Raw genomic sequence first — 121,896 nt, forward strand, 5'->3', positions numbered from 1 at the left:
AAGATGAGCGCCGCAACCCCAGAGTCGGTCATGACTGTACCTAATGGTCAGGCATCCCTTTACCTTTATCTTACTAGTGGGGAGTGCCCAGCAGTGCCTTGGAATTCTTAGAAACCAGAAATATATTGGATTTTTAAATGGAGAGTGTAATTTGTCAGTTTGGAGCCGTCACTCCAAAAATCGAATGAAATCGTGCCAATGCCAAGCTTTGATGTGCTCTCAGGATTCAAAATGGGGCTTGGCAGCTAATTGATGCCCTTGGAATCCTCCTGCTGAGTTTGGCAACAGTATCTCGAGAAGACGGGACGCGGGTGGCGCTGTGGGTAAAACCTCAGTGCCTAGGACTTGCCGATCGTATGGTTGGCGGTTCGAATCCCCGCGGCGGGGTGAGCTCCTGTCGTTCGGTCCCAGCTCCTGCCCACCTAGCAGTTCGAAAGCACTCTTAAATGCAAGTAGATAAATAGGTACCGCTTTATAGCGGGAAGGTAAACGGTGTTTCCGTGTGTTGCGCTGGTGCTGGCTCACCAGCTGCAGCTTCGTCACGCTGGCCACGTGACCCGGAAGTGTCTTCGGACGGTGCCGGCTCATGGCCTCTAGAGCGAGATGAGCACGCAACCCTAGAGTCGGACACGACTGGCCCGTATGGGCAGGGGTACCTTTACCTTTATCTCGAGAAGACACTGAACCTATGTCCCACTACCTTTCAGCCCACTAACTTGATTCAAAATGGCGCCCAGCACCCAACATGGACGTAGACCCTTTGGCCCCCACCTCGGGAACCTTCATGCGTAATTTGGTGGCAATATCTCAAGAGGCATCCAAACACATAGAGAAGAAACAAATAGACGGACAAACCATTTCCCAAAATATATTGTAGATCCGTTCATTTACAAACACTCAGATGGAAGCAGTTACTCTGGTGAAAACAGGCACCAGGAGGTTCAGCCTGTTAAGTCAGGAGCACCCAAATAAATGTTCTTTTACCTGGAGGCATTTGCGGGAGCTCCTTTGTTCTAATAAAGACGCTATGCGGATCTTGAATGATTGCAGGACATGGTTAGCATCATTAATTAAATCTGGCATTGACCGAAACTGTTTTCTCAGATGCAGGAATTCACGGTGGCTTCACTATGGCATGCCAGAGTGAAAGTTCCTACTGTAGCTTTTACAGTGATACCTCGGGCTAAGAACTTACCAGTAATTCGTTCCGGAGGTCTGTTCTTAACCTGAGGTACCACTTTAGCTAATGGGGCCTCCTGCTGCCGCCGCCGCATGATTTCTGTTCTCATCCTGAAGCAAAGTTCTTAACCCGAGGTACTATTTCTGGGTTAGCAGAGTCTGTAACCTGAAGCGTCTGTAACCCGCGGTACCACTGTATTCGATTAAAGAAAGTGGAGTTGAGATTACTGGTTTTTTTTCGGGGCAGTCCTCTGCATCTTTATTCAGAATCAAGTCCTTCTGTGTTCAGTGGCACTTACTTCCCTGTAAGTCTACAGATTGCAACCCCATGCATGCTTACCTGGGAGGAAGTCCTGACTACAGTGTGACTTACTTCACAGTGAACTGCCTAAGATTGCGCTAAGTTGGATAACTAAATTGCACACAGTTTCTTGTGAGAAGGCTGCTTTCCTCCTTTTCTAGATGGCAATGCAATGTAGGAGGCAATATCTTTGGGGTGAAATAAAAAATTTAAGGTTTTATATATATATATATATATATATATATATATTTGCTTTCGCTCTGTTCCAGTAACAAGAAGCCGAAAGCACCAGCCTGAAGATGACGAGTGAGACCTCGTCGAAACGTCGCCTAGACACCCCAACTTTTACACGGGAAGACACCCGAGGACACCAAAACCTGCATATATATATATATATATATATATGAGATAAATGTTCGTAACTGCATATATAAACCACATGTCTGAATCCCCACAGAAAAAGTCCTGAAACCATTTTGTCCCTCCCAAACTGACCTCAAATATTTCTCTGCAAGGTCAAAGGAAAATGGAAAAGCCTCCCCATTGTCTTCTCCTTCACAAATCCTGTTTTAAGGGTATGTCTGTGTATGAATAGGGTGAGCCTGTGACCTGGCTCAGGAACTAAGTATTTATCATTACAAAAGACTGGCCAGGCTCCCCAGGGTATCCAATCAAGTGACCATTAACAGGTAACCTGACCGACAAGAGATAAACGATGCACTCAGATTTCTGTTGTAGACCACGTTTTCTGTGATGTAGGTATGATGTTTGTGGGGTGGTGGTCTTGGGTTACACCCCTTCTGTGATGTATGTAGGGATGTATGGAGGGGTGGTCTTGAGCTCCAGGGAAGGCCATTTAAAATGTCTATATAAGGGCGGGAACACCTTTGTTCTGGGTCCTCCTCCTTTCCTGCATGTGAGGGAAGCACCCTGTTGCAACCGTTCAATAAAGATCAGGCTTACGAGCTGCTTTGCTTCTCAATATTCTCTGGTTGGCCTCTGTTATTTTCTCTGACCGATGGAGAACCTACAAAGGACTCTATAAGGGCTCTTGTGTTCCCCATAAGGGAATAAGGGCAGATTTTTGTTTATTACAGGGGCAAGACTCACTCGCCTCCTACTCAAAAGCAAGGCATATTGAGTGCAAATAATTCCATGGCAGAAGAGGAGACTGAGAGAGCACTGGAAACTAACAGCAGATAGATAACGGAGGCAGGGAGAAATGAGGAAAACACGGCGTGGGGAGGTGGAGAGCAGAAGCCGGGAAAATCCAGGACAAAGGCAAGAATTGTGATACAATGAACATATATTAATGGGGAACCGTCATGCTACGGTATTAAAAATCATTTCTGCACTACTCGCTGTTAAGAGAAAAGTGGTTTTTTTGTTCCAGGACATCTGAAATGTGAGCAGAACAGTGGGAATGACATGTGGTCCCTTGTCCTCCCCCAAAAAATCAGGCTAAAAACTGTTTTTTGAGGATGTGTGGCTGAGCCTTGAGTGGAAAATGTGGACCTTTGATACACCCAGAGATCAACCAGCTGTGCCGGCATTTGCTTGTGTGTCTGTCTAGTTGTGTATGACAATGGAACAAATCTCTTTCCTCTTTAATTTGGAGGCTGGCTACATGATGTTCAAAAATAGACACTGAAAGGCTTTTTTTTGGGTCCTTGCTCAAGGACCTTAGCATACACTGTGATCTACGCTTTCAAAAAGAGTCATGCCGTTTCCTAAACTCTGATGATGCTCTGTGAATAATCTATCAATAGGCACTACATGGAGAGGAACATATAGTTTATGCACAGCTTCTATTAACCACAGCGGCAAAAGTATTATGTGTTTTTGCTAAAGTATGCTAAGCCCTCCTTTGTTCCTTCCACTCGGGAGCCTTGCAGTACAATCCTGCGCATGTCTACTTAGAAGCGCACTTCATGGGAGTAAGTCTCACTGATATCAGCTGAGTTGCCATCTGAGTAAATCCCCCTGGCCCCGAGCTATTTAGCAAGCTTCTCCTCTGTGGCTTACGTTTACCGAAATCTCAAAATGAATGTTCCACAGTACAAAACAAACAGGAACTTCATCATGTCCCAATCATCTTTTCAAATGATGTTTCCTCTTTTGTGATGATAAGTAGAGTCGGTGTTTCTTAAACAGCGGGCCTTCGGACACTGTGTGCCTCCTTTTTGCTTGACTCACGAGTCATACCATAGGATTTGGGTGGTAAGTAAAGGGAAGTTTTAGGTAGGGAAGGTCTACTTACTCTCTGAGGGGAAAAGGCAGAGGAACTGTTGAAGGAAATTTGAAAATGAGATAAAATATTTATTTATTTGTTACTGAATTCATATACCACCCTATTGGGACACGGATGGCGCTGTGTGTTAAACCACAGAGCCTAGGACTTGCCGATCAGAAGGTCGGCAGTTCGAATCCCCGTGATGGGGTGAGCTCCCGTTGCTCGGTCCCTGCTCCTGCCAACCTAGTAGTTCGAAAGCACGTCAAAGTGCAAGTAGATAAATAGGTACCGCTCCGGTGGGAAGGTAAACTTAGTCATGCTGGCCACATGACCCGGAAGCTGTACGCCGGCTCCCTTGGCCAATAAAGCGAGATGAGCACCGCAACCCCAGAGTCGGCCACGACTGGACCTAATGGTCAGGGGTCCCTTTACCCCTTTTACCACCCTATACCCAGAGGTCTCAGGGCGGTTCACAGAACATAATCAAAATATAAAACCACAATATATATATAATCAAAATAAAAACAACAACTCAATAACAACACCCCCCAAAAAATAACATTTTAAAAGGGCATAGGATGTCATTCAAGTCAATCAAAGGCCTGGCTAAAAAGGAATGCTTTTGCCTGGCGCCTAAAGGTGTCTAATGAAGGCGCCAGGTGAACTTCCCTGGGGAGAGCGTTCCACAGATGGGGAGCCACTGCAGAGAAGTCCCTGTTCTTGTGTTGCCACCCTCCAGACCTTTCAAGGAGGAGGCACACGAAAGAGGGCCTCAGAAGATGGTATCAAATGATGATGATGATGATGATTAATTATTAAGTTCATAAAATAGGAATAGAGAGGAAGGTTGTTACAGGAGGCAGAAATGAATGTAAAGGGACCAGGAAGGAGGGATGGAAGAAACTGGTGCTGCAGAGTGATGGAAAGAAGATACAAATTGAGTGTTAAAGGAGAATGGGAGAAGAAATTACAGGGGACGGGTAAAAATACTTTGAGAAGCATGTGAGTGTTCTCCACTTAGAGCCTCTGGACCAGCAAATGCTGCCTAAATAGAGAAGCTAAATACATGGGTAGCGAACATAGTGCCCTCAACTCCAGATATTGTTGGACTACAAGTCCCATAATCTCTGAAAATTGGCCATACTGGCTCGGACTGATGGGAGTTGCAGAACCCCGTGTTGGCTACCCATGCTACCCCGTGTTGGCTACCCCAGAACCGATGTCTGTACTTGGCTTGAGGAAAAACTGAGCTTTGGAACTCCTTGCCACAAGGACAACACTATGGCAAAGAATTTTAGCCATTTCCGTAGATGTATTAGAACTGGATATGGAACAACTGATTGGTTCCAAATTGGGAAAGGAGTATGACAAGGCTGTATATTATCTCCCTGCTTATTTAACTTATATGCAGCATTCATCATGCGAAAGGCTGGGCGGGATGAATCCCTAGCCGGAATTAAGATTGCCGGAAGAAATATCAACAACCTCAAGATATGCAGATGACACAACCTTGATGGCAGAAAATGAGGAGGAATTAAAGAACCTTTTAATGAGGGTGAAAGAGGAGAGCGCAAAATATGGTTTGAAGCTCAACATCAAAAAAACGAAGATCATGGCCACTGGTCCCATCACCTCCTGGCAAATAGAAGGGGAAGAAATGGAGGCAGTGAGAGATTTTACTTTCTTGGGCTCCATGATCACTGCAGATGGTGACAGCAGCCATGAAATTAAAAAACGCCTGCTTCTTGGGAGAAAAGCAATGACAAACCTAGACAGCATCTTAAAAAGCAGAGATATCACCTTGCCAACAAAGGTCCGTATAGTTAAAGCTATGGTTTTCCCAGTAGTGATGTATGGAAGTGAGAGCTGGACCATAAAGAGGGCTGATCGCCGAAGAATTGATGCTTTTGAATTATGGTGCTGGAGGAGACTCTTGAGAGTCCCATGGACTGCAAGAAGATCAAACCGATCCATTCTGAAGGAAATCAGCCCTGAATGCTCACTGGAAGGACAGATCGTGAAGCTGAGGCTCCAATACTTTGGCCACCTCATGAGAAGAAAAGGCTCCCTGGAAAAGACCCTGATGTTGGGAAAGATGGAGGGCACAAGGAGAAGGGGACGACAGAGGACGAGATGGTTGGATAGTGTTCTCGAAGCTACCAGCATGAGTTTGACCAAACTGTGGGAGGCAGTGGAAGACAGGAGTGCCTGACGTGCTCTGGTCCATGGGGTCACGAAAAGTTGAACACGACTAAACGACAACAAATTAGATATCAAGAGAAAGTGGTGTCAGTAATTGCCCGCTGATAATGGCAGACTCTGCCTCCCTCTGCCACTATTTTGTGATGGGTTCTGCCCCTACGGCACCATTTTGTGGCTGGTGGGGCTCAGTACCGTATTTTTCGCTCTATAACACACACCCGACCATAACACGCACATACAGTGGTACCTCGCAAGACAAACGCCTCGCAAGACGGAAAACCCGCTAGACGAAAGGGTTTTCCGTTTTGGAGGCGCTTCGCAAGACGAATTTCCCTATGGGCTTGCTTCGCAAGACGACAGCCCATAGGGAAATATCCGGGACAGCGGGGAAGCGCAGCGCGTCTTCCCCACTGTCCTCGGACCTCCTCCGAAGCCTGGCGGCGGGGCAGGAACACCTCCTCCTGCCGCCGCTGGGCTTCGGAAGGCTCCTCCGAAGCCGGGTGGCGGGGCGGGAACACCTGCCCCCGCCGCCCGGCTTCGGAACGATGCTCCGAAGCCGGGCGGCGGGGAGGGAACACCTTCTGAAGGCGGGCGGGGGGCGAAAGTCTTTGTTCCCCCCTGCCTGCCTTCCCGGGAGAGCGGAGAAACACAGCGTGTTTCTCCGCTGTCCCGGACGGCTTTTGAAGGCAGGCAGGGGGGAGCATAGACTTTCGCTCCCCGCCCGCCTTCAGAAGAGGTCCTGGACCTCTTCTGAAGGCAGGCGGGGGGCGAAAGTCTTTGCTTCCCCCTGCCTGCCTTCCCGGGAGAGCGGAGAAACACAGCGTGTTTCTCCGCTGTCCCGGACGGCTTTTGAAGGCAGGTGGGGGGGGGAGCAAAGACTTTCGCCCCCCGCCCGCCTTCAGAAGAGGTCCAGGACCTCTTCTGAAGGCTGGTGGGGGGCAAAAGTCTTTGTCCCCCCTGCCTGCCTTCCCAGGGGCTTTTAAATCGGCCCGGACAGCGGAGAAGTCCTCCGCTGTCCCGGGGTTTTTTAAAATGCTGGGGGTGGGAAGAAAAGCCCTTGTGTCCCCCCCCCCCCAGCCTTCAGAAGAGGTCCGGGGACAGACTGTCCCCGGACCTGGTCTGAAGGCGGTTTCCCTAGGAACGCATTAATTGATTTTCAATGCATTCCTATGGGAAACAGTGCATCGCAAGACGAAAAACTCGCAAGACGAAGAGACTTGCGGAACGAATTAATTTCGTCTTGCGAGGCACCACTGTAGTTTTTAGAGGAGGAAAACAAGAAAAAAAATATTCTAAACGAAACAGTGGATGTATGATTTTTGTGGTTCATGCTGTGGCCACAGACATGTGATCTGACGGTGAGTATGGGGTAGCCCAATGCAAAAATCCTGAGGATCCATGTGGATCCATGCTTTGTAACCGCATTTTTGCACCACTGCGGCCCCAGGCAACAGTGGGTGCGTGATTTTTTTGGTGCAAGCTGTAGCCATGGACATGCTATGTGATCTGATGGTGAATTTGGGGTGACCCAGCGCAAAAATCCTGAGGATCCATGTGGATCCGTGCTTTGTAACCAGGCTCTCTGTCCCTCTCTTCTCTCCACTCAGCGGCTCTTCTCCCGCTTTGCTGTTTCAAAGCGAGCCAAGCGAGCCACGGAGGAGGGAAGGAAGAGGAACCATGGATCCTCTGCTAACGACTGCAGCAGATCCCCCCGCCATCCGCAGGCATTCGCTCCATAACACGCACAGACATTTCCCCTTACTTTCTAGGAGGAAAAAAGTGTTATGGAGCAAAAAATACGGTAATTTCCAGCCATTTGAAGTCAACCCTGGGGAGTAGAAGGTTTGAGAACCCATGAATTAGGCAACACTTGGGCTACTGTTGGGTTCACTACAATTAGGAATCAAAAAATTCCTGCGTTGCTGCTATATTGATCAATATTGATTTTGGAATACAGCAATTCCCTCCTCTCCTTTTCCTTTGTGTGTGTCCCTACATCTCGGTGCCCTTCAAATATTGTTGGAGTACAGCTCCCATAATCCCTGACCACCGGCCATGCCAACTGCAGCTATTAGGAGTCGTAGTACAATAAATATCTAAGGGTCACCACGTTGACTATCTGCACTATATAAAGCTCTCATAGTCAATTGGCAATAAGTCACGCTGTGGGTTTAACCACAGAGCCTAGGACTTGCTGATCAGAAGGTCGGCAATTCGAATCCCCGCGACTGGGTGAGCTCCCGTTGCTCGGTCCCTGCTCCTGCCAACCTAGCAGTTCGAAAGCACGTCAAAGTGCAAGTAGATAAATAGGTACCGCTCTGGCGGGAAGGTAAACGGCATTTCCGTGCACTGCTCTGGTTCACCAGAAGTGGCTTAGTCATGCTGGCCACATGACCCGGAAGCTGTACGCCGGCTCCCTCGGCCAATAAAGCGAGATGAGCGCCGCAACCCCAGAGTTGGTCATGACTGGACCCCCTTTACCTTTACACGACATCATGAAGCCAGTCAGATTTTGGCAGGAGTGATGGCACTGAAGGCAAACTCATTGCTTGTCTGCATTTGGACATTGTCTGCATGAGCTCAGTTTGTAAAGCATTGAGACTCTTAATCTTAGGGTTCTGGGTTCGAGTCCCACATGGGACAGGGGGTTGGACTAAATGACCCGGGTGGGTTCCTTCCAACTGTGATTCTGATTCAATCGTAGCAGTCCACACCCAAACGTATTCGGATTGGTAGTTGAGCAGCAGCTTCAGTCTCTCTTTCTTGTTCACGCCAGGAGGCGTTGCCTTTTTGTGTTTGCCATCTAATTTATTGATTCTTTTATGCCACTTAAGTACTGACAGGGCATGCGTACTTTTTCTGCTTTTTAACTGCCCTGCTCAAGAAGTGTGCAAAAAGCACAAAGTCATGCAATCGTGAGTGAGGAAAAAAGCACAAAAGTCATGCAATCGTGAGTGACGGCCAGTGTTAAAAGTTTCGTTGCATTACTGCAATGTTTTCTTTCCGGCCGCGCTTGTAAGACTAAAGCAGGAGCTCTCCATTCATACCAGAGCAAATTACGAGACCCCCTGAGCCGCTCCTTCCTCTGTGTTTACAAAGAAGCAGCCTCTGCAGCAACTCCCTCGCGCCAGAGCCAGAGCCCCACCTTTCTCGGTCCCAAAGTGCGGTGGGATAGAATCCCAGAACTGTCGAGTTGGAAGGGGGGTCCTCCCAGGGTCATCTAGTCCAACCGCCCGCCTGCAATGCAGGGAGGTGTCAAATGCGTTTTGGCGTGTTATAGGAATTCTTAGGTCTCAAATATAGAATAAATGTTGATCATTGCACAAGGTAAACACACATACACAAAAATTTAAATTACATGTCTAAAATAGTAGGGGAGAGCAATCCAAAGGCCATCTTGGCTCCCCTAAAGACTCTCAGTATTTCCTCTGCCTCCTTAATTCCCCTTGCCTGAGAACAAGTAGGCAGATCGCAATCGGGAAATTTCTGAATTGATTCCTCTTCTTAAGATCCTCCCTTGTATTAATTGTCATTGTTTGCCCAGATAATTATAATAATTTATTATTTATACCTCGCCCAATGCTCTGCATTGATGGGTGTCCGACGGGCATCCCGGTTGTCTTATCAAATGCCAATGTTTTGTGCAAACTGTGTCTGGAACTCTGTGAAGCTTGCTAAATCCTCAGGAACAATATCCCTTGGCTTTATGCCTGATGAAATTTCTATTTGTAAGAGGAGATGTCCTCCTCCTCCCATGCCAAAGTACAAACCCTTAAAAGAGAATGTTTCATTTTGGTTCTCGGTCTCTCTTGCCTCCTTTTGCCAGGAGGGGAAGGGAGCTCTGTTGCAACAGGAAAAAAAAATAAAGATCTGCCTTGCTTTCGCTGCATCCTGCCTCCATCCCTTCATCTCTGACCCATGGGGGACTCAGAGTCCCAATGGGCAGCAAAAGCCAACCTCCCCTACTTTTCTAGATCAGGCGCATAGGGTGAAACCAGGAAGAGAAACGCTCTCGCGCGCGCTCACGCCCACCCTGGGCGCAAAGCAAGGCGGATATCCCCACCCCACCCAAAGAGGGCGGGGTGGGGAGAAGGACCGGGGAAAGAAGGGTTAACTCGCTGACGTCACATGGTGCGTTCGCAACTCCTCCCCCACGCGCTTGAATTGGGGAGGTTTGAAAATCACCCCATCGGAAGCTCCTCCCCCGCGCCGCTTGAATGGGGGAGCCGCGCGGAGAGGATGCTACAAATCTGGTTCGGCAGGGCAAGTGCGCGCACGTGCGGAGAAGCGGCGCTTAGGGACCCATCGCCGGGCAGCCTCCCCGTTTGCGCGCCGCGGGTCTCCCTGCTTTACTCCCCCGGTGGGATCGAGGACAAGGGACGCGCAAATTAAGTAGCAGCAAGCAGCAGCCCGAGGGAGCCACGATGAGTCCCGGTGGATTGCAAACGCCTTTGCTAGCCTTGGCGGTCGTGCTCTGCGCCCAAGTTTCTGGAAACGGTAAGCGCCCTATCCCGATCTCAATATATGTATATATATATATATGGGACCTTCCCTTTGCAGAACGAGAGGGCTGGACGTTGCTCTTTAAAAGAAGATCAGGTAGCAAAAGGCTTCCTTTCCCAATTAAGGGTGGGTGGGTTGCCTGGCAGGGACGGGGACCAGGGAAATGTATACATGTATTTATCTACTTTATTGCATTCGCATCTCCCTTTTCCTCCCAAGAAGCTTACGGTGGCGCGCATCCTGCCGCTCCCCATTTTACCCTCGCAACAACCCAGCGAGGTAGGCCGGTCCTCCCGTGGCTCAGCCTGCTTCTTCCAAGGTCTGGGTGGGGTGGGTGTGTGCCTTTTTGTGACTCCGGTTCCCGCAGCCCTCCCTTGAGTCCGCTTCTTTGAAATGGGGGTGTTCTAAACAAGGGCTTCTCCAAGTAACAACCCTCCCCAGGTATCGGGCTCCTAAATAGTGTCGACCGGAAACTGAATTATTGGGCTACAAATAGTTTTCTTTGCCCCCCCCCTTGTTCTGCCCACCCCACAGCATCCTCTGCTTTTGATTCCTCAGGTCTGAACTTTGGTGAGCTTAGGAGGGGCTGCTGGTGCCTGACCCCTTCCCCCCCCCCCACCTGAGCGTGATATCTCTTCCATACCTGTTTCAGGGCTGGGCCCACTGGAAGGACTGGGTCTGCTGCTGTTTGCCCCGCCCTGAGCTTATAAGGGCGGCTCCTTCCCTGCCATCACACTGCCATCCATCCTTCAGGAGCAAGACCTCCCAAGCCAGAGCATCCCTTTAATGGCTTCAGGGTGGGGGCCTTAGCCTGGGATGTGGGTGTCACTATATTTTGTATTTTGCAGTTTGCTACTGTAAATTTAATAAATAACAATGATAGTATCAGGTGAAATAGATTCCCTCCCCAGGGATGATTTATTACCTGGCAGCCTTTACTGTTCTGTTAATGAGCAACCTTCCCTGGGGTAGGTTGAGGTTCTTAAATGATTTCTCGATAGGATCCCACAGGATTATTTTGCTCCTCCTTTCATTATTTCCTTTTCTTTTGCTCATTTAAAGACACAGATCTTCCCTGTGAGGAAGCACATTTTTTTTCTTGCCCCCCCCCCCCCCACAAAGGAGGGGTCAGGCATGCACATGGAAAGAAGTAGTTAAAACTAGATTTTGAGAAGAAGCGAAAGCACATGCATGGAACTCTTCATTAGGGTTGCTAGCCTAGGCTTTTACTAGGAGGGGATTGTGTGTAAAACAATATTGGGGGGGGGGTGGCGAGGCGGAGAAAGCAAGAATGTTTGGAAATGCTGCGGAGTGTCTTGTGTCTTTTTGAAAATGGGCAGGAGGTCTGGGAAAGCGATGGTGGTTTGATGGCAGAGAGGAATGGCACCTCCTGGCGTGTTTGCATCTTTTAATAAGACCTCGGGAAAGGAACGACCGCAGCCCTTTTGTTTTTAAAGGGGTATGGATCTCAGGACATGCAATGGTGTCATTTGCCTCTTTGGAAGTAGCAACTACTTGGGTGGAAGAAGGGATAGGCAGGCGAGCGGGTGTCAGTGTTGGGTGGGGTTTATCGGAAGGTGCATGTTAGAAAGGGAGGCACCTCTGCTCTTCAGCGGCACAAAGTCCAGCCAACCCGCTACCTGGCCCTCGCCCATTCTTCCCCTTCCCCACACGCTCTGCTTCCCCATTGGCTTGTGGGCGAAACGGGCCATTTGTCGGCTTCTTTGCAATCCGCCAATGGGTGTCGGAGAAAGAAACACCCTCTCGGCTCGGCTTGGGAAGGCACCTCTGGCAAACGTGGGCTAAACTTCTTTTAATGTGAAGGATTCTCTGACTGTTTTGTTTCTGTTTGGACCCTTCAGCCTATCTGCCTCTGCTAATTTCACCTCTGTCAGCCTGAACAAACCCTGTAAGCTGGTGTCTCGATGTGACAGTGAAGGAAATGTTTCTGTTTGTGTCAAAGGGAGTGCAAGATGTGTGGCGTCCTGGGCTCATATGGCGTGTTCACACATTACATTCAACAAGTGTACAATCCGTCTTCCTATGTACACAGTTAGCTGAGTGGTACGCTTGTAGCTGTACAAGCCAACAAATGCAGACATTTGCATATGTAGAGACAGCCTCTCCATCTGTTCGGTGTAAGAAGCCTATGATGTCTTGCCAGTTCTTGATTGCAACTTAAATTTAAGTTTAACTGGTTATACAAGACGCCGAACCGATGTAGAAATGAATGGCATCACTCCCATTAGGAGTGACCTAGATCCTTGCTGTTATTCCAAAAGCTTAACACCGTGCAAAGTTTTCATAGTTGCATGTCTGTCTTTTAATGTGAAAGGCAGCATATCTCCTGCCATGCAGCTGTTAATTATTGAGGGACGGCGTTTCTGCCCCCTTGGGAGCAAAGTTCTGAAGGACGGTAGCACCAGGTTTGGCTGCGTCCTGGGTATTTGCTTTAAAAACTTTTCTGTGAACTTCAGTCATGTTTACAAAAGGAGGTTGTTGGACATTGTAGTGAAGCTCCACTTTGAAACCCCTTTTCGCCATTCTGGTAATATTAAGGTGCGACTCCCAGAGCATGGCTTCCTCTTTACGAACAATAGGAGTTCTGACGAAATCGTTCTCTTTAAGTCCTCTCCAGTCTGGTGCCTCCCAGGTGTTTTTGCACTAACAGGTTCCCTTTTCCCACCTTCATCCTGAGCAGCAATCAATGTTTGCAAGTTGCTCCTGGTCAACCTTCTCTCAACCCTCCGAGGAATGTTGCTAGCCCTAGAATCAAAGGAGGAAATGGGTAATTGTGAAGAAGAAGCAGGAATGCCGAACCATCTGCCCTGCCCAAACCACGTTGTGATGCAGAGACCATCTTAAACGGTGTGGCCTTCCTGTTTGCAACATTCTGCCCCGCTGCTTGCATGTTATGTGTGCTAGGTAGAGAGGTTGGTTTGACCTCTTATGATGCATACTCCAGCCATTTGTTGTCAAGAGCGATACTTCGTAGTTAGCAGCTTGTACAGTCGCACCTTGGTTGTCGAACGCCTTGGTACTCATACGTTTTGGCTCCCGAACGCTGCAAACCCGGAAGTGAGTGTTCCGGTTTGCAAACGTTCTTTGGAACCCAAACGTCCGACGCTGCTTCTGCGACTTCCGATTGGGTGCAGGAAGCTCCTGCAGCCAATCGGAAGCCGCGCCTTGGTTTATGAACGTTTTTGGAAGTCAAGCGGACTTCTGGAACGGATTAAGTTTGATAACCAAGGTACCACTGTGTTGCTTTGGGTAGGGCAACTTTTTGGTGGTATTGCTACTTCTCGGAGGCTAGAATCCTAACTGTACTTCCCTGGATTCAAATCTCTTCCAATATCCATGGTTAAAATTGGAGGCCGTATGTGCTTATGCTGTATATTCTTGACTCATTCTTACAACAGCTTTGAGGCTAGATCAGGTGATATTTGAGCTCATCCATGCCCAGTACACCACTAACCACTGAAAACTTCCAGACTTGGATTGGGTGACTTTCTGTGGTCGGAAAACAGCCCGGGGTCACCTTCCAGCAAAAAGAAACCTCTTTTTGCTTTTCATTTACTGTCACCTTGTGATCAATGCAACTCGAAGCTCATGACTCTGGTACGCTTTTAAAAAAGAAAAGGGGGGAAATGAACATAAAAAGCTAACTATGTATGGGCCTCATGAATTTCCTGAGTTTTAGTCTGTGGGTTTTTAAGAGTAACCGAGGACCCTCGCATCCATTTGTGTAAGGAAAAGTTCCCGGTCTGTATGCAAGGAGAAGACTTTGAAAATGTAAGGGGACCAAGAAGTGTCAGAATTGGAAATACCGTAAATTTCAACCAAATAAAAACAGGGCCGGGTGGATTTGGGTTTTCCACAGTAATGTTTCAAGGGTAGGCCCAGATGTTTTATGTTTCATGTTAACAAGACTGTGCGTCCCCTGTTCATGAATATGTGCAAATTAAGTTGTTCCTACAACTCCCTCGAGTTTACCAATCCAGTTCCCTGATGGACCTGAGAGCCAAGCATAATCTAACAGGATTTCTCTCCTTCCCCTAAGATTAAGGATAAATGGCTGGATTTAGCAGTGCATTTTGGTACTACAACTGCCAACTCCGCTTCTTCAAAATTATTGAATAATTATCCTTGGTACTTCAGTCTTTGCTAGGGTTCAGGGGTCTCAAAACCCATTACCCTCAAGCCCCCACGTGAGAGGACAGAAAATTACTGAGGCCCACCAATCGCAAAATGGTGGCGCAGAGGCAGAGCCATTCATGAAATGGTGGCAAGTGGTGACTGGCACAAGCAGCTTGACGTTACTGATGTCATTCTTCTGTTCGTATCTAATCCCTCTTTAGAATTTGCTAAATTCTTTCCCACAACAATTTCCTCTTGGCGACGAACTCATCTTTCATATATGTGCACAGACCTTGGTTTTTGGGTGTATTTTGACTCTCCCTCTCCATTCTAGTTTTCCTTCACCCTTCCTCCCTGCTGCCTACACCATTTTTCTCTTAGAACAGCTTCCTTCTCCTGCACCCTCCATTTACTATTTCTAGTTGCATTGTTGTTTTTAAAATATGGGCCTTATTTTTTTTAAAAAAAACCAAAAAAACCTGGCCCTTTATCTTCTCTCTCGGATTCCCTCCAGCACCTTCTCTGTCGCAACTCCCCTCCCTCCATCTTTCTTGTCTCCTGCCATCTTTGCCCAACCTGTGAGGCAATGCTGGTGTTGACTGTGGTCCAGCCAAAAGGTTATAGAAAGGATGTGTTAATGGGGCAAGTGAGCAAGGAGGCTTTGCCACTGATGGTGCATGGCTCCCAAGTGGTATTTGCAGCATAGGTGAGGCATGTGATTTCAGTTTCTAGCTATTCTTGACACCTTTCCTTGGATGAGGCTGCGTGTTTTTATAGGAATTCAAAGGTCTCAAATATAGAATAAATATTGATAATTGCGCAAGGTAAACACAGATACAGTGTTTGTACCTTGGGTTACAAACACTTCGGGTTACAGACTCCGCTAACCTGGAAGTAGTACCTCGGGTTAAGAACTTTACCTCAGGATGAGAAGAGAAATTGTGCCGCAGCAGAAGGCCCCATTAGCTAAAGTGGTACCTCAGGTTAAGAACGGTTTCAGGTTAAGAACGGACCTCCGGAACGAATTAAGTTCGTAACCAGAGGTACCACTGTACATAAGTATATAAACCACATGTCTAAAATACTACAGGAGAGCGATCCAAAAGCCATCTTGGCTCTCCTAATGACTCAATATTTCCTCTCCCTTGCTTGAGAACACAGAGGCAGATAGCAGTCAGGCGAAGTTCCTGAAGGGATTCCTCTCCTATATCTATGAACCTCCTTTGTATTAATTGTCATTTTTTGCCCAGATGCTCTGCATTGAGGAATGCCCGACCTGGGCATCCCGATTGTCTTATCAAATGCTAATGTTTTGTGCAAACTGTCTGGAACTCTGTGAAACTTGCTAAACCGCCCCTTGGCCTGCGTGAGCCACAGTGACCTCACCTTAGGTGTGATGTAATTTCTGTTTGTAGGGGGGGTGTCCTTTTTCTCCCGGAAACCCTTAAAAGAGAAGTTTCTTCTTGGTTCTGGGTCTCTCTTGCCTCCTTGCCCGGAGGAGAGGGAACTATGTTGCAACAGAAAAATGAAGATCTGCCTTGCTTTCGTGGCCTCCTGCCTCCATCTATTCATCTCTGGCCCATCGTAGACTTATGGGACTCAGAGTCCCATGGGGAGTTGGGCAGCAAAAGCCTAAAAAATTTTCTAGATCAGTGTGGGTGTTTAACTACGCTTGCCCTGACCTATTTGCCTTATTAATGAAGTTTCTGACAAACAGTTGCAGCAAATTCCTTCAGGCTTTCTCTTGTTGACCTTTTCTCTTTTCCTATATCTCAATAAAGGACAAACATTTGCAGATAACGATTTAGATTTAGGTAACATTCAGCACATGCCGTTCAAATGTAAGGCAAGCCGGTTGTTGTTGTTTTTTATGTTGCGCAGAATTGGTCTGTATCTGAGCACCAGGGATAAGTAAGAACAGGAAGGATCAAGCATGCAGATGCTTTGAATAACCCACCCAAAAAACCCCCAAACCACTCTTGTATTTCAGCTGAGGCTTAAATGCAGATGTGTGAAATGGTTCTCTCTCTTTCAGAATCCTTTGTCTCCGGCAAAAGTGCAAAATGGGAGAGGCCCGATTAGTGATAAAACTGGGTGTGTCCCTATATGGTTGCGTATGCTGCTTGTAGAGAGGATATCCTTGTTTGTCCTTTTTAATTCTGCTGGTGGAGAGAGCTGTTTGCTGAGCAAGAGTCCTGTGCAAATATCCGTTGAAAGCTGTAAAAGTGCTGGGACCTCCCATCGGCCTGTCAATTCTGTCTTATGCTAATAGCGGAGGGTGGAGAGAGGAGGCGGGCCAATATTTCAACTGAATCTCCTCCTCTCCCCTACTTGCCTTGCTGACACTGGCAGAAAACCTTGTGCAAAGCGAATGGATTTAAATCGCCTAAAAAGAGAGCGACCAGTTTAATTAGTTTTCCTTGTTTTGAAATAAGCATGTTTCCTGAGCCGTGCATCCTGTTTTAAGGATTATAGCTTGCTGGTTTTCAACGAAACAGAGCTAAAGGCACAGTTCTGAACCTCTCGCCATGAAGCCCACCGAGAACTACATCTGCTCATAGGCAAAGTATACACACATGCAAGGATGTGCGAAGGAAGATCACTTATGCAACGGCTTCGGTTATGTGCATCTTCAGTTGGAAATATGCCCCAGTGGATGAGCGGAATTTATTTCTGAGTAAACATAGGAATTGCCTTGCCTTGAGTCAGATCATTGGTCCATCTAGCTGGCAATGGCTCTTCAGGGGTTCATAATTCCCATCCCCACCTTTAGTTAATATCTAAATACAAGGTCAGGACACAGGTGGCGCAGTGGTCTAAACCACTGAGCCTTGGGCTTGCCGCTCAAAAGGTCGGTGTTTCGAATCCCCGCGATGGGGTGAGCGCTCATTGCTCGGTCTCTGCTCCTACCAACCTAGCAGTTCGAAAGCATGCCAGTGCAAGTAGATAAATATGTACCGCTCCGGCGGGAACGTAAACGGCATTTCCGTGCACTGCTCTGGTTTCACCAGAAGCGGCTTAGTCATGCTGGCCACATGACCTGGAAAAACTGTGTGCGGACAAACGCCGGCTCCCTCGGCCAATAAAGTGAGATGAGCGCCGCAACCCCAGAGTCGTTCGCGACTGGACTTAACTGTCAGGGGTCCCATTACCTTTTACCTTAAATACAAGGTCATTTTTGTGGACTCTAGGGATGTCCATGGGTGAGATACAGCAATATCATCACTTTGATTCTAGCCCCTTTGATGATTCCCTGCAAAAACCCTATAAAATAGGATGATCAGAGGGGCCCAGGGCCAGGTTAATTTTTTATGATAATTGGGTCAGGATGGCCCCAAATTGGAGTGTCTGGTTAAATTTTACAATTTCCACACGAAAAAGCCTGCGGCTCCTGCTAGTTATGTTTGAAAGCTTTATACGTGGCAGGGCAAATGTACACAGCTTCTCCATGCCAGCTGTTTATTTTGCTGCCGTGTCTACCTGCAGCCGTAAGTAGGTATTTAAAAAACAGCCTCTGAAACACAGAAGCATGTTTTGCCGGACATGCTGCTCTGAAGCTCACATCACGATCAGCAAAATCTTCTTTAAGATGTTAGCTGCACAACAGAGCTTCTGTTCCCTGGTCCTTTCTGGAAACTGTCAAGTTTCTAAAGCGGCTCATCTTGCAGAATGAGTTTACATTCTTTATTTGAGTGTTTAAGGTATTTCCCCTTTATCTGAAGTGACTGGAGCTGGATTTTCTTTTCTTTAAACACTCATGTCTAAAGTTGGAAGTGGTGGTTGCTGTCTGTAGCTACATACTAGTAGTGTACTTCTTGTTGCCAAGAAGTCAGAGTCTGAGTTCTTGTAGTATAGAGTTGGGTTATCCCACAATACAATTAAGACATTGCTTGTTGTATTGTTATTATTTCTGCTGTTACTATTTATTAAATTTGTATACAGTTGTACCTTGGAAGTCAAACAGAATCTGTTCCGGAAGTCAGTTCGACTTCCAAAACGTATGGAAACCTAAGAGCGGCTTCTGATTGGCTGCAGGAAGTTCCTGTAGCCAATCGGAAGCCACGCTGGATGTTTGGCTTTGGAAAATCATTTGAAAACCAAAACACTCACTTCTGGTTTTTGAAACGTATGATTTCCAAGGCGTTCGGCAACCAAGGTGGAACTGTACTGCCCTTCAGCCAAAAATCACAAACACATTTAAAAGGGTAAAATATGTTAATCAGCCAAAAGCCTGGTTGAAGAGGAATGTTTTCACCTGGCACCTAAAGGTGTATGATGAAGGCTGCAGGTGAGCCTTCCTGGGGAAAGCATTCTACAAATGGGGAGCCACTATGCTCAAACCGTCTTGCCCCCCAGTGAGCAACGTGGCTCCTGAATTCTGCACCAGATGAAACTTCTGAACTGTCTCCAGAGGCAGCCCTACATATAATGTTTTGCAGGAATCTAACCTAGAGGTTACCAGAGCATAGATGGCAGAAGTTAGGCTGTCCAAATAGGGGTGTAGCTGGTGGAAGGCATTCTGCCCCACTGAGGCCACCTGACACTCAAGCAACACAAAAGGATCCAGAACTAGCCCCAAGCTACATACCTACTCCTTTAGACAGAGAGTAACTCCACCAGGAGAAGACAACCTCCTAACCATCTGGCAAAGGCAGATCTCAGGGAGCATGACCAGTTTGGTTGCACCAGGTGCCGAACCTCTGGGGCACCTCGACCGGCGCCGCTGTTGTGACGCACAACGGCAAGTGAGAGGCAGGGTGTGTGTCAGAGTTTGGCGTCGCAGAGGGCGCCACTGAAATGTGAGACGCTGCTGCGTCTGTTCCAGGGAGCCACCCATAAACTGTGCCTCAAGCTTATCAAGGGTTGTGCTTCAGTTCGTTGGCTCTTATCAAGCTATTATGTTGGTGCAATTCACACTCTGATTGTAGCAACGGGAGAGCCTATGAGATCATTGTTTCACTGGCCTTTCTGGCGGCTAACGATGTTGCTTGCTTCTCTCTTGCAGGTGTGGAGAAGTGTAGCAGGAAGGAGTTCCAGTGTGGGAATGGCGAATGCATCCCTTACAAATGGATATGTGATGGCAAGGCTGAATGCCAGGACGGTTCTGATGAATCCTTGGATGCCTGCAGTAAGTTGACTATTATTGACTCCCCGCCCCCTCTCCCAAATCATCCTGCATAGGAGGGAGCTGAGGGAAAACCTGTGTGCGTGTAAGAAAACACTCCGGGTTTTCCTTGACCCTGCCAGTACTGGAACACTTAAGGGCTTCTAGTCTTGTGCCCTGTTACCCCGAAAATAAGACAGTGTCTTATATTAATTTTTGCTCCCAAAGATGCGCTAGGTCTTATTTTCAGGGGGTGTATTATTTTTCCATGAAGAAGAATACGGTACACATTTATTGTTGAACAAAAAAAGAGAGGAAATTTATTACCTGTATACGGTACAACGCCTTCGGTAGCTTCGGGGGCCTTATATTCCGGGGTGGCCTTATTATTCAGGGGAGGCCTTATATTACAGCGAGAGGCAAAACTGGAAGTAGGTCTTATTTTCGGGGGATGTCTTACTTTTGGGGAAACAGGGTAGATCATGCTCCAACCTCCTTAAACCCTTTGAGCAGTCTCTTCCGCACCCTCGTGGGATCTAGATGAAGAAAGCAAGACTTGGATTGAGGGTGGGTGACTAACTTAACTGCCAGGTGAAATAGGAATTTTTGAAAGCCAAGTTTGGGGAGAGACCTGTTAGCTTTACCTTACTGGGAACGTGGGTGGCGCTGTGGTCTAAACCTCTGAGCCTCTTTGGGCTTGCCGATCGGAAGGTCGGCGGTTCGAATCCCCATGACGGGGTGAGCTCCCGTTGCTCTGTCCCACCTCCTGCCAACCTAGCAGTTCAAAAGCACACCAGTGCAAGTAGATAAATAGGTACTGCTGTGGCAGGAAGGTAAGCAGCATTTCCGTGCGCTCTGGCTTCCGTCACAGTGTCCTGTTGTGCCAGAAGCAGTTTAGTCATGCTGGCCACAAGACCCGGAAAGCTGTCTGTGGACAAACGCCCGCTCCCTTGGCCTGAAAGCGAGAAGAGCACTGCACCCCATAGTTCCCTTTGACTGGACTTAACCATCCAAGGGTCTTTTACCTTTTTTTTTTTATCTGCCTTGCCTTGGAACAGACTTGCTTCGACATATGAGGCTGCAGCCTTGCAGCTAGGCAGTCCACTTTGAGCAGCATCACCACACTGAAAATTCTAAACCATGGGACATCATGGCTTAAATGCTAGGCAGATGGATTTCCATTGGGCGTTCGAGGGATTGTTGAGAGATGTGAGCTATGTGCTATTGACTCAAAGCAACAGTGGATTTATTCGATTAGTTTCCATGCCCGTCTGTTGCAGCAAAACAGCAAAGTGTCTTGGGGCGCCTTGAAAGTCATGAGAGATTGGTCCAGGTGCCTCAAGCCTTCTTTTTGTGTCAAATGGATTGGTGTCCAAAGGTCTTTCCAATGACCTCAGCATCTCTCTTGGTCAGCAACCTGATTCCGTTCAGACATAAGGAAGGAATAACAAGAATGGCGGCCATTTCTTTTCTCTCCCTCCCCAGCATGTGGCCAGCATGACTAAGCTGCTTCTGGCAAACCAGAGCAGTGCACAGAAATGCTGTTTACCTTCCCACCGGAGCAGTACCTATTTATCTAATTGCACTTCGTGCTTTCGAACTGCTAGGTTGGCAGGAGCAGGGACCGAGCAATGGGAGCTCACCCCATCATGGGGATTCGAACCACCAACCTTCTGATCAGGAAGTCCTAGGCTCTCTGGTTTAACCCACAGCACCACCCGCGTCCCTATGGGTTCCTTAGGAAACAGCTGTTCACAAGGTCCAGGGGGTTGCCAAGGGAGCAGAAATGAATACATTGCTTTGTCTGTTGTGTGCACACGCCCTAAGGCAAAGCAGAATCAATCTGATCAACAGCAAAGTTTGTTTGTATCCCAGATGGTTTAGTATTAGAGGGTTGAGTGGAGATGCATGGGGGTCCTGTGGGGGGTTTTAAAGTCCCCAAAGGAAGGGTGCAAAAATCATGCCAGAAATAGGGGGAATGTATCCACTTGCTGTGTTTGGATGCAACAGGAAGAAAATTGCACCTCTCTTCTGCCCCTGGCCCAGTCACAATACAGTGGTATCTTGGGTTACAAACGCTTCGGGTTACAGACTCTGCTAACCCGGAGGTAGTACCTTGGGTTAAGAACTTTGCCCCAGGATGAGAAGAGAAATCGCGTGCCAGCAGCAGCGGGAAGCCCCATTAGCTAAAGTGGTACCTCAGGTTAAGAGCGGTTTCAGGTTAAGAACGGACCTCTGGAACGAATTAAGTTCGTAACCAGAGGTACCACTGTATGTACAATACAAGGGGGTGGAAGTGGAATTTGGCAATTGTGTGCTGATGTGGCAGGAGCACTCTGTTTCATGTTATGTGAGCCTTGGACTTTTGGCACAGGTGAGCTTGACAGCCTTCCTGTAGCTTGCACTTGCCCATTGACACTATTGGTTTTCTCTCTTCCTAGCAGAGGCTGACATGTAGCGGACATTGTAGTGCCCCATAACCGCTTGGTGGCTCTGTGCCATCCATGCAAGAGCAGGCACAGAGCCCCAGTCCAACACTGGCAATACTGAGGTGGCATTTTAACATCTGACTTGTCTTTTGCAGAGTCCGTGACCTGTGAGCCAGGGCAGTTCAGCTGTGGCGGCCGCATCAATCGGTGCATTGATATGTCCTGGCGGTGTGACTCCCAGATTGATTGTGAGAATGCCTCCGATGAAGAAAACTGCCGTAAGTCGGACTCTGTGGGCTTTGCAGCTCTGTGTTAGTAATGGAGCTTTACCAAAGTGTTGGGCAGGGTAAGCGGATGGGAAATGGTGGGCAAAACTCCTGGATTCTGCTCCTCTCTCTGGATTCAGGCTGGGTTTGGAGACTAGCATTGTAAAATCCGATGCTGCAATAACACTGTGAAATTTGAAGCAGTTGACCAGTTCTTCTACATCAAGGCCTATTGCCTGTAACTGAATTGGCAGCCTAGAGCCTCTGCATGACCGGTAATCTTTATTGGCAAATAGAAGAGCTTCTCTCTTTGCCTGTTTGTAGCCGCTCAATTAAAGCTTTCACATTGCTTTTCAAGAGTTGCTTCCATAGCACAGAACTTCATCTATTCTGTCCTGTTGTAGTCTAGGAAAACAGATATAGCAGCCAGACCTCCAAACCCTTTTTGGTGTTTTTTTTTAAACTAAGAAAAAACGACCAAAGGGAAGCAATTGAGATTAATCTGTTGTCTTCTAGTGCAGGCTTCCTCAACCTCAGCCCTTCAGATGTTTTTTTGAGACTACAATTCCCAGCATCCTCGACCACTGGTCCTGCTAGCTAGGGATCATGGGAGTTGTAGGCCAAATATAGCTGGAGGGCCGAGGCTGAGGAAGCCTGTTCTAGTGCCTATAGCTGCAGTAGCTTCACCCCTCACTGTCCTTTCCTTTCAACCACCTTGGAAATTTTAACTGAAAGGCAGTTGGGAAAGATCTAAATGAATCAGTTTAGACTGTAATGCCCCTAAGTTAGGACTGCAATACCTTAAGGACCGCCTCTTTCCATTTGAACCTACCTGGACCCTGAGATCATCTTCTGAGGCCCTCCTTCGTGTGCCTTCTCTTCGAGAGGTCCAGAGGGTGGCAACACAAGAACAGGGCCTTCTCTGCAGTGGCTCCCCATCTGTGGAATGTTCTCCCCAGGGAAGTTCACCTGGCGCCTTCATTATATACCTTTAGGCACCAGGCAAAAACGTTTCTTTTTAACCAGGCCTTTGGTTGATCTGATTTACAGCCTATGCCCTTTTAAAATGTGGGGTTTGGGGGGGGGGGCTATTGGGTTGTTGCTTTTATTTTTATTATGTATTTTGTGGTTTTATATCTTGATTTTATTCTGTGAACCACCCTGAGACCCCCAGGTATAGGGCGGTATATAAATTCAATAAATAATAAGTCATTTGTTACTTGCTAAAAGCCATTTGTGTATTGATCATGCTGTTTTTAAAAGGGCAGCATGCTGCAACCATTGACCCAGCCTGCAGGCACAGAACATGACTTGATCTTCTTGTCTTTTGCCCTTGCAGCCCCTAAACATTGTGCCGACAGCGAGTTCCAGTGCAAAGATGGGAACTGCATTGCTCTGAGTTTTGTCTGCGATGAAGACCGCGACTGCGAGGACGGCAGCGATGAAGAAGGCTGCTCTGGCCCGACCTGCAGCCCCGAAATGTTTCACTGCAACAGCTCCGAGTGCATTCCCAAGCTCTGGGCCTGCGACAAAGATGCGGACTGCAAGGATGGGTCGGATGAGTCGCCCGAGCATTGTGGGAAGCTGGAGAAGGACAATCCTTGCTCTCCGCTGGAGTTCCACTGCGGAAGTGGAGAATGCATCCATCAGAAATGGCAGTGCGATGGGGGTTTTGATTGTGCAGACAACTCAGACGAGGCAGACTGTGGTAAGTTCTGGGTATTGTAGTGTGCCTATATTTGCTTTCCAGAGGGATTAATAATAATTATAATAATTTATACCCCACCCATCTGGCTGGGTTTCCCCAGCCACTCTGGGCGGCACCCAACAAAATACTAAAAACACAATAAAACATCAAACATTACAAACTTCCCTAAACAGGGCTGCCTTCAGATGTCTTCTAAAAGTCAAATAGTTGTTTATTTCCTTGAGATCTGGTGGGAGGGTGTTCCACAGGGCGGGTGCCACTACTGAGAAGGCCCTCTGCCTGGTTCCCTGTAACCTCACTTCTCGCAGTGAGGGAACTGCCAGAAGGCCCTCAGAGCTGGACCTCAGTGTCTGGGCAGAACGACGGGGGTGGTGGAGACTCTCCTTCAGGTATACTGGGCCAAGGCCGTTTAGGGCTTCAAAGGTCAGCACCAACACTTTGAATTGTTGTAGGGGATAAATGAGAGGTTAAGGTGATGTGCATCATTTTGCACTTGGTACAGTGATGGCGTTTACTGCTTTCTGTTCACTGCTGCCCGCATTTAGGGCCAGCAGTTCTCACGCTGTTGGGGTGCCTTTCACAACATGGGCAGCTATTGTGATGTGGAATCATATTAAACTCTACACTGTGAAGAGTTAGGCTGTTGGGTGATTAAAATCTCAGCATAGTGGGGCTCTCTCTCTAAGTCTCTGCTTCTCCCCCCCCCCCCCAGCTAAAGTCACATGCCGCCCAGATGAATTTCAGTGCAATGATGGTACTTGCATCCATGGGAGCCTGCAGTGTAACAAGGAGATTGACTGCAAAGACAGGAGTGACGAGGTTGGCTGTGTCAACGGTATGTAACCCAGACAGGTTTTGTGGGCCTAGGGCAGGGGTCTGCAACCTTTAAGACAAAAAGAGCCACTTGGACCCGTTTCCGAAGAGGGGGAAAAACTGGGAGCCGCAAAACCATTGCAACATTTAAAACAAATATATCTCCGGAGCCGCGATCTGACAGTGGGCGGGAAGATGACGTCGGGACGGTGCGTGACTAACGCACGCACTGCCCCATGCGACGTCACAGCCAGTACAGCGCCCGCCATAGTGGGGGAGTGTCGGGGCGCACAATGTGCCTCCTCCCCTCGCTAGTATCCGCCCCGGAGCTGCGGCAAAGGTGTAAAAGAGCCACATGCAGCTCCAGAGTCGCAGGTTGCAGACCCCTGGCCTAGGGCAAATCTGAAGCCTGGCTTGAGCCAGCACTGCTGTGACAACTGCTACATCGACCCGATTATAGGCCACACCCTTAAAATGAGATCTAAAGCTCTCTCTCTCCCCCCTCCCCCATTTAAAGATGTTTAACTCAGTTTAATCATCCCGGCTCTTCTTTTAAAAATTCTTCCTGTTCAAGTAAAGATCCTTTAATCTGCTCATATTCTCTTGTTTGCTCAGTGACTGTCGAGAAATCTCCTTAAGATTTCTGTCTGCTTAAATGAGATGGTGCCATTTACGTTATGGTGGCTTTAGTGGGACAAAAATAACCCCCAGAAAGTCATTTAATAGCAAGCAGCAGCAGGTTTCTGCTATGAGAATCTGAGAGATGATTGATTTTTATATGTAACATTTTACACGGCAGTGCAGCTCTCGAGCTGTTAATGTTGAGCAGAGTTTGCAAGCGGAAGAAGAATTTGCTTCTCTCCTCGCACTGCTTCCCTCTTTCTGGCTTGGTGCTTTTTTTCACCTTAGAAGCTGTTTTAACTGTTGGACTTAGGAACCAGTTAGGGCTTGGTTGGACTGTTTTCTTCCCACCTGTAAGTCTCAGCAGTGATCCTAAGGCAACAGGCCCTGTGCTTATATAGAAGACCAGCTGTATTCTAGCCATTTAATCTCGCTTCCCAATTTACAAGCATAGGATCGAGTTGCAGAACATGGAAATAAACAGGACAGACTATTTGCAGCCCCAGCCTTTGCATGCTTACATGGAAGCAAGCCATAGTGTTTAACGGAGAATTGCTGCAATCCTAAAGCTGTTTGCTTGGAAGTAAGGCTGCTTGAGTTAAATTGGACTTATTTCTGAGTAGATATTGCTAGGATTGCACTCTAAAATAACTGGATTTAGAAGTAGGAACTCAGAACAGCCGCCCTTCTCGCAAAGCTTTCCCCTATTAGGTTCTTATTTCTTCCCTGTGAAGAAGGGAAAACTTTGCTGTGGTCCGACAGCCAACACTAGCTCAGCAACCCAGAGGGAAGGCGAGGTGTGTTTGGAGGGATTGACTGCCCAAGGCCCTGTATTTCCTTGCTTGGCTCACTCAATTCCATGGGGCTTATTCCCAAGCAAGTGTTGTAAGCTTTCCCAGACCCTACCTCAAGCTACAGTAGCTTTCCCAGGGCTACTGAAAAGGAAATTGGACCGAAATGCAATTAAAAACGTGCTTTCTTAATTTTGCAACAGTGACAACCTGTGAAGGACCAAACATATTCAAGTGCCATTCTGGAGAATGTATCACTATGGACAAGGTCTGCAATGCGAAGAAAGACTGCAGGGATTGGTCGGATGAGCCCCTCAAGGAGTGCCGTAAGAATTTTTAATACTTGTCTCTGTTGGTGTGCTATAAGAAGGCTGCCTCGCATCTCCTCCTGCTTAGACTTTCGGGTCCCTTCCAACACTACGATTCTATGAAAGTGATGTATTGCCGTACATCTGGGACTTGGCTATACAGCTGCAAATTATGTGGGACGTGGTTGGCACTGTGGTCTAAACCACTGAGCCTCTTGGACTTGCCGATCAAAAGGTCAGCAGTTCAAATCCCCATGACAGAGAGCTCCTGTTGCTCTGTCCCAGCTTCTGCCAACCTAGCAGTTCAAAAGCATACCAACGCAAGTAGATAAATAGGTACCACTGTGGCAGGAAGGTAAATGGTGTTTCTGTACGATCTGGTTTCCATCACGGTGTTCGGTTGCACCAGAAGCAGTTTAGTCATGCTGGCCACATGACCCGGAAAGTTTCTACGGACAAACGCCAGCTCCCTCGGCCTGAAAGCGAGATGATTGCAGCACTCCATAATCGCCTTTAACTGGACTAACCGTCCAGGGGTCCTTTACCTTTTTACCTTTATAATGTTTTAAGTGCATTATACAAATGTGACACTAGATAGCGATGGTGAGCTGAGGGCAAATTCTCTATTTTTAAAAAAAGGCATTTTCGCAGCATTTTTTAATAAATGTCTAGATTCAGCCGTGGTCTGTAACTGGTTCCCTGCTGCAGTAATGAATAGCAGGAGCTGATATGAGCCCGTACGTAGCTTGTTATCTTGTGGAAACAGACTAAACCCAAGTTTTTTACAAAGCGCAAGAGGTGGAAGGGAAGTTGTTTTGTGGGTCAAAAACCCAGAGGCTTTTTTCTTCCATGCCACAGTAAAGGATCGACCTGCGCCAGCACTGAGACTGAGCTGCATTCTTCGGTGTTGCCAGTTCAGATTTGCCTATCTTTGGAGAGCTTCTGTATCTTGATGCTGTAAAGAAGCTTTCCCCACTGCCATAGTTCTTGTGAGGAATTGCCAAGTTGCCTCTTGATAGGGTAATCTTCACCCTTCCCAGCAGTTTTTAAATCTGCAGGAGGATCCCAATGGGAAGCCCCAAGTTGAAAGACCAGTGTAGCACATCTTAAGTAACTTGAAGTTCTAGAGCTCCTATTTCTGCAAGGAACAGCATGGAATTGCCAGGCTGAGCACAGAGGTGCAGGTCCCTGAAAATGGGGACACGATCGCAATATGTACGTGCTTCGCGCCAGAAATCCTCACCACAAGCCTGTTACAAGCCCCATATTTTAGATGTGATGGCTTTCCCCATCCACCGCCGGCAAGCTCATGGCAGAGGCAAAATTTGCAATGCAGTCTTCTTCATTGGTCTTTGACATTTATCATCGCCGTGTGTTTATTTGCACGCCACTTTGCCACAAAATTGTGCCCAAAGTAATTCACAACATCTCATGTGATCAATTGAGTACAATAGTTAAATAAAATGCAAATTAGAAACAATAATATCAATCAATTTTTTTAAAATAATCCATACACATTTTATTTGAATTTGTAATAACTTGAAGTTCTTGCAGTATACAAGGTCCACCCTACCTAACCCAGCATAAATGCTCACTGATGGGAGGCCTTTGCGTAAATGGCATTCTTTGATTGATCTTTTTTTGGGGGGGGTGTCAATATTCTTTTTTTTAATACAAGTCTTGTTAGGACCGTAAGCAATTTCTCTAAGAATATTAGAGGGACGATTCCAACAGATTGTACATGAAAGACGCTTATGTCCCTGTGGAGATGGCAGTCCAGAATCGGTGGTGCATACCCTTCTGGCTTGCACTCTTGAGGAATGAGATTATCACTCCTCTTTTATTTTCCATTCTGGGTCACACAGCCACTGCCACAGTGTCCTTTCTCTTGGCAGATCAAGATGAGCAGGTGACAGCAACGGTTGCAAGGTTTTTAGCTGGGGCAATCAGAATAAGATCCAGTATTTGACTATTGATTCAAAACCCCAAAATGTATTTTATATCATTGACTTTTTATTTCTATTCTTTGTATATTGTATTGTTGTTTTCTTGCTATGGCAGATGGCTGACGCAAAGAAAGATTCATTCATTCATTCATTCATTCATTCATTCTCTAAGAATAGCATCATTATAAGCTCTTTGTTATCCCCTTCCAGGAACAAATGAATGTTTGGATAATAAGGGTGGTTGCTCCCACATATGCAACGATCTCAAAATTGGGTACGAGTGTTTATGCCCTGAAGGATTCCAGCTGATTAACCAAAGAAAATGTGAAGGTAAATGGGAAAGTTTTCTTCCTCTTTCCACAACAGCTTTCTTAATGCACCTCTAATTACTGTATTTTTCCGTGTATAAGACTAGGTGTTGTTTTTTTTACCAAAAAGTTAGGTTTAAAATTGGGGCTCGTCTTATACACGTGTAGTGCTGAGGGGTGTTTTCTTAATTTGGAGCCCCCCCGTCTTATACACGGAAAATACAGTAATTCATATCTGTCATCTGGTTGAAAGTTAATGGGAGTCAGGGAGGTCATGGTGTTTCTCATGATATGTTTTCTTTGGGAAAAGCAAGGCTTGGTGATCTGGCCAAGTCCATCCAGCTGAGGCCACAGTCCCAGGTTGAAAAATTTGGCTTTTCCGAAAGGATGTCTGCGATTGTGGCTTCTGAAGTTGTAGATGAACATGCCATTGGCAAAGCCCTGCGTTGTCCCACCTCTGTAAGAAAAAGGCAGGCAAGATACAATCGATTGTGCCTTTCTGCCCTTACACATAAGCGACAAACTCGGTAACTTGATCCCCCGAGCTGTTCTAAGTTGAATCCCATAGACCTGGTCATTGAACTGTAGGCTGATGCTTTTTGTGGTGGCCCCTGTGGAAAAAATCTGAGTAGTTCAAAGCCCAAGACCATTATGGGATACTTCCTGCTCCTCTTTGTTTGGGAGGTTCCAGGCAAGTAGCAGGTTGGCCGCAGTAGAGAAAACTGACTTGAGCCTCGGAGACCCAATGTATTGTCGCACATTACAGACTTCAGGCGATGAATATCATCCTCTTGATTTTCCTAGATATCGATGAGTGTCTCAACCCTGATACCTGTAGCCAAATCTGTGTGAACTTGAAAGGAAGCTATAAGTGTGAATGTAATGAAGGCTATCAGATTGACCCTACCACAAAGGCCTGCAAAGCCATTGGTAAGTCTTGGGCGTGTTCTACACTAGAGTATTACTGTAACCATTTCAGGGTGGTGGCAAAAAAGTTGGGGTACCTGCAGGAAGCGTCCTTCCCCTGGGAATACATCCAGCCCCATAATCTTGTTTTTGCAGTTCCTTCCTTTTTAATGTAATTTTGGGGACCCAGATTTACTTATTTTCCTCCCCCCTTCCTTTTTATTAGGTCCATTATAGTATAAGATGCTTTTTTAAACTTGTGACAAGGTGGGTTTGGTTTAAATCAAATCGATTTAAATCACTAGTCAGTAAGACTTGATTTAAATCAAATTTTTACAGAAAGACATTCTTGCTGGTATAATATTAATATTTACAACCAGATGAAGGTTTCATTTTTGGAATAATAAATTTTCAGAGTAGTTTTTACAGTTATAGCAAATATTACTGACTTGGTTATACTGTTAGAAATACATAGACAGATAATCATGAAATTATTGTGAGGTTTAGTAAGTTAACTTTATATTTGGACAACTTTTCTGCTGTGTACTTTATTGGCAGGAGATAAACAATCAATTTCTTAATAACAATTTATACAATTTATTTAACTAAAACAATAACATTATAGCATATGTATCCATGTTTATTAACTAATGGAGTTAAACTTTTTTTTAAAAAAACAAACCCCACCTTAGACTAGTTTTAGCACACATGAAAACCTTAAAACAAATCCTTATTTCCTGATAAATAACCTTTGGAGTATAATGTAACTTAAATGGAAAACTATCTTTAGAAAGATTTTTCCTCCAAAAGCATTTTGTTTTAAAAATCCGATTTAAATTTTTAAAAATCCAATAAAAAAACAATCTATCCACCCTGACTTGTGAAATGACTTGAGTGCATGGACAATTGGAATGTGTAGTAAACAACTATTTATTTAGTGAACTTTGGACGCTGGGAAAATCCACTTATTGAATTGTAATAATTCTTCCCGGAGACCTTTTGATCTGCTTAGTTGCTTTATGGAAGCTGAGAGAGCAGGTTTAAAAGCCACAGAGTTCCCAATATCCTTTTCTTGCCCCTTTCCCCAGGCACCATTGCATATCTCTTCTTCACCAATCGCCATGAGGTCAGGAAGATGACTCTCGACCGCAGCGAGTACAGCAGCCTCATCCCCCGTCTCAAAAACGCGGTGGCTTTAGATATGGAAATAGCCAACAACAAACTCTACTGGTCTGACAGCTCTCAGAAAAAAATATACAGGTAAAAATAGATGAAACGTGTGCACTGCGGGCTGGAACAGGGCTCAGTAGTACTTGCATTTTAAATCGCATCTGGGCACAGATGTGATCCAAAACACAACTACTACTTTGAGAAAACCAGCCCTGCAAGGAATCCTGCAGCCCATGAAGTATGGCTCCCTCTCTCTCCTTTCTTCATTTCAATGGGGCTTCTCCGTTTCTTTGTGATGTCTCCAGCACTCCAATAGACAAAGCAGACAACCACTCTCACCACGCCACCGTGATCGACAGCGGGATCAAATACCCAGATGGCCTCGCTGTGGACTGGGTGCACAGCAACATCTACTGGGCTGACTCCGCCCTGGGCACGATCTCCGTGGCCAGCAGTGAAGGCTTGAGGAGGAAGACCCTGATCAAGGAAGTTGACGCCAAGCCGTGTGCCATCGTGGTGGATCCAGTCCACGGGTATGTGCCGCCCTAAATGTTTTGGAGACGCTGCGAGGAATTGCCAGTCTGTTGAGGAACCGGGCTCTTGTTTCTAGGGACATGCCCTAGCGAGAGGCAAAAGATATGTGTGAATGAGGTTGACCTTTGAGATGGGACCTTAGCAGTGGATTAGGAAGGAGAATGGTCAATGTACGTTCTTTGCATGCAAAAAATCCCACATCCAATTCTTGGCATCTCCAGATTAGGCTGAGAAAAGACTCGTGTTTTCACTACCCAGGGTTTTAGAGAAAGGATGGCAAACCTTTGACTCTGCAGATGTTACCAGTCTACAAATCCCATACTCTTTGGTTCTTAGCCATGCTGTCTGGGGCTGATGAGATTTGGGGAATCCAATAATGTCTGGAGGATTCCCATGCCTAACACAGACAGCGCTGAACTGGATGGGCCAGTGGTCTGACTATACAAAGATAGCTCAGTGGATCTGACAGTGTTTTAGGGCAATGTTGACTTTAAAAGAATAGTGCTGGCTGTGGCTTCCTTAAGAGGCTCTCCATGGTCAAAAGAAGCACGGCATTTTGGGACAAGAGAGGGGCTTTGCCTACATGCATAGTCTAAGCATGCGACCATGGCTGCATGGATGTTACTGGCCCAAAGAGGGAAAGAAGATAAAGTCCCCACCAGAAAAGAATGGCAGATCAAATTGATGGACTATTCTGAAATGGGTTAAATGACTGGAAGAGTTAGAAATCAGGAACACCAAAATTTTAATAAGGAATGGGGAAAATTTATAACATCTTAAAGACCATTGTAATCAGTTAAAATCGTTTGTAGGATTGGAATAACACTTGTAGTTTATAAGGGTGAATTCTGGACATAATGGAAGAGGTAAGGGATTTGGAGTATTATAAAAGATGCGGGAGGAAATGATCAATAACAGAACCCACAAAGGGGAGGATGGAAGTCCAGAAGATTCCTAGGAATCTTGTTTTTATTATGTTTGATATCTCTCTGTAAAATTTTAATTTGAAAAACCAAATAAATTTGTATTTAAAAAGGGGGGGCGCTTTACCAGGTGTGCTGTCCATTGAGGAGGAGGGGCTTAGGGTCAACTCCCCCAAGGACAATGTTGCTCTGCGAGAGTTGGCTTAAATTGTGTGTTTGTGTTCCCCTCATGTTAGGTTTATGTACTGGGCCGACTGGGGCACGTCTGCAAAAATTGCCAAAAGTGGTCTGAATGGGGTGGACAGCTTCCCTCTGGTGAAAGAAGGCATTCTTTGGCCTAACGGAATAACTCTAGGTAAGCTCTGCATAGCTCTGCAAGACAATAACAAGAGCAGGCTAGAGGAAGACGAGGCTTTGTTGGCTCTCGATCCAAAGGGACTTGCTTTTTCATTCAGATGTGGGACTTGTTCGAGACTGATCTCTCTCTTCCTGCTACAAAGTTTGCTCTCTTAGGCAACCCATTTGCAGCTGGATTAGCATCCCACTGCTAGGCGGTGCTGTCATCCTCCCTGATTCAGTTGTAGTGATGGAGTCAGGAGCGCATTCACAAACACAGGGACCAGGCCAGGCTTAGCATATTTATAGGGGGGGGGCTGGACAGAGTAACCTCCGATCCTAAGAATATCTGAAGCTCCTGAATTGGATTCAAACATTTTTGGGGGTCATGCATGAGGAGAAAAGGTGCAGTGAGAATTTCCCTTTAAGTACAGTGGTACCTCAGGTTACAGACGCTTCAGGTTACAGACTCCGCTAACCCAGAAATAGTACCTCGGGTTAAGAACTTTGCTTCAGGATAAGAACAGAAATTGCGCGGTGGCGGCGGAAGGCCCCATTAGCTAAAGTGGTACCTCAGGTTAAGAACAGTTTCAGGTTAAAAACGGACCTCCAGAACGAATTAAGTTCTTAACCCGAGGTACCACTGTATATAGTTGTTAAAAGTAAAGGTTATAAAGGTGATCAGTTAGGTTTTTGAGTGCAGATAATCACCCGTTTTCCCCTTGTAGGCCTGGCTTTTGAGGGGCAGAGTTCTAAACAATGGCAAGTAACCAAAAGCACTCTTGAGAAATTGTTAGGATAAAATGTTTCTGAAATCCAAAAGCCAAGAGCACCTTCTTGGAATGGGTTGGCCCTTGGGTCTAAATAAAGCAGAGCAGCCTGATTTGGTGGGAACCCTTCTCATCTGAAAGCTGTATGCTGTAGTTTGTTGCAAGTATCAAAGGCGTTTGGGGATGCAGCGCTAACTTACAACGCCTCATGGCCAGTGTGTCTTGTTCTCTGTTCTGAACTACCTTTGTGCTTGGCTTGCTCCCTTTCATATGAATGGAAGGGTGTGTTCCTCTGGTCATGTGACACTTCTGACACCTTCTGTCTTCTGCCTTTAGATCTGGCCAACCAGCGCCTCTACTGGGTAGACTCGAAGCTCCACTCCATCTCCAGCATAGATGTGAATGGGAGAAACAGAAAGACCATCCTTGTGAATGAGGACAAGCTGGCTCATCCTTTTGCCATCACAGTCTTTGAGGTGAGGCAGATTCAGAAATGACCTCATTTTAGACATGTGGTCTTTGTTTATTGATCACATCAATAAGGCGGCACAGTTACTACACCCCCCTATAGCGCATGCATCTCTATGGAGAGGACTAATTAATCTGTGAACCTATCATGCATGTATCTTAGTGTTACTTTTTGAGCTGGCAAGTCAATAATATGTTACCCATGTGTTGCTTTGCAGGGTTTGGGGGGGGGGGTATGTTCACAGTGTTACTGTTGAAAACCAAAAAAATCCATTTAAAAACAAATCACTGAATCTTCTCCCAGGATAAAGTGTTCTGGACAGATGTCATGAACGAAGCCATTTTCAGCGCCAACCGCCTGACTGGCTCCGATATCGTCAAGGTGGCAGGGGACCTGTATTCACCCCAGGATCTGACGTTGTTTCATTCTGTACGGCAGCCCAAAGGTATTTGATCATGACTGCCTTTCTGCTGTTGCATCCCTAAATGTGTTTTTTCTCTCTCTTCCCCGACCTTTTTTCTTTTGCCTTGTGCTTTTTGGACTGTCAGGTAAGGGCAATTTAGCACGCTGCACTCTGCCTCCAGGGAAACCCCTTATTTTCCTGCAGCGGAGGAGAACAGCCATGTATGGGCTGCTTCTTCCTGCAGAAGGCAGGGCTATATAAGCTGTCTTTCTCAATTCCTTCCTGGGCGGCAGCATCTACCTCCAGCCCTTGGCCAGCTTCACTCCATCTTCTCATCTGCCGAAAAGGAGAGCCCTTTAGACCGGCCTTTCTCAACCTGTGGGTCCCCAGATGTTATTGGACTACAACTCCCATCACCCCTAGCTAGCAAAGCCAGAGCTCAGGGATGATGGGAGTTGTAGCCCAACAACATCTGGGGACCCTCAGGTTGAGAACCACTGCTATTAGCCGTGGTGGTTTTTGCTCTGTCTTGGAGGACTCCCACTGGGTGGGAAGGCGCGGTGTTTGTGTCAGGGACTGGGCAGAGGAGGACCAGTGGAGGCCGCCTCCCCAGCCTGACCCTTCCAGAGAAGGGGACAGTTCAGAATTACAGCAGGGGTTTGAGGGAGGTCACAGCTCAGAGGCAGATGAGGGGGAAAGCTGGGAAATAATGGGAGAGGAGGAAGAAGAAGAGGAAGAAGCACTAGGGGAGTGACAGCTGAATACCTGCCCCATCTGCATTTCACTAGTTGTTGAGGGCACCCTGACGTTATATATATCTGAAAGTTCTAGGGCATTTTTAAATCAAGGTTTTGATCAAGTTTATATTGAATAAAAGCAGATGGAAAGGACTTTTCCTTGTCTTGTCCGTTCCTGGCCACCTGCCGTGGGGGATTGGTTCATCTGCCGCCTGACAGTGTGAGATGCCATTCAGTGAGGATAACCTCTGGCTCCCCTTGAATTCATCCTATGTTCGTGAAGGTGAAGACTTGTGCAGGCACTTGTGCCATTCCGAGTCTCCTTTGTACAACTTCTTTTTCCCGCTTTTTAACAGGTGTCAACTGGTGTGAGAAGAACGGAACTCCCAATGGAGGCTGCCAATACCTCTGTCTCCCTGCCCCGCAAATCACTGCTCACTCCGCCAAGTACACCTGTGCCTGTCCTGATGGCATGCACCTGGCCGCAGACATGAGAAGTTGCAGCACAGGTAAGCAGGCAAAATGGGTTAGTGAGCCTTTGTGCAGTGAGCAGCTGGCAGCCGGGGTAAAAAATGAATCTCTCTCTGTGTGTATGTGTGTGGGAGAGAGAGAGACTACGGTGGTACCTCTGGATGTGAACGGGATCCGTTCTGGAGCCCCGTTCGCATCCTGAAGCGAACGCAACCTGTGTCGTCGCAATTCTCTGCTTTTGTGCATGCGCGTGACATCATTTTGAGCGTCTGCGCATGTGCGAGCAGCAAAACCTGGAACTAACGCATTCCGTTACTTCTGGGTCGCCGTGGAGCATAACCTGAAAACACTCAACCTGAAGCATATTTAACCCGAGGTACGACTATACCCCCTTTCCCACAAAACGAGTATAGTCATACCTTGCAAGTCAAACAGAATCCTTTCTGGAAGTCCATTCAACTTCCAAAATGTTCGAAAACCAAATCGCAGCTCCTGATTGGCTGCAGGGAGCTCCAGGTTCCAAAAGAACGTTGACAAACCGGAACAATTACTTCCCAGTTTGCGGCATTCAAGAGCCAAAACGTCCCGAGTTCCGGAGCGTTCGGGATCCAAGGTACGACTGCAAAAGTGTTTGTTTGGGGAGGTAATTGATATGTTGTCGTCTCCGCCACCCAGACACTGTTCCCGATGCTCCTGCTTCCATTGCTGCCGCAACAACTCGGCAGCCTCCCTCGAGAACCACACCTTTGGGCCGGCTGCTCACCACAACCGGTGCCCCCAGGCACGAAACCGAACGCCTGCCTGCCGCTGCCCCCACCGTTCTGAGCAAACTTATCCCAGGCATCTCTGAGCATACCACGCCTCCGATGGTCACCCTGTCGCAGCAAGGTAAGCGGCTTAAGTTTCAGCCAGTCGCGCCGAGTGTGTGACACTCCTGTTAAGGCTCCTTTGCACCTAGGTGCAAAGTGCCGTGCACATAGGAGGAAAACTTAACTTGGGTGCACGTTCTCCCCCTCCTCTCCTGTTGCCCCTTCCTTCCCCTCTGCATCTTTTGCAATATTGCAGACTGGAGAGGGCTTAATTTTAAGTTTCCTTTATTCCCCAGCACGAAATGGCATTGCTGCTGAAACGGACGGGGCAAGGCAGGGGGGTCCCCCAGCGCTCTCGATTGTCCTACCACTGGGTAAGTTCCTCGCCAGGCAAAAGCGTTCCTTTTTAACCAGGCCTTGGGTTGATCTGATTTACATCCTATACTATACTTAGAGACCAACTAAGTTTGTTCTTGGTATAAGCTTTTGTGCGCATACACACTTCTTCAGATTTTTCGTGTGTGTGTGTTGGGGGAAGCTATTGGGTTGTTGTTTTTATTTTTATTATTTGTGGTTTTATATCTTGATTTTATTCTGTGATCCCCGCCATAGGGTGGTATATAAAATCAATCAATCAATGTAATCGGAATAAGAATAAGAATAAATAATAATAGTTGCGGGCAAGGCAGAAGCCCAAATCAGTAGTCCTTCTCAGGATGCTCTTGAACTAAACATAATACAGTGGATACTCGGGTTGCAAACCTGATCCATGCAGGATGCACGTTCGCACCCCACATCTGTACATGCACGGGTTGCAATTTGGTGCTTCTGCACAAAGCGCGATTTAGGGCTTCCGTGCATGCGCGGCCGCCAAAACCCAGAAGTAACCTGTTCTGGTACTTCCGGGTTTCGGCAGTCCGCAACCCGAAAAAACGCAACCTGAAGTGGCTGTAACCCGAGGTGTGACTGTATTGGTGTAGCAAATAAATCACGGTGCATATTTTATTCTCCATTAATTTCTTTAATAGCGGTTCTCAGGTGTAATGTACTTAGATTGTAAGCCTCTTGGGATACAGGCCTGTCATATGTTCTTTGTGAAGCCCCCCACACATAGATAGTGCTATATTCACCATCGTCCCCAGTGGTCTCCTGAGCAATTAGGAGAGGTTGGTTGAAAATAACGTCCTGCCTTCTGGGATTTCTTTTTTCCCAGTGCTGATTTGTTTAATCTCCTTTGGGGGTTTCCTCGTTTGGAAGAACTGGCGCCTGAGGAACATCAACAGCATCAATTTTGACAACCCTGTCTATCAGAAAACGACGGAGGACGAGGTTCACATCTGCCGGAGCCAGGAGGGGTACACCTACCCATCGGTAAGCTGACATTCAGAATGGGGGGGAACTTTGCAGTTTTCTGTACTGCTGGTGGGTGCATTGTGTTCTTTGATTTTAGTGGGGGTCCCAAGTCATTCTCATCCTGCCCCCATTCCTTCCTGCCATGGTTGACCGTGGTAACATGGTGCACAGGGAAGAACAGTGCCCTTCAGGAAAGGCCTCGTGCAAAAGTAGCACGAGTACATGCTCATTGTTTGTATAAATCCATAATGTGAATTTTCAGGGTCCAGCAAGATTACTCCCCCCCCCCGCGCTCTTTTTAAAAACTATACTTTTCAAGTTTATACATTTCATTAGTTTTACAATCAACTTAACATTTCAAAGTTTGACTTCCTTCCCCTTCTTTCTGCGGTTCCTTAAATTTATTTTTTAAAATACCTTCTGCATATCCAAATTCATTTAACCTGCTTGTTTAATTGTTTAATTATCTACTGTAAATATAAACTCTTAAGAAACTGCAGGTTATTACAATAATCCTGCTAATGCTTTTATCTGTTTACAATTTATCTGTAAATATTCAATAAGCCATTTCCATTCTTTTATAAAAAGTTTTTTATCTTTATTTCCAATAAGTTTCGCCACTTCTGCATATTCCATAAGTTTTTGTATCCATTCTTCCTTTACTGGGATTTCTGTTTCTTTCCACTTTCGGGCAAGTAGCATTCTTGCTGTTGTAGTAGCATACAGAAATACATTTCTATACAATTTAGGTAGTTCTGTCCCTATAACTCCTAAAAGAAGTTTCTGGGGGTTTTTTATAAGTTATTTTGAACATCCTTTTCAATTCATTGTACAGTCGTACTTTAGAATTCAAACGGCTTAGTTGCTGAACTTTTTGGCTCCCAGACAATCGGAAACTGGAAGAGATTGTTCCGGTTTTCGAATGTTCTTTGGAACCCGAATGTCTGGCACGACCTCCGCTGCTTCCGATTGGCTGCAGGAGCTTCCTGCAGCCAATCAGAAGCCGCGCCTTGGTTCCCAAACTTTTTGGAAGTCCAACGGATGTCCGGAAAGGATTCCTATTGACTTCCAAGTTACGTCTGTATATCATTTCCCAGTAAGCTTTAACCTTATGCAAGATGACTCTTTTGAGAGACCACAAAACACTGAACGCTGTCTTTTTGAGTAGGTTGGTTTCTGTTTCTCTCCTCAATCAGCTGGCTCACTTTTTATCCCTAATTGGGACATTTTGGCTTCTACGGTGGTTCCACCTAGCTAAACCCTTTGAGTAACTTCCTTTCCAATCTCTCTTCCCCAACAGAGACAAATGGTCAGCCTGGAAGACGACACCACAGCGTGAGCCCACCTCAACGCCTCCAAGTGCCTCTCTCCAGACTTTTGCTGCTGCCTTTCTGGGAGAACACGCATGCCCTGGCTTCCGTTGTCTCTCAGCCGTCTGACGCCACTTCCCGAGTGACTCGATGGACCTTTCCCCTTCCTCAGCCCCTCACCTTTCCCTTTTTTAAAAGGAAGAAACTGTACGTCGGTCAGCAACTGTCTTTACAGGACAGAGCAGACGAACCAGGGCCACTTTGTTGAGTTTTTATGTTTCGATATATTTATTGTTGTATCCAGTGCTGCCACGGCACTGATGCGTCTGCTGTCCTCTGAGTCTCATTTTTAATCTGGGCAGGGTCACTTATTACTATTTTTTCACACACGTGAAGGACGGTAACTTGACAAAGGCAGTGGCTGTTCTCTGGATGCACACCTGGGTGTCTCAGGGTCCTCTTCACAAGCCGACCGTTGTGCCTGGCCCTTTTCTCTCCAAAGGCCTGACAGGCAGGCATGAAGCAAGCTTGGAAGGGAATCGGGAACATGAGCCTTTGCTGAGAACTCGCCTTGCCTTCGTGAGCCTCTGGGCCCCTTTCTCCCAAGCCAGACTGGAGAAGATTTTAAAGAGTGGATTTTGCCATCCGTGCCGCAAAGAAGAAACAGTGACTTTTGCCCTCTTAACGTCCAAAGAAAGGAAGGACAACATGGAGGTGTCCTGGATCCCTCTGTGGGCCCTGAGCTGCTAGATCTCTCTCAGCCTTCCCCTGCCCCTTTCGTTTGATTTCTTCTCTTTGCGACCCGTGTAGCTTTGTATCCTTGCATTTTCTGGATTTGCACTTGATTCCTTTCTTTTGGCTCTCTTGTCACGTGTTGCCAGGAGGGTGAGAGAGGGGGGAAGAACTGAACCAATGAGACAAGCAGGCTGACTTTGGGGAGGGAAAAAGGGGGTTGTCGCGTTTTGCTCGGTGCTGGTCCATTTTGTGCCTTTCGGCAGGTGGACAAAGGGCAATAGATTGTGCTGGCCAAGAAAGCAGGAATTGAAGCCATTCTCCTGTGTCTTCTACCTTCGTCACAGGTTTACAGTTGCCTTATCACTGCATCTCTCTATGCCAGGTATATTTTTTACAAATTTCCTGCCCTTAGCTTTGCCTTATTTTGTATACTGTTATCCCTTCTCTTACTAACGGAGGGCTTCTTAATTAAGGCAAATGCCAAATGGGACTCCCAGCCCCCTTCTAGAGTTGCACTAAACTCTGATTCTGCACCTTAGTTGAAATATATATATATATATTGCATGTGATGCTTTTTAAGCTTCTGTGAATGGAAGCGCCAGGTTGCCACATGTTCTAAGGTGGGCTGAATTTGAGCTCATGGTGTGCTCTTTGGCTACCGTTCACCAAATGAAGGATCTTTACATTTTCAAGGAAGTAGAATCAGTGTAAATTCCAAATGTCTGCCACAGCTCCAGTCCGTCCTAAATTCAGTAACGAACAAGCAGAAAATACCCGCTTACCCTGCTATCCTAGGATTAACAAATGGCAACTTTATTTTCTTGGCCTGACACATCTAGTTCCCTTCCTTTGACGGAGGGGACAGCACACTACATACCAAGGAAAAGCACTCAAAACCCCTTTGACCTGAAGCTGTGAAAGATTCCAACCACTTCCTCTGATTGTGGAGCATGTAAATGATGTATAATGTTTGAGATATATATTTCCTTTGCACAAAACGTTGCATTCTGTATGTACATAATGTTCATAAAATACATGACTTATTTATTTATAAGTTTATTTTCTTATGGTTGTTGATGATTAGGCTTTATTCCCTCATCCCATCTCTCTCTGTCGGGGTATTCCCCGATTCTCTGCAGTTATGGGTGCATATGATGGTGGAGAGCCAACCGTGATCAGCTAAAGTTCGGTCCCAATCTGAAGTAAGGGGGACTGAACGTGGGGGCTGAGTTTTGCATGTCATAGTGAACCAAACCTTTGCAGTTTGCCATGAACATGGGTGTCTGAACCAGGGACTGTGGTTTTGTTTCACTCCAAGCAAACCACTGCTCCATGAAGCTTTTCGTATCTCCACAACTGCATAGATGCTTTGAGCGAATTGTACTTGATCGCTGCTCTTACTGGTGCTTTCAGCAGCAGTGCCCAAATGGTTTTTTTGGGGGGGGGACTGCAGCCAAAAAGGGGATTAACTTTTGCAATATTTATTCGCTTATTTAATGCGGTGGGGGCATATTTCCCATCACTGTCTGCAAATCTTGCCAGTTAGGTACTGCCTGATTTTTATCACCCTCTCACCCCTTTCAGGCATGCAGCATGTTTTTTGCTGATTCGGCATGGGTCGCTTGCAGTTGGGAGATGATTTTGTCGTTTGCTGCATCCCCTTGTCCTTTGCTGTCGCATTGTGAATGATGCTCATGTCTATATCATGTCAACCACCTTGCATGGAGCAGTCGGATTTTTAAAAGCACAAGCCGGTTGATAGAATTGTGTGTGTTCATTTGTAAAGAAAAGTGTCAATGGCCTAAATGTCTATGAAATGCTCAGCTTTGCAGAACTGACTGCCCCGATGGTTTATTGTGTTAATGTCATTGGCTGTAGTAATTTGGAGGGCCTTAAAATGAGCACTGAATAGATTTTTGTTGAAGTAAAATGTAATATAGGGGAACACCCCCCAAAAACCCCCCTTAAGGATATGTTTTACTTTCAGAAGGGAAAATAACAAAGCACTCAGTCTTTGTATTTGCCCTGCTGTCACAAAAGAGTGCCTTTCATTTGTCATGCTGATGAAGAGTCCTCAACTTCCTTTGGGTTGTTAATGGCTGCTTTAATGTCTTTCTCATACTTTTGTCTTTAAATCAAAGAGCAACAGATCACAGAAATGGGAAGAGCTCTGAAACTTCTTGCTTAGTGCCTGAATCTTGTCAAAGCAGTGGCCCAGACCTGAGCATCATTCAGTAGGTCCTTTTCTGTTTCTGGTTGCCTTGAAAATTCCAAAGTAGGAAGCAACTTTCCTAGACAATGGGCAGTAATGGTGCTACTTTGAACAAAAGCAGTTGGGGATTTTGAGAAAGAAATGACAAGCTGTGCCTCTGGTCCTTTGGTCCAGTGCTCCCCTGCATACAAAGCTGTTAGGCTCTGCAGGGTTGAGGGGGCAAGCAGTTTCCTTGGTGGGGCTGTTTGCATAGGTGAAACCACCGTAGGAGAACCCACAGCTGTATATAACAATTGAGCTGCATTTGATGAAGTCAAAAATGTTCCCTGAGCTTCAGGATGTTTGTGTTAGAAGCTCAGTACACCTTGCATTGTGTAATTGGAATGCGGGTGGCGCTGTGGTCTGAACCACTGAGCCTCTTGGGCTTGCCGATCGGAAGGTTGGCGCTTCAAATCCCCGCGACGGGGTGAGCTCCCGTTGCTCTGTCCCAGCTCCTGCCAACCTAGCAGTTCAAAAGCACACCAGTGCAAGTCGATAAATAGGTACCGCTGCAGCGGGAAGGTAAATAGCATTTCCGTGTGCTCTGGCTTCCATCACAGTTTCCCAGAAGCGGTTTAGTCATGCTGGCCACATGACCCGGAAAGTTATCTGTGGACAAAGGCCGGCTCCTTCGGCCTGAAAGCGAGATGAGCACCGCAACCCCATAGTCGCCTTTGACTGGACTTATCCGTCCAGGGTTCCTTTACCTTTTTAATTCTGTAAGGACAGAGGTGGGGGAGAGAAGAGTACAACCTGGAGCTCAGGGAATAGCAGGATCCTCTCCCCTTTGGTGCCGAACCATGCTTGCAACCGTGCTAGGCAAGCAATCCAGGCAAAGCCCCTTTAATAGCTCACCTGAGATTCTGCTTCTACATAGTGAAGAATAGCAATCCATGTTTCAGTTTTCTAGATGCCAACACGAGATGCTGCAAGTCCCTGGACAGCAGGCGGACACTGTCTTAAGGCTGCATTCACATAGCAGTTTATTCCATTTCCCCTGCTCTTATGTTTTATAGCTGAGCTTTCACACAATGTAAAGGACACTTCTGGAAGTCTAGCAGCGTGTATGGGAAGTTTAGTGCTTATTTCTGTGTTAATCATTTCTGAGGGGGCATCCGTCCGCAACCCCAACAACTTAGAAAACCAGAAGTGTTAAAGTGAGGAGATTTGGGGTAGTTAGGCTAGCATACAATTCTTTCCAACCATTTTCATGGGTGAATTGAGGAACAGAAGCATTCATGTGTAGGAGTGATATTGTCCGTTGACATTCAGTGTGTCGCACCCAGTGGTGTGAACGAAATTTGGTATATTGGTCAAAAGTTCTTGAACGCAACAGGTACAGCATTGTGAAAGGAACGTTAGCAAAAGGGACAGAAGTGCTAGCATTACAATCAGGAAAACGTAATGCAATAAACCAAAATGCATCTATAGCCCCTAGTTTACTTACGCCCCCGGAAGGTTGTGTCCTTGCAGCTGCACTAAGTTATATTTTATCAAACGGTTTCTTCTCTGTTCCTTGATGAAAATCCTTGGGGGCGGTGTTCTTTCCCCAGATCGTGAATGAGTTTAATAAATATTTAAATACACTGAAAATATTTCGTTTGTTCTTTCTTGGCCAGTGTGAAAGCTGCCGTTGTAGTGTTATTGATTGTGGGGTTGCTCGCTTGTTGCCACACCAATTTGTGATCCAGTGCACTTTCAGAATACTTTTCAATAAAGTATCTCCCCAAAGGTTTGGGCCCTGGGAGGAAGGGGCAAATGTTTATGGTCATTTAAAAATGGGAGGGGTGTCCCCACCCACTTTTGCCTCTAACTCATCATCTGGATTTGAAGACTGAAAAAATAATGGTTTATAGATGATAGAATGGTTGGATCTTAAGGAATGAATATCACATATAGCTGCAGGCTAGAGAAGTCCTTTTATTATTATTTTTCCTTCTGTATCTTTTAGATTTTTTCTTTTCCATTTTTTTCTCTTTCGTTAGGTTTCTCCTTGTCTTTTCTTCCTTCTCACTGTTTTCTTACAGACTAAGTAGCTGTCTCAGTATATTATAAAACGTTACTTGGTGATAGGTATGTATTTTTGTATTTCCTTGAATATCAAACAGTAAATTGAAAGAATAGGGGATGAAGCCCACGGTACCCTCTGATTTCTTTTCTTTCTTTCTTTCTTTCTTTCTTTCTTTCTTTCTTTCTTTCTTTCTTTCTTTCTTTCTTTCTTTCTTTCTTTCTTCCTTTCTTTTAAAAAGGGCTTTCTTGGCTGTATACTTACCCCACCCAGAAACTTGTACTGCTGCCACACAAAAATATTTGCAGGTCGTCTTGCCGTCAGGCGGGCTGGCATACTGATTGTCTCCTGACTTCTGCACAGAACAGCTTCCTGGAAGGGCTTTTGAGAGCTATGCATGCTAAGGAGCAGCAGTGAGGGACACAGTTGCCAGCAAAGCCGCATGCCCCTCGTTTATCCCCTGCAGAGATGAATGGCCTCGCCTGTCCAGGCTGGCTTTCCTTCTCTCAGGGAGCAGACCAGTTCCCCAGTCTTCAGAGCCAAGTTGCCTGCGGGCAGGCAGAATGCAAAGCTCGCAGCGGGCGATTCACTTTTATTCAGCCGCTGCCAAAGCCTGGAGCCAGCTCCTTAAGACTCAAAGAGCAGCCGATTAGCCGCCGCTGCAGCAGACATAAGCCCTAGACCACAGGAGCATAATCACTGCTTAAGCCGATTGCCCAAAGTGGCTATTAGAAGCTTGTTAGCTTTTTAAATAAGGGAAGTTGTTTCCCTTCCCAGATTCTCCCACAACAGTTAGGGTGGGGATGGGGGGAGAGAGTGTTTCTTTCCACTCTTGCTTAAATTTAAAGGTGCTGACCTTTAAAGCCCTAAACAGCCTTGTCCCAGTATACCGGAAGGAGCGTCTCCACCCCCATCGTTCACTGAGGTCCAGCTTCAAGGGCCTTCTGGCAGTTCCCTCACTGTGAAAACAGGTTACAGGGAACCAGGCAGAGGGCCTTCTCGGTAGTGGCACCCACTCCCATCAGATGTCAAGGAAATAAACAACTATATGACTTTTAGAAGACATCTGAAGGCAGCTCTGTTCAGGGAAGATTTTAATGTCTGATGTTTTATTGTGTTTTTAATATTCTGTTGGGAACTGCCCAGAGTGGCTGGGGAAACCCCAGCCAGATGGACAGGGTATAAATAATAAATTATTATTACTATAAATCAGCAGCACATTTAGGGAAGCACAACTGTGTTGCCCGCACTGGGTGCCAAGCCAAGAGGATGCTGCTGGGGGAGCCACAACAATGACAGAATGAGAGCTGGAGGGAGGGGATTTTGGCATTTCACTTTCCATTGGTGCTGCCACCATCACCTACTCTGCCCCACACCCGGGAGGTGGCATTGCCTTCGGTGAAACCACGTGACACTTCACCAGGCAACTGGGGCCACATTGACAGCTCTTTTACGCTAGCAAAATGAGAGTAAAATGTGCCTGTTGCCATGGTCATCAGTGGCATAGCATGGGGGGAACAGGCACAGAGTCTGTTGTCCCGGGTACAAAATTGTCGGTTTCCCTCCATCCCTTGCTCCCTCTGCACGGGCCTGGGCAATCCTTGCTATGCCACTGGTGGTCAGTGCTGGACTTATGTACGGGCTGAGCTGGCTGGACCCAGGACCTCATAATCTAGGGTAGCCTCAGCCTCTTGCCAAAAACGATTTTAAAAACAGACAGATTTTACTATCTAGTCCCAGTTGCTTAGTAACATTAAACAGGTGGCGTATGAGTCTATGGCTGTGTAACAATTACACAAGCATGTACTTACCATTTAGTAAAGTTCGTCAAACAAGCTCACTCTGACAAAGAAAATACCAGCCACCAAGATATATACCAAATAATATTCCAGGAGAAAATTCAGACAGCTTTTCCAAATGTGGAAACAATTTTTTAGATAGTTCCTGCATTTAAAGCTTACAAACTGTACTGGCAAACGATTGTTTTCTATTCTAAAGAATTATCTATAGTCAACAATGTCCCAAGATCAGTTGTCTGATCTAAACATTCTCTGCATAGAAAATGATAAACTGGAACTTGCTGATTTTAATGATATAACTGATAAGTTTGCATCCAAAAGAGCTCGAGAGAAACTGCTTTGACTTTGCATATAAAGGTAAAGGTAAAGGGACCCCTGACCATTTGTTCCAGTCGTGGCCGACTCTGGGGTTGCGGCGCTCATCTCGCTTTATTGGCCAAGGGAGCCGGCGTACAGGTCATGTGGCCAACATGACTAAGCTGCTTCTGGCGAACCAGAGCAATGCACGGAAACACTGTTTACCTTCCCGCCGGAGCGGTACCTATTTCTCTACTTGCACTTTGACGTGCTTTCGAACTGCTAGGTTGGCAGGAGCAGGGACTGAGCAACGGGAGCTCACCCCGTCGCGGGGATTCGAACTGCTGACCTTCTGATCAGCAAGTCCTAGGCTCTGTGGTTTAACCCACAGCGCCACCCGCATCCTATGACTTTGCATATAGTGTGATGTTATAAAATAGCCATGGTCCCCCTATGAATGTTCTGTGTGAATGTCTTCATTCATTCCATACTTCAATAAACTTATTGAAGGTTTCAAATTCATATGGAATCTTTTTATCAATGCTAAAATTTCAGCAATGTTCTGCTTTCATTGAGTAGATAAAGACGAGGACAAAAGGATCTGAGATCAGCAACCTACCAAAGGTTACTCAGGTTTTTCCTTGAGTTAATCTTGCTCCTCTTTTAAAAATCATACTTTTTGTGCAGGAAAAAAAAGTTATGGCAATATTACCGATTTCTCACTCTGAAGTTGCTAGAAGGCAGGCATGGCCAAACTTGGCCCTCCAGCTGTTTTGGGACTACAATTCCCATCATCCCTGACCACTGGTCCTGTTAGCTAGGGATGGTGGGAGTTGTAGTCCCAAAATAGCTGGAGGGCCAAGTTTGGTCATGTCTGCATAAGGGAACACCCCTTTAACAGTAACACCGCTAGAAACAGAAAGAGTCACATCTGATCATTTTATGTTTATTATGGCTATAAATGACCTTAACTTCCTTTAAAAGTGTAGAAATATCATCATATGACAATCCTAAAAGAGATTACATTTATCGAAGGCAATATCCCAAGAACAAGTTCCAAACACACTCCTAAAGACATGCAGTTTTCTAAAGCCTCCTGTTGCCCGTTCAAAATGTCTGCTTTGGGGGCAGCGACAGAAAACCATTGCCAGGAAGAAAGACTTGTACTGCCTGTGCGTTCAGAGCAACACAAGAGCCAGCTGGCTCCAAATAAACATCTGTTTTCAAGCCCAACTAGTGTCTAATCGCTTTTACACAAGGCAGAATAGAGACTGTGCAAATATATCAGCTGGCAGATTTGCAGCTTCAGACAGTAGTCCTTCGCCCAGCCAGTCACAACCCACCTCAACATTTTGGACGTCGTCTCCTCTAGAATTCCTTAAAAAATTCTGTGCACTAAAATAATTTATATAGTCGTTTTCTTGGTGTATATTAATATATATATATTTATATATTTATATAAAAATAGGTTGTACCCTTTTACTATTTCAAATTATTGGCATTAAAAAAACCCCAAAACCACTATGGTTTATCTTAATTATTATACTTTCCCCCCTCCCCTACTGATCATTGGTTGTTAGGAGAGACAGACATAAATTTTGGTATTAAAACTCCAAATAATTAATAAGCGAAGAGGACTTTTTCAACTTGCATAGCATCCATTAATGAATTCGGTGCTTCAGGCAATCCCAAAGAGGGAAACTTTGGGTTTGCCTAATTAGAACTGCGTTATTTCGACATTTTTAGGCAAATAATATCAGTTGGATATTTTCCTCAGATCCCAGTCATCCAATATCAGTAAATCAGATTGTAGAGAGTAATTGACAAGGAGAGCTGATTAGCACTCTGGGCAAAGGGTTCAATTCACTGGGAGAATATCTCCTGTGCAAATCTGTTTAACTGGAGCTGTGCAAAGGCCCATCAGTATTCAGCCACAACATTTCCTTGTGCAGAAGAAATAGCCTGCAGCCTAGCCAAATAATGGTTATCATTTTGGAGAGAAATCTAATCCCATCTACCCCACCCATGGAAAATATACTATTGCTCCCTTACCAAGTTGCCGAACTCAGTGAGAATTCACATTTTGCCAAATTTGCAAAATTCACTCATTCGAACCTTTGTGTCAAATACTCATTTTAGTTCCATTGCAATGTTGTTTGTATTACAATAACACACACACACACGTAGAAACTCCTACCCAAATGAAGAAACATTGATTCAAAACAGGGCCCTGTTTCAGGCAGTGTGGCCTTCAAAAATTATTTCAAGTAATGTCGTGTTTAAGTATGGATTTCTTGTCTTGAAAAAGAGAAAAGGAAAATGGATTCTGTGTGGAGTTGCTTTAGGCAGGCCTCTTAAAAATACATTAAGTCCCATTTTACAACGAGAGGAGGAGCTGAGACAAAGAGATGCCCAAGATTATTCAAGAAGTGCGCTGCAGAAGCCTATGTGTGGCATCCACTCTGTCTCTCTATAGATTCTCCATAACCCCGGACTACCCAAACTCATCAGCTCAGGCTCAAGAGACATCTTCGCCTTGTAGAGACTTTTAATCCTGCAATGGACTTGGGTGAAAGTGGGGCGGAGAGGGAAACATGTCTCTAGAAAGCAGGAAAGCCTTTAAGCCATGCCAAGTTGGTCGAGAAGCTGTATCCAGAAGTCCTTCGCCGAATCTTCCTCTTTGGCTCAATAGCTAGCAGAATTGCAGCTGATCAGGCTAAAGTAGCCGCTCAGAAACTGTAGGGGGAGCTCCTTCTCCTGGAAGGCCAATTAGTCCACTGAGTGTAGCCGATGAGAGAGTTCCCAGCTGATGGGAGGGGTTGAGGGAGGCCGAGAACAGACAGCATTTCTTGGGAGATTTACATGCTTACATTATGCACCATTAGATGCTTAGGTTCTGCAGTCCTTGACAAGTTCTCAGGTACTTCTTCAAAGGGAAGTGCAGACAAACAGGAAACCGCCTCGTTTTGTGTTACTGAGCATCACCGGACATAGATGCTGTGTTCTCATCTTTCGGCTGTTTGGGGGTCCCCTGAAAAGTGCATTTCATGATTAGTCTTTAATTAAACAGCCCTACTTATCTCATTTCGCCTCCTGCGTTGCTCCTTCCCTTCGCCAGAAACAGCCCCCTGAACTCAAAACTGACCCTCATGCAAAGTTCCGTGCTCACGTTGGCACAGCATTTGGACGGCAGAAGCAGCAGGTGGACAAGTCTGTGCAGAGCCAGTCCATCAAATTTGTTTTCTAAAAAACATCGTTCACCACAAAAGATACTGAGTTGAAGGATCACATTTTAACATGGGCGACCCCCAGTGCATTAAACCCCCATTCTGCATCTGATCCGCTGGATATCATGCCTCAAGCAGGGAGCTGGACCAACTGCCCTACAAGGCCAGTGCAATGATTCCTTGACTGTACATGGCAACTCACCGGAGACGAGGCTTTGGCAAAGTTCAGATGAGCATACAGCATGATGGCAATGTCATTCTGGCCTGCTTCCACTGCGATGGAGAGAGCTGTGCTGCCATCCTGCAGGAGGAGAGAAAATCCAAAGTGTTGGTGCTGACCTTTAAAGCCCTAAACAGCCTCGGCCCAGTAGACCTGAAGGAGCGTCGCCACCCCCATCGTTCAGCCCGGACACTGAGATCCAGCGCCAAGGGCCTTCTGGCAGTTCCCTCACTGCAAAAGCCAAGTTACGGGAAACCAGGCAGAGGGCCTTCTCGGTAGTGGTGCCTGCCCTTTGGAACGCCCTCCCACCAGATGTCAAGGAAATAAACAACTACCTGACTTTTAGAAGACATCCGAAGGATGTTTAAGGAAGTTTTTAATGTTTTTAATGTTTGATGTTTTATCATGTTTTTAATATTCTGTTGGGAACTGCCCAGAGTGGCTGGGGAAACCCAGCCAGATGGGTAGGGTATAAATAATAAATTTATTATTATTATTATTAGCAGCGCCCAGTTACCGAATCTATTATGGGGTCTATGAAACTTGGGGTGCTTCAGAAGTGGAAAGGATTATCAACTAAGGAGAAATGACTTATGAAATTGATGGACTATGTTGACATGGTAAAATTAACTGCCAAATTAAGAGGCCATAATGACAAAGTGTTTAAGGAAGAACGGAGAGCACTGGTGGCTTATCTATCAAATTATCACTTTCTGTTCAGCCTGCAGTGGAATGGGAGACAAAGGGCTTGTGCACTGTATGTTGTGAGTCTATCCTGTGAACTGCCCTGAGTCCTGTAGGTACAGTGGTACCTTGGTACCTTGGTTCTCGAACTTAATCCATTCTGAAAGTTCATTCGGCTCCCGAAACCATTCAAAAGCCAAGGCGTGGCTTCCGATTGACTGCGGGAGCTTCCTGCACGCAATTGGAAGCTGCAGAAGCCGTGTTAGACGTTCGGCTTCCAAAAAACGTTCGCAAACCAGAACACTCACTTCCGGGTTTGTGGCATTCAGGAGCTGATTTGTTTGGGAGCCAAGCCGTTCAAGTACCAAGGTACCACTGTATAGGATATAGGGCAGTATACAAATTTAATAAATAACAAAAAGGGCTCACGTTGTCAGAGAGGGCAACGTCGCAGCCAGGTGTGGCCAAGAGCAGGCGGACGATCTCAGCATGGCCATGTTCACAGGCGCACATCAGCGCTGTGGAACCATCGTCATCTTGCAAGTTGACATCCGCTGCACTAGCTAGCAGGGCACGAACCATGTCCAGGCGCCCGTGGCTGACGGCCAACATCAGTGCAGTCTGCCCAGCCTGCAGGAGCAGCGAGGAGAAAAGCAACAGTGTAAGTTGAAGTTATATACTAGGGCCAGGGTGGGGTGAGAATTGAGGGTGAAGGCTGCTGCAACCTCTGGCTCATCAGAATCGCTTGCCTCTGTTTAGTGCACAAAACTGAAATGCTGGGGGAGGAGGAAGCTCTTGATTTAAGCGTGATTTGACACCCTAAACATTATGATCCGGCTTGCAAAGAAAGAAAAGCCAACTGAGAGTACAAAAATCTGAAAAGCGTTTCACAATTACCTTAACTTGCAATCAAGCTGGGGCCTGCAAAGCTTTCAAGAAACTGAGCTGCTTTGCAAAGTCTGTTGCTTTGCTTTGACAGGAGCGTTTCCTGAATTGCCAATGATACTGTTTACGAAACCTCAGTAAGGCAAACATGTGCAAATGAGGAATGGGGGAAGAGAATCAAGCTTTAAAATCTCATTTGGTGGTTTTGAGCACCCCACCCTGGCCAAAGAAGAAGCCCTTGGAAGGCTCTCTCATCACCTGATTTCCACACCCACCTCCCTGCCCTGCAAGACACTGCTAACCATTTGGATACCTGGCTGGCTTTGGCATTTACGTTGCCCATTTTCAGCAGCTGCACAATTGTGTCCATGTCACTCTCTGAGCGGGAAGCAGCCAGCGCCGTCAGCATGATGGCCGTATAGCCGGCTTTGTTCTGTTGGTCCACGTGGCACAAACCTGGAAAGGCAAAGGAATCAACAAGAAGCTTCATCCCTTTGGAACTAAAGATTTAGAGCGAATGGGTTGTGTAGCCCCTAAGGCTGGCCTAAGACATTGCCAACAGCACCTGCCTGAGCCTGTTTTCAAAACTATCCATGGAAAAAGATGCCCCTAACCTAGCCAGATAGTTGCTGTGATTATTGTGAGCTACTTCCTGATGTGGGACGTGGGTGGCACTGTGGGTTAAACCACAGAGCCTAGTACTTGCCGATCAGAAGGTCGGCGGTTTGAATCCCTGTGACGGGGTGAGCTCCCCCGTTCAGTCCCTGCTCTTGCCAACCTAGCAGTTCAAAAGCATGTCAAAGTGCAAGTAGATAAATAGGTACTGCTCTGGCGGGAAGGTGAACGGTATTTCTGTGCGCTGCTCTGGTTTGCCAGAAGCGGCTTAGTCATGCTGGCCACATGACCCGGAAGCTGTACACCGGCTCCCTCAGCCAATAAAGCAAGATGAGTGCTGCAGCCCCAGAGTCGGCCACGACTGGACCTAACAGTCAGGGTTCCCTTTACTTCCTGATGTTTTGCCTAGATCTTCGTTCTACCACTTCCTGCACAGACCAACATCAGTCATTGCACCCACTTCCCCTTGATTTAATCCACCCCCCCTTCTTATTCTTATTCATTTCATGTTTATACCACTTTATATTTTTATGGAAAAAATCTCAAAGCGGTTAACAACACATTAAAACATCAAAGTATACATTCAAGGCAACACAATTAACAGGAAACTAAAATATTAAAGATTTCAAAACAAAACATTGCAAAGGAGGTCAACTACAGAAGGCACGTTTAACACAGCAAAGTTAACAAAAAATAAAATAAAACCTTACTAAAGGAAGTCAAGTATAAAATTCACATTTAAAACAGCATAGTTAGCAAGAGAATAAAATATTATCATAAGCATAGAACATATCAACTGGGCAGTGGCTGTGGAAGTTCAGGCTCAAAGACCTGGATCTGCATTCAGAGACAGCCAAGACTGTCTGAAGTTAAAACTCCCAGCCGACTCCTCTTTCTCCCTCTCTCTCCAGTGGAGTGGAGTAGCATTGGGCTCTGGTGTCAGAAAGCCAGCTTCAAAGCCCCACTCAGCATATAGCTCACTGGATGGCCTTTTTTATGTCACAAGGTTGTAGAGAGGGATAAAGAGCCATTCTAGCTCTTTGGAGGATTGATGATAATGAATGTCATGAAACAGGAAGGGCAATATGTCGCCCTCCAGATGCTGACCAATGCCCATTGCATGGCCAATGATTAGGGATCATAGAATTGTAGAGAAATACCAGCCAAAGAACAATGGCAAGAGAAGTTGATAAACTCATGCAGAACTGGCAAAAATGACAGATAGACTAAGAGAAAAAGACAACAGAGACTTTGAAAAAGATTGGGAACCATTCATATTATATTTGGAGAAACAAATAAAAGTCAATAGACTTGATGGCAGGATTTAAATAAACATTCACACTATCAGCATTAGAAAATGTTTAGAAGATAGTGAAATATGATGGTGTATTTACTTTTCTTTTTATGTTTTTAGGCTTGATGTTATGTTATTAATAACTTTTTCAGTTGAGAGATAGCAAAGTGGGTGAAAATAGAAACAAACCAGAAGCGGAAGTTGGGGGAAGCCTTGGAGGGGAGGGAGGAAAGAATATATAGTAAATGTTAAGAATTTGAGATGTATGTAATGAATGAAAAAGAAAAATGAATAAAATTAAAAAGAAAAGAATTGTAGAGTTGGGAGGGAATCTCAACATATGGTCCCCCATCCAATTTGAAACCAGAGCGGACCCTGCTTAGCTTTGCAAGTGTGCTAGCAGTTTTATTGCTGCACCACTAGGAGGAAGATGGGAGGTATAGTCCAGCAACATCTGGAGGGCATCAGGCTCCCCATCCCTGCCATAAATAGCTAGCCTGATTGGACACCCAAATGGTGGCAGGTAGGAGCTCCGGGCCACATGGAGTCCCAAAGGTCCTGAGCAGCTGAAGCACAAGAAGCTGCAGCAAAAGGGATGCCCCAGTGAACCACCCAGCTGTGTCCAGGTGGGGCCAGCCCTCCTCAAAGGGCTCCCTTGGATTCCAGATTTCCCCATTTCTCCCTATGCTCACCTACCTGTTTCAAGAAGCTTTGTGACCACTGGGAAGTTGGAATGTGAGACCGTGTAGTGGAGGGCCGTGTTGCCGTTGGCGTCGGCCATATTGATGATGAATTCCAGCAAGTGTGGGGAGATGCACCGGAAGGCAGCCAAGTGCTGCGAGACCAATTCTGGATCCGCTTCCTTGTGGCAGGAAAGCCTCAGCCAATAGTGGAGCACGGCAGTATAGGCCAATTTCTATGGAAACACAGGAAGGAAAGGGCAGCCGTGGCAACTGTCAGGCGTGTGAAGCTGTTTCGTCCCACTTTTTTGTCTTCTTTGCTAGACGCTTTTGGGTCTCCTCGGGCACCTCCCCCTCCCCAAACACCATGGCAAACAGGAGGAGCAGTCCCAATTAGGGGTTGGGAAAGGGATTGTGTGGCAGGCTCACTATCTCATCGGAAGCCCCGCCAGTTCCTGATAGCCAGAGTGGAAGACAGTTGTGGGATGCTTTGGTTTTGCTTTCGCAGCTGAGGAATTTGAGGACTGGGAGCACTGGGGGTATTGACAAGGCCTTAGATCCCACCGGTCCAAGGCCTCTGGGCCCTTGATCTGTTGAATACTGCTGGGAGATCTGCTTCCTGCCCCTTTTTCTGCAGCAAAGCTCCCCCTCCCCGTTCCACACTGGCAGCACTCCTCCTCATCTCCCCACAAGCAATCAACTTTGGGGCACTAGGACTACAGCCTTAATACACTTTTAATTTGGTTTAACCAGCATGGTTTCCCAAAGGAAGCCAACCCCAGGGAACCGTGGCTCCATGAAGTGGCAGGGAAGCCCCTGTGCAAATGGCAAATCTAGTAGTTCTTCTCTAACAGATAACCTCCTCTCCATATGGATAGGGATCAAATGGTTTCTTTAGGTCTCTCTGAGCCAGCAAAACGCCTTTCCGTGAAAGCAGGAGCCTCTACAGCAGCAGTTCTCAACCTGTGGGTCCCCAGATGTTGTTGGACTACAACTCCCATCATCCCTGAGCTCTGGCCTTGCTAGCTAGGGATGATGGGAGTTGTAGTCCAACAACAACTGGGGACCCACAGGTTGAGAACCACTGCTCTACAGTATCACAGACACCGACAACAAATGAGAGCTATGCTCCCACTTTAAGCTCCCTTCCACCCTCCAGAGCTTCCGCCCTCAAGAATGAGAGTGCAGGTATACCATTTCTTCGTCCATGTGTTCATTGGGGCTCTCCAGGTATTTCTGAAGGACTTCACAAGCTGAAAGCAGCTCCTTGCTGAGTCCTGTCCTGGAATGGGTAGAAGAACATGGGGGAAGTTAGTTTTTGGACAGTGAGTTCCTTTGAGAGAGGAAGACAGGTGTAACATTATAAACTCTGCTTATGTTACAGCTATGCGCTATGAAAATTTGACTATGAATTTCCTGTCCAGAGTAAAAGAGAGATATCTGAACAGCGACTGAAGACGATATGTGCAAAGGTTCAGTGATCTCAACCATTCCCTTTCTCTCTGCTGCCTCACTTTCCCTCCCTATATTCTGGGTTTTAAAAAAAAATATGCCCTCCCTTCCATTCCCGATACTCGAATTCTGGCCAAAATATTAGCAAATGGTATTTGTGAGAATGAGCAAGAGGCAGCACACGTTCTATGTGTATTGAATCATTCATTCTGGGAGTGAAGTTTTCTTTCTCCAGGGAAGGGAATGTGAAATATTTGGGGCGCAGAGTCATGACAGCTGGGAAGACGCCCAAGGCTGATGGTTACCCTGTTTTGCCTGGTGGCTCCTTGCTGGCGCTTTCTGCGGCTGGCATCTCCCCGCTCTCGGCAGAGACTCCAGGGCGAGATACGGCTGCAGCTGTCCCAGGCAGCTTTGGGGGCTCCGCTGCCATTGCCTGGGCTGCAGGGAGCCCCTCGCTCGCCTCGTGGTATTCGCTCTCGGTGCTTTCATTGTCCGAGACGTTCTCAGCTGTGCTGGAGTCTTCAGAGGAGGTGGACTCATACCTGGGGTGGGGTGGGGGCAACAAGGGGGTGAGAAGGAACAACAAAGAAAGCAGCCCCCCAGAGCAGAGAGGAGAAATAGGGAAACCTCCTGAAATCTCTGTGCCTAGTTCTGCCTAGCTCTGTGCCATTAGAGCACTTCAGGGCAGAGGATTTCCCAGGTGCCAGGTGTGCTGATCTTGTATCACAAGCCACATGGGGACTGGAAAATACCTCCTAGCTCCTGCAAGTGGAAATCCTGCAAATAGCACGACTCTGGCGCAAAATCCCACACCTGTGTGTGTTTTGTTTTGTGGCGGCGGCGATATTTGCCTTCCTACATTCCAGGTTTAGGGTGAAATCAGGCAATCAGGAGTGTGGGAAACTGCTGCCACCGCCTGGCTGCAGCCTCACTGGACACAAGAGCCAACTGGAAGGCTCTCATTCTATTTTTATTTTGGGAGCAATGGCTTCGCCATACCCTCCATTGACACCAACAAACTGTAGGCTCTTCTTGCTGGCCAGAAGCTCTGTAGGATCCTCCTTCTTCTTCATGATCGACCGAATCCCTGCTGTGAATGAAGCTGTGGGGAAATGGAGGAAGGTGGCAGCAGTCCATTACAGTGTATTATTATTATTATTATTATTATTATTATTATTATTATTATTAGAGTTTATATACTGCCCTAAACCTGGAGGTCTCAGGGTGGTTCACAGAAAAGATCACAACATATATAATCAGAATATAAACAACAGAATATAAATAACACTCCCCCCCCCCCAAGAGGCACATTTTAAAAGGGTATAGGATATCAATCAGATCAACCAAAGGCCTGGTTAAAAAGGAATGTTTTTGCCTGGCACCTAAAAGTGTATAATGAAGGCACCAGGTGAGCTTCTCTGGGGAGAGCATTTCACAGACAGGGAGCCACTGCAGAGAAGGCCCCGTTCTCATGTTGCCACCCTCTGGACCTCTCGAAGAGGAGACACACAAAGGAGGGCCTCATAAGATGATCTCAGGGTCTGGGTAGGTTCATATGGAAAGAGGTGGTCCTTGAGGTATTGCAGTCCTAAGCAGTTAAAGACTTTATAGGTCAAAACCAGCACTTGGAATTGGCCTGGAAACTACCGTATTTTTCACTCCATAAGATGCACCTGACCATAAGACGCACCTAGTTTTTAGAGGGGGAATGCAAGAAAAAAAAAATTCTTTAAAGGGAGAGCTGAGCAGAGCTTGTATGCATCCCAGGCTCTGCTCAGCACTCCCTTTCACAAGCCGCGTGGAGCGTGTGTGCGGCGCTTGCAGGCTTTTCCCCAAGGAGGGAGAAGGGCAGCCATTCACTGACGGGCTGCCCTTCTCCCTCCTTGGGGAAAAGCCCCCAAGACCCGCACACACGCTCCACGCAGCTCTTTAAAGGGAGCGATGAGCAGAGCCTCCTGCCTGCATTCGCTCCATAAGACTCACACACATCCCCCCTTACTTTTTAGGAGGGAAAAAGTGCGTCTTATGGAGTGAAAAATACGGTAATTGTTAGCCAGTGCAGTCGGATCAGGATTGGTGTAATATGCTCAAACCGTCTTGCTCCGGTGAGCAACCTGGCCGCTGTATTCTGCACTAGCTGAAGTTTCCGAACCGTCTTCAGAGGCAGCCCTACGTATATGGAAGGCTCTCTATGAAGGAGCCCACGGCACCTCTCTCCATCCCAGTCCTTACCTTGGTCCTCTCCCTCGTCTCGTGCCTCTCGTTGAGGCTCCTGGGATATGCAGGGAGCTGCTTGCTCTGTCTGGAGGGAGTCGGGAACTGATTTCTCTAATGACCCATGAAGTTCTGGAAGAAGAGGAGAGAGGCAACTGCATCAGCACCAGCTTCTCTGAGGCGTTACTCACAGGGTAGGATGTCTTGGCTCCTGTACTGAGCTGGGAATCCTGACTTGGGCTCTGGCTCTACCTTGCAGACTCTCCTCTTGCAATCCCTCTACCCCACAGGCTGCCCACAGCTGCAGCAATCCAAGGAAAGAGGGTGATCTCTTACTGAACTGGTTCTGTTGATATGAGGAGACCATGCAAGATTTTGAGCTACACCAAATCCTCCAGGAAGATGGAAGATCAGGTTGGTAAACAGTCATTTCGGAGATTTTGTTCACTGACTTCCAAAGGGGCAAATCTCCCTGTATGAACATTCGGCAACAGGTATTGTGAGGTGGGGAGTAGAGATCGGAAGCTTCATGCACCAGGGGAGGAGATGCTTTCAAAGGATTCTGAGAAAATGTCCTCCAACCATTGTGTTTTGTTTTTCTGCCTACAGCATTTCTGTGAGTTTCTGGTTGGTTCTAACAAAGGTATTGCCCAACTGTAAACATGTACAATGGCAATGTGTGAAATCAGCTCATAGCGTCCAAGGCCTTCAGTTCTTTTCTCCTAAACCTCTGGAATCCATGCAGCTGGATTCTCCACCAAGCAGCTGAAAATAAACTTGGAAAATCTTAACCATTTAATACAGCGCCCACAATAACCTCCCCCGGCTCATGCCCATATCTGGGCACCAAGCTCTCAGCAGCTCATCCCCAGGTGGCTAGGAGTTCAAATCCAGATTATTCTGGAGCTTCTGCTGTGGCCTTTATATGCTGAGCAAAGGATGCACCCAGTTCCAAGAGAATTAGGAGGGACACCAGTCTCTTCATGGGCTCTCCAGGGACGTGGAGCTCAAAGCTGGTTCCTGACTCATGAGAGCTCTTTCCCCACCAATTCTTTGTGGCAAAGCTGGCTCATAAATGGAGCTTCCAATCATCTTTTCATTCCAGAACCTTTGATCTCACCCTGGGAACATCACAGACTATTTTAAGAGTTTCTCTTTCCCTTGCTCCTGCTATAAACAGCTGGTAAAAATCAGCGTATTAGTTACACAAAAGCCTTTTACGGGGCAGGGAGAAAACAGCCGAGCGTTGCCACTGATCTGTAGTCCAGAGAGAGGGAGAAAGAGGAGGGCGTGCATTTTCTGGTAAGCCCAGACAAGGAAGAGAAAAAGGGGCTGCCAGGACTCTCTTTCCCTGCAGGCTCACCAAAGCTGGGACTTTTTCCAGGCTGTTTTAATTCGATTGTTTTGTTCTCTGGCAGCTAGATTTAAGCTGGTATGGGGGGTCATTTAAATTTGATATAGCGCTTTATCCTTGGTGGGTTAAAAAAAAAATCAATCAGTTCAGAGAATGCACCCAACACATTTCAGCTTTTACAGGGCATTCCTGGCACGCCCAATTCAAAGGCGGCAGGTGAGCACAACATCCAGTCCACAAGGAAACAAAGAGAAGCATAGATTTGGGAGGCAGGGAGGAAGGAGAGTCAAGCTCCTTGTCCTCTTCTCTTGGCCAAGATTTTTGGGTCTCACACGACAACAGCACATCTGACGTGCTACAAACTGAATGGAAAGATCCTTACCACCATTTCCCCATTATTATTATTTTGCTGTTTTATTATGTACCCTAAGGACATGGATGGGGGAATGCGGGTGGTGCTGTGGGTTAAACCACAGAGCCTAGGACTTGCTGATCAGAAGGTTGGCGGTTCGAATCCCCGCTATGGGGATATTGCTCGGTCCCTGCTCCTGCCAACCTAGCAGTTTGAAAGCACGTCAAAGTGCAAGTAGATAAATAGGTACCGCTCCGGCGAGAAGGTAAACGGCGTTTCCGTGCGCTGCTCTGGTTCGCCAAAAGCGGCTTAGTCATGCTGGCCACATGACCCGGAAGCTGTACGCCGGCTCCCGGCCAATAAAGCGAGATGAGTGCCGCAACCCCAAAGTCGGCCATGACTGGACCTAATGGTCAGGGGTCCCTTTACCCCTTTACCTTTACCTAAGGACTTGGATGAAGAAATGACAGAAAATGTTTATTTAGTGTGGGGAGCCCTAGTCTGAGTACTGTTGGGATTTGTGGGAAGAGTAACAGAATTGTAGAGTTGCAAGGAACCCTGAGGGCCACCTCATCTAACCTCCTGCAATGCAGGAAGATGCGACAGATTTTTCACAGTTGGGATGAGTGTATTCTCCTTCAGAAACACACACACACACAGAAAGAGCTTACCTGCTGTATCTTGCTGTCCATTCCCATCTGTGCCAATGATGCTGATCTTTTTCACAGTGTGGAAGGTGGTAGCTGTGCTCTCTGCGCCAGCATGGACCGGGAACGTGGTCTCCATCACCTCGTTGCTGCGGTATGTGGCATAGAGCGGCACCATCGCTTCTTCCAACCCCGTGTCTTTGCCCGCCAAAGCTTTGAGGCTGGCATAGGACTCCTTGTTCTCCAAGCTCTGCGCCCTCTGCGGCCTGTGGTCCAGCCCTGTGGCTGTGCTGGCGGCGACCTCTGGCTCCCTTTCCACTTGGACAACCTTGACCGTATCCACCCTAATGGGGACTTCCTGGGGCCTCTGAAACTCTCTGCCGCCCCCTTGCCCCGGACCCTCTCGCCCTACTTCCCATTCTCTCAGGCCACCACCGGACGTTCCTTTGCCCTCCTTCTCCTTGCCCTGCAGCTCCAGTTTCTGCTGGGCGGCTTGAAGTTCTTGGAGCGCCCTCTTCAGCTGCACCTCTAGCACGGCAATCTTGGCGGACAGGGCCTGAACAGCCTGGCGCTGGCTCTCCTCCTCTGGGGAAGGCAACCCCAACTCCTCCTCCTTGACCGCCACCCCAACATCGCACCTCCCCACCTCTGCCTCTTCGGCTGACATGCCCACGCCCACTGACCTCACTTCCTTCTTGTCTAGCCTGCCTCCTGCATCAGGCCCCGCACTGCCCTCCTCATTTCCACCAGCCCCCTCCTCGGGGATATCTATGTAGAGCTCCCCCCTGGATTTTCCTTTGCCGAACCCCCCCGGGTGCCCCAAGAACTTCTGGCTCTTGAGCTGGACACTCAGCTGCCGCTTCTCCTCCTGCAGCACCGAGATCTTCACCTGCAGCACATGAAAATGATGTATCGTTGGTACTTAATTCTGAGTAAAACAGCAAAAATGTATAGGACAAGTTCAAATATTTGCTGGAAATGTAAAGAAAAAGAAGGCACCTTTTACCATATGTGGTGGAAGTGCAAGGTGGTAAAAGAATTCTGAGAAATGCTATATAATGAATTGGAAAAAACAATGTTTAAAATAACTTTTGTTAAAAAACCAGAAGCTTTTTTAGGTGCAGAAATACCGAAGGAGCACAAAACGCTGTTTCTGTACGCAACGACAGCTGCACGGATGCTCTTAGCCTCAGAGATGGAAGGAAGACAAAGTTCCCACCAGACAGGAATGGCAGACCAAATGGATCGACTGTGCAAAGATGGTGAAAATGATTGGGAAAATCAGAAACCAGGAAGACCAGAATTTCAACAAAGAACGGGGAAAATTTATAATTTACCTTGGAGACCACTGTAAACACTTGAACTCTTTAGCAGGATTTGAATAACACTTGCAGTGTAACAAGAACTAGGGTACTTAAAATTTGGAGTGGCTTAAAATATGCAGCGGAAAAGGACTAGCGATGGAACCCATGGGAGGGGGGGGGAGAAGCCCAGAGATTCGGGTGAATCTTTGTTTATTTACCTTTTTATTACTTACGACTTTGAATGTAAATTTTAATTTGTAAAACCAAATAAAAAATTATTATATGAAAGAGAGATCTTCACCTGTAGTACTGGGATCATCTTGACCTGCTCCTCCAACTGGCGCAGCTTCTTCAAGGCTACGGCCATCTGCTCCCGGACATGCTGGAGGTGGCCTGGCGTTGGGGAGACTGGGGTGGAGAGTCCTGAGCCGATGGGCGTGAACTGCCCAGGGGCGCCTTGCTGTGAGCCATTGTAGGAAGTCTGGCGGGAAAGGCACTGGCTTCCAACCAAGGAGCTTGTTGAGCCAGATACGCTGCTGTGGAGGCTCCCGAGACCACCTGCCCTGGTCCTTTCTCCATCTCCAGAATCCGCCTGGTCTTCTAGCTTCTTCCTGGCATCCAGCAAGGTCTTCTCCACGCGGGCATTGAAGCTGCCGGGCGTGGCGTACTGTGGGTAGAAGCTGCGCCCGCAGTAGGAATAAGAGGAGTGGCGGCTATCCATGCTGGCGTTGGAGCAGAGGGACTCGGTGGAGGTCCACCATGAGCCGGTGTAACCATAGCCTCTTGGCAGGGAGCTGTAGCGTGGCCGGCGGTGGACCGGAATGCGCTTGATGGTGTGGCCCTTCTCAATGTCATCCACATATTTGAGGAAGTCCAGGTCCAGGCGGTAGCCATAGGGAGTCTCCACGGAGTAGGGCAAGTCCTGCTCCTTCCCATGGAAGGCCGTAGCAGAGGCGGGATTGGCCTTCCCTGCAAGAGCACAGGGGGGAAGAGATCAGCTTAAAACATTCCTTTGTTTTTGTAATTGGTTGAGCACCCTTGAGAATGCACTGATCATCTCATCGTACATGGTGAAGCCAGGACCACCATGTCCTGGCTCAACAAACATACCTGAAGGGGCATCTCCACCCCCATCGTTCAGCCCGGACACTGAGGTCCAGCTCCGAGGGCCTTCTGGCAGTTCCCTCACTGCGAGGTTACAGGGAATCAGGCAGAGGGCCTTCTCGGTAGTGGCACCCACCCTGTGAAACGCCCTCCCATCAGATGTCAAGGAAATAAACAACTATCATGTACTAACTTTGGAGCAATTAAGGCGTTTATGATTTTTCAGTGGCACCACAGGAGTTCTTCCACTGGCAAGTGGCGCCAATTTCAAACAAGTGAAGGATGGGTGAAAATGACAATTTTGATTTCTCTCAGTTCTCATTTCCCCAATCTTAAGTTCACTTCACGTTTCCACCTCAGTCTGCAATTTTTTATTTTAAAAGTCATCAGCATTTCTCCTAAAATACTATTTTTCTAATGCACGTTCTCCTAACATATAGTATTTTTGTATGCTGCTTTCACTAATAGGCACATTTCTATGTACTCTTCACCTGAGTATTTTACATTTTTCATTTCCGTACACACTCTGGTCCATGACCGAAATAAATCTATTCATTCATTTCTGTACAAATTACTTGAATGGCAAAATCTGGAGGAGTGTGAATTTTGAAAGATGGCGGTGTTTTGGAATGTGTGAATTACCGTATTTTCCATGTATAAGATGATCCCTAATTTTAGGGACTCAAAATTAAGAAAATGCACTATGCACTATCCGTGTATAAGACGACCCCTTATTTTAAACTTCAAAAATGTAGGAAAAAATGAAGTCTCATACACGGAAAAATATGGTGAGTGGATTTGCCTTTGCGTGCAAACATACTCTTATTTCTCCCCATATGTAAGGGTTTGAAGTCTGTAGCCTGTATTTCCCTCAGTTGTGTGTGTGTGTGTTGTATTTCTGTTTTCTTGGCAAATCAGCAAGTCTTTTTTCTTCTTTTTACACAACTATAGAAAAAGCCAATTGATGTTTGCTCTGATTCGGTGCTAAAGAGCAGGTTTTCCCAGCAGAAAGCGGTGGGAGAAGCAGAAGTGTGGACCAACCCTACACATTAAGAGCTTTATTTTGAAGCCTACAACCATCCTAGGTGCCATAACAGCTGATGACAGCGGAATGCTTACAATAGCTCAGGTGAACTGTAAAAAAACTGTAAAATGGTGTACACAGACTCTGGTGCGCAGGACTATTCAGGGCCACAATACATTTTGAAAGGCTAATAATTTGCCTTCAATTTTGTAGTAACATATCTTTACACAGCTGCATTTTTTAATTTTGGGAACATGGGGTGGGGTGTGCGATTATGGGGACTGCCCTGATGAGCCCCTGCACTTCAGAATATACCACTACTGCTTCCTATCAACCTCTGCATCAAATATCCTCTCCCTATCAAATCTAGGAAATGGATCTTCAGAATTTTATCTGAGGCCTTACATCACATCCAGCAGGTCTGATGCCCCATCTTGCAGTTTTATCTGCCCAAATGAAAAGTGTTCACACACATGCACGCATACCTGGGAAAGCAGTGGTCTCCATGTGCAGAACCTGTGCCATTCTTGAATTTTGGCCCCAGGTCAAAGTGTGTGTCCAAAGCAACAAGGAAGCTCTTTCAGAGTACAGCGAGGAGCCACACAGCCTACGAAGAAAAGCAGGTTAAATCCACATGTGCCAGATATGAGACTGTATTATGAGGCAGCCTGTTTTTGTTGGTTGAAGGAATGGATGACATTAGAGAACTCACATATTTTAGACTTAGAAGGTTATGACAATATTTTTGGTCGGCAAGCTTATTTCAGATATGAAAAGGTGACAGTTCATAAAGGATTTACAAATCATATAATTAGGAAAATTATTCCATTGTTGAACAATGGAACTCATTGCTACGGGAAGCAGTGAGGGCCACCAACCTAGTTGGCTTTAAAAGAGGGTTAGGCAAATTCATTGAGGAGAGGGCTATTGTTGGCAACTAGTCATGATGGCTATGCTCTGCCTCCATAGTTGGAAGAAGTATTGCTGCTGGAAACTGCAGGAGGGGACACTGCCCTTGTACTCAGATCCTGCTGCCAGGTTTCCCACAGGCATATGGCTAGCCTTCATTTTAAATGAAGGCAAATGTCCTACAAATATATAGAAAATAGTAAAAGAAAAAGAAAGGTATAGGGCCCCTGGACAGTTAAGTCCAGTCAAAGGTGACTATGGGGTTGCGCCACTCATCTCGCTTTCAGGCCGAGGGAGCCGGCATTTGTCCACAGACAGCTTTCCAGGTTATGTGGTCAGCATGACGAAATCACTTCTGGCACAACAGAAACACCGTGACGGAAACCAGAGTGCACGGAAGAGCCGTTTACCCTTCCGCCACAGCGGTACCTATTTATCTACTTGCACTGGCGTGCTTTCAAACTGCTAGGTTCGCAGGAGCTGGGACAGAACAACTGGAGCTCACCCCATTGCAAGGATTCGAACCGCCGACCTTCTGATCAGCAAGCCCAAGAGGCTTAGTGGTTTAGACCACAGCGCCACCCATGTCCCATGCAAGAAAGAAAAATAGTAAATACTGGTGGGAAGGAGGACTGATTGCTACAGAGGCATGAGAACAGGAGGACATCAGGATCAACAACGGGGCAAGGAGCAGCAGCAGCAGGAGGAGGAGGGCTGAATGGTATTTATTGTTTTCTAATAGCCAGCCAAATCTTAGGCTGCGGCTCCCCAGTATTGTTAACATTCTGGGGGAATCGCTGAGAAGCCATTAAAATTCTTTATCTCCTTATCCATTTTCTCCATTCTGGCCTCACATTCTCTGGTTGCAAAGCACAACCACAAGGAAGGGGGTGTCTGGGGAAGAGAGACTTCATTTTGTGCGCTGTCTTTTCCCCCCGCCATCCCATGTCGGAACCCCCAGCCCAGCCCCAGAGCTGGGTCAGCAGATAGTCTTGCACTCCTTTCTTCCAGCTCCTTCCCCTGCCAAAACCTCAACGCCACTAGACGGTCCTGCTGCCTCAGCCCTGTTCCCACCACCCTGCTCCTTCCGCGATCGAAGCCGAGGGCCTGGCAGATAGCGAGAGAGCACGAGCCTTCCCAGCCAGAATTCCTGTGTCAGAGCAAAGGAGGACCACAAAAATGAGCACCGAGAGCTGAGGCCCGGAGCGGGAGGTGCCACAACTTCAGCTGCAGGCGGCTGGCCAAGAATGACTCTCTGACAAGGGAGGCTGCTGGGACTCCTCCGGTCTGGAAGCCCTAATCCCTGACAGGAGTAGGGGTTTGGAGAGGGAAACGAGCTCTGCGCATGCTCAGAGTCCCTTGCAAGTCCAGACATTGTGCTCCCCGCTCCCTAACCTGCAGGAAAATAAAGGACCACAAAGACTGGCTTGGATAGAAACAGGCCACAACTTTTCAAAAATAATTGCCCACTGGAAGTGACACATAGGTCAATCCAGGTGGGGGTCCCCCCCCTAAGACTTACATGAAATAGGGTGATCCCCCGCAGGACCATTCCCCCCAGACCCCTTTAATGGGATAGCCCAGAGTTTGGAGGGGCAGATGGAAAAGAGAACCTCCCCTCCATCCAAGACAAAGGACTGATCCAATGCCCAACTCAGTTGTGAAGACTGCTATGAGGTAGGCAAAACCACTGGGTTGGAGCCAATTGGCCTGGTGGACAAATTCCTACCCAGCCCCATAAAACAACAACCACCATAGCCACAGCAAAGTCCTTAACCATCAGTTTGAACCAAGGGAGGAGGGGTGTGGAACCCAACGAGGAGAAAGCAGGCAGGGCCCCTGGTGAGGACTATTTAAATGGCCAGGGAGTGGACCTGAGGGAAGCTTTCCTGCTCTGTTGGCTCCGCCCCCAGCCCAGTCCATGTCCCAGCCTGCATCCCTATTTGCCTATCTGGGATGCAGGCTAGGATCTGGCTTCTGATACGAGGTTTGGGCTTAAGCCCCCGCCCCCTATTTGGAAGGGACACCAATGCCGCGATTCCCTCGTCGGGGGCCTTGGAGGAGCCTCTGCCGCCCTGCAACACCTCTGCCCCGAAAGGCTGAACGGACTTATTCTTCATAGTCATTTCACGTGCTTTAGGGCTAAACCCTGGAGAGATCCACAATTACCGTACTATTCGGTGTAATAAGGTGCGGCAATTACCTTGGACGGCACAAATTCCTGGAGTAGAGACGGTCTGTCGTCTGCAGTTAATCATGAGAGCCAAACAGAACCACCCACAAGGGCATGACAGAATAAGTGAGGGTGGGGAGAGCAGCTCCCCTCTCATGTGACTGGCATCACATGGAAGTAGAATACATGAATTGGTCTTTTGCAGCACACACCATCTGAAAGGAGGTTCTGGCTGAGAGATAGAACTGCATTTAACCAGCAATGTCATATTCAGGGGTGGCGGGTGGAGAGAATGCAAGGATATGGCTTCACTGAGCTGTGATTCCTGCATTGCAGGGGGTTGAACTAAACGGGTCCCTTCCAACTCTACAATTCCATGATTCTATGATTCATGCTTACAAAGGAACATCCAGGAAACTTAAGAGGGCCAAATGCAAGCCGTACGTACCATGTCTGCTGAGGTCAGATCCAGCTGGCATCACAGGCTGTCAGGTGACTGACAAATGGGCAGCTCCACCCCCTGTCAAATGTGGCCTGTTGAGTTGGCCACAATCTGATCTGGCCTGCTGGCCAAAAGTGGCTCCTTACTCCTAAGACTGGAGTCCTGGGGCTACTCACCACCCTGTCCAAAATGCATTGGTGGGGGCAAATGTCTTAGGAGCTCTCGCCCCTATACAATAATCCCAGTTGGAGAGGAAATGTGAGTTTCCCTTCCCCTAAGGCCCTCCACTTCATTTGGGTGAATGAAGGAGCAAAGCTTTGCTGCTCTAAAGAGGGAATGGGGAGTCACTGTATTACCGCACAAATATTCAAGGAGGAAGGGGCTAGCAATGCCTGTTAGATGCCCTGGCTGGGCATGGTGAGAGAGAGGTGGTCACGTCAACAGGTCTGATGCTTGACTTCAACAGCTTTTCTCTGCAAGCAACAGCTGGCTCATCTCATCCGCACTGCTATCCAAACAGCCTGCAGCACAAAGCCATTACTCAGACACAGAAAGCAGCCAGATCCCACACATCTTCAGGCTGGGGAGGCGGGAGGGGGCACGATGTACTAAGTCATGGTGATGGCTTAAGAAGGAGTGAGGGGGCTTCATATCCTGGGGTCTTGCTGGAAGAACTCCAGTTGACCCTACTGCTGCCGGAGCAAATGACGGCATCCTTTCCAAACCAAAACCACCTGAAATCCCTTCCCTATTTTTGGTTTCTGGGGCTGGTGGAAATGCAACAAGCCTTTCCGAAAGAGGGGCTCGTGTGCTGCGATTTGGGATGCGGCCAGCCATTACATCACAGCCACGCCTTTTGGGCTGCACAGGCAAGGTGCTTGGCCAGATGTGAAGAGGACGCATCTGGGAAATCTCTTGACAACTCTGTCTACCTCAACTCCCGTCTCGGAGGGTTTGCAACCCCGCACCCTCCCGCACGGGCAGCCATAGTTCCTCTTTGCTTCCTGGCTGCTAAAAAAGCTTGGCCTGTGGAATGTGAGCTGGCAAAGGCTGTGCAAATGGGAAAAGGTGTGTGTGTGTGTGTGTGTGTGTGTGTGTGTGAGAGAGAGAGAGAGAGAGAGAGAGAGAGAGAGAGAGAGAGAGAGAGAAGAGGAGGAGGAGGAGGAGGAGTTTGGATTTGATATCCCACTTTAACACTACCGCCTAAGGAGTAGACGCGGGTGGCGCTGTGGGTAAAACCTCAGCGCCTAGGACTTGCCGATCGCATGGTCGGTGGTTCGAATCCCTGCGGCGGGGTACGCTCCTGTTGCTCAGTCCCAGTGCCTGCCAACATAGCAGTTCGAAAGCACCCCCGGGTGCAAGTAGATAAATAGGGACCGCTTACCAGCGGGAAGGTAAACGGCGTTTCCGTGTGCGGCTCTGGCTCGCCAGAGTAGCTTTGTCATGCTGGCCACACGACCCGGAAGTGTCTGCGGACAGCGCTGGCTCCCGGCCTCTAGAGTGAGATAAGCGCACAACCCTAGAGTCTGTCAAGACTGGCCCGTACGGGCAGGGGTACCTTTACCTTTACCTTTAAGGTGTCTCAAAGCGGCTAACATTCTCCTTTTCCCTTCCTCCTCTACAACAAACACTCTGTGAGGTGAGTGAGGCTGAGAGACTTCAAAGAAGTGTGACTAGCCCAAGGTCACCCAGCAGCTGCATGTGGAGGAGCAGGGAAGCGAATCCGGTTCACCAGATTACAAGACTACCGCTCTTAACCACTACAACACACTGAGAGACAGAGATAGAAAGAAACAGCCTAGGCAGCAAAGCAAATTATAGAACCACATTAGTCCTTGGTCTCCGTAAGGCCTGGTTTACAGGTTGGTGGGGAAGGTAAGCAAAAAGATGCCAGTGGGGGGTGTGGATGAGCAAAGCAAACATACCAAGAGTTTGAATTTTGTCAAAGTTCTCATTTATTTAGAAAGGATGCTGAGAGAAAAAATATATAATGACAGCTCTTATGTTGTCACAGGTATGAGTTCCAGGCAGGCTAAGCCTCTCTTTTTGGACAGCTGCATATTCCTACATTGCAGGGGGGTGGACTAGACTCTAGAATTCTATGAATCTATGAAAATCAACTACCGGTAATAACTGAAAGGAGGAAATGCAATATTGGAGTGTCATGGTGTGCTCCCCAAGCCAGGAATAGGATCCAGGAATACTGGATGTTTATGTGTTTTAATCCATCCTTCTGTGATTGCTGAACTACAGCTGCCTTTCCAGACACAGAAGAAGATTCAGTCACAATTCTCAGCTTTGCTAGTAACTCCATTGCAGAGCCTGGGGCAGCCAGCCAGCCAGCCATCCGCTTGGCTCTAAACCCCCAGCTCTTCTTCCTAACCTTCACAGAGGCGGATATTGCCAGCAGGGTCTCTGGCCCAGCTGACTGTGAACAAATCTCACTCCCTTAAATGCAGGAGCATAGCGTGGAAAGAATTTCGGCCTGGTGGCACATTTAGTCCCGTATTATATCAGCAAAGCATCTGTAGCCCAGGGAAAAGAGGGCTGCTTCCCATGCAAGCCAAGACAGCCATGAGGTTTCTTTCCAGAGCTGTAGCCAGGCAGACCTGCAACTCCTAGCAAAATTCCATGCGGTTTGGTCACACACAAACACCCACCAGAGCCACTGCCAGGGATCTGGAAAGTCTGAGGCAGGAAGGGGAATGACACTGAGTCATGGTTATGGATTTCATGCTTCTAAAACCATGCAACAAGCATTTGACCTCATGCAATAGGTTTCGGTTTGAGATGTCGGTTCTACTTGGCTTGAAAGGAACCAGCCTGTGGAGGTGGCTATAGGAAGGGACTCACATGTCAAACCTGGGGACTCTGCCCTGAAAGTGGGAAGGAGGCTGAGCCAAGGTTGCCCCCAAAGCAGACCTTGGAGCACATAAGCTCCACTGTCTGCCCATGAAGCCACTATGCCCTGTATGGAACTAAGTGCTCATATCCACAACTTGTACTGCCATAAAAGCCTGACAGGCCTCATAGTACCGGCTCATCCTTGAATTACGTGAAAGAGTGCATCTGAGCACACAAAGAGCACATATCCTAATTACCAGAGGTGTACCTAGGCTCCCTTGTGTCCTTGGAAAGTACCTCCATGGCTGGGACAGACCATGGACCAAAAACTCAAAAAGGTTGCTTTTTGCCGCATTTGACTCCCTCCATGGCCATTGGGGTTGGGTCTGCTCTGTTCAGTCTCACCTCCTCTTCTTCTGTCAGTCTGCCTGTCTGAGCACGCAGGCGGGTGGGCTCCTAGCCACTCTGAGCCAGAGTGGATATAGATTGTATTTGCTCCCCGATGGGCCGGCCCCTTGCCAGGGGCCAACCTGCCCAACCCATGGCAATGGGCCTGATAATGAATGGATGTTTGGAGTACATTTCCAGGTTAGGGAAATGTGGTTTTGAGGTTTCCTTGAGCCTTGGCACTACTCTATTTAGAAATTAACCATTGATTGTGACTCTACCCTGACATGGCAGGAAGGACTAGGCTATCCAATGCACTGAGAGAGAGAAGATCATCACAGAATCATAGAATCATAGAGCTGGAAGGGACCCCATGGGTAATCTAGTCCAAGCCCCTGCAATGCAGGAATCACAGCTAAAGCATCCATGACAGATGGCCATCCAGCCTCTGCTTACAGGTAAAGGTAAAGGGACCCCTGACCATTAGGTCCAGTTGCGGACAACTCTGGGGTTGCGGCGCTCGTCTCACTTTATTGGCCAAGGGAGCCGGCGTACAGCTTCCAGGTCATGTGGCCAGCATGACTAAGCCGTTTCTGGTGAACCAGAGCAGCGCACCGAAACACCGTTTACCTTCCCGCCAGAGTGCTACCTATTTATCTACTTGCACTTCATGCTTTTGAACTGCTAGGTAGGCAGGAGCTGGGACCGAGCAACGGGAGCTCACCCCCGTCGCAGGGATTTGAACCACCGACCTTCTGATCGGCAAGCCCTAGGCTCTGTGGTTTAACCCACAGTGCCACCCGTGTCCCTAACCTCTGCTTAAAAACCTCCAGTTAAGGAGAGTTCACCACCTCCCAAAGGAGTCCGTTCCACTGTCAAACAGCTCTTACTGTCAGAAAGTTCTTCCTGATGTTTAGTCAGAATCTCCTTTCTTGTAATTTGAATCCATTGGTTCGAGCCCTACCCTCCAGAGCAGCAGAAAACAAGCTCGCTGCATCTTCCATGTGACAGCCCTTGAGATATTTGAAGATGGCTAACATTTCTCCTCTCAGTTTCCTCTTTTCCAGGCTAAAGATATCCAACTCCCTCAACCATTCCTCACAAGGCTTGGTTTCCAGACCCTTCATCATCTTGGTCGCCCTCCTCTGCACACGTTCCAGTTTGTCAATATCCTTCTTAAATTGTGGTCCCAGAACTGGACACAGGACTCAAGGTGGGGTCTGGCCAAGGCAGAACCGAGAAAGCCAACCTGTCTAGCTTATACAATCAGTTAAGTCAAGTTAAGTCCCATGACAACACTTCATTCTCAAATTTGCTTCCATGACCAGGAAGAACTGTTTTTCCCTGGGAGTTCAAAGCGTGATGAGCAATCAGATAAAGCAACTTCAGGGTTATCTTGCAAATGCAGAACCAGGTGAAGTTCAGAATGCAGCGTGAGTTAACAGTGACCTTGGGCTGCCAGCTGCACAAACAGAGCATGCCAAATTGATTTGGGTGGGCCAGGAAAACACATGGTAGGCAGTTTGCAAAAGAGTACACAGCAAGAGTACAGTGTTTTGCACCATGACAAAACCTCACATATAAAGAATTTTACTTTTGAAGAGAAGGGGGAAATTGTGCCGCAGATGTGAAAAGGAAGTGTGTTTGCAACTTAAAAAACAAATAAATACGAAAGCTGACTAGTGTGGTGATGGGCTCATTGGGGAGAAGGACTGAAACATGCTGTTCTGTACATGCGTGTTCACACACATGGTCTACATGGCATTTGGAACTCCTGGCAAACTCAGCATTTAAAAAAAATGTCTCTGTAGACTATGTTTTTGTTGTATCCAGCAGAGAACTGCAAGCCTGCCTTGTAGTAAGGGCTTCTTCATTCTACTGTACCCCATACACGTGCCCTTTTCTGATAGTTATTGAAGATGACATCATAGCCAAAAGTGCCTATGACATTGGACAGGCACAGTTCCAGGAAATTTCGGCAAGCAAGGCGGCTTGACCTGTTGAAAGAGATCACAGGTCCAAATCTTGAAGGGCTGTTTCCAGCTATTTGGAGAAGAGAAGGAGGGGGGGGGGGAGAGATGAAAGAAGATGCTGTTTCAAAAGAGGAGGAACAGAGCACTGATAGGAAGAGGGACCTGAATCTGTTCTCAGGACTATTCATCACTTTCCATTCACAAACAGGAGATCAAAGAGACTTCAAACACAAACACAATCTCTGGCTACCTTCTATTTCAGCACCCAGAGAACTCTGATGCAAAGTCGAAGCATCTCTTTTTTGCAGCAAACAGCAATGCTTGTCCCAAGAGTGATGCAGCGGTTGCTGTTTATTCTCTGTTGGTAAATTTGTGCAACTTTGACACTGCTCGAAATTTTCATGAGTGTGCCAAGGTAGGTCTCCTTGCCAGGCACCAGCAGTCAAGCAAACTGATATCATTCAGGACGTGCATAAGAAAGACAGCTTGCAGAGAAGTGTTCAAGAGAATAGGGGTGCAAGCGTAGAGCGATTCTCTCAGCATGGCTCTTTACCAACTGACTTCTTAAGAACTGATCCTTAAACCAAGACTGAACTGCTCAAGTTTCTTACAGAGAAAATCTCAAAGCGTACCTGCAGAAGCTCATGACCAGCAAACATGAAGAGCGAGTCATTTTGAAATATCAGCCATTTCAACATGGGCAATGTTGTTCCATGCAACTATGAATAAGTCCATTTGAGAATAATGCTCCTAGCTAGCATGGGATGCTGCTGTTGCTGCTGCGGTGGCCACTCATGGCTGCTCAAGATTCCTGATACAGTCTTTACTCTTTGAGTCTTTCTGTAGATTCCCACCAAGCTATTGCTGGTGAGCTTTGGTACTGGGAAGAACTATAGACACTAAGCTGCTCTATCGGCTGCCATGAAAGGGGAAGACCGTGGCATAGCCGTCCTTCATATTCATCCAGTATCACAACTAGTAAATGGAGATGACAGCTCACAGGATGGGAAATGCAAAATATGATTCAAAACGGCTCTTTTGGTATGTATTAGAGCTAGGCTGAGTTAGCTTAGGGCTCGTCCACACTGCTGCTTGCCCTGTGCAAGAAAACACGGGTCCAAGAGGTTTTCCATTTGCCCTGCCACTTTTCCTGGGGAAACCCTCTCTTTACTGCTGAATCGGACCAAACATCAATCCATGGAAAAGGGCATTGACATTTGCTCTAATTCAGATGTAAAGAGCAGGTTTTCCTAGGGGAAAGTGACAGGCAGGACAAGGAGTGTGGACAAGTCCTTTATTATTGTTCTTCTGTTTTGGAATTCCCAACAGTACTTTGCTAATTGTATTCATTTGCTGGAATATGGGCTCTTTTTATGCTGCTACTTTTAAGTATTTTAAAATTAAGCTATCTCTTCAATTCTCGTATAAGCCTTGGTATCAGATCCAGTTCCTTGGCCTCCTAGTGCAACAGCTACTGAGTAATTTTTGTGAGCTTGAGGCTCAAGCACAGAGAGTCAAGGTTTTTAAGCTCTTGTCCCTGTGAATCTCAAGTGATCGTCAATAATGTCCTCTGGTCCAGAATGGTTGGACTACAGAAGTAGTGGCAGCTGTATTACCTTGCAGTAGGATTGGTTTTCAACTCTGGTCACTTTTAAAAAAAAAGGTAAAGGACCCCTGGATGGTTAAGTCCCATCAAAGGTGATATGGGGTTGCAGTGCTCATCTCGCTTTCAGGCTGAGGGGGTCAGTGTTTGTCCACAGAGATCTTTCCAGGTCATGTGGCCAGCATGACTAAACCACTTCTGGTGCAATGGGACACCGTGATGGAAGCCAGAGCGCATGGAAACACCATTTACTTTCCCGCTGCAGTGGTACCTATTTATCTACTTGCACTGGTGTGCTTTCGAACTGCTAGGTTGGCAGGAGCTGGGACAGAGCAACCAGAGCTCACTCCGTCATTGGGATTTGAACCTCCGACCTTCTGATTGGCAAGCCCAAGAGGCTCAGTGGTTTAGACCACAGCATCACCTGCTCCTTCTGATCACTTAGCACATGCTAAACCAACAAGGGCCAGCTTCCAGGATTTGGGGACCCCAGTCCTTGACAGACATGGCTAGCTTTATAATATTTAATGTATTTTGTAATATAATGAATCTACTAATTTCTTCTGCTGCTGCAGATGAAGATCTTAATCCTACCTATTTCCTCTGTACACTCCCGTTTTGTCAGCATTTCCTGATTCTTTGTTTACTGAGCTATTTAATTCTGACTCTCTTAATCAATATGTAATGTTTTCAATAAAACATTTTTCAACTGGTGTTTTGAGGGGAAGTTATCATTACAGGATGGGGGAAAGGTTTTCTTTTTAATGTGGCAAGATAAATGGTATTGACTGCAAAGCAGTGAAGGGATAGGATGTTAAAACAAGCCTTATTGTGCATAATTAAAAATTACCCATGAACTTTACTTCCTTATTTCTCAGTAAAGGAAGGAAGAAAAAAAGAACACAACAATGATTTATTTATTTATTTTTTAAAAAAACTATTAAAAACTGCAAGTATTTAAACTTTAAAAGTACGTAAAGAATTTGTGTTGAAGAAATAATGGGGGAAGACAAGTTGTTCGTGGGGGGAAAAACCCCTACTCTAGCCATGAGATTCTGACTCAGGTGACTATTTTCACCTGCTATCAATACTAATACAACCAAGCAGTCCTCCAAGGAGCAGGTTAACAAGGAAAACCACTGATTCTATATGCATATATATATATATGTATGTAGCTAACTGCTGCCTTTTTATATATATTTTAAGGCTTTTATATGTCATTTTCTCTTTTATGGTTTTATTTGCATAATGCCTAATAAAGGTTTGATAAGTAAGTAATACAACCAAGCATATAAGCACATTTGAAACACAGGGAAGTCTCATAGCTCAGTAAAGACACCGTAGAGATTCCTGCATTGCAGGAATAGAGGAAACTTGGGGTCCCTTCTATGACTCCAAACTACCATGTATGAGGATGTGTGGCAAAAAATAATTGCACGATATAGACTAAGCAATCATGTGATAAGCTGATTGGCTCTACTGGCTCATTGCTAGAAAAGGAGGAATCAAGAATGGGACACACCAGCAGTACTCCCAGGTGGGATGGGATGCGGGTGGCGCTGTGGTCGAAACCACTGAGCCTCTTGGGATTGCCAATCAGAAGGTTGGCGGCTCCTGCCAACCTGGCAGTTTGAAAGTATCCCAGTGCAAGTAGATGAATACTGTGGTGGGAAGGTAAATGGGGTTTCCTTGTGCTCTGGTTTCTGTCCCGGTGTCCCATTATGCCAGAAGCGATAGAGTCATGTTGGCCACATGACCTGGAAAGCTGTCTGTGGAAAAACACCAGATCCTTTGGCCTGAAAGTGATATGAGTGCTGCAACCCCATAGTCGCCTTAAAGGTAAAAGTTAAAGGGACGCCTGACCGTTAGGTCCAGTCATGGATGACTCGGGGGTTGTGGCGCTCATCTCGCTTTACTGGCCAAGAGAGCCGGCGTACAGCTTCCGGGTCATGTGGCCAACATGACTATACCGCTTCTGGCAAACCAGAGCAGCGCACAGAAACGCCGTTTACCTTCCCGCTGGAGCAGTACCTATTTATCTACTTGCACTGGCGTGCTTTTGAACTGCTAGGTTGGCAGAAGCCGAGACCGAACAACGGGAGCTCACCCCGTCATGGGGATTCGAACCGCCGACCTTTTGATCGGCAAACCCTAGGCTCTGTGATTTAGACCACTGCGCCACCCGCGTCCCTTGGACTGGACTTAATCATCCAGGGGTCCTTTACCTTTACCCAGTGCTTTTTCTGAGGGTACGCATACCCCTAAACATTTTGTGAATCTAAGTTTGGCCCCATTGAGGGGCAGTATTTCAATATTAGGAAAATGAGAGTAGAAAAAAGCACTGCTTTTACCTTTACTCCCAGATCACACAGATAGGCTCAAATCACTTTCAACACTGAAAGACAAGGGAGCTTGAGCAGAACAATTTCTGAGACATTCAGATGTGGGGACAATAACTGGTGAAGAAACAAATACTTAAACCACTTCCAATACAGGACTGAACGACACAAGAAAGAAATCACAGTGGATCTCTTCTCCAAAGGTTCAGGATTTGTGCTCTGAACTGATTCGAGATGGATGTTATAGAAACTGTTTGTGTCAGAAGAATGAACTGTGTCAACAGCACGGCACAAAAGAGAATGACATTTTTTCAGGTTGCATCAACCAGAAGTCTCATTGCCAGACGTTGGAAATTATACTATAATAACTCAGCTCCGGGAAGACTTCTTTGGAGTGCTGTGCTTGTTTCTGGGAATCCCAGTTCAAAGAGTGCTACAAGACTGGTACTAAACAGCAGTCTAAATCACAGATTCTTTGAGAAACAGCTGGAAGAAATGGCTATGCAAAGTCTCAAGGCTGAAATAGTTAAGGACTAATAAAGTAGAGAAATGCTAGAAGAGACCGAAGACCCATCTGGTCCAGGTGGTCTCTTCCCCACAGATTCCTACCACATGCCTTCAAAGAGATAGCTCAGTCCCTAGAGCATGAGACTCTTAACCTCAGGGTTGTGGGTTTGAGCCCCACGTTGGGCAAAAAAAATCCCTGCATTGCAGGGGGTTGGACTAGATGACCCTTGTGGTCCCTTCCAACTCTACAATTCTACGATCTAGGCCGTCTTTAGCATATGTGCCGCCGGGGTGCAAAGATCTGCCCAGCACCCCCATATTTTGACACGACTCAGTCATTAGAAAGGGATTCCTAGCTACAAAACAACAACAATAATGAGAGCTAAGAAGTTTTAGAAGGCAGGCATTATAGTCTCTTAGGGCTTCTCCCTGATCATGCAGGTGGCCTTTTTGCATGGACAGGCGGAGTTCCCAGATCCTGCGCGGTCCCCCCGTCATGTGGAATAACGACTCAAGACAACATGCTATGGGATTAAATTGGCCACAACTTTATTAAATTTCAAATGTGGGTAGACCTTGGCTCAGGCATTGGGCGTTCTCCCTCCCCAGTCCCCAGCTGGGGACCTAGGGAGCATCAGGGTTATCCAGTGTGTGTGGGGGGGGGCGGCTCTGGAGAACATATGTTCAAGCAGAGATAGCCGCCCCTGTTACGCCGCCGCCGCAGGGGAGAGCAATGACGACCTTTCGGCGTACGGTCAAAGCCTCCCTTCAGAAACCCCATTAACGGGGAACCCTGGTATCGCCGCCGCAAAGAGGAAGATGGACTAAAGGATTCCGCCCAAGGCCGGATACCGCCAAAGTTGTGATGTTTTGCTACGGAAAAGGCGAAACCTGCCAATGCAGGGAAATTACTTTCCGGCCCTTTAACAGCGACCTTAACGTAGCAGCGCCCGCATACCTGTGAAGAAAAGTTAACCTGCAAAATAAGACATTAACTGAGGGTGGGTAGGGTGGGAGAAGCTCTGGAACCAAATGAGGATTCCCAGGTAAGATCCTCCCTCTATTGTGTGGGCAGGTAATCCCTCCCCCACCTGGCCTGGTCTCCTTGGCAACGCTTCCCCTAGGTGGGATTGGACAACTGACTGAGGTAGGCGGGGACCTCCAGGTATCCCACCTGAGGGAAGGCAAAGCCAAGCCTATGCTGATGGGGCCGCTCCAGATCTAGGGCGCGTCCACGCAAAGGGCGCCCCCCGTTTTAAGTGGGGAGCGGTCATTCTGCACCTTTTCCAGCGATGCAATACTCTTTTTCAGAAGTGATGGCCAGAACTGTACATAGCACCCCAAGTGCAGTTTTGCAAAGAATCTTAGGTGACAAATGCGAAAGAACAACGATTCAGCCTATTGGTATCCACCAAAGTTTCTGAGCTACAAGAAGGAAGATTTGACTCAGTCATTAGAAAGGGATTCCTAGCTACAAAACAACAACAATGAGAGCAAAGAAGTTTTAGAAGGCAGGCATTATAGTCTCTTAGGGCTTCTCCAACTCTAAGGTGCAATACACATCATAGCCCCTTTCGTTTGCTAAGTAACTGTAGTGATATTTTCCACATATGCAGGTCACACATACAATTCTATGAGTTGGAAGGGATCCAAGGGTCATCTAGTCCAACCCCCTGCAATACAGGAATCTCAACTAAAGCATCCCAGATAGATGTCCATCCAACCTGTCTTTAAAAACCTCCAAGGAAAGAGAGTCCACCACTGTCAGGTGATGGTGTGGTTGCTCAAGAGCAAACAGGCAAGACTCCAACCTGTCTTTTCCAGGCTTTATTATCTGTAGAAACTATCTTACAGTGCAGAGCGTCACAAGTCCATGTCTGCTCAGTCGCTAGCAGAATCTGGGAGTGGGCGGTCCTTATACCTTCCCCAGCATAACAATCGTGTGACCCCCATCCTTCTCCTCCTCTTTCTGCACGCAAACCTACTGCGCAACATGGGCGCTGGCAAAGGGGGACTTGCCTCTCCTCCCCTTTGCTCAGGCTCGGGGTTGAGGCTCTCCCTAGCATCTTCTGGTCCCTGAGCCCCTTCCCCACTGGAGGTGGGGGCTTCCCTCCTCGCCAGAGGAAGAACTGCTTGGCAAGATCTTTGGAGGCTCCCTGTAACACAACTGCTCTTCCACCTCTCGCCTCTGAGCTGATGGCAGTTCCCTGACAACCACCTTCCAAGGGAGCCTGTTCCACTGTTAAACAGCTCTTACCGTCCTAAAATACATATTCTAGGCATTCTTTGGATGTGGTTTGCAGCATGTTTGCCAAAAAGCTTGGCCATGATTAATGCTGCCAAAGCAAAACCAGCAGGGATCAATACCTTTCTTGCAGGTGCAGGCTCCAGCCAGATCTCTCTCTCTCTCCATCCCCACCTCGGTCTCTCCCTCCCTCCAGATGCCACAGGGCCAGCCAACAGAACTGAGGGAGATTGCCCAAGAAGACAGAACTGGGCCAAAAGAAAGAAAGCAAAGCCAAGTTTTGGGGCAAGAAGCTGAGCAGGAGCTGGTAGCCTCAAAGGTGAGTCTGGCACCAAGACACAGAAGGAGCTCAGGAAGCGGAAGCGGCAAGCAGAATATAAAATGGAAGAATGGTATAAAGAGGTGTGGGATGTAGCTATTAGTGATAAATTAACATGTGCCTTTAAGGTAAGAAAGGGAAATATGCAGGAGAAATGATTTTGAGGAGATAATGGAAGGTGTTTGTATAATTTGTACTGTTAAAATGGAAAGGGGTCAAACCATCGCAAGAGGTGTTTGAAATTTTTGGAGGTTGGATAGTTACAATGGCATGGTCTCTGTTGTGGGGTGCACATTTTTATTCTTATTTATTTATGATTATTACTTTCTAAAAAATGTATAAAATGTAAATAAAAGAATGAATAAAAAGTGGGGTGGGGGAGAGAAGGTGCTCAGAGAGACCAGCCATACCCTCCAATATTTCTCTGATGAAAATAGGGATGTCCTATTCCATATTAATAATAATTCTAATGCTATTATTTATGCCCCACCCATCTGTCTGCCTTGCAACACATATAACAACATAATAAAATATTAAATATTAGAAAACCTATACAGGGCCACCTTCAGGTGTCTTCTAAAGGTTGTCTAGTTACTTATATACTTGGTTCTGGGGTTGCGTAACTCCATAACCTCTAACATTTCTCTCATGAAAATAGGGATGTCCTAAGGAAAAGTGGGACATTCCGGGATCAAATCAGAAAACGGGACAGCTTCTGTAAATCTGGGAGTGTCCCTGGAAAATAGGGACACTTGGAGGGTCTGGACCAGGGGTCAGGAAAATTTTTCAGCAGGGGGCCGGTCCACTGTCCCTCAGACCCTGAGGGGGGCTGGACTATATTTGGGGGGGGAATGAACGAATTCCTATGCCCCACAAATCACCGAGAGATTTATTTTAAATAAAAGGACACATTCTACTCATGTAAAAACACGCTGATTCCTGGACTGTCTGCGGGCCAGATTTAGAAGGCGTTTGGGCCGGATCTGGCCCCCAGGCCTTAGTTTGCCTATCCATGGTCCGGCCCAATTGCCTTCTAAATCTGGCCCATGGACAGTCCGGGAATCAGTATGTTTTTACATGAGTAGAATGTGTGCTTTTATTTAAAATGCATCTCTGGGTTATTTGTGGGGCATAGGAATTTGTTCTTTTTTTCTTTTCTTCCAAAATATAGTCCAGCCCCCCACAAGGTCTGAGGGACAGTGGACCGGCCCTCTGCTGAAAATGTTTGCTGACCCCTGGTCTGGACCATCTCCAGGCAAGAAACTTACACAGGGTCAAGAGTGAATGGTGAAGACACAAGGAGGGAGGGGCAGCCCAAGGCCCACTAACTACAAAAGGAAGCAGCGGCAACTAGGGGATAAGCCCCTAACCCAGCAGTCAAAAGGACGCCCAGTTGCAAGGCTGCATGCAGCTGGAGGTCTCTATTAGCTGAATTTGTTAAATCTGCTTACTCAGATTTATCTACATAGTCTGAAGACGGAAAAATGAAAATAGATTTAGTACACAAAGAGCCAGCTTTGCAAAAAAATCCACAATGCATCCAGAAGAGAGGAACCTCTCGCACCCGATCCCAGCAACAGGGCCTCCACATCATGTTCCCTTCCCCAGAGGCCATGAGCAGAGATAGACAAAAGCAGCTGATTGGAGACAGGAAGGGTGGGTGGGCATCCTGACCCCAGGGGCTTCCTGCTCTACTAAAAAGTATAATCCATGATCAACAAGCATCCACTGGAAAAGGCAAACAAAGCTTTTAAAAATAGCAGCATGAGGCAGAGAGGAGGCTTTTGCTTTTGAGGCACAAAGACACTCAGAAGTTGCAGCTGAAAAGGGAAGGGCAGGCTTGGGGAGCTGAGATCAGGGTTTGGAACAACAACAAAAACCCCACTAAAGAAGAGGATGAGGTTGACAATGGATTTGGCCATTGCATGTGACCGTTCCATGCCCTCTCCCGAGAGAGTCTGGTGGACAATGGGCTTAAGCCTTGCGTGTCAGATACTGAGCAGCAGTGGAAGAACCATCAGCGGAGAGGTGTCAGAAGAGTTATGCTCCTCACAAATGGATCCGCTACTGTAAAATCCCGTCCTACCAGATTTCCCTGCAATGTGTTTAACTGAATCGCTTCTTTGACGAGTCTAGATCCAGCATTAGTAAACGGAGAACCTTCAACAGAAAGAGACTACGTCCAGGTTCTCCACTCCTGCATGCTAGGTCACTCACTACATACATATACCCTCCGACATTTCTCTGATGAAAACAAGGACGTCCTAAGGAAAAGCGGGACATCCCAGGATTAAATCAGAAACTGGGGCGGCTTCTGTAAATCTGGGACTGTCCCTAGAAAATAGGGATACCTGCAGGGTGTGCATTTATACAATTTCCTGCATGTTGAAATTAAGCCTATCATGGGAAGGCCAAGACATAACTCTTCTCCCAACAACTTTTCTATATGGAAGTGTGTGTGTGTGCGCGCATGCACATGAGAGAGAGAGAGAGAGAGAAAGAGAGAGAGAACACATTCCATTGCAGTCTGAAGTAGTACAGCACAAGCACATGTTTGCCACAGTGAAAATCAGAAAACAGGCTACCAGAAAGTTTATGGCGGAGTGTTGCGGGAGAAGAAGGGAATTTGGGATTGTGCCTAAAATCTCAAGTGATGCGGCACATAAAATTCAGAGTGGCAGCCACCAGTTGTGGCTCCCTCACTTGGGGCTAGTTGACAAAGAGGGAAGGAATACACATGTCAAAGGGATAAGATTTCACTGCAACCCAAATAGTGGAATGAACAGTGAGAGGCACCCCTCAGAAAAGCTCCCTTCCATTTGCAACACAGGATGAATGGGAGGCATGCTAACCCCACTTTGAAAATACATTTGGGTGTAGCTTATCTCAGTTGTGGGTGCACTGAATGAGTTTAAACGCCAGAGGTCCAGCTCCAAAACGTGCCCACACCCTTCTTGGGAAGGAAAGGAAACAGAAGCTTGGAAATCCCCCTGAAGGCTTGGAACTGGAGACAAAGTGCACCGTTGTTCGAATGGTCAAATTAGATTTTTGTTAGGTTGGGAAACATTGGCCCAAGGAAGGGTAAAGGGCCACTTTTAGAAAATGGGCGATGCTGGCATAAGACATTGTCCCAGCTCCACTCCCCCTGGTTCTGCTGCAGTGAATGCTGCGTAGTCTCTACGTATTGCATCCCAGCATCCTCTTCCAATTCATTAAAAAAAATATTGAGAGAAATAAACAACATGTAAGTAAAGTAAAGGACCCCTGACCATTAGGTCCAGTCGTGGCCAACTCTGGGATTGAGGTACTTATCTCGCTTTATTGGTCGAGGGAGCCGGCATACAGCTTCCGGGTCATGTGGCCAGCATGACTAAGCCGCTTCTGGCGAACCAGAGCAGTGCACAGAAACACCATTTACCTTCCCGCTGGAGCGGTACCTATTTATCTACTTGCACTTTGACGTGCTTTCAAACTGCTAGGTTGGCAGGAGCAGGGACCGAGGAACGGGAGCTCACCCCGTCGTGGGGATTCGAACCGCCAACCTTCTGATCGGAAAGTCCTAGGCTCTGTGGTTTAACCCACAGCGCCACCCGCGTCACAACGTAAGTAACAGATGAAAAAATAAAATAAGAGTGAGATATAACTAATCCACAATGTGTTTTCATTTTTAGGCATGCCCTACGTAGCAAGCATACACCCTTATTGGCATTTTTAGGTAGTCTAGGGCATACTTATTGGATCAAGTGGCTGACTGGATTTATTTATTATTAAACTTATATTCCACCTTCCCTCCAAGGTGCTGTACATGGTTCTCTCCCCACCTGCACACTCCTTTTTATCCTCAAAACAGCTCTGTGAGGAAGGCTAGGCTGAAAGACTGTGACTGTCCCAAGGTCACCTGGTGAGCTTCGTGGTCAAGTGGGGATTTGAACCTTGATCTCCCAGGTCCTAGTCTGGCACTCTGACCACAAGGCCACACTGGCTCTTGTGCAATCCTGGCAATGAGCTCACCGTCACAGTTGTCTTAAGAGGAACTGCCAGTCAATGGAAAAGAGTCCATGGGGTGCTGGGGGTGGCAGGTGGGGGTTAAGAGAAAGAACATAGCTGTTACAGTATGTGGACAAAGGAGAGAGGAGATGAAATGCGGGGAGTGCCCTTTATTTACTTATACACTGCTTTTCAATGACATTCTCCAAAGCAGCTTACAAAATGACTCATCTGTACGGTTAGAAGCAATAATGACAGTTCTCAGCAGTTAACGTGGGAAGGGGGGGGGGCTTGCAGCCCCCGAGTGTCGATGACCCCCAGGGTTCCCTATCCCTGCAAAAGAGGGATTCAATCACAGCCACAGAATTAAGTCAGTTTCAACCAGAAAAAAAACAAAACAAAAATGTCTTCTGCCAGAAAGAAATAATAGGCATCACCAGCCAAGTCCCCATGGGGAGAACTTTTCTGGGGCAGAGGTGCCACAACTAAAAAGCCCCCCCCCTCCTAGTAGCCACCTCCTTGAGTCAAATAAGGACCTCCGAACACACAGACAGGTCCATGTGGAAGAAGGCTTCACTTCAGGCACCCAAGTTCAAAGCTTCCCAGGACCTTAAAAGGGTAACCAGCAACCAGCAGTTTGAACTGAATTTGGAAATGCACCAGCAGTCAGCGAAACTGTTGTAAAACCAGTGAGATATATTTCATTGGCTGGGTCTAGCAAAGTTGGACACAGTCCATCATCTGAGCAGTGTTCAAAGGAAACCCCACATCCAAAGGATTGCAGTAGGGCCCCCTTCACAACTGATGTGGTTTGCATGTGTTTTATTATTGGACATTTGCATCCATGCCTGAAAGCTGTTTTTATGTGGTTTTATTTTTAGTTACTTTGCGAAACCTGAGCAGCTCCATACCTCAAAACCTAAGGTCTAGCAAACTTTTGTTGACGTTGTTGAAAAAATGGACAAAAAACGCACTGGCCAAACATTGTCAACATGCCCATCTACTGCAATAATAAATAAATATTTGCAATGCACCATCTGCATGCTAGGTGCTGTTCAAAAGCATCACGTTGATAGACTAATACAGGCTGTTTGATTTCTGAATCAAAACCTGAGTTTTCCATGCCGCTATCAGGTGCAGAATAAAGCCTGCGAACGGAACAAATGGACAATGGCTAGCTTACCCAGATGCTAGCATAAGAGCCAGTGGGCTGATAAGGACAGAGCAAGTTCAAGAGGAGCTGGCAAGAGAGGGAAGAAGCAGGGCGCTCTTATTTTCAGGGTGGGCAAGCTTGTGGCAGCATCTGAAAGGAGCTGAGTAAGTTGAGCATCGCTCCTTCAAGAGACAGGCAGAGCAACTCTGGCCCTTTCCCCCTATATGGAAGCAATTTTCTCCAAAAATAAACAATTTTGCAGGCTGCTACATGAGAACTTCCTCCTGCTGACAAAGAAATCTTGGCAATGATGGGGGAGGAGCGGAGGATGAAATACCAACCCAGTGGGAGAGCAAGGAAGTTCGGTTTCAGCAGCCAGGCTTTTTTCCCAGAGCAGGAAGCTGGGGCGAGTTGGGGGGGGGGGACATGCAGGGAAGCAAAGAGCTTGCAAGCAGAGTGGAGCTGAAGCAGCAAAAGTCGAACTTGGGAAAGTGGAAATAGGACTTCCCTTCTGGGGTCAGAAGGAGAGGGAGGGCTGGGCTGGGTGAGTGGTCATAAAATCACTCAACGCTTCCGAGGGTCAGTGATAGGAGGCTTTGAAATCTGGTACAAGCAGAACTTGCAAAAATAAATAATCAATCGGCACCCCAAAACCACATACCTAGAGGGCTGCTTGAACCTCCTGTCATGGGAGCAAACTGCTACCCAAATAGCCCTAAATAGATCTGAGTGGTGGCATGCCATAGGCAAGTGTGCCTCTGAACACTAGTTGCTAGGAATCACATGTGGAAAGAGTACAGTGGTACCTTGGGTTAAGAACTTAATTCGTTCTGGAGGTCCGTTCTTAACCTGAAACTGTTCTTAACCTGTAGCACCATTTTAGCTAATGCGGCGGCCACTGCACTGCCGGAGCACGATTTCTGTTCTCATCCTGAAGCAAAGTTCTTAACCCAAGGTACTATTCTGGGTGAGCGGAGTCTATAACCTGAAGCGTCTGTAACCTGAAGCATCTGTAACCTGAGGTACCACTGTACTGTTGAATCCAGGCCCTGCTTGTGGCCTTCCTATGGAAATCTGTTTGGCTGTTGTGAGAACCATGAGCTGAACTACATGGCCCATTCGCCTGATACAGCAGGATCTTATATTCTCATAAGTTTATGCCTTCTGAAACACAAACTAAGCATCAGTTCAGGCAGAAAGCAAGCCGCATTCACATGCTCAAACTACTCAAAGCCAGTCTCCATTGGAGGTCTTTACAGTAGCTCTCACTTGATAACAACCATTCTCACTCTCAACTTTTCAGGTTCTTTCCTTTTCAGTGGAGCAGGTGCCACAACTCTGCAAAGCGGCTTAGCTGGAGATAGCATTCGTCTACAATAGCTCCCACACCAATTGTGATTTTCCGAGAACCTGCCTCCAACAGAACTCATTGCTGAATCCTGAAACTGAACATTTGTTCCTACCACCCCCATTTTCCTACCAACCTTATAGAAGCCAGAATGACCATCATCTCTCACGGAGCAAAAACAAATGCCTAACGTTCATTTCCATGTAGATACATAAACTCCATGACCTCTGCACAGGACTGGAAAAGGGGTCATTCCACTCTACTGGCAGAAAGACATCAGCCATCTTGCTGGCCGATGTTTCTTGATCTTCCTCAAATTTCTCTGCTGGTTGGGGACAAATAATTCCCACTCCTTGCTGTCTGGTCTGGTTGGCTGCGACCCTTGTGCAAGCTTTTTCAGATCAGCGTAACCATAGCCCCAGAGATTCTGCTCCTGAAGTCTCTCCTCAGATGCTGATTTGTCTGATCAGAAAACTCGTTTTGTCCTAAATGATCCAACCATGAAGAATCTATTAATCGAACACGGCTGCCAGACCCTAGACCACTAGCTCAGAACCTGCCACTGGAAGAGGCGAGACTTCTGCCTTTGATGCTGACACACAAAACTGATTGAGGATGCTCAAAACTCCATATGTTGGGCCACACTGCCCTCCAGCTTCAACCTAATATGGAAATCCTTTGCAGGATGTCAAGGGTACTTTATATGTACTCTGTGGTCTATCCCAGAGGAGACATGTGCTTGAATCCACTTTAGGCAGCTGCTTTGCAGGGAAATTTGGAGGTGGCATTGGTTGAATTTTGGCCTCAAATGGGCCTTAGTATAAAACGTCCACTTGGGATGAACTCTTAAATCACTGCAATTGGAGGAAGTACCTCCCCACTCAGCGGCTCTTCTCCCGCTTTGCTGTTTAGGTGCCTTAACAGCTGGATAGAAAAATGGAAGAACATGCCGGGGTCCTCTTTTGTCAGACAGCTTTTAAATTAAATGAATTGGTGTTTTTCTTAAAGCTTCAAAAGTGAAACTTGCGGAATTCTAAAATGTCTGCTCAATAAACAAGTCCTTGCTGGGGGGGGGGGGGGGGACACTGGCTGTCTTGACGGCTTTAACAAAATCACTCTCCTCGCCATTTGCAGCTTCAACCACGATGCATTGCTGGCGACCTGCTAGTGGTGCAGCAATAAAACTGCAAGCACATTTGCAAAGCTAAGCGGTATCTGGCAATGGTTGTCCACCTTGAGGAGCCTCACCAAGAGAGCAATCTATCTATATACACACAAACATATATATACAGTATATCAGTTTTGCTTTATGAAGCAGGGACGGGACCTGAACTCATCACAGTGGAATTAAGCTGAAATTAGCCAGGAGGTGGACGCTGAGCCAACCTCCTTTCAACAGCCCCAACTCAAGCACCTCCAGCCACTTAGGATATCACTGCCACCAGACAGAAAAGGAGTGAGCTACAGCCACCTTATTGCTCCCAGGAATCCCTCCCAGCAGGTCAGACAGTAACGTTCATGCATTGCCCTTGGGAACAGAAATTTAGGAGATTTAGGTGCAGGTCTTGCTAATCCACAGCAACTTTTCCTCCGCTCTTTCTCAGCACAGTCCATGCTTTAAAGCTCCATGTCCGAGTGCCTTTCTTTTTGCCCTAAAGCCTTCCCCATGAAGACCTGCTCTTTAAAGCTGAATTGGAGCAAACGTCAACCCTGCGGAAAACCTGAATCGATGTTTGCTTTGATTGAGCACTCAAGAGCGGGTTTCCAAGGGGAAAGCTCCAGGGCAAAAATAAAAAAATACAAACCACGTATAGACATGGAGCAGGGCAAAAGGTCAGTGTGGCTAAGTCCATGGTCACAGGGTTTGTAGTGGCAGCATTGTGAAGGATCTGGCAGCCTCACTCTACGTGGGGCTGCCCTTTAGACTGACCCAGAAACTCCAGCGGGTGCAGAATGCCGCGGCGAGACTCCTTACGGGGTCCTCGCTGCGGGATCACATTTACCCGGTGCTATACCAGCTGCACTGGCTCCCGGTGGAGTACAGGATCAGGTTTAAGGTGCTGGTTTTAACCTTTAAAGCCCTATACAGCCTAGGACCCTCGTACCTACGGGACCGCCTCTCCTGGTATGTCCCACGGAGGACTTTACAGTCTTCAAACAAAAACATCTTGGAGGTCCCGGATCACAGGGAGGTTAGGCTGGCCTCAACCAGAGCCAGGGCTTTTTCGGCTGTGGCCCCGATCTGGTGGAACGCTCTGTCACAAGAGACTAGGGCCCTGCGGGACTTGACATCCTTCCGCAGGGTCTCCAAGACAGAGCTGTTCCACCAGGCCTTTCGCCAAGGCACAGTCTGACCCCCTCCTTTGGTAATCCTCATAGAACTCTAGCCCAATGGTTGCCATTAATTTGATTCTGAATTGATTTTAGAATGAATTGATTTTAGAATGCTGTGTTACTTTTATTGTTGTTAGCCGCTCTGAGCCCGGCTTCAGCTGGGGAGGGCAGCATATAAATAAAATTATTATTATTATTATTATTATTATTATTATTATTATTATTATTATTAAGTAGCAAAAGGGCTAGCAATCTGCAATTCCTAACATTGCAGAAGAAGTCCTGGTTGTTGTGCACATTGAAAAGGTTTCTCTCACCTCAATCAGTGCCTCTCCCGTCTCTCTCTCTGCAGCCTGGGGATAAGGCAGCATGCCGATTCCACAAGTACGCCTCTCTCTTGTCCTTCTTCTCTAGCCAGCAGTCCCCGTGTATCACTGTCCCTTGAAAAGAAAATAGGAAAAGGTCATTTCCTCACCTGCAGCTGGTCCAGAGAACTCAAGAGATAAAGGAGGGTGAACCTGGGGCCCTCCAGATGTTGCAGGACTTTAAGTCCCATCATCCCTGAACACTGGCTGTGACTGATGGGAGCTGGAGTACAACAACATCTCCTGAAGGTCAGTATTCCAAGACAGGAACATTCACCCAATCCTGTAAGAGATCATTTTCCTCTGCCGGTTCAGGCAGAAAGAACATGTCCCCAAACCCTGATCATTCAGGATCCGTTGCTTTAGTGCTGCCTCTGACTAATCCCTGGACTTTAGCTGATGCTTTCTTAAAAGCCCCAAACCTCAAGGATTCTTGAAACCTCAAGCATATTTCTGCCATCCGCCAGCCATCTGGAACTCAGGCCTGCTGCTGTTGCTCCCATCAAATTGCTGCACGACTCAGCCTGTCTGGTTTTCATTTCTTGTAACATGGCATTGACAGCATAGAAAGCTTTGATGCTGCTCTGCCACCCAGCCCCAAGGAAGGAACCACAGAGGTCTTCCAAGGAGGAAGTCAGGAATCTGGGATTCATACTCTCTACTTGTAGACACAGCGCGGGCTTTGTGTGCAAATTTTGATTGGAACAAAGAAGTTGACCTCGTGTCCAGGAGGCGTCAGTATTTTACCTCTTAGTGAAGCCAGGATTACTTGTGGCTGAGCATAGAAAAATGCATCAACACACATGGGGTCAACTGGACCATTGCCATTGTTCATACAAAAGCCATAACAGTTGGATGTGCGGCTGTGAGTTTCAAAATGCATCTAAAGAAGACTTTGCCCCCCCCAGATGTTTAGGACTGCAACTTCCATCAGCTTCAGCCAGTGTGTCCAATGGGAATTGACATTCAACATCTGGAGGGCACCAGGTTGCTGATTTAAAGGAAAATTCCAAAACATGAAAAAGGCTATCAAAAGGCCTTCAGAACAGTAGACATTGTCCAGATCTTTAACTAAGACCAACAACAGAACCACATGATGCAAAAATGAAGCACATGCTAGCTTTTAAATTGTCACTTCACATAGTTTCCTGACTTGGAGCAGCATTTTTAAGGTTGATGATTGTCCTACTTGGTAGGACTATCTACTTGGCTCTCAACATGGACCATGTGGTCAGCCCTGGTTCAGTCACACTGAGCAAGAACAAAGGGCTAAAGTTCATTCAGTGACAGCAGGGAGCCAGAGACTAAGAACTCGTTGTAAGCAAGACAGGACAGAGTTTGGAAGCCCCAAGCCACCAATTGTCCAACATCAACAGGAAGCCAGGAAGACCTCTCTGGTTCCACACATCCCCTGTGTAGCCAGAGGCCCAAACATGACCTGATGCTGGATCCAGGCTTGCAACATTGGCTGACAATACTTCCCCACCTGCTTTGATATCTAACCTCCTAACTTGCAACCAAGTCCAAAACAAAAGCCATCTCCAACTGTTTTTCACCCTCAGGTGAGCACTAAGCCCTGGACTGACCCAAGCAGTTACTCAGAAAGACAATATTGTTCGGCCTGCCAAAAAATCGGATGGGTGAGTCAAGACATGTTGCCCTGTGGATAGAATTCCTTAGCACCGTTGTAGAGAGTGCATGCTTTGCATGCAGAATGGCCCAGGTTCAATCCCCAGTTAGAGAATCTCAGGAAGCAGATACTGGGGAAAAGAGACCTTGGAGACCGGCTGCCAAGTCAGAGAAGGTAATATTGAGTTAGATCAGGGATGTTGTCTTGATGTTGTCAGTTCTCATCAGCCCAAGGCAGCATGGTCAATGCTCAGGTATTATAAAAGGTGTGGTAGTCTAGCAGGCCACCAGTTCCACATCCTTGGGTGAGATGAATACAGTCTCAGTATAAGCACAATTGGTTTACCCCCAAGCTCTCTTGCACTAGAATTTAAGATACTGGTGTGTATCTCTTTGATTCTGCAGTCACCTGGGACAACAAAATAGCTTGGGGTGACTGTGAACAAATTTTGGGCTGTTTCACAGTAAACCCCCCCCCCAAAAAAAAACCAACCATATGGGGCTGAACAGGTTTTTAAAAAAAATCTCTGTGTTTAGTTACATTTCCCTCTCAATATTAAAAGAATAAGATTAATTAGCTGAACAGATTCACATCTGCTTATACAACAAGTTTAATTAGACTGATGAACAGTGATTTATCTTTCTGATAATCTCTAAATTAAATTCTATGTATCAAGTTGACTGTTAATTTATTGTTGCTAATGCTACACCATGGTCAGTGGTAACGATTTTATTATGAAATGGAATGAACATCCGTTATTAGCTTCCAAGCATCACTGCTTAACCAAAAGGAAAAACACAGAGCAGTATCTTGGTGGGTGGGGGTGATATTTCGGAGAATATCAGCTGTTCAAAATCTGAAAGGATGTTGGTACTGCACAACCACAGAGAAAACAGAATCCCACTGAACTGTCTGCTGTAGAAGTGCCATTAAGAGGCAAGTCAAGGCAAATTACATTGGATAAACTAAGCCCAGCTGCTTTTGCTAGAACCAGGGGGCTGCAAGGATTTTGGAGATCACGAACATCTTCCATGCAAGCCACAGCCCTGAAGACTGAGTAGTCAAGAGTGGGGAAACATCCAACAAAGTCTGTGTTGTGGGGAAGCCCCAGGAAACACAACATGTTAGTCCCTGAGCATGAGCGAAACTTCATTCCCATGGCTTTTAAGGACTGCTGTCTCCTGTCCCCTCTGGGGAAGCAGCAGGCAGCAAGAATGACGCCTTCTGGCAGGGCCTCATATTTGAAAATTCCATGTTCAGCGAATGTTCGGACACAGAACTTTAAGGTGTGGCCCTGTGCCCAGAGACGTAGCGAAAAAGGAAATCTGGATGAGGCCTAAGGCTATCTCCTCAGTTCATGGCTGGGGCAAAATTTGAGCTAGGAATATGTTGATTCTTAATTTAGTGCAACCCCATATACATCAACTCACTGAGCTCAATGTGCTGACTACTTAAGCCAGTATAGGACAGGAGCCCCAGTCTCTTCCAGCGGCATTCGACACAGAGGTAAGTGGGGTATTTGTGCTGGTATGAGGTCCACTCATGCAATGAGACTCCCCCCCCCATGTTCCCCTAAAGCTGTTCTGGGGTTTCCCCCAACTCTCCAGAGCAGATTTAGGGGGGCTTGGAGAAAGGAGGGTGAGGAAGCCCTGTTGCATAAGTGGACCTCGTTCTGTGCATTCAACAGCTTAGTGGAATCCCACCCATAACACTGGAAAGAGTTCTCTTTTGAGCCCATGCTAGGAAGTCAAGATTATTTTACACCAAGAGTAATTGGGACCTTGCAGTTGTTGCTGGACTTCAGCTCCCATAATCTCTGACATTAACCATGCTGGCTGGGACTGATTAAAGCAATATCTTATGGCTCCGTGTTGGCACACCCAAGATTTACACCTTGACATAATTTTGTGTAGCTACAACATTGCTGGCCTTGACATCTCGGCTAGTTCTCAGATTTTGAGATGAGCCGGTCCCTAGTCGCTCCTTCCTAAGGTTGTTAAAGCCACAATATCTACATTCATATGTAAATTATGGCATTGTTCCATATGCTGTATAAAGATAAATAGCTTGGGGGAAGGTACAGGTGGACAACAAGATATACATAAAGAATGAGCAAGTGAAACAATAATAAGCAAAGGAGGGGAAAAAGAACTAGTTCAATAGCACTGAATTTTCAGATGATTGAACTAAAGTTAATACTTGAATGACATTTATCTTTGCTGTTTGTTTGTACAAGTAAGTGTTCACAATATGCATACTTTTTACGGGTGTGCACCAACCACAAGATTCGACTTGTGTTTCTAATTTTGGGAAGCAGCCCAGTCTTTCAGAACCATTCTCTGCCTTTAAAATTCAACTCATTGTTGGGGGCCAAATCAGATCTGTTAAAAATGAAGGTCAGTTCCCCCCCTCTCCATTTACTACAGTGGTGAACCTACGCACACATTACAGAAATGAATAAAATTTGAGGGCACAGCAGTTCCTCCAGATTAAGGGGTTGCATTAAGCCTGCCAAATTGCAGGCACATAAAGAACCTTTAAAATTAATGGCGTATTGGGGTTTTTGGAAGGAAGGAAGGAAGGAAGGAAGGAAGGAAGGAAGGAAAGAAAGAAAGAAAGAAAGTTCTCTTTTATTTTATGCCAGAATTGGATGCAATTTGCAAGCATGATAAGCCCTTATGAGGGAATGAAGTCTGCCAAATTTCAGAATGATAGCAGCAAAGAAGACGGAAAGGAAAGGAAAGGAAGAATTATGGCTGCAGGGATTCTATTTTATCATTTTGGGGTGGGTACAACAGAAATCATGGAGATGATGGAGGGAAAAAGAGCATGGAAGAAAATGTCGGTCCCTCTCATGGACTCTGCTAGTGGTTGATTAAAAACAAAGTTCCCAGAGTGCATTGAAGAATTAGTCCCTGATCTGACTAAAGATAAGGGACGCGGGTGGCGCTGTGGGTAAAACCTCAGTGCCTAGGACTTGCTGATCGCATGGTTGGCGGTTCGAATCCCCGCGGCGGGGTGCGCTCCCGTCGTTCGGTCCTAGCGCCTGCCAACCTAGCAGTTCGAAAGCACCCCCGGGTGCAAGTAGATAAATAGGGACCGCTTACCAGCGGGAAGGTAAACGCCGTTTCCGTGTGCTGTGCTGGCTCGCCAGATGCAGCTTGTCACGCTGGCCACGTGACCCGGAAGTGTCTGCGGACAATGCTGGCTCCCGGCCTATAGAGTGAGATGAGCGCACAACCCTAGAGTCTGGCAAGACTGGCCCGTACGGGCAGGGGTACCTTTACCTTTACCTTTACCTGACTAAAGATGCCTTGATAACAGCACAATCCAACTGAATTATGAAAACTGCCCCTCTATGTGCCCCATAATTTGAAAAGTACATAGGGCCGACACACATTCCTAATAAATATTAATATTGATATTATAAAAGTTAGTGTGAACTTGTCACATGGAACATGGGATATGTTCATTCAAGCGTCTAGGGTTTTAAAAATAAAAATCCAAGCAAGTTTAGGCCTTTAAAACAATTCTACAAGCTAAGTCTAGCTACGCTACTGTTCTGTGCCTTTCCCCCCAACTCCTCCTCCCAATTCATTTCAGAGAGAAAGCAAGAAAGTCTCTCTTCTTCACAAAGCTGAACAAAGCAACTTTAAACTGCCTTCCAAAAACCCCCGTGAAAAGAAAACTGAAACAATTTTACCACAACAGCAAAAACCTGCAGCCATTTGAAACCCCACTGGGGAAAGAAAACCCAAGCCCAAACTTTAAAGCAGAGGGCCAGCTGTTGTATTTATTATTATAAGAAAAAGGGATGGGGGATTGGATCATTTCACCTGGTAAGTTTTCTGTGATACTGAACAAAGACAAAAGCACAGCACAAGACCAAACCATATTGTAGGGTATTCAAAGCAGTTGGAACATTGTCTTCTGCAGACAACAATACAAGCAACAGCAAGACCCACGTATGAAATACATGCAAAACAACCAAAAAGATGCAGCAGAGATTCTCTGGGGATTTGCACCACAGCGTCTGACAAGAAGGTTGCGACTTTGACAAAAGTATTCCCAGGATTTACAAACATACAAAATACAAAGCTTTGGCTCAGTGGGTCTGGACCAGGAGTAGGCAACCTAAGGCCCGGGGGCCGGATGTGGCCCAATCACCTTCTCAATCCAGCCCGAGGATGGTCCAGGAATCAGCGTGTTTTTACATGAGTAGAATGTGTCCTTTTATTTAAAATGAATCTCTGGGTGATTTGTGGGGCAAAGGAATTCATTCATTTCTCTCCAAAAAATATAGTCTGGCCCACCACATGGTCTGAGGGACGGTGGACCGGCCCATGGCTGAAAAAGTTTGCTGACCCTAGGTCTGGATAGCTCAGCTGGTTAGAGGGCTCTATTGATAGGTGTTGTCTGCAGTTGCAGTTGCTTGGTGTGTCTTCAACAAGTCTCCCGGATGGCCATAAGAGCTATTCTGCATAGCGGTTCAATTACCCCAACTAGATTTGTGCAAGCATGCACTGCACAGATGGGGGCTTTAACTTAATTTCAGTGTGCTGCAGCGAACGTCGGTGCAAAGCCATACCCCACATCATTTTAGGAGGAACCCCCATCACTACCCCACTGACCCTGTCACTTGCCCCCTCCCTGCCGCTGATCCCTTCCTCGTCCACCCCGCCCTCCCTCCACAACCTCCTACCTTTGTCCAGTCCTCCTCCTCCGCAGCCTCAGGGGGTATGTCGGAAGACACCCCATGGACTGCAGCGGCCTACTGGAAGTTCGCCCTGGCCTCAGCTGTGTACAGAGACGCGGATGGGGCCAGACCTGCCTCTTCCCCTACTCCTCCAGCGCTGCAGACAAACCTTTGGTGCTGCCATGGAGGAAGGAGGAAGAGGAGGCCAAGGTAAGTTTTCCTTCCGTTTTTTTGACCCTGCACTCTGGTGTGAGCCAACTGACTCATGCCACAGCACGGTACCAGAAAGCCCCCGTCTTTGGGTCTCTCTCTCTGGTGCAACCGGCACAGGGGAACAAAATTGGGGCATTTGGGATCAGAAGCGGCTTCTGTTAATTTGGGGTGCCCCGGTTAAATCGGGACACTTGAGGGGTATGCAATGTGAGGGTACCTGGACTTGACAGGTGAAGCACCGCAGAGGATTGCTGCCCTTCTAAGTGCTCTAAAAATGAGGATAAAATCTACAAATTGTTCCTTCTTGGCACTGCACGGCATACCGACCTCATGTTCTTGGTACGGTCAAATCTAGCAATTCCTGCAGTCCGTCAAAGGTATTTCTAATGACAGGAATATCAAGAATCCACCACGGTATCTCGCCCAGTGTGGGGGAGGCAGCGGTCACACCATCACCCCCTATTCCCCCCCAAACTCCAGCCCCGCCTCCCATCTGCCTCCAATATAAATAGACAAGGGTGGGAGGAGAAGGAAGCGGCTGGTGGGAGAGAAAGCCACGAACTACAGTCTTGGTGACCTTTGGCTTTCCGACTTGGAGCTATAGACAACACTTTTGGCAATGTGCCTCCCTGGCTGTCCTCCAGCTGCATCCCTATTCCCCGAGGAGGAGGAGGAGGGATGTCTTCTTCGCCAGGGCCTCGCATCCAGGGCCTCGGAGGGTCGGCAGCTTCAACTGCCACGGCTCAGGGCTATTCTTAGCATCCGAAATGCTAGCGTGGAAAGGAGCCAGAAAGTTTGCAGTACAAAGGCCTGCTTGTCCGAGGAAGAGATGAAAAACAGCCTCCGAAAGCCTGGAGTTTAAGGAGGGATGGGAGAGGTTTGGCCCAGGGTGAAGGGGCGGGAAGAGAAAAGCTTCTGGAAGAAAAACAGAAGAAGAAACACAAGGGAAGGGGAGAAAACCAAGAAAATCAAACCCTTCTCAGCAGACGCATGAGTAGCCACACCCCAAAAGCAACCAGAGTTCCAGCAAATAATCTTATTCCTCTGGTCCTTGCCTGTGAGTCACTCTAGGCTCCTCCCTAGGAATAAAACTTGCCCAGAGGCCTGGAAAAAAAGGACTGCTTTGCAAGGGTCATGCGGCCCCAAGCCACGGGGGAATGCTGAAAGCTGGGTAGGGCCCCTTGCCTTGCTAAAATCACAAGAACCAGGAGTCCAGGGACTGAACCAAATAAAGTTGCCATGTGGTCGGTTTCAAAACAGACCCAGCTGCCCATCACTGTCAATCCTCACTCCCAATCTGTTCATTCCCAACCACTGGGCAGTTTTAATTTCTGCTTGTGTCAGTCTTCAGAACTCCACACAGCTAGTTCATAAAGCTGTTTGTTGCATGGAAGTCTGCAGCCCTGTCTGTGGGAGCAAAAACGCAGAATGAGCGTAAACACATAGTCAGAGGGCAGAGGCATTGCCATTACCTGCATGGTGGCAAAACAATTTTAATTGCAGGGAAATGCAGAGTTAATATACAAGTGGTACCTTGGTTGTTGAACGGCTTGGCTCCCGAACAAATCGGCCCCTGAATGCAGCAAACCCGGAAGTAAGTGTTCCAGTTTGCAAATGTTTTTTGGAAGATGAATGTCCGACGTGGCCTCCGCAGCTTCCAGTTGAGTGTAGGAAGCTCCTGCAGCCAATTGGAAGGTCTAGGTTGCAGCCTAGGTTGTCAAACGGTTCCAGGAGTCGAACGGACTCCTGGAAGGGATTAAGTTCAACAACCAAGGTACCACTGTAATTCCAGCTATCAACTGCCAACTTTGCAAAATATATTTACTACATTGGGGGTGGTGCTATTGGGGTCTCCCCCCTTAAGTAATCGCTAGAGGTTTTTTTCAACACCTGGAATGGGAGATGATGGGAAGGCCAGAAGAACAAGAACAAAGAAGGTGTTTGGGTCAGAATGACACATGGCAGATATACCTTCCAGCATTTCTCTGATGAAAATAGGGATGTCCTAAGGAAAAGTGGGACATTCTGGGATCAAATCAGAGACCAGGACGGCTTCTGTAAATCCGGGACTGTCCCTGGAAAACAGGGACACTTGGAGGGTCTCAGATATGCAAAGGAGCAAGTTGTAATGTCAGAATCCAAGTCAGGACTCAACCCCAGAACCTACTTTCATTGAAACTCGAGGTTAGCTGCTGAGCTTTCCAGAGGGCTAAGTGGACAGCAGGGGTCACTCCCCATTATCAGAGGGTTTTTTGTTTTTGTTTTGAGGAGTACACCCCTCACAGTTACTCTTTGGATGGTACAGAGGACCTTGTATTTTCCTAGCACTCAAACTGAAACAACTTGTGTCTGGGAAATAGCACTTCTTCCCCAGGATTGCACCTTCGCTGCTGTTGAGGCACGAGCAGTAACAGCTTACAGAGAATATTGCTCTTGACATAATTAACCCACAAGTAGACACAGCTTCTCTCTGCATAGTTGCTTAGAAACAGGATACTGGGTACCTTCTATCATATGTGGTAGACTTGTAAGGTGATAAAAGCTTTCTGGGAGATGATATATAATGAAATTTTTAAAATGCTTAAAATAACTTTTGTTAAGAAACCAGAAGCCTTTTTATTAGGAATTACAGGTATCGACATACCAAAGGAGCAGAAAAGACTATGTATGGAACAACAGCTGCCCAGGTGCTATTAGCCCAGAGTTGGAAAGAAGACAAAGTCTCGACCAAAGAAAAATGGCAGACCAAGCTGGTGGAATACACTGAGATGGCAAAGCTGACTGGAAAACTCAGAAAACCAAGAGGATAAACACTTTATAAAAGAATGGGGGAAATTTGTAAGTTACCTGGGAGATTACTGTAAGTAGATGGAAGCAAGAGCAGGATTCTGACTCACTTGCAGTGTAAAAAAAATATTAAGGACAATATGGTTTGATATAAAAATTGGAGTACGGATGAATGTGCAGTTGTAGATGCTTAAAATTAGACTCCATGGAGGGGATGGAAGGAAGTCTCAAGATTCAGAGAATCTCCTTATACAGATGTGTTCTTATTAGTCTGTGTTTATTTGTACTTTGTACTTGTAAAACCAATAAAAATGCTTTATAAGAAGAAAACAAACAGGATCCTGGGCAGGATGAGCCCCTTGTCAATGAAGCTCATACTTGCACATTTCATGGAACAGGCAGTGAACCAGTGCAAAGGTGCTGTCTCACGTATCCTTCTTTGCTTTGCCTCTCATGTGGTTGGATCCTGGCTAAATCATCTTCCCCTTTAACCATCCACACATAGCAGCTGCCTGGTTTCCCCTCTGCTTCCAGCACATGGCAGGACAAAGCCAACTAATGAACCACACGTTACATAAGGTACTTGCATAACCTCGTGAGCGTTAAACTACCACTGCAGGAGGAGAGACGTGACCATTGCATTCTTTGGCCAATGGAAGGCAAACTTCAGACTTCCATGAAATTTAATTTAATTTCATGGTGGCCGAGAGAGAATATTTGGTTCAGTTCTGCAATGGACTTCAATGCTGCCACTGGACACTCTAAGGGAAAAAGCCACATGTACATTTATTCAATTAAATGTGCATTCATATCGTTTTTGATTGTTTTTTCCAAAAAGAGAGAGAAAATAATAGGTTTTAGAAAGTTGAGAAACTGCTCCATGGGGGAAAGTGTGGTGGTTCATCCATTCCACCAATCAGTGAAGTACACAAACAAGTTTCTTTCAGAAACACAGAGAACCAGATTGCTCCAAGATGGATCCCGGAGAAAGAAAATACCAGTTGAACAAAATCTAATCGGTATGCTCAAATATTGCATGTTTGAATGTATCCTGGATGTATGAACCGACTTCAATGATTTTCATATTTTTATGAAATTGTATGAGTGTTCGGCTGGTGGAATTTGCTTTCTGATCACTGTCAGGCTTGCAAAGTCCTCATTTAGGGCAAAACATTGCATGCTAACACAACAAACCTAGATAAAAGCTGCTTTGGAAGGGAGCGATTTGGAGTAGACAAGTAGGTAGGGGGGTATAAACACTCAACTCTTGCCCATCCAGCCATTTGTTTTTGTTTTAAATCAGCCACAAACACTGCTTGATTCTGTGTTTCAAATACACACATGCAAGGGAAGAAGAAGAAGAAGAAGAAGAAGAAGAAGAAGAAGAAGAAGAAGAAGAAGAAGAAGAAGAAGAAGAAGAAGAAGAGGAGTAGTAGTAGTAGTAGTAGTAGTAGTAGTTTGGATTTGATATCCCGCTTTATCACTACCCGAAGGAGTCTCAAAGCGGCTAACATTCTCCTTTCCCTTCCTCCTCCACAACAAACACTCTGTGAGGTGAGTGAGGCAGAGAGACTTCAGAGAAGTGTGACTAACCCAAGGTCACCCAGCAGCTGCATGTGGAGGAGCGGAGACGCGAACCCGGTTCACCAGATTACGAATCTACCGCTCTTAACCACTACACCACACTGGCTCACGTACACACATATTTGGAACTGGGGTGGGGGGGTGGGAAGGGAGAGAGAGAACAGTGTGGCAGACATCATAAAAAATGCAACTGAATAGGTAACAGGGTTTAGTGAGCAGGAAGAGGCTGTGGCAGAAAGCAGTCCAGAATTGGAGGCAGAAGTGGAAGCAGGCTACTGAAGAAGCCAAGGAATTTCCTCCTTCCGCTGTGACCAGCTTGCCTCCTGCTTGGTCTCCCAGAACATAGAGAGGAATTAGAGAGCAGTGGGAAGGTAGGGACCTTCGATCCTCACAACTGCCTCACTGATGCAAGACCAACTGGGAAGAGTTGCAGTGATCACTAGGCCTGTGGTATTTTGGCTTCTTTGAATAAACAGTTAGCTTTTCGGGCACCAGGTGTTTTATTGCTGACCTGTCCACAACTCTGGGTCCTGAAGACAGCTAAGACATCCCCAACATAATCTGCCTAGCCTCTGCAGTCTGCTCTCAGACCCCCTGGCCTGCAATTTGCAGTGGGGGAGAGGAAGCTCCCACTAAATTCAGATCAGGTCCCCACACAGGCAATTCGTGAAAGGAAAAGCCTGCGCTCAGAGGCAAATGGCATGACAAACGTCACATGTCGCCTGTCCTTACTATCCAAAATAGCAAACCCAGCCACGTTTGTGAACTGATGCACATACAAGATGTCAAAAAAGGGGGAAAATCCTTTGTGGAAGATGTCAGAAAGCGGAGGGGGGAGAGCGGACCCTCTCCGGTGTGCATAATATCGTTGCTGTTCTGAAATTGCTCATTTAGTAATTGTGCATCTTCCACACTCTCATGAACATGATTCTGGATAACAATGGAATCACAGTTTATGGATGAGAGTGGGAGCAGCAAAACATTTTCTCTTTCTCCAGCGCAATACAGTGGTATCTCGGGTTAAGTACTTAATTCGTTCCAGAGGTCCGTTCTTAACCTGAAACTGTTCTTAACCTGAAGCACCACTTTAGCTAATGGGGCCTCCTGCTGCCACCGCGCCGCTGGAGCCCGATTTCTGTTCTTATCCTGAAGCAAAGTTCTTAACCTGAAGCACTATTTCTGGGTTAGCGGAGTGTGTAACCTGAAGCGTATGTAACCCGAGGTACCACTGTACAAGGTTCCCTGGTGGGGTAGGGCAGGGCCAAAGGAGAATGATGGGGACAGCCATGTTTGCATTTCTCACATCTGTCTCATTCATGCTAAAATGTATCTGGATGCACGTGTGCCTTAATTTTCACATCAAAAGCTGCACACAGGTGAGCAAAGACAAAACCTCCTCTCCTGTGGTCTGTCTCCAGAATTCCACTCCCCCCCCCCCAAAAAAAAACCCCACACCCCTTACTTCCAGTATCAGAGCTGGGAGGAAAGTTCCTCAGACAACAGAGCATGAGGTGGGAAGGCAGGCTCAATGCCGATGTAATTGCAGCCATCTTTTTTCCATGTAAAAAATAGACTCCATGAGATGGGAGGAGAAGGGGCTTTTACACCTCAAGTTATTGTATTATGCTACAACGGCAGCAAGAATATTAATTGCTAGAAATTGGAAAAGTGAAATAGTACCAACAAAAAAGGAATGGCAGGATAAATTATTTGAATATCTCGAACTGGCAAAAATGACAGATGCGATTAGGAGACAATCGTCGTGGAATTTAGTGTGAGGAGGATGCAGGTCTAAGACACTTCAATATGTCTTTAGGCGTTTTGGGGAGGGGCAGGTAAGTGTAAACTTTGAAAGCAGTAGAGTAGTGAGCAGAATGTTTAGCCTTTAACCAAGGAGAGCCGAATTCAAATCCTAGGCTCAGCCCTAAAGCTTCCTAGATGACCTTTGGCAAGTCACTCATCCATTGTAAGGATTAAAATGGGATAAACCCCCTGCGTTGCTGACGTCGCTCCCCCCCCCCCCAAGTTCTTTGGAGGAAGGACAAAGACATAATTGCAACAGCCAACACAATTTGATCTTTTGGCTGCAGCCAAAATGCCTTCTTTTTGCATTGTGTTTTCAAGCTTGCTTTCCGCTTTCCAGAACAGCTAATCCAAAACAATCTTAAAATATGCATCTTGTTCTACGAAATGTTGGGAGGGGATGAACAGGCAGGCTAAGCAGCCTTTGGAGAGGCCAGTGGAATGAGTCACTCACTCAGCCCCACTCCAGAGGCAAGGAAAGCACTCCTTAAGAGGTCCCTGGAGGCTCAGGATACGGGCAGCTGCTTCCTGAACAGCTCTCACGGGGCAGCCCACTGGGCAAAAGGCACAAACCCAGCTATGCTAATCATCTCTGCCATTGCTTATCATACCTTTTTTACCCTGTAAGCTGACGTTTGCTGTTGTACATACCCCCAGCTGGTGTCTTGAATGGGCCCTATAGTTCTCCAATGGCAGTCTGGGCCCCGAACCTGGGAAGGCAGCGTGAAAGAAGGTCACCCTTTATTGCTTACAAAGCTCCGGAAACTTGGACAGGTTGGACTTGAGCAAGAAGGTGGGTGAGCCATCAGGAAAGGGGGGGGGGCAAAAGATCAGAAGGTAACTGAAAACATCAACAGAACTGTTCGGAACAACCTTACATTTACAGAGCAAAATACAGATGTGGGTAGGCAAACTAAGGCCCGGGGGCCAGATCCGGCCCAATCACCTTCTAAATCTGGCCCGCGGATGGTCCCGGAATCAGCGTGTTTTTACATGAGTAGAATGTATCCTTTTATTTAAAATGCATCTCTGGGTTATTTGTGTTGCATAGGAATTTGTTCATTCCACCCCCCCTCCCAAAAAATATATAGTCCGGCCTCCCACAAGGTCTAAGGGACGGTGGACCGGACCACGGCTGAAAAAGGTTCCTGACCCCTGCTCTTATGAAACTGCAGGTCATTACAATTTCTCATCATAAATCTAAAGGAACTGCTAAAAAAGTTTGCTGATCCCTGGGTTAAGATCTGGTGAAGTAAAATATACAGTTTTTTGGGGGGGGGGTTTCCCTCCTCCCTTCCCCCCTTCTACACAGGTTCTGTTTCTGTTTCTCTTTTTCTCTCTTTTATTTACGTCACGCCATGTTTAGTGCACATATAATTATGTGCTTTTTGAACTTTCGATAAAGATGTTCACTTAAAAAAGAAGGAGGAAAGGGGGGGGGGGGAGAGATTAGCAGCCAGACTCAGCATTGCTCTGTTAAGAGGCTGGGCATTTGTTTCTATGTTAAAGCCCTCTGCTCAAGAGTCACTTTCTCACCACCTCAAAATGCGGCTCTTAAATGTCTCCCAGTGTGTAAGGGGGCTGAAGCACCCAGCCCCAGCCCTCCCTCTTTGCAGTTAAAAGTCTCCCAGGACAGGAAGCAGCTGGTAGCGGTGGGCAAAGGGGAATGGCAGAGGGCCTTGGCTGGGCAGAACATCAACACACATGGTGCGCTGATTGTTACAGTGTGTGGGCGATGCAGCTGTGGAATCCTCCCCACCCAGTCCCCTTCTGTTTCTCAGAGCTGAAGGGCAGGTATGGGACATTCCGTGGTGCCTATTCCCCGGCCTTTGCCAGCTTCTCCTTCAACAGTGGGGTGGGGAATCAGTGTCTTGCTTACATGATGCACAGCCAGCACATACAGTGAAGACGCTTGCACAAGCAGCACTGGGGAGAAGAAATTGGATGGAAACCTGCCTGACTCCCCCTCATCTCATGCCAATATTCCTCTCTCCAGCACTGAATTTTCTCTCAGTGGTGAGACCAGTTCTCATCAGAAATCCTTTTTTTTAAATATACTTTTCAGATTTAGACATTTCACTGATTTTACAATCATTTTGACATTTCAAAACTTGGCTTCCTCCCCCCGCCCCTTTCTGTGGTTTCTTATTTTCAGTATCTTCTGCACATCCAAATTAACTTAATTTGCTCATTTATTCATCTTCTTTAAATATACAGTCATACCTCGGAAGCGGCAAATCGCGACCCTGGCACGACCCTGGGTTGCGTTTGCTTCAGGATGTGAACAGGGCTCCAGAACGGATTCTGTTCACATCCAGAGGTACCACTGTACACTCTCAAGCAGGGGTAGGCAACCTAAGGCCCGGGGGCCAGATGCGGCCCAATCGCCTTCTCAATCCGGCCTGCGGACAGTCCAGGAATCAGCGTGTTTTTACATGAGTAGAATGTGTCCTTTTGTTTAAAATGCATCTCTGGAATTTAAAATGCATAGGAATTCGTTCAAATTTTTTTCCTCAAAATATAGTCCGGCCCACCACATGGTCTGAGGGACGGTGGACCGGACCACGGCTGAAAAAGTTTCCTGACCCCTGCTCTTATGAAACTGCAGGTTATTACAATTTCTCATCATAAATCTAAAGGAACTGCATCCCTAGATTCCAGCATTGGAAGTTACCGTCGGATTGTAGGCAAGATGGAATTCTTTCAGCCCTGAGCCAAAATATTTAGACCTGCTGAATTTTTGGAAGTTTCATAGGTGAAAACACTCCCCAAAGGACGGTAGTAGCAGTGTGGTGGGGGGATGTTTAATTTAAATAATGTCTGGCTTTCCGTAAATATGAGGTGGCAGAAACTTTTCTTCTTTTAAGCCATTGTGTAGCACATGTCCCAGTGAGGCTGCTGTGCCGTGACAACAGAGTCATTCTGTCCCAGGAAAAGAGTGTGGTCAGGATCTGCCCAGCATTGACCTGAAGCAATGGCAAAACAATGGTGGGGGTGGGGGCAAAACAAAACCCCTCATATTTAAGGCAAACTAAGCATTTTAAAGATTTGCTTGCCCCCCCCCCCCTGGAAGTCATTGAATATCCCCACCCTCTCTTTCACTGGGATCAAATGATTCCACGATAGTAAGGGTGGGGGTGATATTGACACACCCATAACTTCTCCTTGAATATATCCAGCAAGCTAATGGTGTTGCTGACTTGCTCCGGCATTCGAGGCCAAATCAACATGTGGTTGCAGTCATGCTGCTTTGGGTGAGTCATGGGCTGTGGAAGAGCCAGTAGACTGAAACTCAATCCTGCCAAAAGAGACAAGCTACAGATGGGTGGTTTGTGTGACCAGGGAGGGAATGCTCAACCTGTTCTGGATGGGGTTGCATTCTACCTAGGTAAAAAAAGGTAAAGGACCTCTGGACGGTTAAGTCCAGTCAAAGGTGACTATGGGGTTGCTGTGCTCATTTCGCTTTCAGGCCGAGGGAGCCGGTGTTTGTCCACAGACAGCTTTCCGGGTCCTGTGGCCAGCAGGACTAAACCACTTCTGGCACAGCAGAACACCGTGACGGAAACCAGAGCGCACAGAAACGCAGTTTACCTTCCTGCCACAGCGGTTTACAGTGGTGCCCCGCAAGACGAATGCCTCGCAAGACGAAAAACCCTCTAGACGAAAGGGCTTTCCGTTTTTGAGTTGCTTCGCAAGACAATTTTCCCTATGGGCTTGCTTCGCAAGACGAAAACGTCTTGTGAGTCTTGCGATTTTTTCCCGCTCCCCCCCCCTTTTCTAAGCCGCTAAACCGCTAATAGCCTTTTAGCCGCTAAGCCGCTAAGCCTTTAATAGCCGCTAAACCGCTAATAGCGCTAATCCACTAAGACGCTAATAGGGTTGCTTTGCAAGACGAAGAAACCGCTAGACGAAGAGACTCGCGGAACGTATTATTTCCGTCTTGTGAGGCACCACTGTATCTACTTGCACTGGAGTGCTTTCAAACTGCTGGGTTGGCAGGAGCTGGGACAGAGGAACAGGAGCTCACCCCGTTGTGGAGATTCGAACTGCCAACCCTCTGATCGGCAAGGCCAAGAGGCTCAGTGGTTTAGACCACAGCACCAGCTGCGTTTCCACCTAGAGAATCAGGCTCACAGTCTGGGACTGCCAAGGGATCCACTTGTGTCTCCTTGGTACCCCAAGCATGGTATGCCGCAGCTTTCAGCATCCAAGGCTCATGTGCCAGCTATGACCCCTCCTGGATTGAAATGCCTAGCCATAGTTCTCGGTACTTTGACATCCTCTAGACTCAACCATTCTAAGTATATAATGTGCAAGGCTGCCTTTGAAGACTACTCATGTTATTCAAAAACACAGCTCTGGGATAGTAACTGGGACCAGTCAACAGGAACCCGTTTTAAAACAGCTCACCAGCTTCGGCCTCGGCCCAGTATACCCGAAAGAGCGTCTCCACCCCCATCGTTCAGCCCAGACACTGAGGTCCAGCTCTGAGGACCTTCTGGCGGTTCCCTCACTGCAAGAAGTGAGGTTACAGGGAACCAGGCAGAGGGCCTTCTCGGTGGTGGCACCCACCCTGTGGAACGCCCTCCCTTCAGATGTGAAGGAAATAAACAACTATCTGACTTTTAGAAGACATCTGAAGGCAGCCCTGTTTAGGGAAGTTTTTAATGTTTGATGTTTTATTTTGTTTTTCATATTCTGTTGGGAGCTGCCCAGAGTGGCTGGGGAAACCAGCCAGATGGGCGGGGTATAAATAAAATAATAATAATGATAATAATTGTTGTTTTTGTTGTTACTACTACTACTGATGAACTGCTCCCCTGGCTGCCAGTTTGCTTCTGAGCAGAATTCAAAGAGCTGATGCTTACCTTTAAAGTCACTAATGACTTGGGAAGCTGGGACTTCAAGGAACACTCACCCACACGACAGTGCCTGTACACCAAGTTCACCAGAGGTGGGCCTCATCCAGGTCCATCTCCCCTCCCTGCAGCCTGGTAAGTTCTAGTGAGTGGCTAACTCACCACAAGATTAGTCTCTCCAGGGAGGTTTACTAGATAGAGCTGCCCTGCTCTTTCAGAAGAAGACTAAAGACTTTAAAAGATATAGATCATGGATAAGCAAACTAAGGTCCGTGGACCAGATCAGGCCCAATTACCTTCTGGATACGGCCCACGGACGGTCTGGGAATCATCGCATGGATCGCCAGCACACACATTCTTCCCTCTCCCTCACACGGTGGCGGCGCCTCCTCCCTCCCTCCCTCCTCCTGGCTTCTCCTCGCCCTGCCTAGAGGAGGAAGGGAGCAGGGCTTTGTTGGTGCCAGCAGCAGCAGCGCTCAAGCGGCTGCCATTTTAAGCAGCCCCTCTCCAGAGCCCTTTCACACACCACTCATCATTCTGCTGTCGCTGCCAGCCCCTGCCGCTTGCAAGACACAGGTAAGCAGCCACTGGGGCTCGTGGTGCTCCTGTATCTCCCCCCGCCCCCAAAAAATATAGTCCGGCCCCCCACAAGGTCTGAGGGACAGTGGACCGGCCCCCTGCTGAAAACGTTTGCTGACCCCTGATCTAGATTGCAGCTGGCTTTATTCAGTTGCTGTCCTCCCCCAATCCCTTACTTCCCCACTCTCCTGGTAACTTTTCATTTGCTGCATAAGAAATGCATAGCTTTATACATAACCAATTAAGCAACAGAGAAAACAGCATTACAGAGCTGCTGAACGAGTAAAAAAATGACAAACCAGAATACAGAAATGCAGTCATGAATTCAGAGATTGTCGGATAGAATGCATATATCCCATTTTTATTTCCTTAATGACTTTTTTATCCCTTGTTTTATTATAAATATATGCTTTTATTTTATTTTTCAGTTGTATTGAAATTGGATTTTTTGGTAAACCACTTTGAGGGTTTTTAATAAAAAATCGCTATATAAAAACCATAAAAGCACAAATAAATGGCACTTTGCTCCACCCAAATAGCCTTCACTTCTTCTATAGGGCTCCCTTGCTTCTGCATACATATCCCCACACTTTCTAATTTAGACTTTTTCATTGGATTCCCCCCCTGGAGGTTCACCCAGTTCCAAATTTAGGGTGTCTCTCCAGGGCCAGGTGAAGAAGACCTTTCTGTTTTGCCCAGATTCCATAAATGTTACCTACTCTGGTTTTAATCCAGTGAGCACTTATTGATCCTGATGCTTTTTGTTGCTCTGAATTGATTCTGTGCTCTGCTGTGTAAATTTTATATCATCGTAACTGAGTTTTGCTTGATAATGCTTTTATGGCTCTGTGAGCAGCATCAGAAGCGATTCTAAATAAAAAAAAAGAGGTGAGCATGCTAAGTCTTAGGTGGAATCTACACACATATAAAAACTATTCTGAAAAAGTTTTTTTTAAGCATTTTTAAAAATAAATTGAATTTTCCATAAGGCTCAACATCACCACCTAGTGTCACATTGTATATTGCACTTAAAACACACACAAAACGTTTTATTTGCAGCTGTATAGCTGAGTCCTTAGTCACATAAACTCTGGCTGGGAAAGCAGGGATTATCTCTTAGGCAAGCAACCTCTCTCCCAGCAACAGCACCAAGTTAGCTCAAGCAAGAGCAAGAATGATATTCCTAAGCAAACTCTGGATCTGTACACAATCCCTGAAACCTGAGGAACAGGACAAAACTCACAATTGCTGCTTCCTTCTATGAGACGCCGTGAGACTTAGTGGAGCTGAGCTGGTCAGATGCAATCCTGCCCGCTTGCCTGCCTGCCTAATGTTGCTTCAAGCCTGTGCCTTTGTCTTGTGAGCTTTCTTTTCCATATTATATTCATTACTGCACATTATCATCACTTCCATGCAACTGATAATGCTCTTGGGATGCTTGTGTATGCGTGCAAATCTCTTTTCAGTACAATAACTTCCCTGAGAATTAAAAGAGAGGTACACAGAGTGCTATCATTATATACCTGAGCAAGAATACCCACCAGTTTGATCTGACCCCCCTCCATACCAAACCAGAGCCTGAAGGAGAATAAGTATTAAGAACCCTATTGGTCAAACGAAAGGCATTCCACTTTCCAACCCTCCAAAAGCCTCCAACAGAAGGCAGCCCAGTGCCTCCAAACCATTTTCAAGTGAAAAGTGAGTCTAAACACTGATGGACACTTTCTATGGTGTGCAGTCAGCATGGTTAGACTATAGCTGGGGGGTCAAGAACATATCCAGGCCTCATCAGAAGTGACCAAATGACCTCCAAAAGTCCAATGTCTATCTTTCTAGCTGGATAAGTTCCAGGGAAATCCTGTCCAATGCTCTAACTAGGAATGACAGCTACTTCCTCCCCTTCCCTCCATGCAGATACCACTTGGAAAAGATTTGGGATGGATCTAATTGCAATCACCAGGCTTGGATCTATTACAAAAACTGGTTGCACTCAGACATATAAATCTGGCCGAGGGAGGACCGGAACAAAGAACTGGATTGCCTTGAATGCTTGAGACAATGGCAAACTATGTCAGCCTCTGTAAGGTTGTGCTCAGTGGGTGGCGCTGTGGGTTAAACCACAGAGCCTTGCCGATCAGAAGGTCAGCGGTTCGAATCCCCATGACAGGGTGAGCTCCTGTTGCTCGGTCCCTGCTCCTGCCAACCTAGCAGTTCAAAAGCACATCAAAGTGCAAGTAGATAAATAGGTACCACTCTGGCGGGAAGGTAAACGGCGTCTCCGTGCGCTGCTCTGGTGGCTTAGTCATGCTGGCCACATGACCTGGAAGCTATATGCTGGCTCCCTCGGCCAATAAAGTGAGATGAGCACTGCAACCCCAGAGTTGACCACGACTGGACCTAATGGTCAGGGGTCCCTTTACCTTTAATGCAGCAAAAACTTGTCTTCGTCAGGAATGTCTTGCACCAACAGACACTTGCTAGCATTATGGCACACAAGGTGTGGCGCTGAAACATACAATCTGGTCATGCCCTATAGTGGCACTGTTTTGGATGGAAGCCATTCTCCGCATTAGTTTGGTCCTGGGAAAATACCTAAATTTATTGGATGCTCAAGTTATATTCCAACTCTGTGGGCCTTGGCATTAGGGCAACTTAAGTGGACTATGCACACCCTGTTGGTGGCCAAGAGGCTTCTGGGAAGAACCTATGTCTCCACTGATTGCTCAGCGGTCGGAAGACTTACCTACCATTGCAGCATATGAAAGAGCTATCTTTGGCGGGCGGCACAAAGAGAATAATTTGGGATCCGTACTTGGAATTGTTTGCATGAATTACATGCCCAGTGGGCATTTTCCTGCCCCACTCCCCCCCCCCCCCAGCTTCAGTGGTACAATTACCATACTTTTCTTTGTATAAGGTTTTATTCAAAAATCATGTTAAAAATTGGAGGTCGTCTTATACATGGATAGTGCATTGTGGGGATGTGTGATTGGTTGCTGCCACTAGTCGGAGTTTTTATTTGTGGTTGCGGCAAGGGCTGGTGCTGATTTGCTGTCGTTGCGGCAATAGGGTGGGCGATTTGCTGCTCCTGTCGGTGAGTGGATAGATTGTATTTGCGACACATGCAAGCAGCCTTGTTGGTCTGGTGGCTGAGCGATTTTTAACAATCCTCCCCCGAAAAAACTCAACAACTTTTCTTAATTTTGAGTCCCCCAAAATAGGGGGTGTTTTATACACAGGGGCATGTTAAACACGGAAAGATATGGTAGTTAATTTTGCACCCTGGACTTAATGGTCTTTGGGAGATATGGGGTTAGACAGACATGGGTGTTACTTTGTTTATCAATTGCACAGTTTCTTGTCTTCCCACTCATTTGTGGGGAGGGGGCTGGGCTGTGGGACCTAAGCTTTGGCCAAGAGATCCAGCCATATGTGCAACCTCGAATGGCTTTGCCCTTCTGCTTGCTCATCCTGCCTCTCATCACATGGAAGCAGAAACTGGGCGCATCAAGAGGCATGCTTCCAGAGCACGATTTGGGGTGGGTGGGGAATGCTTATTCTTCAGAATTACCAGGAGGGTCCAACCAGCTCACTGGTTCAACACTATGAGGCTGTATTACTCACCACCTCCAAAGAGTTGAAGCTGACTTGAAATGGGGATGACTCTGGTGCTACACTCGTCTTGTTTTTGCCTTTAGTAAACAACTTCCATCATTATGTTTGGGGCCGATGCTTTGCTTAAACCACTTTCAGCTCTCACAGAACCACAATTCCTCTGTCATCTGTTGTCTAAAACCATTAAAATGGGGGCAGTATACTGGGTAGACGTGCTAAAGACAGACATCCCTTTGCTTTAACGAGAGATTGCTCATGGTAATGTTATGAACACAGCTCATTTATTATAAGGCACACCCCCAACTCTTCTTGAAGCAGCCATCCTTTTTTCCTTTCCTTTTTCCCCAATAGTCTTCCACCTCCCTCCTTCCTTGGAGGTTTTTAAGGAAAGGTTGGATGGCCATCTGTCATGGGTGCTTTAGCTGCATTGCAGGGGGTTGGTTGGACTAGATGACCCTTGGGGTACCTTCCAACTATGCAATTCTATGATTCTACTGAGGGCTCATCCACACTTAGCTTTTGCCCTGCGATTTCCAGGCACAGGTCCATTCTTTAAAGCTCCACGTCCAAGCACATTTCTTTTTACCTGTCACTTTCCCCTTTCCACTCTTTCATGCTGAATCGGAACAAATGGCAATTCACAGCTTCCACTGATTGCCATTTGCTCCAATTCAGTGGTAAAGAGTGGGTTTTTCTGGGGAAAGCTTCAGAGTGGGGGGAAATTGCCTGGACCCAGAGCTTTAAAGCATAGACCCATTCCTGGAAGCGCAGCACAAAATGAAGTCTGGGTGAGCCGTGAATCTGAAATGGCGAAGAGAGAGCCAGGGAGAATGTGTTCTAGCCCCTCCTCCCCAGCACAACCTGCCTCCTTTCCGCCCCCCTGATCTGACAAACTCCTGTCTTCCGATCCTTCTCCCCTTCCTCCCCCAGGTGCAGTGGCCCCTTTAAGACAGCTCCCGTCCGGCTGCCAAGCACACAAGGATCCAATTAGGTCCTGCCTGCAAGACCTGGAAGCTCAGCAGCTGGGTGGGTCCCCCTGGAAGCCTGCCTTTCTGGATCAGCTTCTTCCACTCAGATAGTATGATGGCAGGGGGGGGGGGCGGTCCACTTGGACTGGGACTTCATAGCTGGCTGGCAGGCGGGTGCTGCTGGTTCATAACCAGGTCCATCAGTCGGTGCCAAGATGCAGCTGAATCTGGCATTGTGCATTTGAAAAAGAACCCTTCAGCCCTCCCTAACCTGCAGAGGCTGGGGGAGGAAATTCTATTTCCTGGATGCCAATCTGGAGTGAGGTGACGGAGATATAAGAACCTCCGCTTAGCATTTTTAATGAAAATGCAATCTGTGGACAGTTTGCCTGCTCACAACCAGGCATATGCCTCCAAGATAGCCTATCCAGGTCACAACTGAAAGCCAGAGAGCATGGAAGAGGCAAAGAAGGGCAGAGCAAGGGAGATTCTCCACTGCTCCTCTTCTAATCTCTAAGGATTAAGGGCAAACTGAGAGTCAGGGCCGGGAGCCAGTTTTGTTCCTCGGCAAATAACATTCAGGACAATGGAGGTCACCCAGGACAATTGTCAAGGCAGCAACAAGCACCCTCTAGACCCTCCCACCTTGACCTGGGACAGGGGCCTCAAGGTGGGCTGGAGGGTGCTTAGAGAGGAATCTGCCCTGCTGCCCAGCTTTGGTGAAGACCAGTCGCTTCTGGGGGACATTAGATGAAGCCCCTGTCTGCTCCCTTTTCTTCCTTTTTCTCCCTCTTCCTTTGCACCAGCCATGGGGACCAGAAACAGGGTGCACTGTGAATTCCAAGCCACTGCCTCTCTCCGGAAACGAAACAAGGGGAAAGCGCAAAAACTCTATAAAGATTTTCTGTCCAGCCCACCTGTTCATTTTATGCCATTCAGGAAGAGCGCGCAGTTGAAAGTCAGGGCAGTGCACAGTGAACATGAGGATGGCCAGGTGGTGCTTTGCTCCTTGGGCCAAGCTAAACGGGACACCATCCACACGATTGGTGCATTTTTAAAAGAGAAAAGCTGGTATGGAGACCTCTGCACTGACTGGGGTTGCAAAGGCTTAAAGCTTCCCTGCCTGCCTGACCCTCCCGCCGGGGTCCCAATCCGGAAGAACCCCACACCTGCTGCTGACATATAAAAAAAGCATTCGCACCAATCACATGAACGTTGTCTCATGTGGCCCTTGTTTTTACTGTGCTCCCAGCAGCCGCTTGGTTTCAAGACAGTCCCAATGTAGAGGGTTGACCCAACTGGAGGAGTTCCCTGCCTTGGGTCACCAAGGGCTGCAAGGGTGTTCAGCAACTTGCCTGCTCAGGAAGCAATGAGAAAAAGTCAACTCCATCCAGTAATGGTGAAGGTAAAGGACCCCTGGACGGTTACGTCCAGTTAAAGGCAACTGTGGGGTTGTGGCGCTCATCTCGCTTTCAGGCCGAGGGAACCAGTGTTTGTCCACAGACAGCTTTCTGGGTCACGTGGCCAGCATGACTAAACCGCTTCTGGTGCAATGGGACACCATGACGGAAACCAGAGCGCACAGAAATGCCATTTACCTTCCTGCCAAAGTGGTACCTATTTATCTATTTGCACTGGTGTGCCTTCAAACTGCTGGGACAGTGCAACGGGAGGTCACCCCGTTGCAAGGATTTGAACCGCCGACCTTCTGAGAAGCACATGGGCCATCTCAGCAGCAGGCCTTTGAAGAGACCTGAATAGGGGGTGGGGGAAGCTTCTATTGGAAATTGTGTCTTAGTTGATAAATCACAACATCTAAGTTTGCAGCATTAACTGAAGGGGAGAAGAATTCCATCCTTTCCCTCTAAGGACTACAGGTATGAGGAGGAGGTGAAAGAATGCTAAGAGGTACCCGTGTTGCAGCCAATGATCCTAATGGACTGCCTCTGGAGAACACACCGTGCCTTTCCTTAAGGGCTCTCTCTACTGTCCTAGTGTGCAGTCGTGCTTGTAAAGGGCAAGTGGGCATTTGGTTACACGCTCACAACACATGCAAGACAAGGGAAGGCCTTTGTACTAGGGAAGGATGCCCACAAGCATCTCTCGGGGGTGGGAGGGGAAAGTCAATGGCCTGAACCATTTTGCTGGGAGTGTTAGTGGAAAGGAGCAAGTTTCTAGCTTCAGGGCAAGAGGAGTGGAAGTGTAAAAGAAAAGGCCCATTTGAGCTTGGCTGGCCACTCCCCAAACCTTTCTTGCAGTGTGGGAGATGGGTGGGAGAGAGGAGGAGGAGGAGGAGGAAGGACTAGTTTTTAATAAGAGTCTCCAGCTGGCATGAAAGAGCCAATTGTGTGATCTTGCCGAACTCCCAAGACCTCCTTATACAATGAGCCCCTTCAGCCCACAGAGCTGAAAGCTGCTACCTTTTGCCCTGCAGGCAATGCTTGCTTGCTTCTGGAGCTCTGCAAAAGCATTAGGCCCCTTCTGCACAGCTCTTCAGAGGAACAGGTGCTGCCCCCTAGGGAAGAGGGGTGCAACTTTGGCAAGGCCAGGGCATGAGGTTGGTGTGGAAAAACACACAGCAGCAGGGGTGGGGAGACTGACATTCATCACAACAGACAAGAGTCCAATGCTGAACAGAACCAGGGTGGAAGAAACACACCATGTAGGTTTTTTGCCTCTGCGGTGGGGGGGGGGAGGCAATCTTGAATTTGTCATCTCCATCCTGCTTTGCTGTGGGATATGATCATTGGCTATCACTCCAAGAGAGAAGGCACCTGTTCTTGTGAAGTCAATAGGCCACTCAGGAGCTGAGGAATGCTGGGCTGAAGAAGAATTCTGACTCAAGACTCAACCAGCTGAGTCGGGAAGAGATGATTATTCCCTGTCTGTAGACATCTCTTGCCAAACCTCCTTTCCCTAGATCTTCCTCCCTGCTAACCTATCAAATTAAGATTGCAAGAAAGTTCCCAAGTGGAGAACCATGAGGCAAAAGGAATCTATTGCATTTTTGTGTTGGCCTGCTCTCATTTAACCCGATAACATAATCAGCACTTTCTTGGTGCTGAATTTGCAGTTCGTTGGCACAGGACTTCCTACGCCTTGGTGCAAAATCATTTTCAAAGCGCATATGGGCCATTGTTGTTGTTGTTTAGTCGTTTAGTCGTGTCCGACTCTTCGTGACCCCATGGACCAGAGCACGCCAGGCACTTCTGTCCTCCACTGCCTCCCGCAGTTTGCTCAAACTCAGGCTGGTAGCTTCAAGAACACCATCCAACCATCTCATCCTCTGTCGTCCCCTTCTCCTTGTGCCCTCCATCTTTCCCAATATCAGGGTCTTTTCCAGGGAGTCTTCTCTTCTCATGAGGTGGCCAAAGTATTGGAGCCTCAGCTTCACGATCTGTCCTTCCAGTGAGCACTCAGGGCTGATTTCCTTAAGAATGGAGAGGTTTGGTCTTCTTGCAGTCCATGGGACTCTCAAGAGTCTCCTCCAGCACCATAATTCAAAAGCATCAATTCTTCGGCGATCAGCCTTCTTTATGGTCCAGCTCTCACTTCCATACATCACTACTGGGAAAATATGGGCCATGGCTTCTATCAAATATAAACATTACACTGCATGCCATCTTCTTCCCTTGAATTTCAAACCCAAGTGCAATCTTTCACTTCAATATCAATAATAGCGTGGTCTATGCATTCCAAGGTTCACAATTAAAGTGAGTTGGCTTGAGATTTGCTCAGCTATCATCTGCATCACCTTTTGAGGGTGCCCAGTTCCCCCAGTGTTGACAGCAAAAGTAGTCCCCACTGAAAGAAGCTGCCCCCTCAGGTTTAAGTTTCTGGGTACTATTTCTTTGGTGGACCATACAGAACTGATCCCAATTCACCTTGAGCAAGCCTGTTTCTCCACTGGACAATCCTGAGTGATACCAGAGAACTTGTTGGTGGGAAGCCAGACCCACCCAGAGGAGTAATGGCCAACTAAGAATGGGTGGACTTTAAAACCAAGAGGAATGTGAGCTTTTTACAGGACCGTCTTGCTCCCTCCCCCTTAGGATGAAATTCTAAGTTGGTGCTCATAACATTTCCCACCCAATAGTCCTGCCCTCTGCATCCCCATATGTAGGGCTGGAATTCTAACTCAAGCAGCAGAGAGGCCCCACATCAAATTGTGGCTCCTTGCAGGCCCTCATTTGGCATTAATCAAGAGACAAGCCAAACAAACATATGCCAAAAATATATATAGGAGATTTTCTGGAGTCTGCTGCAGTCTATTTAATTGGGACAAAAGACAATATGGGCTTGTGTGTCTGTCTTTTGCTTTCAAACAAAATTAATGAACTGAAAGTTAGTTTTCTAAATATTTTGCTTGCTCTCTCTTTCTGTTGTTTTCCACAAACCTAACTCAAGTGTTAAGTACTTGGGCTGTGTTCACACTCCCGTTTCCTATGCAGTAATTTCTTTTCCAGTGCAGGGTTTTAATCCATGTTCACATGGCACTATCCAAAATGCACACGTATCCTGTTGTTGGCATCTGTCTGTCTCAAGAGACAATGGATTGTGCCTCAAAATACTACTATTTGATGTGTTGTTTCTCAAACCGACTGGAGTTCTTAAGCTGTTCCTAATACAACTCTGCGTAAGGGGTGAACACCTTTGCACAGGGTAAAGACATCCCGGCTGGCCGATGCTCCCTGGGGTGAACCCAAACGGAAACTAATCTGACACTAATGAAGCTGTGCTGACATGAACATCTAGAGAGGAAAGAGATGTGAAATGCCTGAGACCTCGAGAGCAACTTCGCTAAGGTGGTAATGTGAACAGACCCTAAGACCCCAAGATAACCATTTAAAATAAGTAGATAGGCTGGCCTTATTGCACCCTCTCTTCCAGAATTCCAACCCCGTCCATACGAATATTCATCCAGTAAGTCAAGCAATAGAGCTGTGAGTTAAGGCACTGCACTCCTCTGCCCCAGCACAAAATTTCTTCTTTGTGTCTTTGGCTAATTTGGAGTTGGGACAAAATCTGTGTTGTTACTGGCTGCTTTCTGCAAAGATCTATCTGTAAAAGGACAGCTTCTGGGACCAAGGTAGTGTCAGAAACTTAGATATAAAAGCTAGGTGCCAAATGGCTCCTTAAACCAGGGCTACATTTGCCAAAATGGAATGCCTAGTTGCCATTTTGGGGCCAGATACGACTTTTGGGTTCCTGAAATCCATTCTGATTGTGCAGATAAGATATAGCAGATAGAATTCTACAGGATACGTTGCTAGTGTGTAAAAACAGTCAAGATCCAAGGATCCCCAGACATGCACCTCCAGGTTGTGGAGATGTCAAGTGCCACCCTGGTGCCCGGGCATATTCACTTGGTCGCAAGTGGCTGATAGCCAGGTTCAAAATGTACAAGACACAGGACAAAGAGCGCACACACACTGAAAAACCAAAAGCCTCCTCCTCTTCATTTTACAGTCGTATGTGTGTGCAAAAGGGCTTTCTATAGCCACTGCCTGTCACCACCAATAAGCCAGGCTCAATTAGACCTTCAAGCCATCCACAGAAGACCATTAATTAGTTAATTCTTAATCACTCTCTAATCGGCTCATCGCCCCCCCGCTCCCCCAGCTGTGATCCTGCTCCTCACACAGTAGGGGATATCTGCAGGTCACAAGAACAGGGTGAGGCCAGGACACAAACTACTGCTCCAGACATACCTGCTTTCTCACGAAAGCCCCCACAGCCACCATCTTTGTCACCATGTCCCCAGGAGGGCACAACTCAGCATGAGGCTACGTCAGCTACCATGTATTAGCAAACATGGCCAGTGACCCCAGGATGATGGGCGTTCAAGCCCAACAACAGCTGGAAGGAGACAGGTGGATCCAGCCTTGAAAGTGCAGCATGACCAGTTTCCTTCTCCAAAATGCTCCTAGGCAGGTATTATCCAAGCCAGAGGCAGCTGCATTCCTGAACCACACTAAGATGCACGCCATTGGGCCAAAAGGATATTGCAGGTATGTGTCCAGACACTAGGAGGATGCCTCAAAACTCTCTGTGCCACTAATATCTAACAGGCTAACACCATAGGAGGAGGAGGGAAGCTTTGCGGGTCACCTAGTCCAACTCCTGTCCAAATAGGTAGAGAATTCAGAGCTAGAGCGTCAGCCTCTACTTGAAGACTTCCCAGCAATGGCACTGTGATTATCTGGCCAGGAACTGCACATTGTGCATCCCACCTGCACTGCTCCTATCTTCAAGGAAGGCACTTCCATACGCCAATCGTCCACCCCCACAGCTGCCCAGAGGGCAGCCAGCCAGCCATGCTTATTCCCTTCTCAGAAGCTGGGAGGGAGAGAAGGTGCTCTTAAGCCACAGAGCAAGTCTATGTCTGAGTCAGGAGTGGAAAGTAGTTAATGAGAATCACACCAGGCGTCACAAAGATATCCACGCCAACGCAGCCCAAAAGCATGCTTCAGAGGACACACACACACATTCAATTGCTTCACCTTTTTTCTAGAGATCAGAGCCTTCAATTCCAGGCATTCTGCAAACTGCACCTTATGTCCTGGGAGTCCTGCTCCAGAATCCCAGTTGTGTCAGTGAAAAATGTCCCTTCCTGTCCACTCTTTTTGCATCACACACTAAGTCCTGGGACTGAGAAAAGAGACTTCTCCGCCTTGCCAGAGACCCTGCCTGAAACAAATACCAAGCAAGGTGGTGGCAGGTTTTACTCCTCCCCGGGGGTGGGGGTGGGGGCTCAAGGACACTCACAAACCCAGACTTGCTATTCTCCTACTTCTTGCCCATTGGTTCCTGAAAATCTACAGCAGCAGTAGCAGCAGCAGCAGCGTTAGAGCCAAGCTGGAGAACTGCATCTGGCTGACACATTGGACTGGGAACTGGCCCATCCTCCATGGACCACTTTGACAGGCAGCCTAACATGATCCAACTTTAAAGGAAGTTCTGAGAGCACACTCTGAATTCCTCTCTTCCTCCTTTGCAGCCCCAGCTTGCATTCCGCATCAAATGCTAGCCCTCTGACTGTGATCCCCTGGTGGAGAATTCTCAACGAGGGGGCTTGTGTTTGGTGCCAAATGTGAAAAGTGTCAACTAAATGCAAGGCCTGCCCGCTTGCAGAAGAACTCTTGAGAGTGTACTCCTGCCCCATCTGACTGTCATATGATGCCAGGTTGGTGTAGCGGGGCGGACTACTGTGCAAGCCAAATTAGGACCACTGGCAGACTTAATTTGGCCCACAGGCTAAAAGTTTATATGCATCTCTCTCCCTCTCTTTCTCATTTCTTCTTGGGATAATAAGGCAATACTCACCACCCACAACTGTTACCTCTTTCTCCTTCCTCTGAAGACAATACAAGCCTACAGTATCATGTCCAGAGACAAGCAAAGGGACAGAAACAACAAACAGAAATACTCTTCCAAATCCAACTCGTGGTAACTCTTAACTCTTTATTTGGAGGCATGTGCAAGGTTCACAGCAGCAAGAAGCAACATCGACGAGGAGGCATTTTAGCACTTGAACAAACAATTTGCAAGAGACTTGCAAAGGACAAGTTTCCACGGTTTGATAACAGCATGCGAGAGCAATAAACCACAGCCCTTGCAAAGCATCTGGGTGTTCTGTAGGGGTGACGCATCTGTACGCTCCCACCCTCTGGTTCTCCCGCTCCCCCTGCAGCTTGGCCCAGCCCCATATCCTATGTCAGTCTGTCTTCTCTGCCTCCTGCCTTGCTTTCCCTGCCGGTGGAGCAGAGCAGAGGCACATTCTGAACCAATAATATTTCATTGCAACACTACAGTCAAGAAGAGACCCTCCTTCGCATAAGAGGAATGTAGTGTTTTGGGGGGCTATTCTACAAGGCCTGGGTGAGGCATTTCCCTTACACCCCCTAAAAAATAGTTTCTGCCAGCATTAAGCTTCTCTCCCAAGTGAACACTTGATTGTATCCTGGGGAGACTTGCTTTACATGTCTGTTAGCTTCACACCATGAAACTCCACTGGGGAGCATTTTCAGGTCTGTATTACTCCAAACAGCTTCCTTCTGCAACAGGGCCTCCAAAGCTACCCAGAGGATAAGGTTGCGATAGAACAATGGCAGTGCATGCTTATGCAGCTTCTGTAGCGTTGGGTTCACAGAACTGTGCAAAAGCAAGTGGGAGAGGGTTCTGTAGCAGGATCTCGACCCAGAAGCCAGCTCCTAGCATTCCATCCCAACTCTCTCAATGTTCTCTCAACCACTCTCTCAACCACTAGTGTGACCAAGAAACAGCCCAGGGAGGGGCTGTGCCAGGAGACTCAAGGCTGCCCACAGACATTTTACATCGTCTCGATCTGGAATATTGTAAACAGCTGAAAGATGTCCGAACGCCTCTCTCTGTTCACTAGGACAACAGGAAGGTTTAGCAACCCCCCCCCAAAAAAAGTTTCCCAAAATGCACCCCTTTATTTTTGCTTTTGTTGGTGAGCAACTACCACCCACTCCATTGGGTACAACATAAGGACTATAGCTGGAGGCAACATTGCAGCAGGAGAAAAACCACTCTCTTACACAGACCCAAAGACTCTGGGTTTCCTGGCCTCTACACTAAGAGTATTATGAGGGTGTTAGGCATCCTCCAGTGTTGCTTTAGACACACTGCATCCCTTGCTCTGCCGTAGGATCTCTGCAATATACCAAAGTCCCCTCTGCAACCGAGATGAAAATTCTGGTTCCAGCTGCATGTTCCTGGACTCCAGTTCTCACCATTCCTGGCCACTGGCCATGCTGGCTGGGGGGGGGGGGTGCTGCTGATGGGAGCTGGGATCCAGCAACACCTGGAGGGCCACAGGTCTGTCACACCTCGATCTACAGAGTCAAGGCCACCAGTAGTTTGCTATTTCAGTGCAAGTCTGAAACAGGGCGCACCTGGTGTGTCTTAGATCGACTGAGTGTCAGCTCGAGTTGGAAAGGGTTTGCACCCAGCCTGCAAGACTCTCTGCCGACAGATGGAGAGAGTGCTCAAAAACTGGAGAGGGCTTTGGATAAAGACAGAAGTCCTGGTCCAAGCTTCCTGTTGCTCAGCAAGCCCAGGGGCCCCAAGGAGGCAGCAGGACTTGCTCGAAAGGCGCTGAATGCCCTTCTCTCCCAAGGCTGCTGGAGGTGGGATATGGAGCTGCTAGCCAGCCTGCTCTGGTTTCCTGCAGGATGGCTATCCAGATGTTCTCAATTATGCTTCTCTCTCTGCACCAGCCCTCCCCGTCCGCCCCGCTGGCTATTTTCCGGGGAGCCCAGCCGACACCCCCCTCCCATTCCTCCAGATCCTGGCCAGAGATTTGACAGTGGGCCTTTCCCCTCCTTTCTCCCTCCTCCGGGTGCCAAGCCCCGCCACTCCCGCCTGTTTGTCCCTGCCGCCCCACCGATTCTTGCGGGCAGAGAGCGCGCTCCGGTGCCAAGCTGCCCTCCCCGGAGGTCCCCAAGCGAGGAGTTGGGTGGGGTGGGCGGCCGAGAGAGAAGGCGAGGCGCGGAAAAACAACTTGGAGAAGCCGAGTTCTGCCTGCCAGCCCAGCGAGGGCGGCTCTCGCTAATGGCCAACAGCTGGACGCCAACCCCCCCAACCCCCCCCCCCCCGCGCCCGAAAGGCGGGCGAGGCAGCGAGGGCGGGAGAGAGAGAGGCAGCTACACAGATGTCATTTGTTCCTTCGCTCCGGCTATTTCTTCCCTCGCACACATGGAACGCGCGGGGGGGGGGGGGGAGAGAAGCAGCGGTTTAAACCAAATTAAAACGGGGGGGGGGGAGAGTTGGGTAGCGTCTTCTTCCCTCAGCGCGTGCGGGGGGTGTCTTTCGCTTTGTCTGGGCTTTGAGGCAATTGGCAACCCCCCCCCCCTTTCTTAACGAAATAAAAGAAGCCAGCTGAGGAGACTGAGGGCGCAAACTTCGTCCCCTCAGGACTTACCCGGAGCGAGGCGCGCGCGGGGCCGAGGGCTGCCCGTCTCTCGCCTTCCCTTGTCGGGGTCCCTTCCTAGAGTCCGAGGGGCGGGATAGGGGCAGAGAGAGAAAAGGGGGCAGAGAGAAAAGAGGGGGGAAAGGCCGTTGAGAAGATGCCGAAGTTTGGGGAGGCGCCTGGGGAGGAGCGGCGCCCCCGGAGCGGGAGGGGGCGAGGGGTAGCGGGGTTAGCGGAGCATCCTCTCAGCCGCCCGAGGTACCTTCTCCTCTCGGCTCCGTCGGCGGCTCCGCGCTGGAGAAGCTGCCTCGCCCGCCGAGCGGGGTCCCCGGGGCTGCGCTAGGCTCCGCCCCTCCCGCCGAAGCCCCGCCCCCGCCGTCGGAAGGGCAGCGGCGAGGAGGAGGAGGAGGAGAAGCGGAGCTGCCCCGCCAGCGGTGCGGACGGACGGACGGCGCCTGCTTATGCCGCCCCGATCGGGCCAGAGTGGTCCATCTCAGCCGGGCGTCGTCTTCTGCCTGGTTGTTTGCGCGCTCGTGGGAACGCAGAGCCCCGTGAGACCATCGGGGGTCCCTCCAGCTCCGTGTTTCCCAAACTTCGGTCTCCCACCTGTTTTTGGACTACAGCTCCCATCATCCATAGGTAGCAGGACCAGAGGTCAGGGATGATGGGAATTGTAGTCCAAAAAAAAACCAGGTGGAGAGCCAGGTTTGGGAAACACTGTTCTAGCTCAGTATTGTCCGCACTGACTGTGTGTGATGGCCTGGGATTTGGACTCGGAGGCTGAACCTGAGGAATCCCAGCCTGCACAGGAGTCCCCGCCTCCAGAACCAGCTGAGCCGGGGCTGGGGCCTGAGCCTGAAGGGTCCTCACCTGTGCTGGATCCTCAGGTGCAGGCGTCAGCTGAGTCTGCTCTGGCTCCTGAGGTGATGGAGGACCCATTGCCTGCAGGTGCTCCACTCTCAGCCCCGTCAGAGGAAGCTGAGGTTGCCTCTGGGTCCGGTGACCCGCCAGCCTCTCCTGAGCTGCAGAGGCTCAGGGCAGAGAGGCAGAGCGAACTAAGTTCCCGCAGGAGGAGTGCTTGCCTCCAGGCTAGGAGAGGCGAGTCACATGT

The 121,896-nt window shown here is 47.3% G+C and overlaps 2 protein-coding genes across 4 annotated transcripts; one reads left to right on the forward strand and one right to left on the reverse strand.

The window, feature by feature from the left end:
• The first annotated feature begins 10,132 nt into the window (after window positions 1-10,132).
• On the forward strand, window positions 10,133-43,619 carry LDLR (low density lipoprotein receptor). Its single transcript, XM_028711904.2, has 18 exons — window positions 10,133-10,412; window positions 19,561-19,683; window positions 22,244-22,366; window positions 23,694-24,062; window positions 24,775-24,897; window positions 26,491-26,613; window positions 28,752-28,871; window positions 29,654-29,779; window positions 30,844-31,015; window positions 31,231-31,458; window positions 32,619-32,737; window positions 33,825-33,964; window positions 34,261-34,402; window positions 35,454-35,606; window positions 36,244-36,456; window positions 36,674-36,751; window positions 37,591-37,748; window positions 39,031-43,619. The coding sequence occupies exons 1-18, from the start codon at window positions 10,340-10,342 to the stop codon at window positions 39,067-39,069; spliced, it is 2,622 nt and encodes an 873-aa protein (XP_028567737.2). The 5' UTR covers window positions 10,133-10,339; the 3' UTR covers window positions 39,070-43,619.
• Window positions 43,620-47,060: 3,441 nt separating this feature from the next.
• Window positions 47,061-121,154, reverse strand: KANK2 (KN motif and ankyrin repeat domains 2). Of its 3 annotated transcripts, XM_028711891.2 has the most exons (15): window positions 121,048-121,132; window positions 120,798-120,863; window positions 88,067-88,189; window positions 63,672-63,793; window positions 61,360-62,027; window positions 59,779-60,643; window positions 57,420-57,533; window positions 56,187-56,289; window positions 55,493-55,729; window positions 54,930-55,017; window positions 53,752-53,971; window positions 51,460-51,602; window positions 50,691-50,891; window positions 49,560-49,658; window positions 47,061-49,161 (listed from the first exon to the last, which is right to left on the reverse strand). In XM_028711891.2, the coding sequence occupies exons 4-15, from the start codon at window positions 63,709-63,711 to the stop codon at window positions 49,102-49,104; spliced, it is 2,838 nt and encodes a 945-aa protein (XP_028567724.2). In that variant the 5' UTR covers window positions 63,712-63,793; window positions 88,067-88,189; window positions 120,798-120,863; window positions 121,048-121,132; the 3' UTR covers window positions 47,061-49,101. The 3 variants fall into 3 exon arrangements, with proteins under 3 accessions (XP_028567724.2, XP_077777827.1, XP_028567723.2); XM_077921701.1 differs by lacking the exon at window positions 120,798-120,863 and having other exon boundaries at window positions 121,048-121,154; XM_028711890.2 differs by having other exon boundaries at window positions 120,798-121,110.
• Between the last annotated feature and the right edge of the window lie 742 nt (window positions 121,155-121,896).

Source organism: Podarcis muralis, chromosome 17 (genome assembly GCF_964188315.1).
Source record: "Podarcis muralis chromosome 17, rPodMur119.hap1.1, whole genome shotgun sequence".
In the NCBI taxonomy this organism is placed as follows: domain Eukaryota; kingdom Metazoa; phylum Chordata; class Lepidosauria; order Squamata; family Lacertidae; genus Podarcis; species Podarcis muralis.

What these genes read in the sequence shown, in the direction of transcription:
- LDLR (XM_028711904.2), top strand. Translation starts at nt 10,340, where the DNA reads ATGAGTCCCGGTGGATTGCAAACGCCTTTGCTAGCCTTGGCGGTCGTG. An exon ending in CTCCGATGAAGAAAACTGCC is followed by an intron (nt 22,367 to 23,693) that starts GTAAGTCGGACT and finishes TTGCCCTTGCAG; the next exon opens with CCCCTAAACATTGTGCCGAC. An exon ending in TGAGCCCCTCAAGGAGTGCC is followed by an intron (nt 26,614 to 28,751) that starts GTAAGAATTTTT and finishes ATCCCCTTCCAG; the next exon opens with GAACAAATGAATGTTTGGAT.
- KANK2 (XM_077921701.1), bottom strand. Translation starts at nt 63,711, where the DNA reads ATGGCACAGGTTCTGCACATGGAGACCACTGCTTTCCCAG. An exon ending in TTTGTTGGTGTCAATGGAGG is followed by an intron (nt 55,730 to 56,186) that starts GTATGGCGAAGC and finishes ACCCCACCCCAG; the next exon opens with GTATGAGTCCACCTCCTCTG. An exon ending in TTGCCAAAGCCTCGTCTCCG is followed by an intron (nt 49,162 to 49,559) that starts GTGAGTTGCCAT and finishes TGCACTTTTCAG; the next exon opens with GGGACCCCCAAACAGCCGAA.